This window comes from Carettochelys insculpta, chromosome 10 (assembly GCF_033958435.1).
Source record: "Carettochelys insculpta isolate YL-2023 chromosome 10, ASM3395843v1, whole genome shotgun sequence".
NCBI classification, from domain to species: Eukaryota; Metazoa; Chordata; order Testudines; family Carettochelyidae; genus Carettochelys; species Carettochelys insculpta.
In genome coordinates, this window is record NC_134146.1 from 444,862 (window position 1) to 556,842 (window position 111,981).

The following is a 111,981-nucleotide window of genomic DNA, read 5'->3' on the forward strand; positions in this document are numbered from 1 at the left end:
GGGTGTAGTGTCGTTAAAGACAATTTATATGCACAGATATTACTCTGTATATTATGTACAAGAATTTTACATCTATTTACAGATCATGTAGAGGAAGATGTGTAACTTGTTTATGGGAAAGAAGTTTATTCTCCTCTTTGAGACCAACAAGAAGTCTTGTGGCACCTTATAGACTAACAGATATTTTTGAGCATAAGCTTTCATGGGCAAAGACCCGCTTCATCAGATGCATGAGTGAGGGGGTGGTTTCAGAGGGGTATTTAAAGAGTGGGGTCCCAGTAAGAGGGAGGGCCAGAGCTGACAAGGTCCATTCAGCAAGGTGGAAATGGCCCAGTATCAACAGTACTTATCAAAAGAGGAAAAAACAAGTCAGATCAGACAGGGGGATGTGTGCCTTTGTCAGAGTCTAATGGGGAGATGTTAACACCCAGAGCAGAGAAGCTGCCTTTGTAAGCTGCAAGCCACTCCCAGTCTCTGTTTAATCCATGGTTAATGGAGTTAAATTTGCAAATAAATTGCAGCTCAGAGATTTCTCTCTGCATTTGATTTTCAAAATTTTTTTGTTTCAGAACTGTCACCCTTAAATTGGCCACTGAGTGTCCAGGGAGATTGAAGTGTTCCCCCACAGGCTTCTGTACGTTACCATTCCTGATGTCTGATTTATGCCCATTTATTCTTATATGGAGAGACTGTCCAGTCTGGCCAATGTAAATTGTAGTGGGGCAAGAGCTGCCAATTCTGCTCACATATCTACACCAGTGACATCATCACAGGACCTAACACCAACCATACCATCAGGGGCTCCTTTAACTGCACATCTACTAGTATAATATATGCCGTCATGTGCCAGCAATGCCCCACTGCAATTTACATTGGCCAAACTGGACAGGCTGGATGGTGGATGCTGCTAGGCCCACTCCATAGTTTTTTCTTGTCTAGGGACAAGGCCCTTTTCCCTTCCCCGCAAGCACTGCAGAGTCTGCCCTACCTGACCCAGGTAGGTTGTTGTTACAAACTGCCATTGGATGAATCCAAGGAGACAGTCTCAAATTCCTACGATGTGCATGTTCCTTTGTCTCAGTCAAGTACCCTGGACAGTCCCACCCTCCTATTGTATACCCTTGGCTCTGAACATTTTGAATCCAGTTACGGAGCTAAGATCTATAACTCTACCTACAAACATGATACAGATACATCAGTAGCATACACATATCCAGGGCACCCTCATCTTTGATAGACACCTCACACCCCACCCCCAGCACACTGTTTGGGGCCAATAGATACAATGGACACATAAAATGGCTTCCATACCCAAGGTCTTCCCCCGCCTCACGAGGGTAATTCGTTCCTGAAAAACCCCTCTCAGGGCGAATTCTCGTAAGTCGAAACTGTAATTAACATTAATTTCAATGGGAAAACATTTTATGCGTTCCTGAGCCCCAAAATTTACACCCATTTATGCTAAAACAACACCAAATCCCATTAAATCTGGTGCAAGGGGGCGGGCAGGGCAGAGCAGGACACAGGGAGGCAGCCTGGCCTGAGCGCAGCTTAGGTTAAGTGGTGAGGGGGTGCTGCCAGGGGCTGGCCGCATGGGGAGCTAGGCAGGCACAGGGGGCCCCCGGCTGGTGAGGGGCAATGCGTCTCTTGTGCGGGGCTGCACGGCAGAGAGACCCCGCCGGCAGCAGCCAAGGTGGCAGCGGTGGGTGACCCAGGCGCTAAATGGGAGGGAGCACCACAGATGGCGAGCAGCACCCGAGGCACTGCTGCGCAAGGCAGGCGGAGGCGGCACCCTAGCCGCCCAGGGGGTGAGTGGCAGCAGCGGGGCTGGGATGGGCTGCGCACCCAGCATCAACGTCTCGCAGAGCGGCGTGATGTACTGCCTGGACTCGGACAAGTCTACCTCCCCAAACCAGACTGCCGCCCTCTTGCAGGGCGCAGCCGCCCCCTTGCACGGCCTCTTCGTCAAGACCAACGCAGCCGACTCCAGCCCCTTGGTGCTCGCCTACCAGAGCCACCAGTCTCCAAATCGGTCCTCGTAAATGCAAATAAATGCCTCGTAAGCTGAAGTAGGGGTATTAAATGAAACTCCTTGTAAAGTCAAATTCTCGCAACTCGAACGGGCGTATCTCGGGGTATGACTGTATCAAATCCAGTCATGCCCCAGAGGCGCAGCCTGCAAGCGGCACTTTTGTACGGCTCCCAAGCAAGGCTACCGAGCAGGGCTTATGTCTGATCCCTGTCGGTTCCCCATTCACTCTTAGGGGAACAGAGTTTTGGGTCCCACCCGCCCCGGGGTCTGGGGATTCTCATGGGAGTACCTGTGACAAAGGACTGTCTGTGCTTTGCCCGCGGCTGGCCGGGGCAGCTCGCCCCTGCGGGCTGGGCTAGGGGCTGGGCTCTTTAGCTGCACTGCAGGGGTTTGGGTTTCTGCTGGAGCTGTCATCCGCACCCGGACCCTCCGGAGCTTAGCGCCCCAGCCAGGCGCCTGGGCTGCCCCGCGCAGTGCCGGTGGATGGGACGGGCCTGGCCGACTGGGATCACCCGCCGGTGAGGCCCTTGTGCGGGGAGCCGGGGGCTAAGGGCGCCCCCAGCGCCGAGTCCTGGGGGACGCTCCCGTGGGTGACTGCCCGGGAGGAGAGCCGGGCCTGGAACGTGTGGGGCGAGGCGGCCGGGCCGGGGGCGCAGCGGGGGCTCGGACAGAGCCGCAGCCGGGCCCCCGCGGGGCTGGGAGCTGGCAGCGCGGGACGGCAGGAGCCCGCCGGTCCCGCCGCCCGCAGCTCCCGCGCCGCGTCCTCCGGGCACTATGGCAACCCGCGCCCGCGGCGTTCCGGTTTCCACAGCAACCGGCTGGGCCCGGCGCGTGCAGCTGCCGCTCGGCGCCGCCACGAACGGCCGCCGACCTCGAGCAGCGGCGAGCGCGGAGGCCGGGCCTGAGCCTCAGCCTGAGCCTCGCTTCGGGAGCCCCGTCCGCGGGGCCCGACCCCCGCCCCCTTCGGGAGCCCCGTCCTCTCGGGCCTGAGTATCTCCCCCTTCCGGGAGCCCCGTCCGCGGGGCCCGACCCCCCCACCTCGGGAGCCCCGTCCTCTCGGGCCTGAGTATCTCCCCCTTCCGGGAGCCCCGTCCGCGGGGCCCGACCCCCCCACCTCGGGAGCCCCGTCCTCTCGGGCCTGAGTATCTCCCCCTTCCGGGAGCCCCGTTCGCGGGGCCCGACCCCCCCAGTTCGGGAGCCCCGTCCTCTAGGGCCTGAGTATCTCCCCCTTCCGGGAGCCCCGTCCGCGGGGACCGACCCCCGCCCCCTTCGGGAGCCCCGTCCTCTAGGGCCTGAGTATCTCCCCCTTCCGGGAGCCCCGTCCGCGGGGCCCGACCCCCCCCTCCACCTCGGGAGCCCCGTCCGCGGGGCCCGACCCCCCCCTCCACCTCGGGAGCCCCGTCCGCGGGGCCCGACCCCCCCACCTCGGGAGCCCCGTCCTCTCGGGCCTGAGTATCTCCCCCTTCCGGGAGCCCCGTTCGCGGAGCCCGACCCCCCCCCACCTCCGGAGCCCCGTCCGCGGGGCCCGACCCCCCCCCCACCTCGGGAGCCCCGTCCTCTCGGGCCTGAGTATCTCCCCCTTCCGGGAGCCCCGTTCGCGGAGCCCGACCCCCTCCACCTCGGGAGCCCCGTTCGCGGAGCCCGACCCCCCCCCCACCTCGGGAGCCCCGTCCGCGGGGCCCGACCCCCCCACCTCGGGAGCCCCGTCCGCGGGGCCCGACCCCCCCACCTCGGGAGCCCCGTCCTCTAGGGCCTGAGTATCTCCCCCTTCCGGGAGCCCCGTCCGCGGGGACCGACCCCCCCACCTCGGGAGCCCCGTCCTCTCGGGCCTGAGTATCTCCCCCTTAGGGGAGCTCCGTCCCTGAACCCAATCCCCCAGGAGCCCCATCCTCCTGGCCTGAAACGCCTGTACTACTCCCTCCCATCTGGGACCTCCCCATTTCCTGGCTTGAGGGCCCAGGCCACTCTGAGCCTTGCCCCCTGTGACATTGCCTGGTGTGCCTTTGGGATTGTCCTGCTTGGGCCTAGCCTCCGACTTCGAGTGATGAGTGAGTGGGATGACCAGAAACCAGGACTGAGGCTGGAGGCTGCAATCCAGGTCAGTGAGTGGCTCCCCAAGCCTTCTCTTATACCCAGGGCAGAGACTGGTGTGAGGGCCAGTTACATCTCACTATTCCCCCACCCACCAGCATTGCTGCCAAGTGCAAAGAGGGGGCTGGGGAGGAGAGTGAAATCGGCCTCCTATTCCAGAGTTCTGGAAAGATCCGTCTGGAAATGGGGGGTGCAGAGTTAATCAACCCCCTCCCATTGCTGACTGAGCCTAGCACCTCGGGGCAAAGGGCAGGCTGGGAGGGCACTGTCTGCATAGCACAGCAAACATTGACCAGTTTAGGGCAGCAGGAAATTGAACGAATGTGACATCAGCACCAAGAAGACTGTGCTGAGCTGCAGTGGGAGCATTGACATGAGAGAGCTGGGCAGGGAGGGCTGTGGCTGTGCTGCATGATCTGGGCATCCTTTAAGGTTTAAGATGCCACATGAGGTCTTGCTTGTGACCCTGAGCAGGAGCCAGACGGCGGTTTGCCTTTCCCCAGTCGAGGAGATGAAGACCAGCCAGCCCTCTTACCTAGGGGGAGACCCTCCTATTGTGTTCGTTCGGAAGCCGTTTTAGAAGTCTGTTTCTCTTATGAAGGAATTGCTGAGCATTTCAGTGAGTTTCATGCCATCTGCTCTGAAATATCCCTCCTCCCCCTTGCTGTAGATTGGCAGACACCCCATGGAAAGGGCACTGGCAAGAATGCAAGGTGGGCACTCCCAAAAACTCATTGGGCAAAAGTCACCTGCTTGGGCACAGGCAGAGGAAATGAGCCTGAGCCACAGCAGCTCCTCTGCTGTCTGAGACAGTTAAGCATTCAGGGGTGTCTTCCCAGGGGCCAGGACACCTATGTGTCTGCCCCATTGCTATGTTTAGTGCTGTCTGTTGCATAGATGTTGCTGTTACCAGTGCTAGTTGCATTGACCTGCAAATGCTCAAGGTCTGAATTGCTCGTGTGGGTTTTGGGTCTTGTTAAATGGTTTTGACTGCAAATTCAGGGCCTGGTGCTTCATCAAGTGTGTTTGGCTTGTGAGGGGAGGCTGAGGGTAGGGTGTGACTAGCAACCCAGGTGCCATGTAATGGTGGGTTGCTAGCGTACCAAAATGGACAGTGGCATTTCTCACCTACATGAGGCAGACTTTCCTTTCGGATGTGAAATTTTATGTTGAACTCATCTTCCTTTATGGGAGAAGCCAAATAAATGCAGATTCTTATTTGATAATCCCTGCAAGTCTCTGGTGTTGCACTGAGATGCTGCTTCCATGTCCTTACGAGACCTCCGCATGCTTTCCACTTACATGTTTAGATTCTAGTATCTGGAGTAAGAAATAAAATGTCTGCATAAGGCGCACAGCCATTTATGTTGAAATAACTGAAAGCTGCAGAACTGGGTCGGTGGGTGGTTTTTAGAGCTGTCATTGCATCCGAAGGCCGCTAGAGAGCAGCAAGATCTCAGGAGGAGGAAGGGAAAAGAGGCTTGGGGACAATGGGATTTAAGAGGCGCTGGGAGTGGCCAGTTGAAGTTTAGGATCTGAGGGTGAGCAGGGCAGAGATGTACTGCAGGGGCTGCCACAGAATTAAAGGGAGGGCTGGGGTGATTCTTTGCTTTTCTTGGGGCTCCCACTCTTGGCTGGAGGCTGCTATCTGTCCCTGCCAGGAGGAGCTGATCTCTGGCATGCATGACAAAATTTTGTAGCCCAGTCCAGAGCCAGATAGTTTTAAAAATGTTCCCAGTAGCTGATTTAAAACTGAACAAACATTATTGAAAATAAAAAAATGTGTGTGGGGCTCTTAGAACTATTGTCAGTGTCAGCCTGAGCCCTGCATTTTAAGGGAAAAACTGCCATTTCTTTGAAAGCCTAGGACCAAGCACAGAGGCTTTGAAAGACAAGCCACACCATCGGCACCAAAAGATGCAGAAGAACTTTGTTCTTGTGGTGCTGGCTGTGGCCCTGTCTACTAATACATGTGCTGATTTTCACCCTGTGCCTGCCTAGCACCCCTCTGCAGTCAGTGGGAGCCCATGTTTAGCAAGGTGTTCGAATTGGCCTATGGACTTGTGGGATTAAGGGTCTGCTGCCCCCTAGGGCTGTAACACTCCCTTAGCAAAAGATGTCACTGAGCCTGAGCATTTCCTTTCACTCCAGGGGGTTCCTCTGTACCCAACTCAGTGTCCCCCATAGTTTGTAACATGGTTACCAGTGGTATAACTCTGTTCCCTATTGTCCATAGCACAGCAGTGTTCACTCATGCTGCTACGGATCAGTCCTCATTAGAGCATTGGTAAATACACCAGGCTCACCAAAGCAACTTACAGAAGTCCCAGGCAACATGCGCCTAGAACCTGATTTTTAAATAAACACCCCTGTTTCCAAAACTCCTGGAGAGCCCTGTGTTCTGGGCAGCTGGGTCTTGTTAACAGGGTGATGAGTGTAGATCTGTTGGGACTCTGGGATTGTAAATTCTGGGACTTCAGCTCACCTGTGGAGCGAATCTGGCTCACAGAGAAGGGAGTGACATAGCTAGTCAGCTGAGGCTGGGAATTCAAAAGCTGGGTAAAGAGAGGAAACTGTCAAAAAGTGGCCAAGATTCAAGTTAAGACAAATCCATCCGGGAGTAAATTCCTGGGCTTACTCCTGAGAAGCTGCTGCCTCTGAACTGAAACCCATTACCTTGACTTTGACAGGCTTCGGTCCTGCATCCTGGATGGGCATTGGTCACATGGGATAAGAGTTGGCGAGTCTGTCACAGCCTTGCAATAGGGGGCCAGCCCTTAGACTGTCATGTGGGAGTCTTCCTGGCAGTTGGGCCAAAAGAGCTGAGCCTGTCAAGCCGCCTGCCTCATTCATAAAGAGAGAACTTGGGGTGCAATGCAGCTTGACTTCCTTGGGGGCTGTGGTGGGTAAAGCCAGGCAAAGCATATTGCCACAGCTAAGCCCAGAGGCAAAGACATGGTGGATAGTTGAGAGAAGGGGGCAACATCCTTACAGGCTGAGGCTGTTTTGTGTGATACCTATCCCTTTACAATCTAGTAAGAGAGGAAGCAGGTACCACAGGGCTTTGTGAGGGCCCAGTCCTGTAAGGTGTTAAGTGCTGAGCAACCTCACCTGACCGTGAGATCAGACTCCCGGAAGGTGCTTAGCCCTGGCAGGATGGGCCTAAGAACTTGGTCCCCTGCACTGCTGGCTTAGGGGTCTGATATTCCTACAACAGCAAACCCCCTTCACATTAGTGAGAGTCACTGTGCTCCAGCCCATGTAAACTCAATGATTGCGTGAAAAGGACCTCCCTGGCTCTTGGCCCTGCAGGCTGAAGTGTAGCATGATCAGATGGTGCTTGGTCCTCCCGTGAGGGTCCCTTCAAGTCCTAATATTTTATGATTCTATGCACTGTCAGAACCTCCTCGTTTCCTGTCTGGGCAGAGAAGAAGGGTGTCTCATTCTGCTAGTTCCTGTTCATCCCTTCTTCTCTGAGACGGCATTAGCCATAGTATCCACCAGCCTTTGGATTTTATACTCAGGGCTGCTCCTCCCCAGCTGTATTGAAATCCCTGACACCAAAGGGCGTCACTGTCCCTGTGGTCCCATTCACTGTACTGCAGCCTCTGCAGTACATCTGGAACCCATTAGCCAGCCAGTGCCAACGCATTTGCGTCAATTCTGGTGCTGAGAGGTGGCCTGAAAGTTATAAAAGACTCACGCTTTCGTGCGTCTTGCTGTTTCCCTGCTAATATGTGGCTTGCGTGTGCTAAAGGGGAAAGCCCAGGACAGCTAGATGTGGTGGGGGAGGGTCAAGACTGTTGTTAAAGGGACGCTATCAGCTTAAAACTCACACTGCTCTCTGCAGTTTTAACTTGGTGTTGTTAGAAATGGCACCTCAGAGGCCCAGAACTGCAGGGGACTGGGAGGAAATCCCGTGTTTCTCTCTCTTTCTTCCTGTTGGCTACTGCGTGCCTTTGGCAGAGCACTTGCAGAGTCAGGGTTACTGTGTCCCTCGAACAGCCAAGCATAGAAGCATGTACAGTGCTTGACTAATCTGATGGGCTATTTCCATGAGTAGAAAGTTAGGCATGTGCTTAAGTGTTTCCAGAACAGGGACCATAGTCAGTCTGGTTCCCCTCATGTTGCGTGGGTCCCAACAAACAACTGTGGGTGATGAGGGATGAGTGAAGTGCTTGAAGTACTCTGTGGGCCTTGGCCTGCTTCCATGTCAGCCTCTAGAGGGTGCAATGCCCTGTTTTAGCAGAGATTTGTATTGGCGGGGTGGAGAAGCAGCTGAGTGCCCCTGCAAAGCTGGGGCCAAATGGGCTAATGTGACCTGGGCTGCGTAAGCAGGGAGGTTGCAGGCCAGGCGGAGAGGTTACTTGACCTCTCTGTTTGCCACTGGGAAATCAGGTGTAGGCTGACAGACCTTAGATACAGTGTAACTCACCAAGCGTCAGGCGAGGCATAAAGCAACACTGGGTGTTTTGCTAGGAGATCTGCTCTAGGAATAATTCGGGGGCCAGGTCTGGTCTGTGCTATACCAGAGGTCACAATGGACCTTCCTGGCCTTGGACTCTGGGACCAGCTGGCCTTTCCCCATTGTAGGGCGCATGGGAGGTTTTGCTCTCATTTTGCAGCAGTTCTTGATCACTTCCCAGACACAAGTTGGGCCTCTTTGCACCTAGGGATTGCAGTGATCAGGTGGCTGCTTCTTGGAGCCATGCAGAGCCAGGGCAAGTAGGATGCCTGCCTTAGTCCTGGGTTCCTTCTGCACCACTGACTGGACTTTTAATCGTCTACTCGGCAGCGCTGACAGGAGCTCCCAGGGTCCCTTGTTAACCAGGTGTCCTGGTCAGCAACCGGATGCCCAGCAGCCCTGCTGCTCACATACTCCAGAATGTGTTAGCCTTTTTGTGACTCCAGATTCATTACACTGAGTTATATTCAGTTTGTGATCCACTTCATCCCCCCCAGGTTTTGCTCAGCACCTACTTATCCTGTTGATGCCCTTATGTAACTGTCCATTAGACTTTTTTCCCTTCTTAAGTACAGTGCTTGGCCACTTATCATTACTTAATTATATCTTGTTGAATTCAGGCCAGTTCTCCAATTTGTCAAGGCCATTTTGAATTCTAATCCTGTCCTCCAAAGTGCTGCAGCGCCTCCTATTTTAGTGTCACCTGTGGATTTTAAAAGCACATTGTCCCCATCTCCATGTTGTTAGTTAGAATGTGGAATTGTACCAGATTAAGAACTGTGCCCTAGAGGATCCCACTGAATACCTCCTCCCAGTCTGACGACAAGCCATTGGTAACTACTCTTTGGATATGGCCTGTAAATCAGATGTACACCCACTGTAATTTACTCTAGACCACCTTTTCCTCTTTTGTTTATGAGACTGTAATGTAGGACTGTATGAAAAGTCATCATGTTTACAGCTTCCATCTACCTGCCCATATCAAAGCAGAAGTTTGATTGGTTTAGCATGATTTCTTCTTGACAAATCTATTCTGGTAACTCCTATTAACTATTATCCTCCAGGTCCTTACAGCTGGACTGTTCAATAAATTGTTCTAGTATCTTTCCAAGGGTTGAAGTGATAGGTACTCTGTTGGCCTTTCTTCAGCCCTTGTGACCTTAACCATCCTCCATGAGTTCTTAAAGATAATTGCCAATGGTTCCAAAACTGTTTCACTTAGGTCCTTAATTACTCAACAATGCATTTCAACAGGCCCTGCTGGCTTGAATACATACAACTTACATCCATCTAAATTTTCTGCAACCTGCTCTCTCTTTCTTTTGGCTTGTCTTTCTTACCCCTTCTTAGGATTAATTGTGCTGAGAATCTGGTTACCATTAATCTGTTTAGGAAGACTGAAGCAAAATATGGATTAAACACCTCCACCATCTTGATACAATCAATTAGCTCTCCCTTTCCACTGAGCAGAGGACCTACATTTTATTTTGTCTCTCTTTTGCTCCTAATATACTTAATGAACTTCTCCTCTCTCATCACCCCTCATGTCTCTTGGTAGGCGTAACTCATTTTGTGCCTAAGTCTTTCTGATTTTCTCCTGCAGGCTTGTGCTATTCCTTTGCATTTCTCCTTAGCAAATGGTCCATGTTTCCACCTTTTGCAAGATTTCAAGGATCACCAAGTCTGGATTTAAATGATACATCATTGGATGTAGACTTCCCAGTTCTCCAGTGCTGTAGCATCTCTTGAATCAGAGACAGAATGCCGCACAAACCCTTCAGGGGCCTGAGACTCAGACAGCCTGTCTGGCTTTGCTGAGAGAGAGAATCTCCGTGGAGGCACAACATTAACTACCCTTTGATGTTTATAAATCTGTACAAATTTCCCATGTTTCATGTATAGGCCAAGACCCTGATCTTCCCATGACTGTCCAGCACAGCCACGAGTGGAGGCAGCCTGTGGTCTTGAGCGATCTGTAGTCCTCTGTGCTGAGTGGTGCTGAGCCCTTGTCTTCACTGCTCCAAAAGAGGTGTGTTACCGCAAGGCAGCTAAGATGCTAGTGCTGTCCTGAGGTAAAAAACACAAGGAAGGCCAAGCGTTGTCATTTGACTGTGGGGTAAACCAGGCAAGGTCAGCCCTAAGTGGGATTTTCCTGTCCTACAAAAATGTCAAGATATACAGTAAGCTCTTTCACATCCAGCAACCCCAGGACCAGGAAGTTGCTGGATGTTCAAATATGCCGCTTAATAGAGAGGAGGTTGCAGGATCCTCAACAGAGGGGCGGGCGATTCCACCAGCCCCGTGGCTAGGAGCTGGCTGAGGTGTGGAGCCCTGCTGGAAGCCCCAGCCCCCGCAACCCCAGCCATGTGGTGGGGGACCCCATCAGCCCCACAGCTGGGAGTTGACTGGGGTGTGGAGTCCCACCAACAACCCCAGCTGCTAGAAGCCTGGCCAGGTGGTGGGGGGACCCTGTCAGCCCTGTGACTGGGAGCTGGCTGGGATACAGATCCCCTCTGGCAGCTCCTACCCCAGGAAGTCAGCTGTGGCCAGGAGAACTCCATCAGCTCCAACCCTGGGGAAATGGCTGGGGCACCAGGTTCAGGGAAACTCTGGCAGCTCTGGGGCTAGGAGATCTCTCCTGGGGCATGGAACTCCACTGGCAGCTCCAGCCCTGGTGACCCTGCTGGGGCGGGGGAAACCCCGGCAGCCCCAGGGCTGGGTGCTCTTTTGGCAGCTTGGAGGGAGGCCAGGTGAGCGCTCAGCAGAGTAGCCCTGACGGGTGGGGTGTTGCTCGTGCACTCAGTTCAGGAAGCTCATGTTTGTGTCAGTTACTTGGGAGTTCAGGTTGAATGAATATGGGATAAAAGAGAGTTTACTGTATTTAAAAAAATCCCATCCCAAATCAGTACAAAAATTAGAAATCTTGAAAATTGTTGCAATTGTTTTTAAAAAGTTGGTTTGGATCAGTCAAAACATCTTGCTTTAATAATTTAGAAATGTTTCATTTTTATTTGGCCATTTTACTTAGTTCTACTATAATAACTCTGAATTTTGAAGCAGAATGCCTCTTTTGCACAGGAAAACCGGGATTTTCCATTCTGAGCATGTTATGAACTACTTTAACAATTCCAAAACCCCTTTCCCTCCAAAGTAAACCTTTGAATGGACAAAGTTATTTAAACTGACCTTTTCCCACCCAAAGCTTTAGTTGTGATGAATTGGCATTTTATTATCCCAAAAAAAAAGAAAAAAAAAGTTGTTGGAAGATTGCCAACCTACTCTAGTATTTTTTTTACCTCAACGTACCTAAGGAGGGAGCCAGCCTTCAGGGGGAAAACCACAGTGGAACCCAGGCACCTCAGTTTTACCATGAGATATCTTGTTAATGTCAGCCCTGTGCCTTCGTCTTGTTTATCTTGTGGTGTGAGTGAAGTGCTTGTCTTTACTGGGCTTTCCCCTCAGGATACTCACATGCATTACTTTCTCTGTGGTGAAAAACACACCTTTGCTAGTGGCGAAGAAAAGGGTTGAGGCCTGGTCTATGCTTAAAAATTACATTGACCCTGCTGCTTTGCTCAGGGAAGTGAAAACTTTTGTGTCCTGAGCACTGGAATTAGGTTGGCTTAACACCTGAGCTCAATGAAAGGTTTCTTCTGTTGACTCTAGCTACCACCTCCTGGCGAAGTGAGTTGACCCCTTCCATCAATGCAGGAAGCAGCTGTCCTATGACAGGATAGCTGCGGTGCCATAAAAGAACAAATCATGTCAAGCCAACCTACTGACTTCCTAACAAGTCTTCTGGATAAGACGGAAGTGGTAGATGTGATATACCTAGATTTAGCAAAGCATTTGATATAGTCTTGCATAATCTTCTTGTCCATAAACTAGAGAAATGCGACTTAGATGGGACTACTGTAGGATGGATGCATACTTGATTGGCTAATTGCTCTAAGAGAGTACTTCTCAACGGTTCATGGTTGTGATGGAAGGACATAACAAGTGAGGTTCTGGGGCTCAGTGTGGGGACCAGTTCTCTCACTATCTTCATCAGCAATTTAGACAATGATACAGAGAGTACACTTACAAAGTTCCCAGGTGATACCAAGCTGGTAGGGGTTGTAAGTGCCTTCATGGATAGGGTCAGAATTCAGAATGATCTGGACAAACTGGAGAAATGGTCTGAGGTAAATAGGATGAAATTCAATAATGACAAGTGCAAAGTACTCCATTTAGGAAGGACTAGTCAGCTTCACATATACAGAGTGGAAATGACTGTCTAGGAAGGAGTACTGCAGAAAGGGATCTAGGAGTCGCAAGCTAAACATGAGTCAACAGTGTTGCAAAAACAGACAAACATCATTCTGGGATGTATTAACAAGAGTATTGTAAGCAAGCCATGAGAAGTAATTCTGCTCTACTTTGCACTGATTAGGCCTCAGCTGGAGTACACCAGTCCCTCGAGTTATGCGAGAGTTGCAGTCCCATGCACCCTCACATAACTCAAATTTTGCGTAACACAGGGGGAGGATTTTCCCAGTAGAACACACGTTCTTCAGCCAGGGAAGCAGCAGCAGCACCTGAAGGTCCTTCTGAAAGATAAGTCCTGGGGATGGGGGGAGCAGTTGGGGAGGGTTAAACTGGTATTGGGTTGGGGCCATGGGAAGGGGCGGCGGGGGGGGTAAGCTTGCAGCGGGAGCAGAGGGTTGGTGAGCCGAGGCTGTGTGGCCCTGCGGGGCGTTGATCCAGAGCCATGTGGTGGGGGTGAGCCGGAGCCACGCACAGGGCAGGAGGTTAGCTAGAGCCAGTCGCAGAGGGGGTTGTTGAACCAGGGCCCTGGGGGGTGGGGTTTGAACCAGGGCCACGTGGGGCTGGGTGGGGGACTGAGCTAGGGCCAGCAGGGGAGCCGGATTTTGAGTTGCACTTAGTTCACATTACTGCTAATTAAGCATAAATCAAAATTGTACATTTTGAGGGATTACTGCATTGTCTTGTTCTGGGCGCAACATTTCAGGAGAGATGTGGAGAAATTGGAGAAAGTCCAGGGAAGAGCAATAAAAATTACTGAAGGTCTGGAGAATGTGTCCTGTGAGAGAAAATTGAAAGACTGGGTTTGTTTAGTTTGGAAAAGAGAAGACTGAGAGGGGACATGATAACACTTTTCAGGTACCTAAAAGGTGGAGGTGGAGGAAGAAAAATTATTCTCCTTACTCTCTGTTCATAGGGCAAGGAGCAAGGGGCTTAAATTGCAGTAAGGGAAATTTAAGTTGGACATTAGGAAATCTTTCTTCCTTTATTCTACTGAAGTAAATTGCCCAGGGGTGTGTGGAGTCTCCATCACTGGAGATTTTTAAGTTCAGGTTAGACAAACATCTAGATATGGTCTAGGAATGTGGCGTCCAACATGAGGCTGTGTGGCTGGTTGAGTGTGGCTAGTTGGCTTGAACAATGGAAGTATTTTCAGAATAATGCTGCTAGTTGACTATAGCGTCTACTGCTTCAGAACTTGCTGGACGCCACGTATCTAGATGGTGCTTGATGCTGCCATGAAGGTATGGGACTGGACTCAATGACCTCTTGAGGTTCCTTTCAGTTCTACTGCTCTATGATTCTATGAGCCTTTTTACCTTGCCCCTGTATATATGGCACTTGTCCTCTTTGCTGGGAACTCCAGTTGAGCTTTCAGCTCTGGTATTGTGCCAGGGGCTTAGGTTAGAAATACTTTGCTGGGCCAGCGATCACAGACCTCTCCGCTTCCCTGGTGGAATGAAGGGTGTCCGTCCATAGGAGAGAGGGATCCAAGCGAGTGATACACCCATTAGAGCCTTTGGACTCTGATGGCCATTGGTGCAGGGGAGAGTGGTCTCCTCCTCTCCAGAGTTGTGTTGGACCAGAGTGTGGCTGAGCCATGCCAGAAAAGTTTGCAGCTGCAGCTGCTGCTGCTCCACTTACAGGGGCAGGGCTGCAATGGAAGGGGAAGCTGGGATGCATGTTTCTCAGCTGGAGTTTGCTAGCATCCATCAGCAGTTCCCTTGCCTCTGGCTTGGCTAATATGTGCTCAGCATGATATCTCAGCCATAGGATAATATCCTGCTCTGTTTCAGAAACTAGAAGTCACTGTCCTGAGCCCAGAGGCCAGCAAAGAGGACAAGACACTGACTGTGCAGGGAGGCAGGGACCAAGACACGCCTACCCCAGTCTTGGTCAGGATTCGGCAGATTGTCACTGAGAGCCTCACCGAGGAGTCGTCCCAAGGTACAGGATGGGCAAGAGCTCCTGTGGGCCAGGAGACGGGTTGTGGGAGGCCCAAGGAGCTCCCATCTTAGTTGTCAGAAGGCCTACAGGGAAATCAGCACTGCAATGGGGAATGGGATGAGTGGGGCCAGTGGGATGGTGAAGACCCTTAGCTGGCTGGAAGAATCTGACTATTTTTAAATGAGCCAAATCTGATCCTTGCATCTATGGTAGAGCTGAACATTGCTCCAGATCTTCCAATTTCAGGTCAGTAGCTTAACCACAAGGTCCTCCTTTCAGTAGGCTCACCACATGGCCTGCTTGGCTGGGACCATCAACCCACTGCCAACCCACCTTTCTTGCTCCTCCAGCACTGTGGAAAACAACCTGTCCACTCAATATGCAAGAAGAAAACCGTATGCTGCAGAAGGAGCTCTTGCGCCTGGAGGAGCAGCTGGCACACACCTGGGCAGAGAAGGAGGAGCTGGAGAGCAAGCACCATGCCATCAGTGAGAGGGTGAGCGCTGGGTCTGCAGCCATCTGCGTTCCTTTGGGCATGGAACAGTCTGCCAGGCTGGCTGGCTGGTTTCTGGGTGCATGCTCCATCTTCACATTGAAGTTCATGAGTATAGCCACTAAGAAATGAAAAAGTGGGAGCTGTGGAATTCACAGGTTTGGGGCAGATCATGAGCTGGCATGAATCCAAAGTCAATGGAATTCTCATCAAACATCAACAACAAGCCTGGACTCAGCGCCTGTTAGTGTCCAATGCCTCCCTCACTATTTCCTTCCATCTTTCCCTGTCCAGCGTGCAGTGGCTTAGTTTCTGTAGACTAGCTCCACACCAATCTACTATATTGTGTATCCATTCTCTGTGGGGTCTGCCTCTCCTATTCAAACCACCTATTATGCCGAATACCAGGATCTTTATTTTTTGTTTGTCTTTCATTCTGCAGAGATACCCGAATAGCTGTAACTTCCATTATATAACCTTCTGCAGTAGGTTCTTTTTCAGCTGTATCTTCCTATATAATTCCTCATTGGTGACCATCTGCATCCATCCTATTCTCAGGATCTTTCTATAACAACTCCGCTCAAAAGCCAATATTCTTCTCTTTGAATCTTTCATTATTATCCATGTCTCACATCTGTACATCATGCTGCTGAATACACATTTTCAATACGCTCAGCTTCATTCCTAAGGTAATCGCTTTGCTTTTCCAGATCTTATCCATTGCCTTCAAACTTGCTGTTGCTTTCGCAATTATAGTCGCTGCTTCTTTTTTACAGTCTAGATCATTCGTTATGTTGCTCCCCAGTTCGGTGAACTTCTCTACATTCTCTCGTTCAATCCCATGTACACTGATCTTCCTTCCTATTTCCTTATCTCCAAATACCACTGTGTTTGTTTTATAGATGTTCATAATCAGGCTGTACTGCTTCCCTTCCTTGTTTAGCACCTGCACCACTCTTGCTAGCTTCTCGTCATCTTCTTCAATGATAACTATATCATCCATGAACCTCAAGATGTTAATTCTCATCCCGTGCACAGATATCCCTTCCACCTCTTCCTTGATCTTGTCCATCTCTTTCTCTAGGTGCATGATGAAAATAACTTGGCGATATTGGACCTTCTTGTCTCATACCTGTTCTAAGCCAAGTTCCCAACTTTCTGCACATTCTTGCCACTGCCTCCGGATTGTCATTGATATCCTTCAACAGCCATATCAGTCTGTTATCCATGCCATATGACTCCAGTACTGCCCAAGTCACTCACTTTCTGATATATACTGTGAAATGCCTTCTGAAAATCAATGAAGCAGTTGTAGATGTTCTTGTTCTTCCATCAAGCTTTCTCTGCTATCAATCTTAGTGCTAATATCTGCTATATGGTACTTCTATCTTTACTGAAATCCATTTTTTCATCCGCTAGAGGGTCTTCTATCTGCGATCTCAGTCTCCCTGTCAGTATCAGCAGCAGCAGCACCTAGCCCAGATGACTTGTTAGCACAATCATTCTGTAGTTCTTGCACTCCAATGCACTTCCTTTCTTGTATATCAAAACAAAAAAGCAGTCAAGTAGCACTTTAAAGACTAACAAAATAATTTATTGGGTGGTGAGCTTTCATGAGAGAGACCCACTTCTTCAGATCAAGTGGGTCTATCTCACGAAAGCTCATCACCTAATAAATTATTCTGGTAGTCTTTATAGTGCTACTTGACTGCTTTTTTTTTGTTTTGATAGAATACAGACTAACATGGCTATCTTTCTGTCACCTTTCTTGTGTATTGTCACAAGCGCGGATCTTGTCCATTCCTTAGGTGCCTTCCCTTCTTTCCATGCTATATTACATAGTTGGTGTGTTTCCTGAATCATACTTTCTCCACAGTATTTGATCATCTCTCCAATGATCTTATCATTTCCAGGGCTCTTGTTCTTTAGTCGTTTCGCTGCTCTTTCTACTTCCTCCTTTGAAATATCAGTCTCACTCTCAATGCTCAGCAAAGATCTCTCTTTCAGTTCTTTGATCAGTCCCTCTGAGACACTCAGGTCCAACTGTGCTTCCTACAGATTGGTGCAATATCTTATCTATCACTGCAGAACCTTCTCCTTGTTCATGAGCACCCCTTTGCTTTTGTCTTTGATCACCATCTTCTTCGGCTGCCGCTTCCTATGAATATTCCTGATCATCTTATACACCTCTGTAGTCTTACACTCACCTTAATACCTCTCTGTATTTTCAGGCTGCTCCACTAACTGTTTTGCCTTATCCTTTCTGGCCGCTTTCCTTACCTCATTACATTTCACCCAATGTTGCTTTTCTGCCCTCCGGAAACATCCCTTCTGATCTTCAACTCTCTCTTCTTTTGGACCAACTTCAGTGTCTCCTGCGTAATCCACTTCTTATTGATCTTCTCTTCTGGAACAGTCTGCTTAATTGTCTCTTCTATTGCTATGGCTATTCCTTCAACTCTTTATCTAGATCTATCTCTGTGCCCGCCTTCCTAATTTTCTCTTCGAGTGCTGCTCTCTTTGCGCCCATTCCCTATTTCTTCCTCACCTAGCCTTGCCTTGTCTCTTCTTTCCTTAAACTGTATCTTATACTTTCTCTTGAGTTTCATCTTGATGTTTGCAATCACTAGACTGTGGTCTGAGTCTAAATCCACTCCTTGGAAAGTTTGGCACTGCTGTACTGATGTTACCCATCTTCTTCTTGTCAAGATCATATCTATCATGTTCTTGGACTTCCCATCATTCGGTTGCCATGTCACTCCAACAGAAGGACTGTAGGAAATCCCGTGTTGCAGATCACCATCTCGTGCTCGGTAGCAAACGCTAGTAATTTCTCACCTTGTTTCTTTCTTTCTCCATAACCAAACCTTCCCATTACTCTCTCCCAACCTTCATTACCTGTTCCGACCTTCATGCTCCAATCTCCTCCAGAGATCAACACATCCCTGTCCTGAAGCGTCTTTCTCAAATTTTTATAGAATAGCTCAATCTCTTCCTCTGTACTGTCCGATGTGGGTTTATACACTCAAACAACCAAGATGTTGAACAGTTTTGCTTCGAATCTTGCTACCATCATTTTTGCACTCATCGATTTGTATCCTAATAATGCTTCTCTAGCTCTGTTGCTATGAAGGAATCTGACTCCTGCCTCATGCTTCGTTTCATTCCCTGACCAAATGACTTCACAACCATACGTCTCTCCTGATGCCGTCCAACGTATCTCTGCCAGTCCAAGTATATCGCATCGGTATCTTTCCATCTCCTTTCAAAGCAGTTCTAACTTTCCACAGCTTTTGGATGTTTCATGTTCCGATTGATGGTATATATGTTAGTTGTAATTTTCTTTTGCTAGCCAACTTATTGACTCACCCCCGATTGCTTAATTGGTGCACGGACCTTGTTTATCGGGGCAACATCTGAGCCTGCATCTTTTATCAGTTAGTTGTACTGACATCAGATTTCATTCATATTGTTGTTTCACGATCAGCACATTGTCACGCATCTGATCAATCCTCCTCTTTCAACGAGGCTTGAGACTAGCATGGAACCTGGAGGCTTCATGGTGGAGTTCAGTGTAACTCTGCTAATGCACAGCAGCCCAGGGTCACACCAACCTATACATTTAAACTACCTCTTGTCAACAGTTACATGCAGAAGACAGAGGCTCCAGTGAGAGTAGGCAGCCCCTTGCTCTCATTAGTAATGCACATATATCTCCATCAAGCAAGAATTTTAAAAAGGTTATTTATAACAAGCCCAATTTTCCTCTTCTCCATGAATCTCAGAGGCAGGAGTGTCAAGCTGTCCCACAGTGACTGAAGTCCATGAGGGCCTGTCTTAGGGCAGCCAGTTAGCAACCAGGGCACAACCCCAAACTGGTGGTGAGTTCTGTGCTTAGGTTTCTCTGGCCAGTCATCCAGTGTCTAGCCAGCCAAGTGAGCTAGTCGTTGCGATACTTGTCCCCTTATAGCCAGGATCACAGTGGTATTCAGGTTACTCTCAGTCCCAAAGCACCAGTCACCTACCCTAGTCAATGGCATGTTCGCTCTCACACCAAAGCCAGTGCTTGTAGCCAACCCCATAATCAGCTATCTACAGATTTATTAACTAGGGAAAGAGAAAAAGAGAGTTATTTACAAGGCTTAGGAAGGTAAACGTGCACACGCACACACTTGCAGAGGTTCCAATCTTAAGTTTCGAAAAGAAGCAGCAGATGCATCTGCCCTAAGCGAGCTCTCTCTGTCCTTTAGGGCTAACCCAGGCTATACACTGAGGATCTCTGCTCATGCCCAGTAATTCTTGCCCCCAGAGTCCCAGCAATGTAAAGACTCAGTTCCTTCTTGTTAGGGCGATTTATTCCTTAACCCAGATGTGATGCAAGGGGAACCACACAGGGTCATGTTTCTGCAAGTGCTGAGCTGGCTTTGCAGGGCCTGCTGTGCTGGGCCTGTTGGGGGAAGGGAAGCCCTGTCCATGTCACACTGCTGCCCCTTGCACCTTTCTGGCTGCTTGGCCCCTCTCCCTGGCACCTGGGCCCAGGCAGGGAGAGGGGAAGACAGGGCAGTTTCTCCCTCTGGATTTCTGCTTTGGTGCAGAGCATCTGCTGCCTGCAAGAGCCCGGCTGGGGAGGTGACAGCAGTCAGTGTGGCAGGCAACTCCTGTTGGGAATACGTTCTGTTCTGTGCACTGAGGCATTTGCAGATGTGCGCCACCAGTTAAAAGACATGCCACCCTCTGCGGACAGCTGTTGGAGCTCTGTCAATCAGCTGGGTGGCATTGGAATCTCTACTAGGTTGCTGCCCAAGCACTCAGCTTGAAGGGAGCGCTGACGGTAACGCTGGTGCGGGAGGAGCACTGCACCCCTGAGCTGCGTGCAGGGGTGCAGGTCACTGCGGAAGGCACCGGGAGCAGATTCCCTCAGCTCAGCCTCAGTGAGGCGCATTTCCAAAGCCCTTGTAACTTCTGAGTCGTCCCAAGGGTGCTGTGAGGTGTCCCAGGGAGCCACTCAGTCATTGACCATCCCCAGAAAGCAGTGGTAGCTGTGTCAGCAGGAGAGCATCTTCCACTGTCATAGCGCTGGCCAGACCAGTGCTTGTTGCTGGAACTTTGCTTAGTTGGAGAGCAATGTGAACGTTCTCGACAAAGGTGCTACTGTAGACATAGCTTTGGACACGCTGAACGTGGCAGATTTGGGGCAGGGGCTGTCTCTTTGTTACTTGCCTCAGAGCTCCTAGTGTTGGGGACTCTGTGCTGTGAGAGTGGCGCTCTGCTGGCCCTGGCTCTGGTGCAGGAGCTGCCAAGGCAAAGCAAACACCACTCTGAGGGGTCTCTGCTTTCCCAGCTGGAAAAGATGCTGCTGGTGGAAGCAAAGCAAGGGGCGGGGGATGGTGGCCTGGCACTCGTGGAGCTGAGGCAGCGGTTTGAGGCTGACGAGAAGGCATGCAAGGACAAGCTGCAGGCCTATCAGGAAGGGCAGCAGCGCAAGGTTCAGCTGGTCCAGCGGCTCCAGAACAAGGTAGGTACCTGAGCCCGTGCCAGCATCTCGATGGGTAAACGGCAGCGAACCTAGCATGGGGCACAGAACAGGCCCTGTCTGGTGTGAACGGGACAGCTGCACTGCAGCTGTGGGGCTGCCCCAGCTCATACCAGCTGGGCGCTAGGCTCAGGCTGGGATGTGGGCATGCATCAGTTCAGAGGCTGCTTCTGCCTCCCTGAAGCAGGAAGGGACATACAGTCTGTCTTCCTTTCTGTTGGTGTTCTGAGTGAGGAAGTGTTACCTTGGGGCAGCCTCTCCTCCCCACCTGTGGGCAGACCTCGCCCCTGCTGCATCTCCAGTCATGAAATCTGGCCCTTTGTCATCAGTGAGCACCAGGGGCTGGCAGAGAGGTAGCCCCCTGGGGGATTGTTCGACCCAGAGTACCTGTAACGCTCCAACCAGTTACCCTAACCCAGGATTCTCTCCCCTCTTTCTCTTCCCCCTCCTGGTCTTCCAATCCTTTCATCCCCTCCCGGCATTGTCTTTCTGTCCCTGGCCCAGGTACTGCAGTACAAGAAAAGATGTGGGGAGCTGGAGCAGCAGCTGCTGGAGAAAATGTCTGACTCTGAGCACGAGAAGCAGATGGTCAGCCCAGCTTCCATTGTCCCAGCAATGCAGAGAAATGATATGAATCATGCACTGGTTTTAAGCTGAGCTTTGCAGAGTTGAATCCCATCACACCTTGTGTATTCACTTTCCATATTCTTTTGGCAGCCAGCTCCCCTAACACTTGTGAAAAGGAGACGTCGTTGAAAACGGGCTTTCCCACCAGACAGGGGTGGTGGCAGGACAGTCAGGTCCCATCACCCACCATCACTATTTCCTATAAGTGAAGTGCTTAGCTGGCCACCCAGGAGCAATTCCATTGCTGCCCACCTAATTAGCAGAGCACCCACAACTGGCAGTATGTGATCTATCGGTGGTGTGCATCTGAATATGTCCTGGTGTACATAACAAACTTTATTCTGCACATGGGTGGAAAAAATGAGAGGCAACATTGCCTGCTGGCCATGCCAATTTGTAAAGAGCCCGAGCATTTCGGACAAGGTTGTGCAGAGCTGGGTGAGCAACAATGGGGTTTTGCTGTGCTGGGAAAACCACAAAGCCCTGTGGGAAAAGGGGATTGCAGCCCTCAGTGGAGACAACACACAGCAACTCATTCTGCTCTGGGACTTGCTGTTCCCTGCAGAGTGCAGCTGAACTGGGCTCTTCTCAGCATTTCTTCAGGAGCTCTACAGGAAGGAAAGAGCCCAACATGGCCCTGTGGCAGTCCCTGGGAACCCCAGGAAGCTGCAGGGCTGGATGTGCCCCTCTCTCCCTTTTGGAAATGGGAGGTAGGGCTGGTCCCTGGGGTACACAGACAGCATCAACCCCCAGTGACATGCAGGGAGGAAATGGGGCCCCAAAGTCCAGTTTTTGGAGCAGACCTTCAGCTGGTGTAAATCAGTTTTGCTTCAGTGTTTCCGGTTAAGGTATGTCTGTTCACAACCATTGAGAATCTGATCTTTTGCGTGTTTCTGGACTGGACTCTGGCTACAGCTTTGGGAAGAAAAGCTCTTGCTCCCTGTAAAGGCAGGTAACCGTCTATGCGAGGGGCCTGGCTGGCCAGGCACAGCCCCAAGTTAAGGACCAGATCTGATTCCTGTGGTTGCACACTCTGCTGGTTCTTCTCCATTTGCCTGTTGGTTTGTGTCTGTTCTGTGAGAAGTGCTTTGTCCTCTGGGGGTCACCATTCTGCAACCCCCTTACTTTCTGTTACCTCTGTCACTCCTCTCCTGGCTGCAGACTCGGCTGGAGTGCACAGAGCCCCACCTGCACTGTGCAGAGCATGACCACAGCACAGGCCTGAAGAACACCCTTCTCCTCCTGGAGCAGGAGCAGCAGAGGTGAGGCTGGTTACTGGGTCCTCCGGGCACCTGGACATCCCTGGACAAGGGAAGAGAGCAAGCAGCTGACCCTGCAGCATGGCACCATGCTGGGGCTTCCTTAGCTGTCAGCTGATGGAATAATGTGCCGGGTCTGGCCCTGGGGGGGGTAACAGGCTGTCTCCCATTAGCAGTCCTTGCAATCCTGCAGGTGTGCAACGTGTTCCCAGTTTGAGAGGCCAGGGGCCAACCATGTGGTGCAGCTTGGTGCTCTGCTTCTCTTGCTAAACTCTGGTGGTGGGTGGCGGGGGCGGTGCTGAGCGCTGTCCCGATGGCGATGGGGGGGAGTTGGGTGGGTGCTGAGCGCTGTTCCTATGGTGACGAAGGTTTGGGGCGACTGCTGAGTGCTGGCCCCGTTCCTTGCTGCCGCATGTGGGAAGAGCAATGAGGGGCCCATTAGAGCAGCACTGCTGCCAGTTGTTGTCCCTCTGCTCTAGAACCTGCTCCTTGCTTGGTTGCTCAGCGATGGGATCTGTGAGCCTCTCAGACCCGCTGCAGAGCCTGGCTCTGTCCTCAGGCCCCTGAGCATAAAGGAGCGTTTCTAAAACCATGCTCCTGCTCCCCCACTGGGGTGAGCTTACACCTGGAATCTGTGAGTCTCTGCCAGGCTCTGCAAGAGTTGGATGAGAGAACACTCCGCTCTCGTCAGGTGTCAGCCTCTGCTGGGCTATGCAGGATGTGGCCCCCAGGTTAGCAGAGGGATTCCATGTTGTCATTGTCTGAACTGCAGCCCCTCCATTTAGTTTCACAAACTGTGCTAAACTGTTGTAAAAGGCTGCTGAGCTTCTCAGTGGGGCCCAAGGAAATGAATTGCCTCTGTAGAAAGGGGCTGGTGATTCCCTCCCTGCCCGGACTGAAGTGGGGAACAGTTTGGTAATGTTCCGGCAGAGCCCTGAGAACTGCTGCATGCGGTGCCAGGCAAAGTGTCACTATTGTCTGATGTCTCTGGCTGCACTGGCCACCCAAAGGGTTTGGAACAGCAAGTGCAGTGAGATAGGTGTGGTGTCTCTGCTGTGTGGCTTCTGAAGGAAGGTTGCTTGCAGAAGCAGTGCACACCATGCAGCTCTGTTCTGGGGAGATCTTCATCTCCTCCCATGACTGGTGCAGGACACATGTGCCATGGCCTGCTCCTGGAGACACAGGGTTGCATGCAGGAGTGCTCGCTCCTGCTACAAGCTTGGGATGGCTGCCGCACAAGGAGTGCCTGAGATTCGAACCGCCTTCTAGTGCTAGGCAGCGGTGCAGGGGAACCAGTGTCTGCCTTGTTCCTGCCCTAGGAGCTCCAGCCTTTCCCAGATGAACATGCTGCTGCGGGAACAGCTGGACCAGATGAAATGCTCCAATCAGAGACTGGCAGGGAAGCTGGAGAGGACAACCTCAGACCTGAACAGGCTGAGAGGCAAGCTGGAGCAGAGAGTGTCCCAGCGGGGCAGCAGACAGGAGGTGGGTCCTGTTCAGCTGGGCGATGTGGTCTAGTGGGTTATTGCTGACTTCAGTGGAGTGATGCCAGTTAAGCCCATCTGGGGATCTGGCCCTCCGCCATCAGTGGAGCTGCACCAATTTATACCACCTCTTCTTCCAAATCTGCCAGTGCCCTCTTACTGGTGGGAGGGTGTAAGCAGCAGCCCAACAGGTCAAAGGGAGCATTTCCCTGGGGCTGGAGGCTGTGCTCTGGAGCCCTCGCTGTCTGAGAAACGTGTTAACAATGACCTGCTGGGGGGCAGCATAGTGAGGGGCACAGGCTGCAGGTGACACGCAGTTACTGAGGAGCTGAGAAACATAAATGAGCCTGGGGCTTGGGCAGTGGGCTGGGGAGTCAGTGCTGATCCATGCAAAGCAACAGCCGCTGTGGGGAAGGCAAAGGGGCGTGCACACCTTGCAGGGTTCTCCGTTCAGTGTACCCCTCCAGAGAGGGACTGTGTGCCACTACGCAGAGCAGCGGGCTGCAGAAGGGCTGGGTGGAGCCTGACCCTCAGCACTCACACTTCCCTTGAGGGAATCCTGAGCCGCTTACATCCCACTCCTGTTTCCTCAGAGTGGTGGGGCGTTCTTGCGCAATGAGCACCCTGGGGTCCTGCTGCTCTGGCACCAAGCTGCTGTGCTGCGCAGTAATCTGGCGGAGCTGCGTGCCATGGCGGAGCGGTGAGTATGCCTGGGCAGGGCTCTGCTGGATACCATGTGTGGCTCCAGAGAGCCAGCTCGAGTACAGGCGCTGAGCTGCAGTGCCCAAGCCTGAGTCCTGGGATGCAAATCCAACCTGGGTAAGATACCAGCTAGCCACAGCGAGAGGGTCCTGGGGTCTCTCCCCTCACCAGGGTGAACCAGAAAGTGCTTGCGCCTGCCAGATGTGACCTTTCCAGCAAGCTGCGCAGGGATGGGAGCTGCACTGCCAAACTGGGGGTGAGCTGCTGGGGAGGCACTGGATCTAGAGCCCCGGGAAGCGAGTTGTGCCACAGTCCCTCCTAGCCAGTTGGTCTGAGGAGGTTTCACCACATGGTCCTGGCAGTTGCTGGGCAGAGGCTTGGAAGGTGCTGGCAGCTGGATGCTCAGAGCCCTGACTGGGCTGTGAGGTGACACTCTGTGTGGTTCTTCACTTGTGGGGATTTCTGTCTTGTCCTTAGAGGCCTGGTGGAGGCCCAGACAGACCTGGCAAGGACCACGCGCAGCCTTCAGGTGGCCTGCCTGAACCTGGACTCGAACCTGCGCCTGTCAGAGAGTAGTGTGGTCTGCTCGCTGGAGAGGCAGGTTTTGCAGGGGGCACACTTGGAGCAGCAGCTTCAGGAGAAGGTTCGGGAGATGCTTCAGCTCCAGAGTCACTGGGACGCAGAGAAAGTACAGCTCAACTCCAGGTGCAGATGCAGTGAGGCCTAGAAAGCCAACAGGCCCATCCCTGGAGAGATCTCCAGCTGGGGTCATGTGCTGGTGCTCTGACTCTGGCTTTTCCTAAGAGCTTGCATGGAAGGGCCAGCTGCATGGCTAGTGTAAATTTGTTTCACTCTGCTAAGTCCAGGGACCAGCTCCCTAGCAGGTGTGAATCAGCATGGCTCTGTTGACACTATTGGGTCCAATCCCTGTTGGTGCCCATTGTGTTAGCACTATTGATGTGAGTGGGAGCCAGGTGCTCAATCTCCTCTCAGGCAAAGAAAGGGAGCTGTTTCCAGGGCATGGGTGGTGGGAGTGCAGGGGCAGCCAGGGACTGACTCAACCAAACCCTTTTTTGAACTCTGTTGTCTTCATCACTGGTTTTAAATAACAAACATGGAGAGCCGACTCTGGGGTGAGGAGTGACCTCAGGTGCTCAGGTGCATTCAGTGTGTAAATAGTGCCACTCATCAGCTGAGGGATCCTCTGAGCTGCTGGGTTCCGTTAGCTCCAGGGAACATGGCAGGCACAGGATGCAATCTCATCCCTTACCCCTCTTTCAGTGGGTGGTTTTAGGCACCCAAAGGAGTGGCCAGGAGGACCGTATACCCACTTTGCCTGGGCATTACTGACACACCTGACTTCCACCCAAAGTGATACTGCCCCAGAGGTCCAACCCCTAGCAGTGTTTCCTAAGAGGAAAAAAGGCCCCAAACTAGAGGAAATAAACACCCCAAATCCATTGGTTAGAACCTGAAAGCTGATGCTGACCTGGATGCAGAGCCCTGCCTGAATGGAGAGCCCAGGGTGACTGCTGTCCAGTCCGGAGGGGGCTTGGCAAGTTGGGATCCTTCATGCAGCTCTGAGAGGAAGCCTGCATGGGACACTTCTGAGGCCTGTGGACAGCTCTATGCCAGCAAGGGAATCTGTTCACATCCAACAAACTGGGGTGGGCCTTGGAGTCTGTGGTCCCCTCCGTTGGCAGACAGGTCAGGCTGCCACACTCAGGGAAAGAGGGTGAAGAAAGGTACTGGCTGCGGCAGCTTTTCGTTTCTCTGACATTTTGAGGCTGAGAAATGTGCTAGGAAAATAACTGCATAAACAGCATGGAGTGTTTCACACCCCTCTCCTTATGCTGTTCCTGGAAATGACACAGGCCTTGCCCTGGAAGTCACACGCTGTGGCCCAGTTGCTCAGCAGAATTACGGTAAATTAGTGACTCATCTCTCAGCTGGATGAAGTTTTAACTCTCTCCGTCCTGGCCTCCATTTCTGTGGCACAGCCATCCTGGCTTTGTGCCCGTTGGGTTAAGACTGTGACCTTGGATGAGTGTGCAGCATTCACTTCATGCAACCTGTCCGTCCCTGTGTGCGCGGCACAGCTGTTGTCTGCACTGAATGCTCTCAGAATGCCCTGGAGGGACTGAAAGGGCCTGGGGCAAGGTCATCTTTGCCCTGGAGCTTCTGTGGCTTCCTTCTCCCTGCTCAGCCTGCTCTCCACACCCATTGTGTCTTTCAGGATAACAGAACTGACTGTACTAGGAGAGGAGCTGAGAGAACAGAATGCAAAGAAAGAGAGGGCCATGTCTGCTCTAAAACTGGACCTCCAGAAGCTGGTACACATCTCCACTAGCTCCTCTTTCTCTTTTAGCCAATCACACCCACCCCACACACCCACATCCCCACGCACTCCTCCTCTGGTCTTCCATTGTGTTCTCACTGAGACACCTCTTATCTTTGACAATAGGAAGCCACTAAAACTGGAGAGCAACTGGAGGTCCAGGACTTGAAAAACAAAAGTGAATCATTACAGCGAATCTTGAACAGCATCACACAGGTGTGCTATTTCACTCACAGCAAAGGTGTGGTTAAGATGCTCACATTCACATCTCTGCTGTACCACAGACTTCCTGTGTGACCATGGGTGGGTCACTTAGCCTCTGTGCCTCAGTTTCCTGTCTACGCAATGGGGATGCCCTGCTTTGCAAGGTTGCTCAGCTAATACAGTAGATGCACCTTAGAGCAATAGCAAACCCGGTAAGGGCCCCTTATGTTTGTCTGGGGAGTGGTTTTAATTTGATGAGTCAGACCATATGGCTCAATAGTGGAAATTTGGTGACTAATTGTATGTTAAAATTAACAGTCCCCTTGGTGGTACACAATCTCTGTTGCCCGTGTGTTGGAGGTGTAAGTGAAAGCACCAAAGCAGAGATGTCAGCGAAGGTTCTGTGACATGCACTTTGTTCTTCCGAGAGCTGGCTCTGTGATTGTCTGAGGCCAAGCCTCCCACTCATGCCCAGCTTATGCGGTGGTGAGTCTGATGCAGGCGCTAAGTCATTCCTTGGCTCTTCTGGCTCTGGTCATCAGTCCCATTCCTAGAGCTGGCGCTCATTCTTATAATAATAGGCCCTGGTTCAGCAAAACCCTGCGGAGTGGGCTCAGGTCCCACTGGCTGCAGTGGGACTTAATGACTTTGCTGAATTGGGGCCATCACACTGATGCTCGTCTGCGGGAACCAGTCACAAATGAAACTGCTGTCCATGGAGCCCTTGCCTGGGAACTTAACAAGGTAGTGCTGGCTACTGCATAGAGCAGTGCGCTAGGGATCAGAAAACCTAGGTTCAGTTCCTAGCTTTGGCAATGACTAGGTGGGGAAGTTCCTTCACCATTTCCTGACTCAGTTTCCCCATCTTTACAATGAGGATAATTCCTTGGGAAAGTGCTTTGAAATCTCTGCCTGGAAAGAATTAGCTGGCATTGTTTTGAGCTGCCCATCTAACAAAGCGATAGATGACCGATGGGAGCTGCAGGTGTTCAGCCCTGTTGTGTGATTGGAAGCTGAGCGCGCCATTAGACGGCGGTTGGGCATGCAGAATCTCAGATCTCCACGTGCACTGAACACTAACTGTGCTCCTGGCAAGATGTGAAAATAATTTAAAATGTCTGATTTGTGCTGTCCTATCACAGGCTAGGGCCTGGCCAGCTCCGTTCTGGTTTGTGTGGCAGCTCAGCCAGCTCTTGCCAGAGCTGCGCACCAGGGCACCTGCTGGCTGTCACCTCTGCTCCTGGGTCAGGTGCACAGGTCTTTTCATGCCTTGTGCTTGTTTTGTAGCTGAAAAATGCATCCCCTGACAGAGCAGCCAGGTCGCTGTTTTCACACATGTGAGAGCTGGATGCTAACAAGGAGGGGTGTGTGAGGCAGGAGAGCACTTCAGCACGTGCTGCTGTATGAGCTGGGGTGACCTGGACTTCCGGTGTGTAACATGCACTCTTGGTGCTTGGCTGGTGCAGGGCCTTGAGCAGTGCGGATGTGGGAAGGAGAAGGGCTGGCAAGTGCTTGGTCAGCAGGTGGCGCCTATAACAGCAGTCTGGTTTTAAATGGGGGTAAGGGCCTCCCAATCAGAAGTGCTGACCCTGCCCATCTCCCACACGTCAGCGGGGCGACCTCAGCACTTGGGGTCCCCCCACTGGCAGTGGTGTCTGTGCTGCTGGAGTGTAACTGGGAGGTTGAGTGCTGAGGGTAACAGCAGTTTACAGCAGATAACAGCAGCACCAGTGGGAGTAACCAGGTTCCCACTCTCCTCAGCTGGCTCTGGCTGACACAGAGAGTGCAGGGACCCTCTCCCTGGAGAGCGCTAGAGGCACAGCTGCAGAAGACTCTGGCAAACACATCTCCCTTTTGCACTCCATCCCTGCCCCTGGCTGGCAGGTGTCGCCATCCCTCTCCCCGTTGTGCCAGAATGCTGCCCTGGAAGCAGTGCAGGGCGCCCTCCGGAGGCGACAGCAGCAGGCGCAGGTGAGGCACTGCTTTGAGCTCCAGGCAGGAGCAGCCCCCCAGGCAGTCTCTGCCCAAGGCTGGGTCTCCCCGAGGAGCAAGCGAGAGCACTGCTGCCAGTGGAACAGTGCATTGCAGAGCGTCTGTGGGGAGAAGGAGAGAGGAGGGGTAGCCTGGCTCTGCAGGGCCCGTCAGTCCCTGGGCAGCCACCCGGGGACAGTGAAGGAAGGGCAGGTGTGACGAGAGTGAACACAGGCAGGACTGCTCAGTAGTCAGGTGTGCTGAATGCACTGGCCAGCTGCAGCTCTTGGTGCTGGGCCTCCAGTTCCTTGCCATCTCCAGCCTGCCCACAGTCACCCAGGGAGAGACAGTCGCCTGCTCAGGAAGTGGGGAGCTCAGGAGCACCTCTCCAGCAAAGGAGAGACCCTGCCTGGGCCTGGGGGGCAAGTCACAGGGAGGTAGAAGGACATAGGCCAAAGGAGAGCAGGAGAGGGAAGGCCAGAGCCAGAAGGTGACGTTCCATGGGTCTGTGCAGAGCCAGGAGATGGGGTTTGGAGGGGCAGTTACAACACAGCAGGCCCCCACTCCTGAGTGTGCAGCTCCATCAGCTCCCCTCCCTTTTGCACAGGGGCAGGTGTCAGAGGTGCAAGGAGGGTCTAATGGACAGCACCTCACAGGCAAGCCTTTGACGAGCTCGGCTGGAAGGCTCCAGCCAGCGCGCTCTGCACCACCATGTGGGGACCTGGGGCTGAGCCCCACCTCTGATTTCTTGTGGCCTGAAGCAGCAGACGTGGGGAGCACCAGCCATGAGAAGAGTGTGTGCTGGGTGGAGCTGGGATAGCTCCCAGGTGGGGATGGAGCTCCTGGATTGCTCTGCTGGTGGGTCAGGAGGTGAGGGGCAGTAGTGCTGGGGCACAGGGCAGGAGCCTGGTAGGAAACTTTAAGCCAGTGCAGCTGATTGTTTGGGTCCTGCTGGAAAGCAACATCTGGCTGCTCCATGAGGCAGAGAAGGCTCAGCAAGGCAGAGTCGCTAGCGTGGGCAGGGCGGAGGGCTGAGTTAACCTGCGTGGCACAGCCATGGGGAGATTAGGTCCCTGCAGCTCAGACTCTGCCCTTCACTCCCTCCCCAGGACAGCAGGGCTCTGCCCTTGTGCGTGCTGTGAAATGGAGTGCAGCATGCACTTCACCCTTGTGCCTTACTTTCCACTCTGGGACCAGGATTTGCAGATGCAGCTGGACTCCACCCGGGACGTGCTGGGGGCTATAAGGAAGCAGCTGTCCGATAGCCAGCAGAAGGTGCAGGTGGCTGAGCAGCAGCTACAGGAGCAGAGGCAGCAGCACGAGGAGCTGACCAGAGCCCTGCAGGACTGCAGACGGGACTTGCAGTTCTGTAAATCCTCAGTGGAGAATCTCACCAGGTGTGCGTAAGAGCAGGATGGGGGGATCAGTTATTCTCATCAGGAGCCGCCAGACCTGGGGGTGGCCTGGCTGAGGATGCAGTCACTCTCCCGAGCCTGGGCAGCTGCACAGGACAGCTCCGGTGGGTGTGGCCCAAGTGGGAAAGGGCGTCACTCCAAAGTGCTGTTAAACAGCCCCTGAAGATCCCCAGCCTTGGAGTTTCTGTCTCAGTGACATGACTCAGGCTTTAAGGGCCATTCAGACTGCATGGACTGCTGGAGCTGGGCAGAACTTTTAGCTCCAAACTTTCGTCTGACAAGCCTCTGGCCGTCCTTGGAACTCAGCACTGCCCGTGGAAGCTTTGCTTGCTTCTCTGATTTTTCTGGATTTTTAAACAAAATACAATTTTTTCAGCTTTTAGGTTTTTGATTTTCTTCTTTCCCCTTATCTCTTGGTTGACCCTTGCTCCATACGGGGAAAGGGGGAAAATGGAGAAAAAGGGAAAAAACCTCCAACACCAAAACCTCCACTTCCTGTTTCAAACCCAAAGCATAGGCTTGTGTGTGATGAAAAAGGAGACTTTCAAATGGGTTTGTGAACCACGCCTCTTATCATCCATTTCGCAGCAGCTTTCCAGCTGAAGGAGGTACAGGCAGAGAGACCCAGTGATGTATACAGACAGGCAGAGAAGAGAATGAGTCTTGTCTTCCGTGCAGATAGGAGGTGATTCTGAGGAATTTCCAGTGTGAGGACTGGGGCTCCAGATGTGACTGCACCAAATGTTGCATCCTCGCAGGCCGTCTGGCCTGCTTCTGCTGGTCACCAGCCTGTGTGAGAAGGTTCAGAGCAGTCATGCCACTGAAGTTCCTGATGGGGAGGGCAAAGAGTGAATCCAGGATGGTTCAACCAAGATACTCTGTGTGCTTGTGTTGTGTTGGGCCCTCAGAGTGGTCAGCACAACCTGCCCAAGACATGAGATTGTGTCTGTTGGTCCTTCCTTTGCTCTGGGGAACCCAGAGACCTCACTTGTACGGGATCTCAGAGAAACAGCAGCCCTGTGCCATGCTGGGATGTATCCTTCTCTTATATCTGGCTTATGCCCTAAGCTTTTTCCCCAGGGGAAACTGGTGGATGCTGACAGCTGCAACATACACGTTTGTGTCATTGTTGCGGGCCCCTCGATGTGTCACCAGCTGGGGTTGAACTCAAAGCCAAGGGGACATCTGGACTGCAAAATGGGGTGTGAGGGGGTCGAGCAGACATCCCCGCACTAGCTCAGATACAGGAACTGCAAAGCTGCAGTAGTACACGCTGCACTGGCATGCCCAGAGCATGGGGCAGTTACTCTGGGGCAAAGTTCCTTCTCAGTTTTCCCATCGGTGTGTGGAATAAATTTTACATGTACCGAGGGATGTACACCTCCTGCGGAAACACAGGCTGCAAGCTCTGGGTGGCTCGGGGTGCTCTGCTAATTGGCTGGGAGCACCTGATTCTCTCCTGTGAGGTTGCCGAAGTGCTCAGCTTACAAGGAATGCTGCTCAGAGAACCAGCCTGTGCTGCTGTGCCCTAAAATTTAGCCTGTAACACCATTGGTCTGGAAGTAGTAGAGAACTCTTATTTGGTCCTGTCACTGGGAGGAGGAGAGGCAGAGAGGCCCCTCATTTATATGGATGACATTATCACAGAGCCAGACTGGTGACTCAGTTCCCCACTCCCCTCACCTCAGGGAGAAGGAGACCTCAGAGGCCATGGTGGGAAGTCTGAGGGAGCAGGTGGACTCTTCCCATCTGGAGATGGAAAGGCAGAGGACACTCACTCAGCAGCTGCAGAGGCAGCAGAGCCTTCTGGAGGAGCAGAAGGAGGAGCTGGTCAAGGAGTATGAGAGAGCCAGGCAGGAGCTGGAGCGAGGGTGAGCTGCTTCTGTTACTCTGATGTGCAGCACAGTCCTGCGGTGGGGGTGTGACGGGCTGGGGGGAATTACTCAGTCTGGGCTGCAGTCACTGATGGTACCAGGGCAGATGGCCCAGTGCCCTCCTGGTAGGGAATCCACTTGGAACCATGCCCACCTGCCACTGGAGGGAAGCAGGGCTGAGGTGTGGCCTTGTCTGAACATTGGCAGGGAGACGGGCATGGCTGGGGAGCTGCTCCTGACGTGTGACTGAAGGGGAGTAAGCCCGGCTTGTCTCTGACAACAGCATGAGGGGAGCCTAACCCCTTCAGAGCAGAGGGGCAGCATTCACAGACATGCAGTTCTTGGGTGGCAAGAGGCCCACAGCAGTGGAGAAACCAGGCCCTCAGCTTCACTGGAGGATTGGTTTTCCTCCCTTTTGCCTAACTCCTACAGGCAAAGGTCCCTGGAGCAGTCTGAGGAGAGGACCTCAGCCTTGAAGAAGGAGCTGGTGATGGTAAAGGAATCCTTGAACCAGGCGATTCTGGAGAAGGAGGTGCTGGAGAACGAGAAGGAAGGTGTAAGCCAGGCACTATCCAAAGTAAGAATGGAGCTTGGCTAGCAATCAGCAGGCCCCTGGTCTTTACAGGCCAGTCTCTTCCCTGATGAGACACAGGTTTCCTCATTCCCTCGTGGTGCCTCTCCTGTCAGTTCACCTCCCCTGTGGAATAGAGTTTGGATTTCTACACTGCCCGTCATGCTCAGCTCTTCCCAGAACCCCAGAGAAGTGATGAGCTAGATCCTCTTGCCAGGCACAGAACAGCCAGGCACCTCTGGTCCTGTCACCCTGGGATCCCATCTCCAGTGGAGAAATGCCATGGAGCCTTCCCTCCCACCTATACGCTCTCTAGCTGCTGGACAGAAGATTCCCCTGCTCACTTGATAGTGCTCCTCACCCAGGAAGTCCTGGAGAGCAGTGAGCTGAGGGCAGGAGGGGTGGGGCAGCTTTAGAGAAATGTCCCACATGTCATAGCTCACTGGCAGCACAACATAGAATCCTAGGGACCTCAAGAGGTCATCAAGTCCAGACCTCTGCCTAAAGCAGGATCAACCCCAACTAAATCATCCCAGCCAGGACTTTGTCAAGTCCGGACTTAAAAACTTATAGGGATGGAGATTCCACCACCTCTCTCAGTAAAGCATTCCAGTGCTTCACCGCCCTTCTGATTAGTTTTTCCCTAGTATCCAACTTACACCTCCCCCTCTCTAACTTCAGACCATTACTCCTTGTTCTGCCATCTGTCACCATTGAAAACACTCTCTCTCCATCCTCTTTAGAGCTTCCCTTCAGGAAGTTGAAGACTGCTATCAAATCACCCCTCAGTCTTCTCTTCTGTAAACTAAAGTAAGCCCAAATCTTTCAGCCTCTTCTCCAGCCCCCTACCCACCCCCCACACACTCTTCTTCGTTGCCCTCTGCTGAACCCGCTCCAATGTGTCCACACGCTTTCTGTACTGGTGGGCCCAAAACTGGATGCAATACTCCACATGTGGCCTCACCAGTGCCAAGTAGAGGGGAATAATAACTTCTCTAGATTTGTTGGAAATGCTTCTCCTAAAGCGCCCCAATATGCCATTAGCCTGCTTGGCTACGAGCACACACTGTTGACTCACATCCAGCCTCACAACCACTGTAATCCCCAGGTTCTTTTCTGCTGCACTGCTAGTTATCCAGTTGGTCCCCAGCCTGTAACAGTGCTTGGGATTCTTCTGTCCCAAGTGCAGGACTCTGCGCTTATCCTTGTTGAACCTTATCAGATTTCTTTTGGCCCAATCCTCAAATTGGCCTAGGTCACTTTGGACCCTATCCCTGCCCTCCAATGTATCTACCTGACCCCCTAATTTAGTGTCTTCTGCAAATTTGCTGAGAGTGCAATCCATCCCATCATCCAGGTCATTAATAAAGATGTTGAACAATACTGGCCCTAGAACTGATCTTTGGGGCACTGCACTTGAAAATGACCACCAACTGAGCCATTGACCACTACAGCTGGGCCTGTCCATCAAGCCAGTTTTCTATCCATCTTATAGTCCATGGATCCAATCCATACTTCCTTAACTTATGGGCAAGAATGTTGTGAGAGACTGTATCAGAAGCTTTGCTAAAGTCAAGGTATATCATATCCATTGACTTCCCCATGTCTACAGAGCCTATTACCTCGCCATGGAAGCTAATCAGATTGGTCAGCCACAACTGGCCCTTGGTGAGTCCATGTTGACTACTCTTGTTCACTTTCCCCTCTTCCAAGGGCTCCAAAATGGATTCCTTGAGGATCCCATCCATTATTTTCCCAGGAATTGAGGTAAGACTGACCGGTCTATAGTTCCCTGGATTGTCCTCCTTTTCTTTTTTAGACGTGGGCACTACATTTGTCTTTTTCAGTCATCCAGGACTTCTCCCGATCCACAAATGTTCAAAGAGAGTAGCCAAAGGCTCTGCAGTGACATCTGCCAACTCCATCAGTACCCTTGGATGCATTAAATCCAGACCCATGGATTTGTGTGTGTCTCGCTTTTCTAAATAGCTCTTAACCTGTTCGTTCCCCACTAAGGGCTGCCCACCTCCTTCCCATACTGCTAGCGCCATAGTCAGGGAGCTGACCTTGTTTGGGAAGACTGAGACAAAAAAAACATTGAGTACTTCAGCCTTTCCCACATCATCTGTCACCAGGTTACCTCCCTCATCCAGTAATGGCCCCACACCTGATAACCCTCTTATTGTTAACATGCCTGTAGAAGCCCTTCTTGTTGCCCTTCACATTCCTTGCTAGCTGCAGTTCCAGTTATGCTTTTGCTTTCCTGATTACCCACCACCCCACCCGCCCTGGCTTTCTCCAACAATATATTTATACTCCTCCTTAGTCATCTGTCCAAGTGTCCGCTCCTCATACGCATCCATTTTGAATTTAAGCTCACCAAAGATTTCCCTGTTAAGCCAAGCTGGTTGCCTACCATATTTGCTTTTCCTACTGCGCATCATGATGGTTTGTTCCTGTGCCTTTAATAAGGCCTTTGTAAAATACTGCCAGTTCTCCTGAATTACTTTCCCCTTCATATTAGCTACTCAGGGGAACCTGCCCATCAGTTCTCTGCAGGAGTCAAAGTCTGCTGTTCTGAAATCAATGGTCCATATTTTACTGCTCACCTTTCTTCCTTTCAACAGAATTCTGAAATCTACCATCTCATGATTGCTGCAGCCCAGGTTACCACTCACTTCTATTTCTCCTACTAGTGCTTCCTTGTTTGTGAGCAGCAGGTCAAGCTGCGCACGGCCCCTGGTCAGTTCCTTCAGCACTTGTACCAGGAAGCTATTCACTTCTTTCCCCGGGAGCAAAAAGGGCCATGCTTCAGCTGTGGCGATGCCAGTTCCTGGATTGCTAGCTGACCCAGCAGCACAGGCCAGTCCAGTCCGTAAATTCTGGCACTTAGTACCCAGCTATGCTAGCAAAGGAATCTGCATGCACATGCTGGTCCTGTCTGCATGGAAATGAGCTGTCAGACTGGAGTGTGGCACAGCTGGCAGGGGAGGCAAATCCTGGAAGGATGCTTGTTGCTGCATCAGTAGCCCTTGGCCTGGCTGCGGATTGCCAAGTGGCTGTAGGAGGCTGGGAACATTGTCCTTGAGAGAAATCTCCTTATTGCTGGGTACAGCCTTGCACAGACCAGGCAGCTGTTGAATGCTGGGCTGACCTGTGCTGTCCAGGCTTACTGGTGGGACATGAGCTGCAGAGGCACTGGGCACTCATGGGCTCAGCTCAGTGGAGTTTTGCATGGGGAAGGCCTGTGTGAATTGGCTTGGGGACTGCCTAAGTCTGTTCCGTATGAATTGCATAGTGGGATCAGCAGCTGTGCCAGCCTGACTGCTGGCTTTCCACCAGAGCATCCCAAACCCTTCCATATCAGTGTTCCTTCCCAGCAGAGCCCAGCCCAGAGAACTCCTCACACCGGGGGGTCCCAAACCTCAGGGGCAAGTCAGGCTCTTCCTCCCCGTGATTGGAAACCTGCCACCAGGGTCTGAGTGCTGAGGTATCCCCTCTGCTCAGGTCACAGCCAGCAATGTGGAGCTTGAACTAGCCCTAAGCAAGCTAAGATCGCAGGACTCCGAGCTGAGAGACTCACTGGCCAAGATGGCAGCTCTGAATGAAGGTCTTGCCCAGGACAAGGTCAACCTCAACTGTCTTCTCTTAAAGGTAACAAACCTAGCGCAGTCCCTCTGTGCTGCTCATGGCCCCTGTGACAACACTTGCCCTCCCTCACACATGCTCTGCAGCCAAGCCCGTCCTGAACCCACCAGCCCAGGCCCTGTGCTGTGCCCCTGACCCTGTCCTGAACCCGCCAGCCCAGGCCCTGCGCTGTGTGCCCCTGAGCCCGTCACAAACCCTCCAGCCCGGGCCCTGCGCTGTGTGCCCCTGAGCCTGTCCCAAACCCACCAGCCCAGGCCCTGCACTGTGCCCATGTGCCCGTCCCCCACCCCTACCCAGCACTCTGCCCCTGAGCCCGTCATAGCACTAGCGAGCATCCCTGTTGCCAGCTGATGCCCCAGCTGCTGGGCAGCTGTGCTGCTCTGCTCTCCCTGGGGGCAGGATAGACTTCTGTTTCTGTAGGTTCTTTGCTCCCTGGGGCCCTCACACTCAGCTCTCTGTCTGGCTTTTGGCGTGGCAAAGCTGGAAGAAGAGAAGGGCTCCCTGCTGGAGCAGAGGCAGGCACTGGAGCAGGAGCGAGCCAGCCTGCAAGAGCAGCTGGCTCACCTGGAGCAGGAGCTGGCATGGACAAGTGTGGCCAGGCGAGGGCTGGAGCAGAGCTGCCAAGCGTCAGAGGAGAGGCAGGAGGCACTGGAGGGAGAGATGAAGGTGCTGCGCAGGGAAAAAGCACAGCTGCAGGATCAGCTGAAGCAGGTAAGAGCAGCCTGGTGGGGACCTGCCCTAGAGAATCTTCCCTCCCTGTATGCTGCTGAGCAGGAGTCAGACTGCCCTTTGCTGCCCACCTCCCAAGCCCTGGTTCTCTGCTCCTCGCTCGTGGCAGCAGTGCCCAGGGGAAATGACCAGTGGAGAAAGGCTGAAGGGGCATAGACCCCCCGTTCCCATAGGGGTCCCCTCCCTCCCTGCTGCTTGTAGTCAGGCTAGCCAGGAGCAGGGAAGGCCCAGTGTGCCCTTTGCTCTCTGGTTTGCTTACCCTCTTTCTGGCACTGCCCCCAGGTGAGCAGCCAGCAGCACGCCCTGAATGAGCAGCTGGTACACAGCCACCAGGAGCTGGGAATCCAGGCTGAGGCCCTGCTCCATGCCACCCAAGAGAAGGAGCAGCTTGCTGCTGAGCAGTCCCGGCTGGCCTTGAAGGTCGGTGCACTGCAGAGGCAAAGGAAGGGCCTTCTGGCAGAGATGAACACGCTCAGGTACCACCTCTTTCCCCTCAGATGCTGGGGGATGGGCAGAGCCCAGACAGATATCACCTGGAGCAGGGGTGGGCCGGACTGGGCCTGTCCAGCCTTTCTCTCTAGCCCCCCATGACTCCCAGCAGTGGAGGAAACTACTAGAACAGGGGTGCTGCCCTGGAACAGCAGGCAGTTCTTCAGCTCCCCCTCCCAGTTCCCAGACCACTGCACATCACATGGCAGCAGCCAGCCGCTTCCACGAACAGCGTGGGGACGCAGCACACAGGGTGGCTGCATAAGCCCTGCTGTGCTGCTGGCCAGGGTCCCTCCTGCACCCCAACCCACTCCCCAAGTCAGGGTCTGCCCCTAACTCCCCCCAGGCCCTGCTCCCCAGCCCCTTCCCCAACTCAGGGTCTGCACCCCAACCCCCTCCATTAATCTAGTAGAAATGTGCAGCCTGTGATTTACCAAAATCCATCGAGTGGCTCCCTACGACGGGTCAGCAACCTGCATCTCCGGAGCTGCATGAGGCTCTTTAAGGAGCCACTTGCGGCTCCGAGTGCTGCCACTGCTGACTCATGTGGCACCAGAGGCTGCTGCTGCTTAGTTTCTTTGTTTAAGCGGCGGCAGCCTCCAGAGCTGCTAAGCAGTCAGGGGAGGGGAAGCTGGCAGAGCAGGGATCCTGGAAGAGGAAGCCAGGGCAGGGTCAGCCTGCAGGAGAGTAAAGGGGAGGGGTGGCCAAGCCTGCCCTGCCAGAGCTGCGCAGCCATGCGGAGAAGGGGGTGGCAATGAGGAGCTGCAGCAGTGTGCAGAGCTCCTCGGGTGAGCCAGGTAAATCCTGGGGCTAAGGGGTGGGTTTGGGCTCAGAGGATTAAACCTGGAGATGGGGTAAAGTTGGCAGATGGGGTAATTTAACTTTCTAACTGGTAAAAACCGTGTGTTTGCTGTTCTTAAAATAGGGGCTACAAGCAGTACAGTTGGACGTTACTATTTTAAAATATTTCTTAAGGCCTGTCTTGCACTGAAGTGCGTTGCAGCTCTTGACGGATTGATTCGCTAGCTGAATTTGAAAAACTGGCTCTTGTCGCTATTTCGGTCGCTGACCCCTTCCCTACAAAAATGATCGCCCTCCCCTGCCTGCAGGCTGGCTAGTCTCCTGCGCTGGGGCAGGGCAGGCGGTGGGCATGTTCTTCCTGTGCCAGGAGTTCCCTCCTCTGCTTCTCTCGGGGTTACCTGAGGCTGGGAAGAGCCCAGATCAGTAACGGAGAAGGACGAGGTTGGATTGTTTCCCACTAGGAGTGCTGGGCATCTGGCTCCAGCCCCCCATGTGCCCCGTCCCTCCTGCTGAGGGCACAGGGGCTGCAGGCGCACAGTTGCGAGGATAGATGTTCTCAGCCACTCCTGCCCTGGGCTCCAGCGGGGAGGCAGGAGGCTGGCACCCCACTGGGCTTGCAGGGACGTTGCATCAGCTCCCTGGGCAGCCCTGCACCAGGCCAAGGCCTTGTGCCAGCTCCCTCGGTGGTTCCAGCCGTACAGCTCTCGTTCTCTGCCACACGCTGGTGTACATGAAGCTTTGCCTGTGTGGAGTTCAGCCCTAACCACATTTTCTGGCTGAGTAGAGCCAGTCCCATGGCCCTCGTTCTGCCAGCACCTGTGCCATCCAGCCTCAGCTGCACTGCTGTGGCAGCTCCTTGGTCCTGGGCTCAAAACAGACCCAGTCAGATCTCCAGGCGATGGGAGATGTCGGAGAAGGAATAGCCTCCGCTGCTGGCCCTGATTCTCTGCTGCTGTGCCACAGAGCTGAGAAGGACTCGCTGGAGACTGGCCTGTTCCAGATGCAGGAGCTGGCAGAACAGCTGGAAGCCAGGGAGGAACAGCTGGAAAGGGAGAATCGGAGCCTGGACCAGGCGAGGCAAGGCCTCCAAGGTAAAGTCCGTGTGCTGCTCACTGGCCTTCCGTCTTTGGCTCCGTCTCCTGGGCTCAGTACCCTGGCCCAAGCAGAGCTGTGCCAGCGTCCTGCCCTGTTGTATCCTAGCCCAGAGCCAAGCCAGCACGACTCCGCTGAGAGCGCAACAAGGGCACCGCGCTCGATGCCTCACCAGGATTTGCTTGCTCCCCAGGGGAGGTGGGGAAGGCCCAGCAGGAGCTGGAGCTGCAGGAGGTCATGCTGAGGCGGGAAAGAGAGTCCCTGAAGCAGCAGCTGGTGCAGCTGGAACAAGAGGCTCAGCTGTCTCTGCAGAGCCAGAAGCAGGCCCATGAGGAGGCCTTGGGGCACCTGTCCCAGGAGAAGGTGAGTGCAACAGCCGCGACCAGCACAGAGCCCACTGGGCCGGAGGCTGAAAGTGGGCATGATCCCAGGCAAAATGAGGAGAACGGCTAACACCGGGGGCAATGGACAACAAGACCCTGAGAACCGTACTGAGGGGCATTCCCACAGAGCAGTGACCCCTGGGTAATGGACTGAGGGGCGCCTTCCCCACAGCACAGACACCCCTGCGTAATGGACTGAGGGGCGCCTTCCCCACAGCACAGACACCCCTGCGTAATGGACTGAGGGGCGCCTTCCCCACAGCACAGACACCCCTGGGTAATGGACTGAGGGGCGTTCCCACAGCGCAGAGACCCCTGGGTAATGGACAGAGGGGCGCCTTCCCCACAGTGCAGAGACCCCTGGGTAATGGACTGAGGGGCGTTCCCACAGCGCAGAGACCCCTGGGTAATGGACAGAGGAGCGCCTTCCCCACAGTGCAGAGACCCCTGGGTAATGGACAGAGGGGCGCCTTCCCCACAGTGCAGAGACCCCTGGGTAATGGACTGAGGGGCGCCTTCCCCTCAGCACAGACACCCCTGGGTAATGGACTGTGGGGTGTCCCCAAAGCGCAGTGACCCCTGGGTAATGGACTGAGGGGCGCCTTCCCCACAGCACAGACACCCCTGGGTAATGGACTGTGGGGTGTCCCCAAAGCGCAGAGACCCCTGGGTAATGGATTGAGGGGCACCTTCCCTTCAGCGCAGTGAACCCTGGGTAATGGATTGAGGGGCGCCTTCCCCTCAGCGCAGTGACCCCTGGGTAATGGATTGAGGGGCGCCTTCCCCACAGCACAGTGACCCCTGGGTAATGGACTGAGGGGCGCCTTCCCCACAGCACAGTGACCCCTGGGTAAGGGAATGACGGGCGCCTTCCCCTCAGCGCAGTGACCCCTGGGTAATGGACTGAGGGGCGCCGTCCCCACAGCACAGAGAACCCTGGATAATGGACTGAGGGGCGCTTTCCCCACAGTGCAGTGACCCCTGAGTAATGGGCTGCGGAGCGTCCCCACATCGCAGAGACCCCTGGGTAATGGACTGAGGGGTGTCCCCACATCACAGAGACCCCGGGTAATGGACTGTTGGACTCTTTCCCCTGCAGCATGGTGACCCCTGGGTAATGGACTGAGGGGGGTTTTCCCCTCAGCGCAGACACCCCTGGCTAATGGACTGATGGGCGCCTTCCCCTCAGCGCAGAGACCCCTGGGTAATGGACTGAGGGTCACCATATCCTCAGTGCGGAGACCCCTGGGTAATGGACTGAGGGGCCTTTTCTCGCACCGCGGTGACCCCAGGGTAAAGGACTGTGGGACGCCTTCCCCTCAGTGCAGGGACCCCTCGGCAATGGACTGTGGGGCATCTCCACAGCGCAGACACCCCTGGTTAATGGACTGTGGGGTGGCCCCACAGCGCAGTGACCCCTGGGTAATGGACTGAGGGGCACTTTCCCCACAGCACAGTGACCCCTGGGTAATGGACTGAGGGGCGCCTTCCCCACAGTGCAGAGACCCCTGGGTAATGGACTGAGGGGCACTTTCCCCAAAGCGCAGAGACCCCTGGGTAATGGACTGAGGGGCACTTTCCCCACAGCACAGTGACCCCTGGGTAATGGACTGAGGGGCGCCTTCCCCACAGCTCAGAGACCCCTGGGTAATGGACTGAGGGGCGTTTTCTCCTCAGCCCAGTGACCCCTGGGTAATGGACTGAGGGGCGTTTTCTCCTCAGCCCAGTGACCCCTGGGTAATGGACTGAGGGGCGTTTTCTCCTCAGCCCAGTGACTCCTGGGTAATGGACTGTCGAGCATCCCCACAGTGCAGTGACCCCTGCGTAATGGACTGAGGGGCGTCCCCACAGCACAGTGACCCCTGGGTAATTGACTGAGGGGCGTCCCCACAGCACAGTGACCCCTGGGTAATGGACTGAGGGGCACTTTCCCCACAGTGCAGAGACCCCTGGCCAATGGACTGAGGGGCGCCTTCCCCACAGTGCAGAGATCCCTGGGCAATGGACTGAGGGGCGCCTTCCCCACAGTGCAGTGTCCCCTGGGTAATGGACTGTGGGGCGCCTTCCCCTCAACACAGAGACCCCTGGTTAATGGACTGTGGGGCGCCTTCCCCACAGCGCAGAGACCCCTGGGTAATGGACTGTGGGGCACCTTCCCCTCAACGCAGTGACCCCTGGGTAATGGACTGAGGGGCGCTTTCCCCACAACGCAGTGACCCCTGGGTAATGGACTGAGGGGCACCTTCCCCACAGCGCAGTGACCCCTGGGTAATGGACTACGGGGCGCTTTCCCCACAGCGCAGTGATCCCTGGGTAATGGACTGAGGGGAGCCTTCCCCACAGCGCAGTGACCCCTCAGTAATGGATTGAGGGGCACCTTCCCCTCAGCGCAGTGACCCCTGTGTAATGGACTGAGGGGCGCCTTCCCCACAGCGCAGTGACCCCTCGGTAATGGATTGAGGGGCACCTTCCCCTCAGCGCAGTGACCCCTGTGTAATGGACTGAGGGGCGCCTTCCCCACAGCGCAGAGACCCCTGGGTAATGGACTGTGGGGAGATCCCAAAGCACAGAGACCCCTGCGTAATGGACTGAGGGCGTCTCCACAGCACAGTGACCCCTGGGTAATGGACTGAGGGGCGCTTTCCCCACAGTGCAGAGACCCCTGGGTAATGGACTGAGGGGCGCCTTCCCCAGAGCGCAGTGACCCCCGGGTAATGGATTGAGGGGCGGTTTACCTACAGCGCAGAGACCCCTGGGTAATGGATTGAGGGGTACCATCTCCACTGCACAGAGACCCCTGGGTAATGGACTGACGGGCGCTTTCGCTGCAGCGCGGTGACCCCTGGGTAGTGGACTGAGGGGCGCCTTCCCCGCAGCGCAGAGACCCCTGGGTAGTGGACTGTTGGGCGCTTTCCCCGCACCACAGTGGCCCCTGGGTAATGGACTGAGGGGCGGTTTCCCTGCAGCGCAGAGACCCCTGGGTAATGGACTGAGGGGCGGTTTCCCTGCAGCGCAGAGACCCCTGGGTAATGGACTGTGGGGAGGTTTCCCCGCAGCGCAGAGATCCCTGTGTACCAGACCACAGGGCGCTGCTGTAGCTGAAGTGGAGAACGTGGAGCACAGTAAACTAGTGCTGCCTCTCTTGCACTGTGCTCTCTGATCCAAGGCCCAGTGAGCTCGATGCGAAGACCACTTGCTCTGCAGTTGCATATCCATGTGAACTGTCCTGGCCCAGCAGTATCCTGTAATAAGCCCATAGCACAGAGCCACATGCTGGAGGCTGTGTTCCCCAGGCAAGGTACCTGGCTTCTGCCTGTGTTGTGTGTTCCCAGTGTTTTCCTGCCTGTCTGGAGTGTGGCTTAGCCATTGCGCCTTATTGGTCTCCCTGACCTCTGTGGTAACCAGGTCCTGTGTGGAGCCCTACCCAGCTCTGCACTGCTCAGGTAGATCTGTCCCTGGCCAGCCCTGACCTCATGGCCTGCCCTCCTCGTGCTCCATGTCAGGAGAGGCAGTGTCTGGCCCTGATGGGGGAGAAGGAAGAGGCTGTGCACCAGCTGCAGCAGGAGAAGGAGGAGCTGCTGTCCAAATGGGAAGCTGAAAAGGAGGAGCTAGCTGAGGAAATCCTGAGTCTGCAGCAGGAGCGAGAGAAAAGCCTTGTCCTGCTGGAGACAGATAAGCAGAAGGTAAGTGGGGAGAGTGGTGGAGGAGCACTGGCTGCAGGAACACATTGGTCCCGACCTCCCCCATGCTAAGTTTATGCTGCAGAGCTATTTCGGGATACCGTCCTAAAATAGCTACTCTGCATGTGTGACACATGCGCACTATTTCAGCATCCCTGTGTACCTTGTTGCAGGAGGGTAAGGGATCCCTCAAAATAGTGCAGTATTTCAAAATGCACTTATAGCTCAAATTGTGTATCGTATTTCGAGTTAAGGGCACAGTACAAACATAGCACTAGAGGGGGTGTGTTACAGTGCTGTGAGGAGCCCCGAGGAATGGAGAACCGACTTACAAGAGGAGACCCAACGAGCTTGGCCTGACCAAACACAGGCTGAGGGGAAAACATAAGAATGGGTCAGACCAAAGGTCCACCTAACCCAGTGTTCTGTCCCCCCAGTATTGACCTATTCCAGGTACCCCAAAGAGAGTGAACAGAACAGGTAATCACTGAGTGATCCAGCCCCATCACCCATTCCCAGCATGACAAGCAGAGGCCAGGGACACCACTCCTGCTCATCCTGGCTAATGCCCATCGATGGACCTAACCTCCATGAATTTATCTAGCTCTTTTTTGAACTCTGATAAAGACCTGGTCTTCACAACATCCTCTGGCCAGGAGTTCCACAGGTTGACTGTGCATTGCATGAACAAGTATTTCCTTTTGTTAGTTTTAAACCTGCTACCTGTGAATTCCTTGTGGTGAACCCTAGTTCTTATGTTATAGGAACAAGTAAATAACTTTCCTTATTTACTTTCACTGCACCAGACATCTATCATATCCTCCCTTAGTCTCTGAAGTATCCCAGCCTTTTTAATCTCTCTCTCTGTGTGGCACTCATTTCAAACCCCTCATAATTTCTGTTACCCTTTTCTGAACTTCTTCCAATGTCAAGACATTTTTTTGGAGATGAGGCAGAGATCTGTAGGTAGTATTCAAGATGCAGGTGAACCACGGACTTTATATAGAGACAATAAGATATTCTCTGTCTTATTCTCTATCCCTTTTTCTTAAATGAGTCCTGTTATTCAGTCTGCTTTTTTGACTGCTGTTGCACAGTGAGGGGATGTTTTCAGAGAACTATCTACAGTGACCCCGAGATTTCCCTCTTCAGTGGTAATAGCTAATTTAGTCATCATCATTTTATACATGTAGTTGGGATTATATTTTCCATATATTCCACTTTGCATTTATTAACATTAAAATTAATATGCTATCTGGTTGCCCAGTGACCTAGTTTTGAGACAGCTTTTTGAAGCGCTTCACAGTCTGCTTTGAACTTAATTACCTTGAGTAGTTTAGTATCATCTGAAGTTTTGCCACCTCGGTTTACTCCACTGTTCAGGTCATTTGTGAATATTTTGAAAAGGACTGATCCTAGTACAGACCCCTGTGGGACAACACGCCTTACTTCTCTCCATTCTGAAAAATGGTCCTTTAATCCTGCCCTTTGTTTCCTATTTCTAACCAGTTATCAATCCATGAGAGGACCTTTCCCCTTATCCCACAACAGCTTACTTTGCTTAGAAGTCTTTGGTGAGGGATGTGGTAAAAGGCTTTCTGGAAATCTATGTACATAATATCCACTGGATCTCTCTTGTCCACATGGTTGCTGACCACCTCAAAGAATTCCAGTAGATTAGTAAGGCATGATTTCCCTATACAGAAACCATGTTTACTTTTCCCCAACAAATAATGTTCATCTATGTGTCTGACAGTTCCGTTCTTTACTACAATTTAAACCAATCTGCCTGGTCCTCAAGTTAGACTTCATCATCATCATCATCATCAACAACCATGGACTCAGTGCCTGTTGGTGTCTGATGCCTCTCTCCCTATTTCCTTCTGTCTTTCTCTGTCCAGCGTGGAGTGGCTTAGTTTCTGTAGACTGGCTGTGCACCAATTTACTATATCATCTACTCATTCTCTGTGGGGTCTGCCTCTCCTATTCAAACCGTTCATTATGCCAAATACGAGAGTCTTGATTTTTCATTCGTTGTTCATTCTGCAAATACGCCCGAATAGCTGTAACTTGCATTGTATAACCTCCTGCAGCAGGTTCTCTTTCGGCTGTATCTTCCTATATAATTCCTCGCTGGTGACCATCTGCATCCATCCTATTCTAAAGATATTTCTATAACAACTTCTCTTAAAAGCCAATATTCTTCTCTTTGAATCTCATTATTACCCATGTCTCACATCCATACAACATGCTGCTGAATACACACATTTTCAAGATGCTCAGCTTCATTCCTAAACTAATCGCTTTGCTTTTCCAGATCTTATTCATTGCCTTCAACCTTGCTCTTGCTTTCACTATTCTAGTAGCTATTTCCTTCTTACAGTCTAGATCATTTGTTGTGTTGCTCCCCAGATACGTAAACTTCTCTACGTTCTCTAGTTCAATCCCGTCTACACTGATCTTCCTTCCTATTTCCTTATCTCCAAATACCATTGTGTTTGTTCATAATCAGTCCATACCACTTCCCTTCCTTGTTTAACACCAGCACCATTTTTGCTAGCTCCTCCTCATTTTCCTCAATGATAACTATATCACAGAATCACACAGAATCACAGAATTATAGGGCTGGAAGGGACCTCAGGAGGTCATCTAGTCCAGCCCCCTGCCTAAAGCAGGATCAAACCCCCACTAAGTCATCCCAGCCAGGACCTTGTCCAGCCGGGACTTAAAAACCTCAAGGGATGGAGAATCCACCATCTTTCTAGGCCACGCATTCCACTTTTTCACCACCCTCCTGGTGAAGCAGTTTTTCCTAATAACTAACCTACACCTCTCCCTCTTTAACTTCAGACCATTGCTCCTTGTTCTGCCATCTGACACCACTGAGAACAGCTTCTCGCCCTCCTCTTTAGAGCTCCCCTTCAGGAAGTTGAAGGCTGCTATTAAATCACCCCCTAAGTCTTCTCTTCTGTAAACTAAACAAGTCCAAATCCCTCAGCCTGTCCTCATAGGTCTTGTGCTCCAGCCCCTTAATCATTTTTGTTGCCCTCCGCTGAACCTGCTCCAGCAAATCCACATCCTTTTTATACTGGGGGGCCCAAAACTGGACACAATATTCAAGATGTGGCCTCACCAGTGCCGAATAGAGGGGAATAACCACTTCTCTAGATCTGCTTGAAATGCTCCTCCTAATGCACCCTAGTATGCTGTTAGACTTCTTGGCTACAAGGACACACTGTTTACTCATATCCAGCCTTTCATCCACAATAACCCCTAGGTCCCTTTCCATTGTACTGCTGCTGAGCCAGTCGGTCCCTAGCCTGTAGCAATGCTTGGGATTCTTCCGCCCCAGGTGCAGGACTCTACACTTCTCCTTGTTGGACCGCATCAGATTTCTTTTGGCCCAGTCCTCCAATTTATCCAGGTCATTCTGGATTCTCTCTCTACCCTCCAACGCATCTACCTCTCCCCCTAGTTTTGTGTCATCTGCAAACTGGCTTAGGGTTCAATCCAGTTCCTCATCCAGGTCATTAATAAAGATGTTGAACAACACCAGCCCCAGACCCGAGCCTTGCGGCACTCCGCTTGAAACCATCCACCATCCAGATATTGAGCCATTGACCACTACCCGTTGGGCCCAACCCTCAAGCCAGCTTTCTATCCATCTTATAGTCCAAGGATCCAATCCATATTTCCTTAACTTACAGACAAGAATGTTGTGGGAGACCATATCAAAAGCCTTGCTGAAGTCAAGGTATATCACATCCATTGACTTTCCCATGTCCACAGAGCCTGTTACCTCGTCATAGAAGCTAATCAGATTGGTCAGGCAGGACTTGCCCTTGGTGAATCCTTGTTGGCTACTTTTGATCATTTTCACCTCTTCCAGATGCTCCAAAATGGATTCCTCGAGGATTCCCTCCATTATTTTCCCAGGGATTAAGGTAAGGCTGACTGGTCTATAGTTCCCTGGATTGTCCTTCTTTCCTCTTTTAAAGATGGGCACTACATTTGCCTTTTTCCAGTCATCCAGGATCTCTCCCTATTGCCAAGAGTCTTCAAGGATAATGGCCAGTGGTTCAGCAATGACCTCTGCCAATTCCCTTAGTACCCTCGGGTGCATTAAATCCAGACGCATGGACTTGTGAACATCTACTTTTTCTAGATAGCTCAGAACTTGTTCCTTCCCTACAGATGGCTGCCCTCCGCCTTTCCATACTTCATCGTCTAGGACTGTCATGTGGAAGTTGATTTTGTCTGTGAAGACTGAGGCAAAAAAAGCATCGAGTACTTCAGCTTTTCCTGCATCATCTGTCACTAGGTTACCTCCCTCTTCCAGTAAGGGCCCCAAACCTTTTCTGATAACCTGTTTATTGTTAACATACTGTAGAAACCCTTCTTGTTACTCTGTACATCCCTTGCCAGCTGCAGTTCCAATTGTGCTTTTGCTTTCCTGATTACTGCCTGACATTCTCCAGCCATATGTTTATACTCCTCCTTAGTCCACTGTCCACGTTTCTCTTTCTTGTATGCATCCTTTTTGAGTTTAAGCTGACTAAGGATTTCCTTGTTAAGCCAAACTGGTTGCCTACCATGTTTGCATTTCTTACTGTGCCGTGGGATGGTTTGTTCCTGTGCCTTTAGTAAGACTTCTTTAAAATACTGCCAGTTTTCTTCAGCTCTTTTCCCCTTCATCTTCGTTTCCCAAAGGATCCTACTCATCTGTTCTCTCAGGGACTCAAAGTCTGCTCTCCTGAAATCAAGGATCTGTATGTTACTGCTCACCTTTCTTCCTTTTGTTTGGACCCTGAAATCTACCATCTCATGGTCGCTGCAGCCCAGGTTTCCTCCCACTTCTATTTCTTCTACTGGTTCTTTCCTGTTTGTGCGCACAGCCCCTAGTCAGTTCCTTTAGCACTTGTACCAAGAAGTTATCCCCAACATTCTCCAAAAACTTCCTGGGTTGTCTGTGTGCTGATGTATTGGTCTCCCAACAAATGTCCAGGTGATTAAAGTCTCCCATGAGAACCAGGGCTTGTGATTTGGAAGCTTCACTTAGCTGCCTGAAGAAAGCCTCCTCTATTTCATCTCCCTGATCTGGTGGTCTGTAGTAGACACCAACTACAATATCACCTCTGTGACTTCCGCCTCTAGGTTTTTAACCCAAAGACATTCAACTGGATTTTCTCCTTCCTCATACTGGAGCTCTGAGCAATCATACTGCTCCCTCACATAGAGCACAACTCCTCCTCCTTTTCTCCTGTCTGTCCTTCCTCAACAGTTTATACTCTTCCAAACTGTGCTCCAGTTGTGTGAATTGTCCCACCAAGTCTCCGTTATTCCAACCACCTCATACTTCTTTGACTGTGCTAGAGCCTCTAATTCTTCCTGTTTGTTCCCCAGGCTTCTGGCATTAGTGTACAGGCATCTTAGAGAAGCGGCCGACTGATCCACATTCTCCTCTTCTCCCAGGAAACCCACTTGATTGTTCCCTCCTCCTTCCCCACTTACCTCAGGGCTTGTGTCACCTTCCCACCATGAACCTCAAGTTGTTAATTTTTATCCCATGCACAGATATCCCTTGTACCTCTTCCTTGATCTTGTCCATCACTCTCTAGATGCACGATGAAGATACTCAGAGATATTGGAGCTCCTTGTCTTGTACCTCTACTTGTTCTAAACCAACTTCCCAACTCTTTGCACGTTCTCATTGCTGTCTCCATATTATCATTGATATCCTTCAACAACTGTATCAATCTGCTATCCGCTCCATGCGACTCCAAGACTGCCCAAGTCACTTTCTGATCTATATGTTCAAATGCCTTCTGCAAATCAATGAAGCAAGTGTAGATGTTCTTGTTCTTTCATCAAGCTTTCTCCACTATCAGTCTTAGGCTACGTCTACACATGCCCCAAACTTCGAAATGGCCATGCAAATGGCCATTTCGAAGTTTACTAATGAAGCACTGAAATGCATATTCAGCGCTTCATTAGCATGCGGGCAGCAGCGGCACTTCAAAATTGACGCGCCTTGCCGCCGCGCGGCGCGTCCAGACGGGGCTCCTTTTCGAAAGGGCCCCGCCTACTTCGAAGTCCCCTTATTCCCATGAGCTCATGGGAATAAGGGGACTTCAAAGTAGGTGGCGTTCTTTCGAAAAGGAGCCCCGTCTGGAAGCGCCGCGCGGCGGCAAGGCATGTCAATTTCGAAGCGCCGCTGCCGCCTGCATGCTAATGAAGCGCTGAATATGCATTTCAGTGCTTCATTAGTAAACTTCGAAATGGCCATTTGCATGGCCATTTCGAAGTTTGGGGCACGTGTAGACACGGCCATAGTGTCATATCTACTCTATGGTACTTGTATCTTTCCTGAACCCCACTTGCTTGTCCACTAGATGTTCTTCTGTCTGCAATCTTAGTCTCTCTGTCAGTATCACCATCAGCACCTTGCCTAGATGACTTGTTAGGGCAATCATTCTGTAGTTCTTGCACTTCAGTGCACTTCCTTTCTTGTGTATTGTCACTATCACGGACCTTGTCCATTCCTTAGGTGTCTTCCCTTCCTTCCATGCTGTATTACATCGTTGGTGTATTTCCTGAATCCTACTTTCTCCACCATATTTAATCTTCTCTCCCATGATCTTATCATTTCCAGGGTTTTTCTTGCTGTTTCTACTTCCTACTTTGAAATATCGGTCTCGCTCTTGATGCTTAACAGAGAGATGTCTTTCAGTTCTTCAATCAGTCTCCCTGAGACACTCGGGTCCAACTGTGCTTTGTATAGGTCAGTGCAATATCTCATCCATTGCTGCACAGTCTTCTCCCTGTTCAAGAGCACCTGTTCATTGTCATCGTTGATTGCCATCTGCTTCAGTTGCCACTTCCTATTAATATTCCCGATCATCTTATACACCTCCCTGGTCTTGCATTCGCTGTAATACCTCTTTATATCTTCACGCTGCTCCTCTAACCACTTTGCCTTATCCTTTCTGGCTGTTTTCCTTACCTCATTACATTTCATCCTATATTGCTGTTCTGCCCTTTTGGAAACATCCCTTCTGATCTTCAACACTCTCTTCTCTTGGACCAACTTCAGGGTCTCCTGTGTAATCCACTTCTTATTGATCTTTTCTTCTTCTGAAACAGTCTGCTCAATTGCCTCTTCTATCACTATGGCTATCCCTTCAACTCTCTTATATCGGTCTTTCTTAGTGACCGCCTTCCTAATCTTCTCTTCGAGCACTGCTCTGTATGCATTCCCTATTTCTTGCCCTCCTAATCTCGCCACGTCTCTTCTTTTCTTAAATTGTGTCTTACGCTTTCCTCTTAAGTTTCATCTTGATGTTTGCGATCACTAGACTGTGGTCCGAGTCTATGTCCGCTCCTTGGAAAGTTTGGGCCTGTTGTACTGATATTACCCATCTTCTTATCAAAATCATATCTATCATGTTCTTGGGCTTCCAATCTTTCTATCATCATGTCCACTTACTGCAGTTCTTTTGTTGGAATCTCGTACTCTGTAGCAAACTTTAGTAGTTTCTCACCTCGTTCGTTTCCTTCTCCGTATCCATACTTTCCCATGACACTCTCCCAACTTTCATTATCTGTTCAAATCTTTGCATTCCAATCTCCTCCAATACACTATCAAAACAAAAAAGCAGTCAAGTAGCACTTTTAAAGACTAACAAACTAATTTATTAGGTGAGCTTTCGTGGGACAGTTCCACTTCTTCAGACCATAGCCATTAGATCCATTGTTTACAGTCAAGCCCTTAGTACAATCGCATTTGCTCTGATCCAACTGACAGAGACCAAAAACTACAAGATCCCTAGCAAATATTCATAAAGCTGAATTACCCACCAGGAGAAATTAAAAAAAAAAACAATCAACAGGGCCAGATGAATACCCAGAGACCAGCTACTCCAAGATTGGCCCAGAAAAGCCAAGAACAGAACATCACTGGTCACGACCTACAGCCCCCAACTCAAACCACTGCAACGAATTATTAAAGACCTACAACCTATCCTTAATCAGGATGCCACACTCCAGAAGGCCCTAGGTGACATGCCTGTTCTCTCCTACAGACTACCTCCCAACCTTATGAGGATTCTAACCAAAAGCCGCAGTCTATACTGCAGGAATACCAGTCCTGGGACTTTTTCTTGCAACAAAGCCAGCTGCCAGCTTTGTCCACATATCTATTCTGGTGATACCATCACTGGACCTAACCAGGTTATTCACAGAATCATGGGCACATTCTCATGTTCCTCAACTAACATCACATATGCCATCATGTGCCAACAATGCCCAGATGCTTTGTATATTGGACAGACTTCAGAGTCTCTCAGACAAAGAGTTAATGGGCGCAAAACAGACATCAAAACATTCCTGATCCACAAACCAGTTAGTCTACATTTTAATGGAGTGGGCCATTCTGTTAATGACTTAAGAGTTTGCATCCTATTGAAGAAGAATTTTCAGTCTGCTTTAGAAAGAGAAGCTGCTGAACTCTCTTTCATATTCAAATTCAACACATTAACATGTGGTTTGAACCGGGATGCAAATTTTCTGGGACATTATAGGGGCTCTTTGGCATACTTGGCTTAATCTAATTCTTGACTCCACGCCCCCGCCAACCCCTCTGCTCTCTGATTTGCTCCCCTTGATAATTTTTTTCTGATTTGTCAACTTTGATTACTGTTTTCAGTTCTATGTGCCTTAAATATTGAGTCTGTTCTGGTACGGCTATGGTCTGAAGAAGTGGGTCTGTCCCACCAAAGCTCACCTAATAAATTATTTTGTTAGTCTTTAAAAGTGCCACTTGACTGCTTTTTTGTTTTGATAGTATATAGACTAGCACGGCTTCCTCTCTGTTACACTATTCACCAATTGATATCGTAACAATGCTCTTCTAGCTCTGTTGCTAAGGAGGAATCTGCCTCTGGCTTCATGCTTTGTTTAGTTCCCTGACAAAATGACTTCACAACTGCACATTTCTCCCAATGCCGTCCAACGCATCTCTGCCAGTCTAAGTATATCGCATCGGTATGTCTCCATCTCCTTCTGAAGCAGCTCTAATTTACCAGCCTCCCACACTGTTCGGACATTACATGTTCCAATTGATAGTGTATGTGTTAGTTGTAATTTTCTTTCAGTAGTCAACTTATCAACCCAACCCCGACTGCTTGATTGGTGTAATGGACCTTGTTTATCCAGCCGACGTCCAAGCCGGCATCCCTTATCATTTAGTCGTAATGACATCAGATTTCATTCGTATTGTTGTTTCACAGTCAGAGCATTGTCACTTATCTGACCAATCCTCCTCCTTTATCCAGGCTTGGGACTGGCATGGAATGCCCAGAGGCTTCATGGCGGAGTTAAAGTTAGACTTACGAGTCTGTAATTTTCAGGATCACCTTTAGAGCCCTTTTTGAAAAATGGTTTACATTATTTATCTTCCAGTCATTTGGTACAGAAGCTGATTTAAAGGATAGGTTACAAACCACAGTTAGTACTTTCGCAATTTCACATTTGAGTCCTTTCAGAACTCTTGGGTGAACGCCATCTGGTCCTGGTGGCTTGTTACTGTTTACCAGTTTGTTCCAAAATCGTCTCTAATAATAACTCAACGTGGGACAGTTCCTCAGATATGTCATCTAAAAAGAATGGCTCAGGCTGGGGAATCTCCCTAACGTCCTCAGCCCTGAAGGCTTATGCAAACAATTAGTTTAGTTACTCCGCAATGACGTTATCATCCTTGAGTGCTCCCTTAGAATCTGCGTTGGATTGCTCTCTGTAAATCCCTCAGAGGGGTAAATACCAAGAGGAACGGGAGTTATTTATCCTAGGCGCCAATGTGGATACAAGAACACATGGCTATAAACTGGCCATCTACAAGTTTAAACTTGACATATGTGAGTGAAGACTTCTAACCAGTTGTGATGGGGTGGACTATGGCCTGATGCCCTCTAGAGGAGGCCAGAGGCCTTGCCAGACCCCACCAAGGAGTAGGCAAGAGGTCCTCTAGGGAGGATAGAGCGGATGTCTCAGTGGCAGCCAATGAGGGCCCAGCAGGCCAATATAAAAGAAGGTGCTGGGCTAGGGCAGGCAGTTCCATTCAGGAGCTTGACTGAGGCAGATGCCTATACTGTCTGGGAGCTCAGGAGCATTTAGACAGCTACAAATGAGCACTGAGCTTTGACCTGGGCAAGACCCAGGCCCAGAGGCTGGAGACTGGCCACACACTGGAGGAAGGAGCTGGCAGCACCCTGAACAGGGTGTGTTGAATCTCCACTCGGAACTCAGAAGACGACATGGAGTGCCTTTGGCTGCAGAGGGACACTCGATGGCAGGCCGACCTTGTTACACCAGCAGAGGAGTGAAGTTCTGGAACAGCTTCCCAAGAGCAACAGTTGGGGCACGAAACCTAACTGGTGTCAAGACTGAGCCTGAGCTGTTCAAAGGGGATGTTCTTATGGGACAGACTGTGATGGCATATGGCCCATTGGTGATTGCTAGCAGCAAATCTCTGCATAGGCCAGAGATGTGAAACATGCTGGGAGGGCTATGAGTTACTGCCCAGCACTAACTAGTTCCCTCATGTCTGCCAGGTGAGGCTGAGGGTTTTTTTGCTGCCTTCTGCAACATTGGCACAGGTGACTCGCAGGTTTAATCTAGTGTCAGTGTGGATTCTGCGTCACTTGGAGTCTTTAAATTGTGATGTGAGGACATCCGTAATTCTGTCAGAGGCGGGGGTTTGTTTCAGGAGTAGGTGGGAAAGGTTCTGTGACCTGCAGTGTCCACTGGGTTGTCAATTCTCTGCTCCCCCAACACTGAACACCTGCCCCCCCGCCCCTGCTGCAAGGCCCCTGTTCACTCCATCCCCCCTTGCTCTGTCATTTGTGCTCCCCGTCCTCACGTTAGGGTGCAGGAGGGAACGGGGGCTCCATGGTGGGGCTAGAAATGGGGAGTTCTGGGGTGCAGGAGAACGCTTCAGACTGAGGTGAGGGGTGGGGTGAATGGCGGGGACTGGCAGGGGTTTGCAGATACTGCGGTGAGGCTAGGGGTGAGGGCTTCGGGGTACAGGAGGGTGCTGGGCTGGGGTTGAGGGATTTGGTGGGTAGGAGGGGGATCAGGGCTGGGCCTGGGGGTTGAGGCCCAGGAGTGGGTCAGGGAGGCAGGCTCTAGTAGCACTTACAGTAAGTAGCTCCCAGAAGCAGCAGCACATCCTGCCCCCCCGCCAGCTCCCATGTGGAGTCACAGCCAGGCAGCTCTGCTTGCTTGCCCATCCACAGGCATCACTGCCGAGGCACCATGGGCTGCAGGTCCCAGTGAGCAGAGACCCTGGCTGCCCCTCCACCTAGCAGCTGAGGCTATGGGATCTACATGGGCAGCAGTAGGGAGACAGCCTTAGCCCCAGTGCACCACTTACCAGCCGTGTAATGACCCAGTCGGTGTGGCTGACCAGAGCTGCCAGGATCCCTTTTCACCCAGGTGCTCGACGCTTGGCCACCCGAAATGGTGTCCCTGGGTTGGTGAGTCTACTGCAGGCCCAGGCTGTGCCAGCAGGGGGCGCTGTGAGCTGGTGCAGCACTGGTTGTGGGGAACCCCGGTGCTCATGGCAGGCCCAGGCTGTGCCAGCAGGGGGTGCTGTGGGGTGGTACAGCGCACTGGGTGTGGGGAACCCCACTGCTCATGGCAGGCCCAGGCTCTGCCAGCAGGGGGCAGTGTGGGGTGGTACAGCACACTGGGTGTGGGGACCCCGATTGCTCATGGCAGGCCCAGGCTGTGCCAGCAGGGGGCACTGTGGGGTGGTAGAGCGCATTGGGTGTGGGGAACTCTGGCGCTCATGGCAGGCCCAGGTTGTGCCAGCAGGAGATGCTGTGGGGTGGTACAGCGCATTGGGTGTGGGGAACCCCACTGCTCATGGCAGGCCCAGGCTGTGCCAGCAGGGGGCACTGTGGGGTGGTAGAGCGCATTGGGTGTGGGGAACTCTGGCGCTCATGGCAGGCCCAGGTTGTGCCAGCAGGAGATGCTGTGGGGTGGTACAGCGCATTGGGTGTGGGGAACCCCACTGCTCATGGCAGGCCCAGGCTGTGCCAGCAGGGGGCACTGTGGGGTGGTACAGCGCATTGGGTGTGGGGAACTCTGGCGCTCCTGGCAGGCCCAGGCTGTGCCAGCAGGAGACGCTCTACTAACAGCGTAACTATGCCAGCTTCAAGGGTGCGTGCAACCAGCATAGTCCTCGCAGCGGTACTCTCCCTCCTGCTTGCTCAGCTCCTGCACTTGTCCTGCCACATGTGCCACTCTTGCACAATGGCTCCTCTCTGTTGCCCCCACCAGGCGCTGTCCTTCAAGGAAGCGGAGAAGAGTTTGCTGGCAGAGAAGCTCAGCGAGGCCCAGCAGGAGCTCACGAACATCAGGGTGGAGGTCGACCAGGTGAAGCTGGAGGCGCTGAACCACCAGGAGCAGGATAAGGTGAGCTCAGACCCTTTTCTAAATGCTATGTAGCTCCACCAGGCATGTGGCCTGCAGGGCCCCACTGGCTGCCTCCCACTGGCTGTCTCCTGCTGGCCAGCCCTGCAGCAGGAAGGGGCTCAGCTCAGGCTGAGCTCCAGCCCTGTGAGCAATCCCTGAGGAGTATGGGTAAGGGACAGGAGCACCCGTTTATCCTCCCCGTTGCTAGCCAGTTGTTTGTGAATTGCCTGGGCCAGCAAGCTCCAGAGGAATTCGGGGATACAACAGGAGGGATGATGGGAGTTGACCCATAGCCAGACAGTTCCTCTGCACACTGACTGGCATGGCCTAATCTGCCCTGAAAAGGGCCCAGGATGCATAGCGCCCAGGATGTCTACTTACAGGGCAGCATACCCCTGACAGCACAGCACTGTGTGGTATGAATGTGACGTTTGGAGGGCAAATTCTTTAACGTGGACACACAATCAGTGTATCTCCATTGGTCCACTTACGTTGAGACACACACGACTGCCACAACTTGTGCATGTAAACAAAGCTTTGGAGACGCAGGTGGAGGAGAAGTGGACGAGCCATTCACCACCTCCCACATGAACTGAGAAAGTGGCTGATCTCAAAGGCCAAATGACTTGCTCAGTCTAAATCTACTTCCTGGCTGAAATTTGTTGTTACCAGAGACACACTGCTCTGTGTGACGTGAGTCACGCCCTCTCTACAGAGCTGTTACAGGCCAAAGGCAGGGCCCATAGGCACAGCTGTGTGCTTAATGGTAGCTTAGGGTGTAGGTCATTGCAGTTGGCTCGCAAGAATCTATTGTGAGGTTTCAGTGAACCGAAACAGTGTCCAGTAGCTTGCTTTGTTTTTACAATCAGAAATGGCTGTGTGACATCAGCCACTAGATAGGTCATTCTAAAGGCAAACATGCACATTAAAGTCCCTTAACGCCAAACAAACCGTACAAGATGGTTCTACAACTCCAACCTGAGCTCATTTGCAGAGCACTGACATAGGAACCAAATGGAAATCCAATGCAAAGAATAATTCCCCTCAGTGAGTGTAAACAGCCCCTGCCCCCAGACATGGCTGAGTGGGAGAGAGGGAGGTAACCCACTGTGGTGCACTGACGTAATCAAAAGGGGAGAGAATTTGTTCCATGAGACTCCCTGGGCCTAATTATATTCTCACTGAAGCCCATAGAAAAGGGTCCCTTGCTGTCTATGAGGAAAGGATCTTTCATCTTAACCCTTGCATGGGATGTGCTCCTGCATGACTGACTAGACTGTCTGTGAACGCTTTATTGGTGGACCTGTGTTTTTGAACTACCTCCCTGTGGACGCACATTCTGTGGCATTGTATGGGCAATAATAATGGTCGCTGATGCACAGTCTAGCAGCAGATTTCTCCAGGGTAGGCACTCGCATGCCCAGGAGTGCACAAAACACCTCCTTTCATCACCTTCTTCTCTACCACACATGAGAGCGGCAGCAACACAGGATCTCATCTGTTTTGCCTTCCTGTGCCCTGCTCCTCTCAGAAACAAGATGAAACATTCAGTCAGACCTGGTCAGTTTGGCTTTACTGTGTTGCAGGTCCTAAAGGGAAGACCTGCGAAGGCTGAGGGTAAGCCAGGCAGAGCAGTGACAGGGAAGAGCAGAGAGCAGCCCAAGGTGGCAGGCAGGGAATGGGGTGAAACCATGAAATGTGGGGGAGCAGGGAGGAAGAGTAGAAAAGAAGCAAAGGACAAGCGGAGAGAGCACAGAGGAGGGAGGATGAAGGGCCTGTGAGGTGCTCGTGTACGTGCAATGGCAGTAGCAGAGCTGTGAGCAGCACCCAGCAACTGTGGGCTGGCCTCAGAATGTCACAGAAAGGACCACAGCAGGTTTTGGCAGCCTGGGTTGGCATCCCAAGCGCAGGCTCAAAACAGGAGTTAATTAGGTCATTAATTACTTGATGGGCTTTGATTATGGTTATAAGACAGCGCTTGCCACATATTTGCTGAGGACAGTGAACTCTCCCTCTGTGACCGTCAGTCAGGGAGGGGAGTTGGCAGCCCTGGGCTGCACAGCCGGGAGTCTCAGAGACAGATCTGCTGAGTGCCAGTCCACCATAGTATCCTTTCGCCCAGTGGCTCTCAACCTTCCCAGATGATTGTCTCCCTCTTGGGGAGGTGCTTGTCTTGCATACCCCAAGTTTCACCTGACTTAAAATCTCCTAGCTTACACAACCAGAGCGAAAAATACAGCAGTGTCTCCACGCAGTAGTACTGAAACATTGCTGTCTGCCTCATTTTACCGTAATTACACCAGGAATGTGACCATTGTACTTCCGGTAGCGAGCAGTATAAAGAAGTCACTGTGTGAAATCTGTTTGAACTGGTTACTCAAGTGCTTTTCCATAGCCTGTGGTAAAACCAAGCAAACATCCAGCTGAGTCAGCGTGCCAGTGGAAGAGCCCCATGTATCTCAGGCTGAGAACCACTGCTCTAGCCCATATCGCAGCCCAAATCGCCTCCCTGGAACTCACCTTAACCCATCCCTCTTCCTCCAACCAATCTGCTATTTCCCTGGCCTCCCTCCCTCTCTGATTGGCTCTCCTCTCTCTTATGTCTCAAACACCTACTGGACTCCTGCTGCCTCAGCTTCCCCATTTACACCTCCTGCCATTTGGCTCCTTGCCCCCGACTTCTCAAGCTGCCCATAGCCAGGTTACAAAGAGCCTCTCCCTGGCCAAACGGCATGGTCATCTCACCGTTGCAGTCTCCCCTTGCTGGGTGCTCCTGAGACACTGCTGATCTTCTGGCTAGGAAGGCCCTGCTCAGCTCACTGACCAAACCATCCACCAGGGTTGACTTGGATAGTTCCTCTTCTGAGGCCCACAATGTTCTCCCCTACGCTCCTCCAGAATCACTTCCCTGACACTGCCCTGGCTTTGCACTGGAGGATATGCTGCTGAAGCTGTCCTGCAAACAGTTCATTTGCTGGTGTGGACTCAGCAGCACAGGGGTTAAGGCAAAGGCACTTGGATTATGTAAGCTCTTCCCTGTGTGTGCGCCGTGGGCAGTGCCTCCCAGTGCATTTCCATGGGGGGCTCCACCAAAGACAGAATGGGCAGGGCAGAGATACTCCACTCCTCAGAGATATCTCCAGGGAGCTGGTGTGTTGCAATGAAGTGCTGGAAGCTGCCATGAATTTCTTCATCTTGCTGTATGCAATGGCTCTGCCAGTCCCTGGAGAAAGCATACGCAGGCTGCAACCCAGTGAAAGAACTTCTGGCACTAGAAAAAAGACCTTGCCTAAGAGGCTCTCATTTCCTGGAGCTTCCCGCCTTCCAGTCCAGAAGAGTTCCCAGCTCAGATGGCTGCTCCTGGGCCAGTTCAGGCTCAAGGACTCACCTCCCCAGCCCCATTGTGAACTAGAGGGGTGTGAAGTGCAGGGTGCTCTAGGGTGTCCTGCTCCAACTGCCCTAGAGACCTGCTGGCAAACTTTAAAAGGCACCTAGTGCTGCTCTGTTTCAGACAGCGCTGTTAATGAGCACCAGGTGCCTTGTAGAGCGCACTAGCAGGATCCCCCGGGGCAGTTAGCATGTGCAACAGTTCACAACCTTCTGCTTTGCACTGTGATGCTGTGTGGAGGGAAAGTGAAGCTGATCAGTCCCAGGTGCCCCCTCTGGGCCCTGGACAGCAGCTCGAGGCTTTGGTTCTTTCAGCATTAGGAAAAATGCTGCTGGCCAGGCTGCATTTGCCAGAACAGCAGGACAGGGAGGGAAACGGCAAGCCCATTGGGAGTGCGAAAGTGGCTATCAGTGAAACATGAGGCCAGAACCCTAGCATGTGTAAACTGCATAGCCCCATGAAAGTCAACGGGACAGAGCCACAGATGATGTAAATTGGCATAGCTCTGTGGATGTCAGTGGGCTGGTGTCACGTGATGGGATTTTTATATTGGGTCTGCAAGCCATTTTAATACCCAGTGTAGCTATTGGCCGCAAATATTGTGCTGGGGGGCACATGTGAGGTGTCTAATGAAAGCTAATGATGCCCAGAATCTGTGTGTGCCACTTATGTGTCTGTATCCTGTACGCAGGTGAAGATATAGACTTTAGCTATGTAGCTGTAGTAGACAACGTTGAGTGCTAGGCTTCACAATAGTATATAGACTAGCACTGCTATCTCTCTATCAAAACAAAAAGCAGTCAAGTAGCACTTTAAAGATGAGCAAAATGGTTTATTAGGTGAGCTTTCGTGGGACAGACCCACTTCTTCAGACCATAGCCAGACCAGAACAGACTCAATATTTAAGGCACAGAGAAGCAAAAACAGTAAGCAAGGAGGACAAATCAGAAAAAGATGATCAAGGTGAGCAAATCAGAGAGTGGAGGGGTGGGGGGGAAGGTCAAGAATTAGATTGAACCGAGTATGCAGACAAGCCCTTATAGTGTATATATAGTGACTGAGTCACTATAGGGGCTTGTCTGCATACTCGGTTCAATCTAATTCTTGACCTTCCCCCGCACCCCTCCACTCTCTGATTTGTTCACCTTGATTATCTTTTTCTGATTTGTCCTCCTTGCTTACTGTTTTTGCTTCTCTGTGCCTTAAATATTGAGTCTGTTCTGGTCTGGCTATGGTCTGAAGAAGTGGGTCTGTCCCACGAAAGCTCACCTAATAAACCATTTTGCTAGTCTTTAAAGTGCTACCTGACTGCTTTTTGTTTTGATAGTGTATAGACTAGCACGGCTTCCTCTCTGTTGCTATCTCTCTGTTACTGTTCACAATGGAAGGTGTGATTGCCACTCCAGCCAGGACAATGGACTGTTAACAAAGGCTCCGACATCAAATCGTTCTTGCTGTACTCACGCAAGAACGTTGTGGTTGACGCAGCCCTCGATGCCATCGAGCTCCTACCAGTAATGGACGAACTGGATCAAGAACCGACTGTGGATGAACTGAAGAGAGCCATCGACAGCATTGCAGCAGGAGAGGCCCCTGGTCAGGATGGTATACCACCAGAGGTAATCAAATATGCTGTGGACACACTCCTGGAACCCCTACATGAGCTACTGTGCCTGTGCTGGAAAGAGGGTGAGGTTCCACAGGATATGCGCCACGCTAACATTGTAACGTTGTATAAGAACAAAGGAGACAGAAGTGACTGCAACAACTACCGTGGAATCTCCCTCCTAAGCGTCACTGGTAAACTGTTCGCTCACGTCACCCTTGGCAGACTCCAGAAGATTGCTGAGAGGGTGTACCCCGAATCGCAGTGCGGATTCCGCGCAGAGAGGTCTACCGTTGACATGGTCTTCTTTCTAAGGCAGCTGCAGGAGAAGTGCAGGGAGCAGAGAAAGCCACTCTACATAGCCTTCATCGACTTGACCAAGGCTTTTGACTTGGTCAGCAGGGATGGTCTGTTCAAACTGCTCCACAAGATAGGCTGTCCTCCACGGTTACTCAAGATGATCCAGTCGTTCCACGAAGACATGAGAGGAACCATCCAATATGACGGCGCATTATCGGATGCTTTCAGAATCAGGAGCGGCGTCAAACAAGGATGCGTGCTTGCTCCGACATTGTTCAGGATCTTCTTCGCACTCCTCCCGAAGCATGCCTTTGGATCTTCAACAGAGGGCATCTTGCTGCACAGAAGATCTGATGGGAAACTGTTTAACCTTGCAAGGCTGAAAACTAAGTCTAAGGTGCGAGAAGTCCTCATCAGAGACATGCTGTTCGCAGACGATGCTGCTGTAGTGTCTCACGCAGAAGACCAGCTTCAAAAACTGCTGGATCAAGTTCTCCAAAGCGTGCAAGGACTTTGGGCTTACCATCAGCCTAAAGAAGACAAACATACTCGGTCAGGATGTTGCTGAATCCCCATCAATCAGCATTGACAACTATACGTTAGAGGTCATCCACGAGTTCGTTTACCTCGGGTCCACCGTCACTGACACCCTGTCATTGGACACTGAGCTAAATAGGAGGATCGGAAAAGCAGCCACAACTCTGTCCAGACTCAGCAAGAGAGTGTGGAATAACAACAAGCTGTACACTCACACCAAAATGCAAGTCTACAGAGCCTGCATCCTCAGCACCCTCCTTTACGGCAGCGAGACTTGGACCCAGTACGCCCTACAGGAAAAGAGGCTGAATGTCTTCCACTTGTGCTGCCTCAGGTGCATCCTTGGAATATCATGGAAGGACAGAGTGACCAACACTGCCATCCTCAAGCAAGCTGGAATCCCAACCATGCACACCCTCCTCAGGCAGCATTGACTCCACTGGCTTGGCCACGTCCACAGGGTGAATGATGGAAGGATTCCAAAAGACATCCTGTATGGTGAGCTAGCCTCTGGCAAAAGACCTCCCGGACGCCCCCAGCTGCACTACAAAGATGTCTGCAAGAGAGACCTCAGAGAGGTAGACATCGAGCTGGACAACTGGGAAGAACTAGCAGACGACCACATCAGATGGAGGCAGGGGTTACACAAGGGCCTTCAGAAGGGCGAGATGAAGATCAGACAGCGAGCAGAGGAGAAGCGAGCTCACAGAAAGCACAATAAGGACTTGCCAGACACCCACTACATCTGCAAGAGGTGCAGCAAGGACTGTCACTCTCGTGTGGGTCTTCATAGTCACAATAGACGCTGTAAATGAAGTCCTCAATTGAAACTTTAAAGGGCGCGATCCATAGTCTATGCAGACTGAAGGATGCCTACTACTACTACTACTAGACATCAAATCCACATTTCACACACACAGGTCTTGTCAATGAGATGCAGCCCACTGGTCAGGTAACCTGGACTGAGATAAGACTGTCAGCCTTACCTCAATCTCTGGGAAAGTCATGGAGGGGATCCTCAAGGAATCCATTTTGGAGCACTTGGAAGAGGGGGAAGTGATCAAAAGTAGCCAACATGGATTCACCAAGAGCAAGTCCTGTCTGACCAATCTGATTAGCTTCTATGATGAGGTGTCAGGCTCTGTGGACATGGGAAAGTCAGTGGATGTGATATACCTTGACTTCAGCAAAGCTTTTGATATGGTCTCCCACAACATTCTTGCCCATAAGTTAAGGAAATATGGATTGGATCCATGGACTATAAGATGGGTAGAAAACTGGCTTGAGAGTCGGGCCCAACCGTGAGTGGTCAATGACTCAATATCTGAATGGTGGTCAGTTTCAAGCGGAGTGCCCCAAGTCTCGGTTCTGGGGCTGGTGTTGTTCAACGTCTTTATTAATGACCTGGATGAGGGACTGGATTGCACCCTCAGCAAGTTTGCAAATGACACAAAACTAGGGGGAGAGGTAGATACGTTGGAGGGTAGAGAGAGAATCCAGAGTGACATGGATAAATTGGAGGACTGGGCCAAAAGAAATCTGATGCGGTTCAACAAGGAGAAATGCTGAATCCTGCACTTGGGGTGGAAGAATCCCAAGCATTGTTACAGGCCGGGGACCGACTGGCTCAGCAGCAGCAGAGCGGAAAGGGACCTAGGGGTTATTGTGGTTGAAAGGCTGGATATGAGTAAACAGTGTGCCCTTGTAGCCAAGAAGGCTAACGTCATATTAGGGTGTATTAGGAGGAGCATTTTGAGCAGATCTAGAGTAGTAGTTTTTCCCCTCTATTCAGCACTGTTGAGGCCACATCTTGAATATTGTGTCCAGAATTGGGCCTTCCAGGATAAAAAGGATGTGGATGTGCTGGAGCAGGTTCAGCGAAGGGCAACAAAAATTATTAGAGAGCTGGAGCACATGTCCTATGAGGACAGGCTGAGGGATTTGGGCTTTTTTAGTTTACAGAAGAGAAGACTTAGGGATGATTTAATAGCAGCCCTCAACTTCTTGAAGGGGAGCTCCAAAGAGGAGGGTGAAAAGCTGTTCTCAGTGATGTCAGATGGCAGAAGAAGGAGCAAAGGTCTGAAGTTGCAGAAGGAGAGGAATAGGTTGGATATTAGGAAAAACTACTTCACCAGGAGGGTGGTGAAGCACTGGAATGCGTTGCCTAGAGACGTGATGGATTATCCATCCCTTGAGGTTTTTAAGTCCCTGCTTGACAAGGTCCTGGCTGGGATGACTTAGTGGTGGTTGATTCTGTTTGAAGCAGGGGCTGGACTAGATGACCTCCTGAGGTTTTATGATTCTAAAAGAACAGGCCCATTTCAGAAATTGGAGATTGTCTCCTGGGATTCATCCAATGGCAGTTTGCCAAACGGCCCACCTGAGTCAGGTGGGGGCAGACCCTCAAGGGACTATGGGAAGAAGGAAGGGATTTTGTCTTCAAACGCAAGAGACAACAAGGATGTGGACTTAGCAGGGCCCATCATGAGAACATAGAACATAAGAACGGCCATACTGGGTCAGACCAAAGGTCCATCTAGCCCAGTATCCCGTCTGCCGACAGTAGCCAGTGCCAGGTGCCCCAGAGAAGGAGAACAGAAGACAATGATCAAGCGATTTATCTCCTGCCATCCATCTGCTGCTCTTGTACTGAAGGCTAGGGCACCATACCTTACCCCTTGCTCATAGCCGTCTATGGACCTAACCTCCAAATATTCATCGAGCTCTTTTTTAAACTCTGTTAGAGTCCTGGCCTTCACAGCCTCCTCCGGCAAGGAGTTCCACAGGTTGACTGTGCGCTGTGTGAAGAAAAACTTTCTTTTATTAGTTTGGAACCTGCTACCCATTAATTTCATTTGGTGTCCTCTAGTTCTTATATTATGGGAACAAGTAAATAACTTTTCTGTATTCACTTTCTCCACACATTTCATGATTTTATATACCTCTATCATATCGCCCCTCAGTCTCCTCTTTTCTAGACTGAAAAGTCTCAGTCTCTCTCTAGCCTCTCCTCATATGGGACCCGTTCCAAACCCCTAATCATCTTAGTTGCCCTTTTCTGAACTTTTTCTAACGCCAGTGTATCTTTTTTGAGGTGAGGAGACCACGTCTGCATGCAGTACTTTAGATGTGGGCGTACCATAGTTTTATGCAGGGGAAGTAAGATATCCTTCTTCTTATTCTCTATCCCTTTTTTAATAATTCCTAACATCCTATTTGCTTTACTGACTGCCTCTGCACACTGCATGGATGTTTTCAGAGAACTATCCACTATAATTCCAAGATCCCTTTCCTGATCTGTTGTATCTAAATTTGCTCCCATCACATTGTATGTATAATTGGGGTTATTTTTCCCAATGTGCATTACCTTACAGTTGCCCACATTCAATTTCATTTGCCATTTTGCTGCCCAATCACTCGGTTTGCTGAGATCTTTTTGAAGTTCTTCACAGTCTGCTTTGGTTTTGACTATCTTGAACAGTTTGGTATAATCTGCAAACTTTGCCACCTCACTGCTTACCCCTTTCTCTAGATCACTGATGAATAAGTTGAACAAGATTGGTCCCAGGACTGACCCTTGGGGAACGCCACTACTTACCCCCTTCCATTGTGAACATTTACCATTTATTCCAACCCTTTGTTTCCTGTCTTTTAACCAGTTCCCAATCCATGAAAGGATCTTTCCTCCTATCCCATGACCACCTAATCTACATAAAAGCCTTTGGTGAGGGACCGTGTCAAAGGCTTCCTGGAAATCTAAGTATACAATGTCTACTGGATTCCACCGTCCGCATGCTTGTTAACCACTTCAAAGAACTCTAATAGATTAGTAAGACACGACTTCCCTTTACAGAAACCATGTTGACTTTTGCTCAACAAATCATGTTGCTCTACGTGTCTGACAGTTTTATTCTTTACTGTTGTTTCTACTAATTTGCCCGGTACTGACGTAAGACTTACCGGTCTATAATTGCTAGGGTCTCCTTTAGAGCCCTTTTTAAATATTGGTGTTGTATTAGCTGTCTTCCAATCATTGGGTACCGAAGCTGATTTAAAGGATAGGTTACAAACCACCGTTAATAGTTCCGCAATTTCACATTTGAGTTCTTTCAGAACCCTTGGGTGAATACCATCTGGTCCCAGAGACTTGTGACTGTTTAGCTTATCAATTAGTTCCAAAACCTCCTCTAATGACACTTCAGTCTGGGAGAGTTCCTCAGATTTGTCACCTATAAAGGACGGCTCAGATTTGGGAATCTCTCTAACATCCTCAGCCATGAAGACTGAAGCAAAGAAATCATTTAGTTTTTCCACAATGGCATTATCTTCCTTGATTGCTCCTTTTATGTCTCTATCGTCCAGTGGCCTCTCTGCTTTTTTAGCAGGCTTCCTGCTTCTAATGTACTTAAAAAACATTTTACTATTGTTTTTTGAATTTATGGCTACTTGTTCCTCAAAATCTTTTTGGCTTTTCTTATTGTATTTTTACATTTAATTCGGCAGTGTTTATGTTCCTTTCTATTTTGATCACTAGGATTTGACTTGCACTTTTTAAAAGATGCCTTTTTATCTCTCACTGCCTCTTTTACATGGTTGTTAAGCCACGGTGGCTCTTTTTTAGGTCTCTTACTGTGTTTTTTAATTTGGGGTACACATTTAAGTTGGGCCTCTAATATGGTATCTTTGAAAAGTTTCCACGCAGCTTGCAGGGATTTTACTCTAGTTACTCTACCTGTTAATTTCTGCTTAACTAACCTCCTCATTTTTGTGTAATTCCCCTTTTTGAAATTAAATACCAGAGTGTTGGACTGTTGCGGTGTTCTTCCCAACACAGGAATATTAAATGTTATTATGTTATGGTCACTGTTTCCAAGCAGTCCTGTAATAATTACCTCATGGACCAGACCCTGTGTTCCACTCAGTACTAAATCAAGAATTGCCTCTCCCCTTGTGGGTTCCTGTACCAGCTGCTCCAAGAAGCAGTCATTTAAGGCATCAAGAAATTTTCTCTCTGAATCCCTTCCTGAGGTGACATGTGCCCAGTCAATACGGGGATAATTGAAATCCCCCATTATTAGTGAGTTTTTTATTTTGATAGCCTCTCTAATCTCCCTTAGCATTTCAGCATCACTATCACTGTCCTGGTCAGGTGGTCGCTAATATATCCCTAGTGCTATATGCCAATCAGAGGAAGGAATTGCTATCCAAAGTGATTCTGTGGAACATTTTGATTCATTTAGGATTTTTATTTCATTTGATTCTATATTATCTTTCACATACAGTACCACTCCGCCACCCGCTCAACCCATTCTGTCCTTCGGATATATTTTATATCCTGGTATGATAGGGTCCCACTGATTGTCCTTATTCCACCAGGTTTCCGTGATGCCTATTATGTCAATCTCCTCCTTTGATATGAGGTACTCTAATTCACCCATCTTATTAGACAGACTTCTAGCATTTGTGTAAAATCACCTTAAAAAACTACCACTATTCATATGCCTGCCCTTCCCTGACGTATTGGATTCTTTTATATGTGATTTTTTTCCTCATCTGATCTGGCCCATGCTCTGTCATCTCCCTTCTTCTCTTTCTGACTGAATTCTAGAGAATCTCTATCAATGGAGTCTCGCCTAAGAGAAGTCTCCGTCCGACCCACGTGCTTCTCTGCACCAATCGGCTTTCCCCCATCTCTTAGTTTAAACACTGCTCTACGACCTTTTTAATGTTTAATGCCAGCAGCCTGGATCCACCTTGGTTTAGGTGGAGCCCATCCTTCCTGTATAGGCTCCCCCCTACCCCAAAAGTGTCCCCAGTTCCTAATAAATCTAAACCCTTCTTCCCTACACCATCGTCTCATCCACGCATTGAGACTCTGAAGTTCTTCCTGCCTCCCTGGCCCTGCGCGTGGAACTGGAAGCATTTCTGAGAATGCCACCACAGAGGTCCTGGATTTCAGTCTCCTTCCTAGCAACCTAAATTTGGCCTCCAGGACATCTCTCCTGCCCTTCCCTATGTCATCGGTACCTACGTGTACCACGACAACCGGCTCCTCCCCACTACTGCATATAAGTCTGTCTAGATGCCTCAAAAGATCCGCAACCTTCGCACCAGGCAGGCAAGTCACCATACGGTTCTCCCGGTCATCACAAACCCAACTATCTATATTTCTAATGATCGAATCACCCGCTACTAACCCCTGCCTCTTCCTAACAAGTGGTGTTCCCTCCCCTGGAGAGAGATCCTCGGTGCAAGAGGATACCATAGCACCCTCTGGAAGGAGGGTCCTAACTATGGGATGGTTTTCCTCTGCCCCCATTGACTGCTCTCCTTCCCTGAGCCTTTCATCCTCCTTAACAGCATCGGGGCTGTCAGATTGGAGGTGGGACAGCCCTACTACGTCCTGGAAAGCCTCATCAACATAGCTCTCTGCCTCCCTTAGCTCCTCCAGTTCAGCCACCCTGGTCTCCAAAGCCTGCACTCGGTCTCTGAGGGCCTGGAGCTCTTTGCATCAAGTACACACATAAGCCACCCGCCCACAGGGTAGGCAATCATACACAATACACTCGACACAATAAACAGGATAGCCCCCGCTCTGCTGCTGGTCTTCTGCTTCCATTTCCTCCTCTGATTTAATTTTAATTCTATATGGGGTTCTCAAGTAAAAGTTTCAGATGGGGATGTTATAAAAGATTTAAGGACCTTAGAAGTAATTAGCTCCATCTAAGCTCCCCCTCTAAACTCCCCTCTCAAAACTCCCGCCTGTTAGCAGTTGGCCTGTTTGCAAGAGCCCCGGTCTTGGATCTTTTGTCTTTTGGTCTCTGAGGATCCAAGCCCAGGATGTGGACCCCAGCCAGCTGGATCTACAATGCTCCAATAAATGAATCTATGTAACCTGAAATGAACTTTCAGAGATGTTCAAAAATCAGCAAATAACACTGCTAGCTGCATCAATAACTGAAATTTAAACTGAAAATCAATCAGTGTAAATAATTGCTTTAACAATTCTTCTCTCTAACTCTGCTCTTTCCTTTTTTACTAATAAATCTGGAGATATTTAGATCTAAAGAATTGGCAAGCATGGTATTTTGGGTAAGATCCATGTATATATTGACCAGGAGGTGGGGCTGGGTCCTTCAGAGCCCAGAAGAATCTGTGTGGCGTTTGATGAAACAGGTCCCTCACCTGAATTTGGGGGTTGTTGGGCTGGGCTGCTGCAGCAGCTGGGAAATCTGTGGGTTTGCTTGTGGCTGGCCAAGGGGCTGGCAGAAGTGCTGTTGTGGGTGGTTGGATTTGCCTTAGTGAGAAGGAAATCCCAGCTGGGGGCTGTGAGTAGCCCAGATTTTAAGCAAAGTTACCCTGGACTGATTTCCCTAGCTGTGCTAAGAAACCCTGGCCTGTTACAGTGGTGTAGTCATGTCAGGATCCACAGAACCTGCTCAATTGAGCTTGGGACCAGGACCCCACACTATTCTAAATCTGAGTTTTGGCTTGTGAGAGAGTTTTGGTTAAAGTGCAGTTGCAATGAGTCTGCAACAGTGTGAGAAGCTGGAAAGAACAGCCCTGGAAAAATGTGCTGGGAAAGAAAAATCTCCTTTAGTGAAGTAGCTAAAAATGAAGAACTTCATTCTTTGTTGTGGGGGGTAGTGCCATACAGAAGCAAAGGCTGATGAAAGAATGGTTGAGTTGGGAGAAATAAATTTGGAGTCGGACTATCGACTAAAATGAAGGAGCCTGCCTTTAAGGGGAAAGGGAGAAAAAGCCGAACTGCAAAAGGCAGAGCACGCCCAAGTTATGAAGAAGATGGAGGCTGAACTTCGAGCTCTGGAATTGCAGGAGAAGCAAGAGCACCAGTCCCCTGGAACTCCAATGTGTATCCTGTCTGGTTTGGGCTCTGATTGTAACGCACTGGATATGTCTGGGAATGAGTATCTATGCAACTCTTCTGTGTCTGTATTGCCTGTATGTAATAGGGAGAGTGGCAAAGGGGATGTGTGTAGCTCTGAGAAATGCTCTGTAACTAACCTGTGTTGCTATGGCCAAGGGGAAAGTTTCTCTGGTGGTGGGTCTGAAAACATTAGCTGTCATCCTAGGCAGAAAAGCAGGGTATCTGTGTGCAGTCCTGCATGTAAGCCCAAGCCCTGAGAAAGGAGCTTGGTATTAGACCAGAGACAGGAAGGTTGCAGGGAGCAGGAGAAGGTTTCTGTGAAGCAGATTGACGTTAAGAATCATATAAAATCCTACATTGGTCTTAGGCAGCAGTACACAGGGCAGGGATGGGCGGGGAGTCAGCTGTTGCTGTAGGTGCATGGGGAGGTGTACGGAAGCACGTCAGGAAGGCTGGGGAGGGAGCGTGTTGTGAGAGCGCAGGTGTTGGACAGGGGAAGACACGGGTGTGTGCCTGGCTGAATGTGCAATGTGCTGCCACTAGCCACAACCGCCCAGCATGAGTGCAAGTGACAGCACCAGCCCTAAAGCCATGTCCGCGCAGCGTGCCACTCGCAGTGCTAGCGGACATGGCCAGTCCTGAGAGGTCAGCCAGAGGAGTTGGGGGTTGCCTGGGTGACTGTGCTGACACAGGGGCATGTGTCCTGCCAGGGTGGCAGTCACTCTTGTACATAGGCCTGCTGGAGTGTAAGTGAAGCTTCAGGGGAACGTCAGCCTCGAGCTGTGAACCCTGCTGGCCTGCATGTGGGCTGTGTCCCGCTCTCTTGGTGCTCTGGAGAGCTCTGGCTCAGGCCCTCTTGGTGCACCTGGCTGTTGGGCCAAGCAGTGAGCCCTCGCAAAGGTTGGGCATGGTTTGCCCCCAGACCTGACCTGGTTTAGGGAGGGGCAGCACTCACATGCTCCCTGAGCCTGCTCCTGCAACCAGCGTCCTCCCGCCCACAGGGCTTGTGCTCTGTGGAGACAGCAAATGGTGAGGGCCTCAGTTAGCTGTTTGGAGCCTGACTGTGCTTCCCTCTGGCCACCCCCAGAACACCATCGCGAGGCTCGGCAGCGAGCTGCACACTGCCCAGGTTCGCTTTGAAGAGGCGGTGGCTGCCCACCAGAGAGAGGCCCAGAGCTTGAAGGAGCTCATAAAGGAGCTGGCGAGAGAGAGGGAGACTCGGGGGAAGGAGGTATGTATGGCTGTTCGTGGACACGTGAATGCAGCGTAAGGCTCTGCTCTCCCAGTGTGTGGAGGGGGCAGTCTGGGAGACCTGGCCAGTCCCACCTCCCCTGCCCCAGGGCTTTGCCCTGTGTCCAGCCAGTGCCCAGTGGGGAGTGGGCCAGCCCAGCCATGGTGAGAGTCGTCCATCCAGCCGCTGTCCAGGCAGTGCTGGAGTCCCTGATGGCAGCTGTCACACCATGGCAGTGCAGTATGCACAACATGGGAGCTGTGCGCCCTCACCCAGCACCACGGAGCTGTCCTGCTGGGCCGCTGCCAGGCAGGGAGCAGCTGGGAGTGTCCCATGGCAGCTAGCACAAGCTGCTGCAGGCTGGAGGAATGAGGGGCAGATGAGAGCCCAAGCGCAGTGCTGGGCTGCGAGCGGGACTCGGCTCCCCAGCTACTCTCTCTGATGAGTCAGCATCTGAGGCAGCACATGGCCCCCCTGCAAGGCAAAGGGGGCGGGGGGGCAGAAAATTAAAGCACATGAAAGAGGAGAGGGAGGAATTTGACGTGACAGGCTGTTTATTTTGGCAAAACCGGGCTCCTTTCAACATCTTTCCAAGGCCGAAGCTGGGAAGGACCACACAGGGCAGTGGGGAGGCAGAGGCAGGCGGGAGCCACACTGGCCTATGCTAAGCACACAGAGGGGACCCAGGAGCCCGTCTCCATGAAGGAAAGGGTGTGAAACCCAGCTGCGGGAGGGGAAGTGTACAGGGAGTTGAGGAAGGACAATTAGGGGGCTTAGAACAAGCTGGGGGCAGAGAAACAGCAAAATCCTAGCAGGCGCCAGTGGGGGGGGGGCGCTGATCGTCATGGGAACCATAACTAACTCACAGCCTGTGAATCTGAGAATGTGTCTCAGGCCCATTCGGCAGCCAGCCCTTCCCTGTGCAAGTGTGTGCACATACGTGTGTGACACGCGCACACACTGGCATGTACCCCCTCTCACTCCTACCCACATGCACACCCTGGCGTGTGCCTCCTCTTGCTCCTACCCACACACACGCACACTGACACACGCGACCCCCCTCCTAGCCACACACACGCCCCCTCTCGCTCCCACCCACACGCACACACCTGCACACATGCCCCCTCTCGCTCCCACCCACATGCACACACCCGCATACACGCCCCCTCTCGCTCCCACCCACACGCACACACTGGCACACGCGCCCCCTCACTCCCACCCACACATGCACTCCGGCACATGCGCCCCCTCGCTCCCACCCACACCTCTTGCTCCTACCCACACACACACACACTGGCACACGCGACCCCCCTCCTACCCACACGTGCACTCCAGCACACACGCCCCCTCTTGCTCCCACCCATGCGCACTCCAGCACATGCGCCCCCTCACTCCCACTTACACGCGCACTCCGGCATGCGCCCCTTTGCTCCCACTCACATGCACACTCCAGCACACGCACCCCCTCACTCCTACCCACACGCGCACACAGGCACACGCTCCCCTTCGCTCCCGCCCACATGTGCACTCCGGCACACGCCCCCTCACTCCTACGCACATGCACACAGCCTCACACACGCCCCCTCTTGCTCCCATCCACGCGCACACTGGCACATGTGCCCCCTCACTCCTACACACATGCACACAGCTGCACATGTGCCCCGTCTCACTCCCACGCATGCGCTCACTCCAGCACACACGCCCCCTCACTCGTACCCACACGCGCACTCTGGCACATGCACTCCCTCACTCCTGCACTCCCTCACTCCTACACACACGCGCACAGCCGCACATGCGCCCCCTCTCGCTCCCACCCACACGCGCACTCCGGCACATGCCCCCTCTCACTCCCACCTCACGTGCACTCCGGCACACACACCCCCCCACTCCTACCCACACGCGCACGCAGGCAGACGTGCCCCCTCACTCGTACCCACACACGCCCCGTCGGTCGTACCCACACGTGCCCTTGCGCACATGCACCCCCTCGCTCGTACCCACATGTGCACATGCACACACGCCCCCTCACTCCTACCCACACGTGCACCCGCACTCCTACCCACATGCGCGCACACCGGCACATACGCCCCCTCTCTCCTACCCACACGCGCACCTGCACTCCTACCCACACGCGCACACACCGGCACATACGCCCCCTCTCTCCTACCCGCATGCGCACCCTCACTCCTACCCACACGCGCACACACCAGCACATACGCCCCCTCTCTCCTACCCACACTCACACTCGGGCACACACACACCCTCTCTCCTACCCACACTCACACTCAGGCACACGTGCCCCCCTCACTCCTATCCACGTGCACACTCGGGCACACGTGCCCCCCTCACTCCTATCCACGTGCACACTCGGGCACACGTGCCCCCCTCACTCCTATCCACGTGCACACTCGGGCACACGTGCCCCCTCTCACTCCTATCCACATTCACACTCGGGCACACGTGCCCCCTCTCACTCCTACCCACACGCACACTCCACCACATGTGTCCCCTCTCTCTCTCTCTCTCTCCTACCCACACTCACACTCCAGCACATGCGCCCCCTATCCTACCCACACGTGCACACTGGCACATGCGCCCCCTCTCCTACCCACATGCACACTCCGGCACACGTGCCCCCTCTCACTCCTACCCACATGCACACTCCAGCACACGCGCTCCCATCTCCTACCCACATTCACATGCCGGCACTCGCACCCTGTATCCTACGCACATGCACACTCTGGAGCACGCGCCCCCTCTCCCCTACTCACGCTCACACTCTGGTGCACGCGCCCCCTCTCCCCTACCCACGCTCACACTCTGGCGCACGCGCCCCCTCTCTCCTACCCACGCTCACACTCTGGCGCACGTGCCCCCATCCTACTCACATGTGGACACACCGACCCCCAGGCCCTCTCGCCCTCCCACACACGGACACTGACACACTCCCTCTTTCTCATCCTCATGTGTACATGCGCGTGCACACACACACGCATGGGCTCTCTCTCTCTCTCTCTCGCCCTCGCCCCCCTCTGCTCTATCCTTCCCTTCAGGGCTCAGCTGGAGAGTTGGCTCCCGCATGTGCACTTCAAAGGAAGCTGTTTATAGCAGTTTCTAGTGGGATCCCAGGAAGAGCACTGGCTGGCACGTCCCTGCCTGTGGGGAAGGCTGATTTTGCAGAGGAGGAGCTGGGCTTGTTTTCTTTGCGGGGGTTTTGTTCTGTTTCTCCATCCAGCCCCTCCCTTTTAGCCTGGGAAATGAAAACAGTTTGTTTTGTGATGGATTGTCCCTTTCTTTGGTCACTGACCTTCAGGGGGTGGGGATTTCTGCTGAGCTCGGTGGAAAATGCGAGGCGCTCTGGTGGCTCCCACGCGTGGGGGAGGGAAGGGGGCTCACCCTAACCCTCAAACACAGAGCAGTTCTATGGAGCTGGAAGGAGCTGGGCCAGCTGGGTGTCTGGGCAGTGTTAGGGTCTTACGGAGCCAAGGTGGAGGAAAAATTGGGGACTTCAATAGTAACAGAGAGGGAGCTGTGCCAGTCTATACACTATCAAAACAATAAGCAGTCAAGTAGCACTTTAAAGACTAGCAAAATAGTTTATTAGGTGAGCTTTCATGGGACAGACCCACTTCTTCAGACCATAGCCAGACCAGAACAGACTCAATATTTCTGTGGAAGTTTCTCTCCCACTCCTCACCTCAGCCCCCACCTCAGAGATCACCAGGAATAGCTGGAGCAGCAGCATAAACTCAAGGCAGCTCTTTACTATAGGTCCAGAATCAGATGAGCACAACACTGGGAGACTTGCCAGCTGGTCCTCACACCAGCACTCAGGAGGGCAGCGGCTGACAGCCCTACGGAGGCTGACAGCGGAGGGGGTTGATTTGGCCCCAGACAGGCTCATGAATAAGGCACTGGCCTGGATACTAGGGTCCTTGGGCCCTAACCTGGGCAATCCCATAATATCCCTGGGACCCCCACTCCCTCTCCTATCCTGTGCCCCCTTAGTGGCAAAGCTCTCTGGGCAAGGCAGGCACTCCATGTGTCAAGGTGCAGTGCCCAGATCTCGTATCCACTGGTGCCGCTGCACTGTAAACAGCCCTAACATTCATTCACAGGCCTTAGTGGCTTTGGCCAGTCTGTGAGCCCCTGAGTCAGCTTCTGCTTGGAGTGCCTGCCACATCTCTGGGAGCTGCACTGCTGGGTGGGAGGGAGGGCACGGGATCAGTCCCCCATTGCTGGCCCCAGTATGAGCAGAGCCAGCCCTTGTGCAGTGTGGGAGCACATCTCTCTCTGGGACCTCTTTCTCAGAGATTCCCAGCTCTGAGCCCCCTGGTACCTTGCTATGCAGACAGCAGTGCTCCAGCCTTGGATGGCAGCATGCTGCATGCAGGGCTGTGAAATAAGGTAGCTCCTCGAGGTGCTGAGTGCATCCTGCTCGGACAGCCTGCTACATTACCCCTTGACTGCCGTGGGAGCAGGACCCCTTTGAAAAGGGCAGCGTGCTTTTGCAGGAATGACTGGCATTCCCCCATCCCGGCGGCGGACAAGCAGCAGAGCCCAGCGGTGCTCTGGGAGGGCAGAGCGTTCATGCCCATCTCTCTCCCCCAAAGGCAGAAGAGCTAAGAACGCAGCTGCAGCTAAAAGAGGGTGCTCGTGAAAAGGTGCAGAGGGAGCTGGCTGAGCTGCAGCGCAGGTTGCGGGAGGGCGAGGAGGCCCAGGAGCTCCAGCACAAGGAGACGCTGGAAACCCGCAGGGCCTTGGGGGATGAGATCAGGGAGAAGGAAATAATGCAACAATCCAACTCCGAGCTGCGCGCCACCATCAAGAAGACAGAGAGTGAAAGGCTCAGGTAGGCTTGTTGCAGTGCCCAGTGGGCCACATGCTACAGCAGACGTTGCTTGGCTCTGGGCCAGCCTGTCGAAGTGCAGGCCTGGCCAGGGACAGTTCGCTGCACCCAGGTCCAAGCCACAGAGGGCAGCACAGTAGCAAAGCTTGCTGGCACGTCTCTCCAAAGCCATGCCAGCTAAGCACTGGGCACTGCCATCAGGCCTGGGACGTGCCAGTCGTGCTGGCTGCTGCAGCTGTTCCAGGCAGGCCCAAGGCACCTCTCCCTCCCATAGCTCAGCCCAGAGCCAGTCCGTCCAGTCCCTGTGGCCTTCCCCCACAGCTGGGTCCAAGGGCTGCACGGGGCTTGTTGAATGGGCACAGGAGCATGGTCCCACCATTACACTGCCCGAGGGCCACTTCAAGCTGGCACCAGTGTCCCTGGGCTCTTTTCCTTCCCAGCCTCTCCCCAGACAGCCCAGCGCTCCCACTCAAACCATGAGGCCAGCTGGGGGCTGGGCAGGTGGGGCCCCCTGCATGGAGGTCTGCTCACAGCCATTCAGTGTGCCCTGACTGGCAGTGACCATACATCTGTGCTTCAGCTTGAAGAGAAGCCTTGAGGAGAAGGAGCAGAGAGTGGTGGTGCTGGAGGATGCCCAGGCTGCAGCTCAGAAGGAAGTGGAATTGCTGAGGGCAAGCCTGTGGGAGGTGGAGAAGTCTCGGACGGAGGCCCACCACAAGCTGCGTGAGCTGTGCGGACAGGTGAGTGCAGATAGCTTCTGGACAAGGGCTCTCCAGGTTTTGCTGTCCCAGCACCCCCACAGTCTGACCCCAGCTCCTCCCCTGCTGGGAACTTCCTAATGGTGATGCCTCTTTGTAGGCTACCCATTTGCACCATGAATGTGTCCCATTCCCCTGGCAACCCGGAGCTGCACCAGGGCCAAATGGAGAGCTGGTGACAGCCCCAAATGTCGCTCCCAGTGAGGTGAGGGGCTTCTTCCTCCGAAATGGAGACATGCCACATTACCCCTTGCATACTAACTGGAGGCTGCAAAGCTCCCCCCTGCCAGGAGCAGGTCTGCAGGCCCCCCAGAAGATGTAGTCTTATCCCACTGGGGCAGCTGACTGGAGAGGGAAGCAGGCTGTCCAGGCCCACACTCCTGGCAGGCTGAGGAAGGGCAGCTGGAATTGATCTGACCACCTGGAGACACTTGCCAGCAACTCAGAACAAATCTGTGGGTCCCACACTGTCGCTTCTCTCGCTGGGGCACTCAGCCAGCAGCTCCAAGGAGGCAGAGTCACTGAGCCAGGAAGGGGCTGTTTTGTCCCTCCCTGAGCAGTCCTTGCTGGGGGTGAGGGGCAGCTGCTGTGGCCAAGATGGGCCCACCAGCATGGCCACGTCCAGGGCCAGCATGAAGAGCTGCCCTTTGCAGGTGAAGACTCTGGAGGGTGAGACCAGCAAGAAGGGCAAAGAGGTGAGCAAGTTGCAGGCCTGTCTGCTGCAGGAGGCACAGCGGGAGCACCGGTGCCATTGGCAGGCCCTGCAGCTGAAGAAGAAGCTTGTGGAGATGGAGGGTGCCCGGGAAGGTGTTCAGAAAGAGGTGAGCCTGGCAGGTGCTGGAGCAGTCTGGCAGAGGGGCACTGAGGGAAAGACTGGCGTGGAGGGATGTCACCAGGCCATCACCAGGCTAGCCCAGGTAGCCTGCCAGACCCCTGTTGCCCACTGCTCCTGTTCTTTCTCATTACTCCCAGGGCCCAGTCTGCAGCAGGGGGGCTCTGCTCCCTGGCACCTCTCTGTGAACCCTGCCCCAGGCTTTCCAGAGGGTGAGCATTGGGATGGAGCATGGCAGTTCAGCCTGGGACTCAGGGCTCTCCCACACTGCATGGGGCTCTCTTTGGGTCTGCGCCTGTGTCAAGGCAGTGTGCTCCTCCTAGCCTCCCGGCATGCTCTCTGGTGGAAGCGTAGGCAGCCTGGGCTTGGTGGTTACTCTCCAGCACCCTCCCTTGCAGGTGCTCAGCCTGCAGAGGCAGCTGGCGGAGGTGGCGTCGGAATCCAGAGCTAGAGAGAAGGAGCTGCTCGACAGCCTGGCTGAGAGTCACACCAAGCAGAAGCAGCTCCGGGACGAGCTCCACAACATGGAGCTGAAGCTGCAGCAGGCTGGCGGAGCCAGCGAAGGCCTCCAGCTGCACCTCAGCACTGCCGAGGGGCACCTCCGTGGCTTGGAGACAGAGCTGGCCCAGACAGAAGCTGCCAAGCGGGAGGTAGAGGTGAAGCTGGGGATGCTGCACTCTGCCCTGCGCCAGACGCTAGGCCTGGGCGTGCGGAGCCCCTCGCTGCAGAGACACCACTCCCCTAGCAAAGGTCAGCGGCCATGGAGGGCTCAGCTGGGTTTGGAGACAGATGGTTGGGGCCAGTCCCCAGCATGAGCTGCATGTGACTGCTCCGCAGGGAGGGCTGCTCAGCTGTAGCACTATTTGAGTACACCTGCCCGCAGCTAAGGGCCCTCCCACAGCCGGGACCCATCTGACAGATGACAAAATGGGCAGGGCCGCAGGTCACAGGGGTAAAGGGGGGAACCGGAGGGGAACTCTGAGCAGAGAACCCCAGACAGCTCCCGCTCTCCCTGCAGCTGCCTAGGGAGCCAGTGACACCACCCAGAGGAACTCTGCCCAGGGCGCGAGACCAGGCAGGAGCGGAAGTAGGCCCCACAGTCACAGCATCCCGTCTCTCATCCAGCATGCTCCTCCTGGTGTCGTCAATGGCCACTTTGGCCAGGGCCAGGAGGCTGGGGGACAAGGAGCTCCTGCAACTTTGTGGGGCCACGGATGGGGGGCAGAAGTGCAGCCAGACCCTCAGGAGGGTGTTCTGGAGGAGCCAGAAGAGCAGCTGCAGCCTAGTGCGCTGGAGGCCGGCATGTGCCAGGTTCGCTCTTGCACTGCAGAAGGGGTTGGGGGTGAGCCACGCAGATACACACCCATGCTCACGGCTCCACAAAGGAGCTGCCAACCAATATCCCTGGTGGGCTCCGGAACCAGGCTGGAGTGGAGCTGGCCCACCAGGGGAGTCCCACCGCTTTGTATCAGGGTGGGACTCGAGGACCAGGAGGTGGAGCATGTGAACCATGAGCACATACGGGTGCACTCAGGTGGAGCAGGGAGGGAAAGGAGCTTCCCTGTGGCTTCGAAGGGGGAGTGGGTGGTGCTTAAAGGAGCTGAGAGTTCGCCAGTCCCCTGGGAGGGGAAGGCCATGAAGTGGAGATCCTACCGGGAAGTCCAACCCAGAGGCAACCTAGGAAGAGGGCAGCTCTGAATCCCTGCCTGGATTATTGCCAGGCTGAGCGGAGGAGAGAGCCCAAGTTCTCTGGCCATAGTGACATGCCTGCCTTGTACCCGCTGACCCCTGGGGCCAGCCCGGGCCTGCCTTGTACCCGCTGACCCCTGGGGCCAGCCCGGGCCTGCCTTGTACCCGCTGACCCCTGGGGCCAGCCCGGGCCTGCCTTGTACCCGCTGACCCCTGGGGCCTGCCCGGGCCTGCCTGGGGCCAGCCCAGGCCTGCCTCACCCCGGCTGATCCCTGGGGCCTGCCTGGGCCTGTCTTGTACCCGCTGATCCCTGGGGCCTGCCGTTACTGCCTGGGGCCAGCCCGGGCCTGCCTTGTACCTGCTGATCCCTGGGGCCTGCTGTTACTGCCTGGGGCCAGCCTGTGCCTGCCTTGTACCCACTGATCCCTGGGTCCAACCCGGGCCTGCCTTGCACCTGCTGATCCCTGGGGCCTGCCATTACTGCCTGGGGCCAGCCCAGGCCTGATTTGTATCCGCTGATCCCTGGGACGAGCCCGGGCCTGCCTTGCACCTGCTGATCCCTGGGGCCTGCCGTTACTGCCTGGGGCCAGCCTGTGCCTGCCTGTGGGTGCCTCTCCTAGCACACCCACCTGGTGGCATTCAGGCTCGGAGAGCTCCTCTGCTTCCACAGCAAATGATGGACCACAGACTCCGGCCTCCCGTGCTGGCTCTCCAGAAAGGAGCTGTTCCCACTCCCCCTTTGGCTATGCTTCCTCTTGCCAAGGGGTGCCTGGCGCCAGCGAGCCTGACCCAGACGGCATCCAAGATTCCTTGCGAGACTTCCTGCAGGAGCTGCGAGACACTCAGCGGGAGCGGGTAGGAACCTCTCCTTCTGCTCCTTGGTGTCCCACTGCCCCGCCACAGCCAGCATCCCCACTTTTCTCACACCTGGCCCAGAGCCTGCTGCAGCCACAGGGGCCTGCCCCCACCAGTGCCGACAGGGATTTGCCCTCACATCGGGGTCCTGGATTTGCTGAAACAAACACACCAGGAAACGGAGCTCGGGTTCAGACCCAGGCCCCTACACAAGCATTGCCCTCCCTCATCTAATCTCTCCAGTCCAGGGACTACAGCAAGGCTACAGCTACCAGTCTATGCTGTGACCCCGTCTGTGGGCAGTGCTGCAGCATGGGATGCAGCCCTCAGATCCTGAGGTGCTGCATAGAGGGATGTGGGCCTGACACACTGGGCCAGAGCAGGGCTCCTGCCAGCCTGTGGTCACGGCTCTGATAGTGGTCAACCCCAGTTCCATGGAAGGTGCCAGAACCCTCCTGCTGTGGGATAACTCGCCCCAGGAAGAGTCTCCTCCTCTCCCAGGCAGGTCCTGGCCAGTTCAAGCCCTGAATCTGGACAGTTTAGACCCTTTTCAGTTGTTGTTTTATTCTATGTGCTGATGCTGGAGAGTCTTGTTCTCTTCACGACTGTCCAACCCTCTTTGAATCCCACTGAGGTCCGGCCTATTGGGGGAGGCGGCGGGGTGGGCTCTGCTCTCTGGTGATGTCTGTGAACACTGCTCCCGGCCTCGGCAGTAGCCTGTGGCACTAGGTTCTGCAGCTCGTTGCAGGGAGATGTATTTACCTGGCCACCACTGCTCGCTGCGTGTTGTTGAATGCCCTCTTGCATTGTGCTCTGGGTGCAGGGCACTGGGAATGCCAGAGAGGAAAGGAATGTTGGTTCTCATTCCTCTCTGCTCTCTCTTACACCAGTGAGGATCTGGCCTCACTGACTTCAGGGAAGCTGGAGCTGAATTACACCAGCTGGGCTCTGGCCAGCTGACTCAGGTGGAGAGATGCTGACTGACAGCCACTGGGGAGCAAACCACGCCCCGACGGGGATCACCCTGTGGCTTAGCAGGGGTGCCCGCTGCTCCATCAACAGAGCCAGCCTGGCCCCTCCAAGACCGCACACAGCTCCTCAGCAGCTCCCTGAACCAAACACTCCCCTTCCATCCCTCTGCAGAGCAGGGACCCAGTCACCCCAGTGTGGCAGATCACCAGGCCAGCCCTGCACGTGCTCAGCCTTGCATGGCCCTGACTTGACCTTCAGTGTTCTCTGGCCATTCAGCTCCTGCCCCTGTGACCTTCCTCTGTTCAGTCCTGTGGCTCAAACCACAGTCCTTGTAAAATGCACAAACATTTATACAAGAATAATGTAAAAACATGGACTGTTGTAATAATCACAGCCCGGCACATCTGCAGGGCTTTCTGCCAGAGTGGCAATCAATGAATGCTCTATGACTCTTAGCTAGTGAGCGTCAGGCACGCCTGCCTTCCCAGCCCATCAGGCTGCTGGGGTTTGCTGGAGTCAGGCTGAGCCACTGCACCCACTCACATCTCTGGGAGAGCACTAGGGAGGGTGCAATCCTTTGCCACTGCAGGAGAGCTGATGGGTACAGTAACACTCTGTCATGTTCACAAGATCACTGTGCATGGCCCTTCCTTTAGACTCCCACCAACTGGGCGAACTACCCACCTACATCAACGGCAAGGTTCCCGTGCAATCAAAGAATCAGAGAATACTAGGGCTGGAAGGGACCGCGGGGGGTCATCTTGTCCATCCCCCCACCCAAAGCAGGATCAACCCCAACTAAATCATCCCAGCGACGACTGTGTCAAACCCAGATTCCCTACCTTCCAACATATCTATGTAGCCCAGCTTAGTGTCATCTGCAAGTTTGCTGAGGGTGCAATTTATCCCCTCATCCAGGTCATTAATAAAGATGATGAACAATACTGGCCCTAGAGCTGATCCCTAGAGCACTCCACTTGAAACCAACTGCCAATCAGGCATTGAGCCCTTGACCACTATCTGTTGGGCCCGTACATCAAGCCAGTTTACTATCCGTCTTACAGTCCATGTATCCAATCCATACTTCCTTAAGTTATGGGCAATAATATTGTGGGAGACTGTCAAAAGTCTCGCTAAAGTCAAGGTATATCACATCCATGGACTTCCCCATGTCCACAGAGCCAGCTACCTCACCGTAGAAGCTAATCAGATTGGTCAGGCACAACTTGCCGTTGGTGAATCCATGTTGACTACTCTTGTTCACTTCCCCTCTTCCAAGTGCTCCAAAATGGATTCCTTGAGGATCCCCCTCCATGATTTTTCCAGGGACTGAGGTGAGGCTGACCGGTCTATAGTTCCCTGGATTGTCCTTCTTTCCTTTTTTAAAGATGGGCACTACGTTTGCCTTCTTCCAGTCAGCCAGGACCTCTCTTGGACTCCACAAGTTTTCAAAGAGAATAGCCAAAGGCTCTGCAATGACATCTGCCAATTCCCTCAGTACCCTCGGATGCATTAAATCCAGACCCATGGATTTGTGTGTGTCTCGCTTTTCTAAATAGCTCTTAATCTGTTCTTTTCCCACCTCCTTCCCATAATGCATTGCTAGTGCCATATTCAGGAACTGACCTTGTTTGTGAAGACAGAGGCCAAAAAATCAGTGAGTACTTCAGCTTTCCCACATCATCTGTCACCAGGTTATCTCCCTCAACCAGTAACAGCCTCACACCCTCCCTGATAACCCTCTTATTCTTAACATGCCTGTAGAAGCCCTTCTTGTTGCCCTTCACACTCTTTGCTAGCTGCAGTTCCAATTATGCTTTCACTTTCCTGATTACCCCCACCCCACCCACCCTGGCTTTCTCCAACAATATATTTATACTCCTCCTTAGTCATCTGTCCAAATTTCCACTTCTTGTATGCATCCTCTGTGTTTAAGCTCGCCAAGGATTTCCCTGGTTACCCAAGCTGGTTGCCTTTTGTACTGTGCATCAGGATGGTTTCTTTCTGTGCCTTCAGTAAGACTTCTTTAAAATACTGCCAGTTCTCCTGAACTCTTTTCCCCTTCATCTTCATTTCCCAAGGGATCCTGCTCATCAGTTCTCTCATGCTGATCTGGAGCTGGTTTTGTTAGGGTTTTAATGTTGGTTTGTTGGGCACTTGGACAGCAGCTTCCCTCTGGTGTTCCAGAGCCTTTCCAAGTAGCACTGCCTGTATTTTACCCTCAGGCCCTGGCACTGGGGACATCCCCATCGTGCAGGATGCTAAGGCACTGAGTGGGTGGGTGGGTTTCTTAGGGTAGCAGAGCTGAGAGGGGGGATTCAGGGGAGTCAGAATCTGCTCTGCCATACTGGGAAAGTCGATCCCACGCATCCCAGGAAGGACGGGGCAGTTCCTAGTCCCTGTATGTTAAGCACAGAATCTCACAGAATCACAGGGCTGCAAGGACCTCAGGAGGTCATCTAGTCCAGCCCCCTGCTTCAAGCAGGATCAGCCCCCATTAAGTCATCCCAGCCAGGACCTTGTCCAGCCGGGACTTAAAAACCTCAAAGGATGGAGAATCCACCACCTCTCTAGGCAGCACATTCCAATGCTTCACCACCCTCCTGGTGAAGTAGTTTTTCCTAATATCTAACCTACACCTCTCCCTCTTCAACTTCTGACCATTACTCCTTGTTCTGCCATCTGACACCAATGAGAACAGTTTCTCACCCTCCTTTTTAGAGCTCCCATTCAGGAAGTTGAAGGCTGTTATTAAATTGCGTCTAAGTCTTCTCTTCTGTAAACTAAACAAGCCCAAATCCCTCAGCCTGTCCTCATAGGTCTTGTGCTCCAGCCCCTTAATCATTTTTGTTGCCCTTCACTGAACCTGCTCCAGCAAATCCACATCCTTTTTATACTGGGGGGGCCCAAAACTGGACACAATATTCCAGATGTGGCCTCATCAGTGCCAATAAAGAGGAATAAGTACTTCTCTAGATCTGCTCAAAATGCTCCTCTTAATGCACCCTAGTATGCCATTAGCCTTCTTGGCTACAAAGGCACACTGTTTACTCATATCCAGTCTTTCATCCGCCATAACCCCTAGGTCCCTTTCCATCGTACTGCTGCTGAGCCAGTCGGACCCCAGCCTGTAACAATGTTTGGGATTCTTCCACCCCAGGTGCAGGACTCTACACTTCTCCTTATTGAACCGCATCAGATTTCTTTTGGCCCAGTCCTCCAATTTATCCAGGTCCCTCTGGATTCTCTCTCTACCCTCCAGTGTATCTACCTCTCCCCCTAGTTTTGTGTCATCCACAAACTTGCTGAGAGTGCAATCCAGTCCCTCATCCAGGTCATTAATAAAGATGTTGAATAACACTGGCCCCAGAACTGAGCCTTGCGGCACTCCGCTTGAAACCGACCACTATCCAGATGTTGAGCCATTGACCACTATGCTCTGGGCCCAACCATCAAGCCAGCTTTCTATCCATCTTATAGTCCAAACATCCAATCCATATTTCCTTAACTTACAGACAAGAATGTTGTGGGAGACCTTATCAAAAGCCTTGCTGAAGTCAAGGTATATCACATCCACTGACTTCCCCATGTCCACAGAGCTTGTTACCTCGTCATAGAAGTTAATCAGATTGGTCAGACAGGACTTGCCTTTGGTGAATCCATGTTGGCTACTTTTGATCACTTTCCCCTCTTCCAAGTGCACCAAAATGGATTCCTTGAGGATTCCTCCATTATTTTCCCAGGGACTGAGGTAAGGCTGACCGGTCTGTAGTTCCCTGGATTGTCCTTCTTTCCTTTTTTAAAGATGGGCACTACATTTGCCTTCTTCCAGTCATCCAGTATCTCCCCCGATCTCCAAGAGTCTTCAAGGATAATGGCCAAAGATTCGGCAGTGACCTCTGCCAATTCCCTCAGTACCCTGGGATGCATTAAATCCAGACGCATGGACTTGTGCACATCTAGTTTTTCTAGAGAGCTCAGAACTTGTTCCTTCCCCACAGATGGCTGCCCTCCACCTTCCCACACTGCATCATCTACGACCGTCATGGGGAAGTTGACTTTGTCCATGAAGACTGAGGCAAAAAAGGCGTTGAGTACTTCAGCTTTCCCTCATCCAGTAATGGCCTCAAACCTTTTCTGATAACCCGTTTATTGTTCACATGCCTGTAGAAACCCTTCTTGTTACTCTTCACGTCCCTTGCCAGCTGCAGTTCCAGTTGTGCTCCGCCTGCTCCCTGGCATGCAGCATGAGGTGGGGATTGGTTTGGTTCTCCATCCCCCATTCCCACGCTGGACTCAGGGTGTGAGTTGAGACAGGCTCAGGGCAGGATCTGTGGTGCACCTCAGGATCTGCCTGCCTGTACTTCCTTTCACTTGTCAAGTGTGGCAGGGTAGGGACGATTGAAGGCGCTCAGAAGACTTCGGGGAAGGAGACACCAAGGGATGAAAATGGCTGTCGTGTGGACACATTTGTGCTTGTGCACATGACACGCGCTCACAAGCTGACACAACACCAGCAATTGCAGGACCCCGCTGGAGCTCTGCACCCAGGGATGTGCTGGTCCACAGCAGGAAGTCCCGATCCTTACACCTACTGTTCCATGCCCTTCCTTTCCCCTTCCTTCTGCTGGTGGCACAGTGTCTTCTTCTCGCTCTCCTGCTGGCACTTCAAACCTGATGTTGTTTTTCCATCTCGCAGGATGATCTAAGGATCCAGGTGATGAACCTGAGCCGTCAGCTGAGCGAAATGGAGAGGAGCCAGGCGCGGAGTGGCAGTCGCATTCTGCAGCTGCAGAGGTTGCTGGCAGATGCTGAGGAAGGCCAGTCATTCTCCTCATCTCCCCTGGCTCCCAGAAGGCTCAGCTGATGCTGCTGTTATGTGCAGCTGGAGCAGACTGTCACCAGCATATGCAGGAGCCGCTGCCCACTCCTCTCAAGGACTGGCTCTGCTGCTTGGGCCGAGCCAGAGAGGTTCTGGTTTGGGACTGAGCAGTGGTGCCAGGCAAGCCCTCCCCTTGTGGCCAGGAGGCAGCCTGTGGGGAGGAGCAGGGGTGTGACTAGACAGATAGCTGTTGTGCGGAGGACTTAGGACCAGAGCCAAAGAGACATGTGACTGTGAGCAAGCTGCTTCTGGTGGGTGCCTCTCTTTGTGCTCCCAGCTTGTGCCCGTAGAGATGGCAAGCTCCATGGGGCAGGGCCAGCCTCTCTTTGGCTCTTGCTGTTGTCAGCTCCATCCTGCCATGTGTGGTCCTGGCCTGGCTCCTTTGGGGTGATGTCTCTGTGCACTGATCCCACAGCCCATAGCCAGCTGACACCCTTTTCACATGTAGCTCGGGGACTCCAGGAGGCGGGTGATGGCAGGGCTGGATTTCCCTGGGAGCCTTGCAGAGACCCCCCAGAGGAAGCAGAGCTCTCTGGTCAGACCCTGTTGCTCAATCCCCTGCCCCTCTCTTCCCTGCCAGGCCAGCAAGACACAGAAGGGCACCTGAGCCAGACACGGACAGCCCTGACACTGCAGGAAGAGACCCTCCGGAGAGGGGAAAGGGAGAGCCAGGCCTTGGCTGAGCACGCTTCCACCCTGGAGCACAGCCTGCATGCACAGCAGGGGAAGACCAGGGAGCTGCAGGTAGGTCTGAGCCAGCCTGAGTGAGAGTAGGATGTGCAGCCCCTCTTAGGGAATGGAGAGGTCTGTGATAGTCACCAGTGGGAAGGAGGTGCAGGTTGGGCACTGGCCTGGGGCCCAGCCAGCCTGAGGTGCTATCAGCGGTGCAGGGTGACCTGAGCCTTTTGCTTATTTGGTCTCTTGGCACTATGGGACTGTCTCTAGTGTGTGCACACAGGCCAACTGACCTAGCCTACTTGTCCAGCAGTGCCCACGTCGCCCAGGGGGTCCTGTTCCTGCGGAGAAGCTCCAGGTGGTGCTGGGACGTAGATTAGGACAACACCAGCCCCTTGCCCTGGGGGAGCTTCACCCAGTGTACCTGCACCAAGAGGCTGCTGGCGTGGGCCCCTCTCTTGTGCTCCACTGGATATACTATCTGCTTGGTACACAGCACCCATCCCTCCTCCCACCACTCCAAGCTAGGGTCACATGGAGCCCAGGTGGCCTGTCCCTTAAACCTCCTTGTGTATTGCTGATGCACAATGTAGAGGACCTCCAAGCCACCTTACCTGCCCATTGTGAGAGTGATGCCAGCCAAACCACCTCCTCACCGAGGCTCCGGTTAGTGCCACTGCCTGAGTTCTGTGACTTCTGTAGAGAGGACCTTCCCAGGCGCTCATCCCTCCACGGTAGCAGACGCTGCCCTGGTACTTGTAATAATTGTCCTTTCTCTCCCTGATGCTGCCCACCTGAGGACGTTGTAGAGCCCAGGTAAAAGGACGGGACTGCATGGGGGTGCAGTGGTGAAGGGAGGGGTGTGTTGTAGGCATGTCAGCAGGGCAGGACCCCTGTCATAGCCCAGCTCCAGTCTGCATGGGCAAGCTAGCGCCACCTGCTAGGCCCCCTGGCACGTGCAGGGGGCAGGGCTGAATGGGCAAGGCAGATTGCTCTGTCACTCCTCCGTTGCTCAACACACACCAGGCCTGGCAGAATTCCCCTGCTGATTCCCAGCCAGCGCTGCACTGGATTTCTCTCTTCCCATCAGGAATGACATGGGGATGGGGACAGGAGGGGCAAGGGGCCAGAGTCTCTGGGCAGCTCGGGGAACTAGCAGGAGGGCTGTGGGGGAAGCAGGACACACTGATAGGGAAAGGGGCAGCATGCACAAGAGGAGAGAAGATGTGCAAGGAGAAGCGTGGGCTGGGCTTGTGCATGGGAGGGAGCAGACGTGTGAGTGGAAAGTATGGAGGTATGGGCCAGTGCACAAAAATGTGTGAGCAAGGAGCATGGTGCGGCAAGCTGGCCGAAGTGGGGGAGCAGGCGCACGAGCGGGGAGTGTGTCAGAATAGGCTGGTGCACAAGGAGGGACCAGACATGCACACAGGGAAGGTGGAAGAGCAGGCAAGCATGCAAGCAGGAAGCAGATGTGTGAGTAGGGAATGTAGAGGAGTGGGCTGGTGCGTGAAGGGGGAACAGATGTGTGAGCAGGGAGCGTGGTGATGCAAGGCCGGTGCCTGAGGCAGGAGCAGACGTCCAAGCAGGGAGCATGGTGGTGCGGGCCTGGGCACAAGGTGGGAGCAGACGTGCAAGCAGAGAGTGTGGTGGTGTGAGCCAGTGCATGAGTTGGGAGCAGATGTGTGAGCTGGGAGCATGGTCATGTGGGCTGGCACCTGAGGCAGGAGCATGCTGAATGCAGTGGTTGAGCGGATGCTACACGTGGCTTTGCCTTTCAGGAGAATGTTGCTAGGCAGAAAGCCAAGGAGACCAAGCTGGAGATGGAGAAGCAGAGGCTGAAGGAAGTCCTGGAGGCAGCCGAGAACAGGGCCATCAAGCTGGAGTTGAGCCATCACTCAATGGAAGGGGAACTCCAGCGCATCCGGCTCAGCCTGGTGGACCGAGACACCGAGATCCAGGCCCTGCAAGAACAAGCCCAGGCCCTGCGCTACCAGCTGGCGCATAGTAAGAGCAAATCAGCTGAACTGCAGCAGGAGCTGGGCTGCCTGGGTCACTCACTGGCCCAGACGGAGAATGAGGAGAACCACGTGAAGGACAAGGTACACAGCTTTTCCCACGCACTGACTGATGCCTCCGCAGGGTCCTCCACCCTCCAGGAGAATGTCTCCCAGCTGCAGAAAGCTCTAACAGCAGCAGAGCAAGACCGCCGGGTGCTGCAGGTGATGGTCCTACACCTTCTTTTCAGCCCTGGGTGAGCAGGCAGTGTGGGGTGGGACTGAGCAGGGCATGTGGCTTTGGGCACCTTTCATGCCTACGATTCTCTGGACCACTTCCCCACAGTGATCCCCAGCACCCTCCTTATCTCAGGGCTTTCCCTTTGGTGCCTGCCTGTGCTTGTGCTTGCTCCTCTCAGACTCTCCATAGCTCCTTGTCTCCTCCATTCCTCACTCAGCTCTGAGCCAGCAGAGAACAGCCACCTCCTAGCCTGTCTCCGCTGGTTCTGCATTGGCTCCAGCTGTCCTGATTAACCTGGCTCTCTTGGGTCTGTAATCCTCCTAATGGGCCTGGCTGATTCTGGGAGGCTTCTGCTGATTCTGGTTCAGCCCTTGCCAGTTTACTTCTGGAATGGGACCTGCTCAGTCTAGGGTTGATTTATCTCCCTTCCATTGCTCATCTGTAGCCCTCTGGCCTGACGCTGTCACACACTTCTATAACACTGGTAGGGGAAAAACCTGTGTGGATGAAAACCAGCAGAATCCAGCAACCCTGCACATGGACAAAGGTAAACAAAATGTCTCGTGGGCCACCCCGGACCCTGGCTGGGTGACATGTAGCCTGTAGACCGCAGGTTGCCCACCACTGTGCTGCACCCTGAAATCAGCTGTACTCTGGCGCACCTCCACGTCTGCAAACTTCAGCAAGCTTTGGCGAGCCTGGCCTGAGTTTTAAGCTGGCGTGTAGCGGGGCAGCTGCCCCACACTAGGAAGAGGAGGGGTTAAAGCAAGCCAAGGGACTCTTGCACAGACCCCCCCCCCAATCAGGGAAGGGCTTACTGAGACAGTCCAGGGACAGTTTGTTGTAGCAGCCAATCAGAGCTAGCAGGGTCCATGTATAAAGGGCTGTTCAGCCCGGAGAGGGAGTCTCTTTGTGGCCTGCTAGGGAGAAGAGCTGGCTGCACCTTAGCTAGAGCACTGCTGGGCAGAGCAGCTGGAGCCCCTGGCTGCCTGCTGCAGACTGAGCTCTGGGGAAAGGGCACATGAGGTGACAGGGCTACAGGGGAGCGGCAGAGGGAAAAGAAGCAGCAGAAGAGGAGCAGGGACAGGGAGTGGCTGAGTCAGGAGCCAGAGTAGTAGGCAAGTCTGGGTCTTCCTCCTCCCTTTGCCCCACTTATTGTTGGGAAGCCGCCAACGCAGACTGCGGTGTGCCCTGGGGCACAGTACTGCACAGGTGCCTGCAGCAGGCCACTGAAGCAAGTGGCTGGACTACAGACAGCTGATTCCCTGAAAGGTGAGAGCCAGCGAGTGGGGCACAGCCAGAGAGTTGTGCCCACAAGAGGATGCCGTGGTCAGGGAGCACTGTGGGTCTCAGAATGGTGGAGGCAGCCACGTGGGAATAATGTGGAGCGAGACTCCCTGGTAGGAGGGTGCCCTGCAGAAATACTTGAGCTAATCCCCACAATGACCAGCAGAAGGTACTGCATTTACATGGTGGCATGGATAAAACAGGCCCCACTGAGGTGGTGATGGTGTCCGTGCTGTTTCTCTGCCGTGGGGCTGGGTGTCAGCTGCAGTCCATGGCAGAAACAGGGAGCTGTACCTCCAGATCCACTCCTGCTGGCACCCTCTCCTGCAGAGCCAGCGTGTGCCATCCACTGCTCTGGAATCCTGCCAGAGCAGCCAACCCCACAGCTGGCTTTGAGCGAGTCATGCAGGCGTTGTGCTGTTGCATGCTGCTAATCATTCTCGTTGCTCTTTTCTATACCTTTTCCAATGCCAAGACAGCTTTTCTCAGATGGGGCACCTACATTTGCATGCGCTATTCAAGATGTGGGTGTACCATAGATTGGTACAGAGTCAATGTGATATTTTGTCTTATTATCTATCCCTTTCCACATGATTCCTAGCATGGCTCTAATGGAACTATGCCAGTCCATCCCAGCTGGGGGCCTGGCCTATAGGCCCCGGTGGAAAGACACTGAGTCACCCTGTCTGGGGATCTGGCCTGTAGACTCCGGTGGAGCAACGCTGAGTTATCCCAGCTGGGGCCTGGCATGTAGGCTCCAGTAGAGTGACAGTAGCCTAGAGCTGGGGACCAGGGGTCCCTCTAATTTTTTCCATCCATCCATGGAATAGATTTTGCTATGTGCACGGAGGCATGTGCGGATGTGCACATAGCTGGCTGTGGGTGCTCTGCTCATCAGCTGGGCGTCACCTGAATCTCTCCTGGGCAGCCGCCCACGCACTCAGCTTACCATGAGCACTGCTGAGGCCCTGACCTGTAGCTGATGGACTGGTCTGTAGTATACTTGCAATGATCAAGCTCAACTGGGACATGCACGACCTGTCTCTCTCTGCGCACAACAGAGGGCCAGGTGCATGCTGGCTAACGTGTGAAGGGCATTAAAAAGAGGCAGAGCTGTGAGAAGCAATCAGTGTCTCTGGGTACTGAATGCTTCTGCTGAGGGACCCCTTCCTTTCCCAGGAGCACTTGGATGCCGTGCGGCAGGCGCTGTCGGACAGCAAGAGGCAGAACCATAGCCTGATGGACACCATGCACATGCTGCAGGACCAGCTGGGCCAGCTGGAGCTGCAGTGCAGGGAACTGGAGGCCCAGGTTGAGCACCTGCAGGAGGTGAGTGGAGCCCAGAAGCAGGGTGGCTTTGCGTGAATGGCCCTAGATGGGGCCTCAGGAGGTCAGATGTCCAGTCCCTGCTTTGCCATGGGACAACCCCAGGACTCAGCCAAAAGCCAGCAGAAAGAGCTTCAGCTGCTGAAGTGAAGTGACTGAGGTCCCCCAGGGAACAAGCCCCAGTGTGAGAGGTGGAACACCTACACACCCCCTCGTACCCACCTCTGTTCACTGCCTGCTGGTAGGTTTGGGCTGCCCAGCAGTGACACCTCTTGTCGGAACAAGCCTGGCCATGTGCTAGGCTATGGCTCTCTCTCCCCTGCATCATCTCAGCCTGGGCTGCTCCTTGGAGCCAGCAGAACAGAGGCGGCCGTGCTGTCTGGAGCCTGGCAACAACCACTGTGCCATGCTATGAGGCAGTGACGCACCGCTGCGTATGCTCCACAAGCCAGTGGAGCCACAGTACTTTGCACCAGCCGGGAGCTGGCCCTGGGTTTTCACCCTCGTGCCTTCCTGAATGGCCCCACAATCTTCCATTCACTAGGCCTGCGTGTGATGCAGCACTTGCTGCTGGGAGCAGAGCTGCCAGTGTTAGCAGCAGCCTGGCCTGCCCTGGCTCATCTTGGGTCCCAGTATTGCCAGCAGCCCGGAGCAACTTTACAGATAGGAGATACCTCCGTGGAACAGGCGTAGTCAGGCTGAGGGCCGTGGCTCGTTTCCCGGGGACCTAGCTCCCCTAACAGTCAGACCACATGTTTAAGTGTCTGCGTATGGCTTTTGGTGCCCACTTTTGGGCACGTGCCCCTGAAAGCTGTGGCTGGAAGTCACAGGTCTACATCTCGCTGTTCTAAGGCGCCTGCCTGGGGTAGCGGTCTCTCTTAAGAGTGGAGCACAAAGTATAGGCAACACGAGAAACTATTAGCTCTGAAATGCAACCGCTCTGTTCAGCTCGTGCCTTGATTTGAACTCTTACTAGGCATCAGAATTCCTTACAGTATCCCCCTACCCAACTGAGAGCCATGGGCCAGACCCTCTGATGTTGTAACCTGGTGCAGCAGTGGAGCTACACTGATTTACACCAGCTGGGGATCTGGCCCAAAGCCTGACAATCCTCTCTTGGGTCTGTGGCAGGTAGTCCAGCAGCAGCAGCAGAGCGAGCGGCAGGCTGTAGTATCGCTGCAGAACGTGCAGGAGGAGAACAGCATTCTTCAGGAGAGACTGGCGACACTGCAAGGAGCTGTAGCCCACCTGGAACGGGAGAACAAGGAGCTGAGGCAGGATAATTCTTCCCTGAAGAAGACCCTCAGCAAGGTACTGCAGGGGGTGCTGTGAAGACACAAACACATATTAAATTGGACACATGCAAAGGCACCCAAGTGTGCAGAGGCCCCACCTGTCTCAGGCCTAGCACTGCATGTGCTATCTGCAGGTAGGCACTAGCCAGTCCGCCACCTCCAGCCCATGCTCAGCACTTGTGCTTCTCCTGCTCTGCCCTCAGCATCGCTCAGTCTCTGACCTCAGACCTTCCCTGGTCCCTCTATTCAACCAGTGCCTTGTAGCCCTGGTTCCCCCACACCCTTCCCTTCACTGGCCCTCCTATGAGCTTCTGCTGCTGTCAGGGGCCTGCTGCAGGCCACTTCCCTTTTTCTTACTCGCCTGTTAATTCCCTTTGTGGATTCCTGGGCCCCTTTCTGCCTTGCAAATTTCCTTCAGCGCCCAGCCTAGCTCTCCCTGCCACCTGCACCGTTCACTCCTTCCCCTGGGGTGTGCCTCATTGTGTGTCTGCCCAGCACACTGGAGCCCTGGCCAGGACCTCTGGCACTCCTGGGGTGTAAATATTCAGTACAAGTGAGGAGAGCCTGGCGGTGGTTCATTTACCAGTGTACACATCTCGGGAGCAGGCTTGGTTCTGTATTCACCTGCCTTTGGCATCATGCGAATGCAAAATGCAGCCCTGATATCTGTAGCGGGATTGACTGCAAGGGGAATGGACTGCCTTCTCCACCCTGATTGTTGTGCAGATGGTGTGTTTACCAACCTCCAGAGCGAGCAGAGCCCCAGCCTGGCTGCATTAGCCCGTCGAGCTGTGCCAGGCTGCCCACCGACATGTAGCGTGGATCTTGGCGTGTCTGTGTGTATGCAGGCAGGTATCTGGCTAGACAGTCAGATAAACATATTACAGCTGTACACGCACATTTGCCTCTGACAATGTGACAATGGAGGTTAATGTGTCTCAGCTCGGCAAAGAATTGCTTAACATTAAGCATGTGCTCAAATTCCACTGAAGTCACAAGCGTCCCTAAGCGCACTCCTTCCCCAGCATCTGCCAGTGCTATGGATGGTGGCGACGGACTGCTTAGAGAGCAGCAGCAGATGCTGAGCAGTCCCACAGCTGCCTGACACTGAATAGACGCAGCCATGTGAAGGCAAAAACCCAGGCTGAGTCGTGTGAGTGGGAGGGAGCATACTGGATGTGTGCTCCAGTAACCTTTGTTTGCTTGGCCCCCAGCCAGTCCCTCCCCACCACATGTGGTTATGTACATGATTAGTGCTCTTGCATTCTTTGAATGGAGGCCAGATAATGAATGCAGAACTCTTCATTCAAATAGGCTCTCCTCTGAAACTCCCACAAACATGCACGCAAGCGCACACAGGGGACAGGGGCGCTGGGGAGGGGGGACTCTTGGCTACCTGATTTCCTCTCCTGCTTTGGGAACGGGCTAATGCTCAGCTGATTCCAGTTTGAAGGAATCATTTGTGCCACACATGTGTTAGGAATCAGCAGGCGCGCAATGGGATTGGCCTAATTAGCTCTAGTGACTGAGGGAAGCAAAATCCAAACCATGTGCCTGAGCTGTTCTCTGCATTCAATACAGGCAGTTTCAGGTTGGCTTTTGACCCCTCTTCCAAAAAAGATTGTTGTCTAAAAGTTTCTGTGTCTTTAATCAGCTGCTGTTCCTCTCCCAGCTGCCCCAGTTTCATTCAGGACCCTCTTTTTGGAGGGTTTAATGGTTTTATCATTTCATTTCCGCTCAGTTTGATGCCTGGAACTTACACAGCATGGAGAGCTGTGCACATAAGCAATCTCCTGGGAACTGACCCAGAGTAAAAAACCTCCTTGGAGACAGAGCTACCCATTGCAGAGAAGGGGCAGGATGATGGGGTGCATTTGCTCCCATAGCATTGGCTGCAGAGTGCAGGATTGGGAGGCAAGATCTCTTCCATCCTGCCTCTGCCACAGACTTGTTGGGTGACCATGGGGATGTGACAATGTCATCCAGTCCAGCCACCTGCTCAAAGCAGGACCAATCCCAGCTGAATCATCTCAGCTAGGGCTTTATCAAACCCGGTGTTAAAAGCCTCCAAGAGATGGAGATTTCACCACCTCCCTAAGCCACCCACTTCAGTACTTCACCATCCACCCAATATGCCATTAGTATTCTTAGCAACAAGAGCGCACTGACTCATATTCAGCTTCTTGTCCATGGCAGTCCCCAGCTCATTTTCTGCTGAACGGCTGCATAGTCAGTCTCTCCCCAGCCTGTAACAGTGCTTGGGATTCTTCCACCCTAAGGGCAGGACTCTGCACTTGTCCTGTTGAACTCATCAGATTTCTTTTGGCTCAATTCTCAAATTTGTCTAGATCACTCTGGATCCTCTCCCTCCCCTCTGGGTCTCAATGCTGCAGTCTGAGCACCTCTGCCGTCTCTGAGTTCCACGGTCTGTGTTGTCCCAGCGACTTCACACTCTGCAGGGCCCCAATGGGTAGCCTGGCCTCTGCCTGAGTTGCAGCATTCTGACTCCCACCGCCTTGGGCTTTGACTAATCCTTAGCTGGAGCCAGCAGCATGCATTCTTCCTCTCTGGTGGTCAACCCCAGCTGAGCCAAGCTGTTCTCTTTTACACTGGAGCGTTTGGAGCGTACTCGATAGAGATGGAGGGCGTGGCTCTCTCAGCCGAAATGCAGGGTTGAGTCTTTCCTGTCCGGTGTGGGGAGCCTGTGACAATCATCATGACAGACCAGGTGATTCGCTGCAAACGTCACACAGTAGAGCAGGGATTCAAACGCAGTGCTCCTGAGGCTAACGTCAGTGTTTTAACAATAACAACAAGAAGTCCTGTGGCACCTTACAACTAACAGATATTTTGGAGCGTAAGCTTTCGTGGGCAAAGACCCATTTCATCAGATGCATGAATGGAGGGGTTTCAGAGGAAGATTTAAAGAGGGAGCTCAGTAAAGGGGAAGGCCAGAGCTGACGAGGTCTATTCAGTCAGAGTGGAAATGGCCCATCAGCAGCATTTAATGTGGAGATGTGAACATCAAGAGGGGAGAAATCAAGTCAGTTCATCAGGGGAGATGTGGCCTGTTGTCATAGAATCATAGAACAAGACAGCTGGAAGAGACATAAAAAGGCCATTGAGTCCAGCCCCCTGCTCTAAGCCGGACCAAACCCATCAGATCAGCCCCACAAGGGCTTTGTCGAGGTGAGACTTAAACACCTCTAGGGATGGAGACTCCAATGGCTCCCAATGCGAGAGACTGGGGTCTCAGAGACTGGGAGTGGTTGGCCCATTACAAAAGCAGTTTCTCTGCTCTTGATGTTCACCCCTCCATATTAGCTACTGACAATGGGCCACATCCCCCGATGAATTGACTTGTTTTCTCCTCTCTTGATGTTCACAACTGCACATTAACTGCTGATAATGGGCCATTTCCACACTGACTGAATAGACCTTGTCAGCTCTGGCCCTCCCCTTTATTGAGATCCCTCTTTACATCCTTATCTGAAACTCCCCACTCATGCATCTGGCGAAGTCGGTCTTTGCCCACGAAAGCTTATGCTCCAAAATATCTGTTAGTCTACAAGGTGCCGCAGGACTTCTTGTTTTGAAGATACAGACTAACACGGCGACCTCCCTGATACTTGGTTTAACAATGAGGCCTGTCTCTTTCCCAGGATGTGCCCTTCCATAACTGGGCACAACCAGTACACTCCGGCGCATGCCAGAGGGAGTGTAAATGAGGGTGTCCAAGAAGCAAAGCAAGATGGTGAGAGCCTCTGCCTGTTACTTACCTCGTTTAGTGCCAGCGCAGCAGGCTCCATTGTGCTTTCCTAGAATGGCTCATGGATCTTCAGAGAAGGCAACGCTCAGCTGCAGGGTGGTACCCAAGTAACAGAGCTATGGAGACTGAAACCCTCTTCTGCCATCATTTCCCACCTTTTGTTAGGGACAATCAATGTGAGCAGGCAGGAAGAATCTTCAGCACCACCCAGTAACCCCGCAAGAGAATGCTGATGTTGCCATCCAGCAATGGGTTCCTCTTGCAAATTGCATCGCGTTCCTGAGAGCTTCCTGTGACAGGGTGACAAGCCTGGTAGCTGAGAGGGAAGGGTAGAGGTGCTGTGTCTCAACCGCACAAAAGCATTTGATACCGTCTCACGCGACCTTCTCGTTAACAGATTAAGACTCCAACCAAGCAATAATGTATCTTGCTGTGGAAACCATTCTGAGAACAGCCACTGCCAGTGCAGCAGCCTACACCCTGGAAGAGGGAAGGACCATTGTCACTAGACAGCAGTTGAAGTAGGGAACACCTGGGTTTGGGGCTGCCTTGACCTCCAATCAGAGCTCTGCGTTCCAGAGTGAAAATTGTACAGATGGGTTATCTTCTGCAGGCTGGACTCTCACATCTGCCCAGAGCACAACTGACCCTGGTCACCCTAGAAGCACAAGCACTAGAGGCCATTACTCCCCCGTGGAGATATCCCGTTCCCCTGCAGATGGCTGTGGGGAGTGGGCTCTCTGTAAAGAATCCAGTATAAAAGCATGTATTGTTGCCTGTCTTGGTGTTAACTAGCTAGCTAGTTAGTTAACTAGGGAATGGCTGAACTGGGAATCCTCAAAGAAACATGCTCCCAGCCAGAGAGGCTGGGAAACGTTCTGCTCGGGACCTGCCAGAGAGGCAGGAAAGCCAGGTATGCCTTTGCTGGCTGGGCTTGGCACTGAGTAGGGATTGTCCAGCAGGCATTAATGAATTTTCTTGCTGCAGAAACCAGGGGGAAGGGAAATGTGATATTCTTCTGTTGTGGAAAAGCAACATTACAGGCTGTGTGAGTCTCAGCAAGCATGAAACAGCTTTGACATGGTACCCCTTTATCCCCCACGCGCAAGCCCTTCCCCGGGCTGGGGGTGGGAGAGGCCAGCTAATGAGTTCCAGAAGATCAGCTGTACGTGGCCAGGGAGGGTAATTCATATCAAATCCATCAAACCCTCTCGCCGTGTCTCGGGAGGGGAAATCCGGATGTGGCCGTTTATTTATCTTGGGTTTTGCTTTCTTCTCTTCCCTTTTTAACGTTTCCTTCCAGGAGACGTGCGCTGCTTTTTAAAGGGACAGGCCTCTCTTTGGATTGTTGGGGCCTGCTGGGGATGAAGGCCCCAGCCTAGCCTGCTGGCTCCAGGCCAACCATTGCCCAGGCCCTGGGCCTTTGGGGGGCCTCCTTGTGGCAGGTTCTAGACACAACACACTACCTGCATCACCCAGTCTCCAGATCATAGAATCATAGAACAATAGAGCTGGAAGAGACCTAAAAAAGCCATTGAGTCCAGCCCCCTGCCCTAGGCAGGACCAAACCCTTCAGATCAGCCCAGCCAGGGCTTTGTCGAGGTGAGACTTAAACACCTCCAGGGATGGAGACTCCACTACTTCCCTGGGTAGACTATTCCAATGCTTCACCACCCTCCTAGTGAAAAAGTTTTTCCTAATGTTCAACCTGGACCTTCCCGACTGCAACTTGAGACCATTGTTCCGTGTTCTGCCATCCGTGACCACTGTGAACAGCCTCTCTCCAGCCTCTTTGCAACCTCCCTTCAGTAAGTTGAAGGCTGTTATCAAGTCCCCCCTCAGTCTTCTCTTTTGCAGACTAAACAGTCCCAATTTCCTCAACCTTTCTTCATAGGTCATATGCTCCAGCCCCCTAAGTATTTTGGTCACCCTCCGCTGGACCCCCTCCAGTGTATCCACGTCCTTTCTATAATTGGGTGCCCAGAACTGGACACAGTACTCCAGATGCGGCCTCACCAAAGCCAAATAAAGAGGAATAATCACTTCTCTGGATCTACTGGCAATGCTCCTCTTGATGCCACCTAATATGCCATTAGCTTTCTTGGCTACAACGGCACACTGTTGACTCATGTCCAGCTTCTCGTCCACTACAACTCCCAGGTCCTTTTCTGCAGAACTGCTACTGAGCCAGTCGGACCCCAGCCTGTAACAATGCTTGGGATTCTTCCAGCCCAAGTGCAGGACTCTGCACTTGTCCTTATAGAACCTCATCATATTCCTTGCAGCCCAGTCTTCCAATTTTTCCAAGTCACTCTGGACTGGATGCTGCCCTGGAGACAGTTGTGTCCCTGCGGGGGTTCCATGCTGCATTGCAGTCCTGACAGAGCTGCATGTGTAGCCTGGCCAGCCTTCATACACCATGTGCAGAGCATGGAGCTGTCCTGGCCAATGCAGCTTTGCTCCACAGCTGCTCTGACCTGCCCAAGGGCCCCTTACACCTCAGCATGCTGCCAGGAAGTTGATGTGTCCAAGGTGCGAGGCCAGGCCCTGACAGCTCCTTCTCCCACTGAACGAGGACTGGCTCGGTGTCGCCACCTGAGCTGCAAACTCCCTGTCCCTCAGTGCAACTCCTCCCACTGCTTTTCCTCAGCCTGAGCCCCCCACTACCTCCTGGGGTCTTCCCCCCACTCTGCCTCTCTCTGACCCAACTGCATTAACAGGTGTGTTGTGAACAAGACACGTGAAGTCATTCTTCCGCTCTACTCTGTGCTGGTTAGGCCTCAGCTGAAGTATTGTGTCCAGTTCTGGGCCCCGCGGTTCAAGAAAGATGTGGAGAAATTAGAGAGGGTCCAGAAAAGAGCGACAAGAATGATTAAAGGTCTAGAGAATGTGACCTATGAAGAAAGGCTGAAAGAACTGGGCTTGTTTAGTTTGGAAAAGAGAAGATTGAGGGGCAGCATGAGAGCAGTTTTCAGGTATCTAAAAGGGTGTCATAAGGAGGAGGGAGAAAATGTTCTTCTTGGTCTCTGAGGATAGAACAAGAAGCAACGGGCTTAAACTGAAGCAAGGGAGGTTTAGGTTGGACATTAGGAAAAAGTGCCTGACTGTCAGGGCGGTCAAACACTGGAATAAGTTGCCAAGGGAGGTTGTGGAATCTCCATCGCTGGAGATATTTAAGAACAGGTTAGATAGATGTCTATCAGGGATGGTTTAGACAGCATTTGGTCCTGCCACTGGGGCAGGGGGTGGACTTGATAGCCTCTTGAGGTCCCTTCCAGTCCTAGTGTTCTGTGATTCTCTCTAGACACCTCAGCTGTGCTGTCCCTTCCTGTGGCCTGTGCTCTGCCCCTCTGCTCCACAGGCTTTTCCTCCCCAGGGTCTGCCAGGCTGCTTTTTGGCCAGGACTCAAGGTCTCCTCTCCACCTCTGTTCTTGATCCACACAGGACCTGTGGCAAGGCTGCTCCCTCCTGCTGGGATCGCCCGCCTGCTCCCCCTTAGCACAGCCTCTGGTGACCCCCTCCCATGTTTCCCTCATGAGGTTCCTCTGCAGTCACTCTCCCCTCTGTTGATGGAGTCCCTGACCCACAGCACAGAATCCTGGGAGGCAGAAAAGTCCCCTGCCTCAGTTCCACCCTTGGCTGTAGTTGCTCTGATCGGTATCCCGGTGCTCCAGTGGGAAGGGCACTACACTGGGAGGTGGGAGACCTAGACAAGTCATGTCCTTTCTCTGTGCCCTGGTTTTCCCTCCCACCTTTGCCCTGTGTTTTCTGTTTAGACTGGCAGTGCCAAGAGGCAGGGACTGTCTTTTCAGCGCCTTGGCTGGAGCTTCTAGGTGCTACTGTAATGATGCATTCAGCAAGCAGATGCTGCAGAAGGTACTTGGCTCCCAGGAGAGAGCCAGCTGCAGGCAGCCAAAGCCAGCTGTGTGTCCCAGCTGGGAGGGCAGGGCTGCAGTGGGGCTCTTTTGAAAAAACCTTTCCCTGCCCCTTCCTTCCCCCTCCCCACCCCGCCACTGGAAACTGCTGAGCAATGGGCGTGCCGCACGGCAGTGGAAGGCTCCTGCCATTCATCTTGTCCTCGCAGGTAGAGCGGGAGAGGCTCAGGAATGGAGGCCCTGCCATGCAGCAGAGTGCGGAGAAGGAACAGCTGGACCACTCACTGAACAGCCTTCACCAGGAGGTGGAGGACACCCTGAGACAGAACCAGCAGCTGCAGGTCAGGACCCCGGCAGGGTGGCTTGGCATGGGAAGGGGACGTGGATGAGATGAAGTCTTCTGGTAGTAGGAGGAGGAGAGAAGAGGAGCGTGGGCGAGGCAGCCAGCAGGTGGAAGCAGACGAGCTCAGTCGTGTCCAGAGGGTGAATCGAGGCCCAGGAAAGGGGTCTCCCTGTTTGCCAGGCTGGTGAGGTGAGGTGACCTGGTTCCTGATAGGCCAGGAAGAATCTCTGCTTCTGCAAAGGGCTCTGCTCCCTGGCCCGGCTCCCCAGCCAGGAGATGGGCTGTAGTGGGTCCTGTGGCCTGGGGAGTGGCCAGCTCTCCTCACCCCAGCCTGCTGCCCCGGATGGAGTTCCCCAGAGAACGGCTCTGGTGGGAGACGGGCTGTTTGCACACAGTCTGTCTGAGGCACAAGGGGACCAGGGATGGGGAGGTCAGGGCATGAACACTGCAGCCCAGATGCTTACCTCTTTGCGACCGTCAGGCCCAAGGCAGCAGCTGTGAATGAGCCTGGGGAGCAGGTGGCCACCTGCAGATCCACGCCCTGCAAGGGGACCTTCAGGATGGGCAGGGACTGTGGGCAAGGAGGTGCGGCCAGCCTGGGCAAGCTAAGGGTCACACACCCCATGAACACTGCAGAGTCACAAAAGTAGACAGTCTCTCTTTGTGAGTGTGCCCAGGCTGCTGGAAATGGACAGCTGTAGCTCAGCACTGCCCCTGGAAAGGGTCGGAGGGAAAGCAACAGACTTGGGGCCTTGTCCAGCCCTGCCTGCTGGCCCGACACAAGGGGCTGGTACAGTCTGGCTAACGCCCTGCCCTACTTTCCTCTGCTAGGCCCACATCACGAGGCTGGAGCAGGCACACGCCCAGCACCTGAGAGAGCTGTTATCTCGGCACCAGCTGGAGCTGGAGACAGAGAGACTGCACAGCATGCAGCTCCAAGCTGAGTGGTCGCTGGAGAGAGCCCACAAGCAGCGTGTAAAGGACTTGGAGAATCAGGTAGCATGTTAAGAACATGACTGTAATGTCCTCAGAAGGAGCCATGGGGGAGGCCAGTCGCTGGTTGCTGATACTGGCCACACACATCCCCCAGGTTTGGATGAGCTCATGTAGGCTACGTCTACACATGAAGCCTACATCGAAGTAGCCTATTTCAATGTGGCGACATCGAAATAGGCTATTTCGATGAATAACGTCTACACGTCCTCCAGGGCTGGCAACGTCGATGTTCAACATCGACGTTGCGCAGCACCACATCGAAATAGGCGCTGCGAGGGAACGTCTACACGCCACAGTCGCACACATCGAAATAAGGGTGCCAGGCACAGCTGCACACAGGGTCACAGGGCGGACTCAACAGCCAGCCGCTCCCTTAAAGGGCCCCTCCCAGACACACTTGCACTAAACAGCACAAGATCCACAGAGCCGACAACGAGTTGCAGACCCTGTGCATGCAGCATGAATCCCCCGCTGCAGCAGCAGCAGCCAGAAGCCCTGGGCTAAAGGCTGCTGCACACGGTGACCATAGAGCCCCACACGGGCTGGAGAGACAGCGTCTCTCAACCCCCCAGCTGATGGCTGCCATGGAGGACCCCACAATTTCGACGTTGCGGGACGCGGATCGTCTACACGGTCCCTACTTCGACGTTGAACGTCGAAGTAGGGCGCTATTCCGATCCCCTCATGAGGTTAGCGACTTCGACGTCTCGCCGCCTAACGTCGAAGTTAACTTCGAAATAGCTCCCGATGCGTGTAGCCGCGACGGGTGCTATTTCAAAGTTAGTGCCACTACTTCGAAGTAGCGTGCACGTGTAGACACAGCCATAGAGACCATGTTGGGCACAACTAGGCTGGTGGGGGCAGAATGGAGTGCTATGGATGGTGAAGTGTCTGGGGAGCTGCACCCCTGGGTGGCACCTTTCTGATCTCTGAGCCTCTCACTCCTGCCAGGCACTGCTGGAGGGGCCAGGCTGCAGGAATCAGGCCCTCAGGCAGGGCCAAGGAGGTGGTTCTCTTCTGCCTCAGCATCCTCATAGGGAGATGTCCATGCCCCATAAGGCAGGTCCCTGTGTAGCCCCATGGGGAGGTATTACTGGACTCTCCTCAGTGTAACAGTCCTCTGCTCCCCCAGGTGAACTCGCTGAGGGAGCAGTTGGAGCAGGAAACAGAAGAGACAGTCCTACCTCACACAGGTGCTGTGGGCAGGTAACTGATCCCAAATAGTCACAGTACCCCTGCTCTCCAGCCCGGTGAGACCTCGTCCAAGCCACCGCATAGGAACAGCATTCACAGTGACTGCAGCCTGCAAGCGGGACTCTGACCTCTCCGCATGCGCTGGGATGCCTGCCTGGCTCCTGGCCAGCTCTGGTGTGGGGAGAGGTTTCAAGGGAGTCTGCCTGGCACCAGTGGCTGAAGCAATGGGGACTGTCAGCATTATGCAACCGAAAGGAAACCCTGTGGTGAAGACAGCTGTTGCCTTGGCAGTGGTCGCATCCCAGGCCACCGGTGCAGAACCAATTAATTTAGGCATTTGGCAGTGAGGGACATCTCTGTGATTCGGGCTGCCAGGCACTGAGGGATCTGGCTGGGGGGCTGTGTGTTTGTTGTAACCATACGATGGGGTCCTGGCTTCCCAGGTTCTCTCACACTTTCAGCAGCTGTGCTCTCCCAGCAGTCAGGGCCACTCTTCTCTCCCTTGAGAGCGGTGCCTCATCGGCCTTGTCCAGTTCTATTGGGCCTCCGATCGAGCTGGGTGAGTGCCCAGCCCTCCCAATCTCTGCTGCAGCCTGTCACTGTGCTAGCAAGTCTGTCACCATTGGACAGAGCAGCACGGCTCGAGGGCCCAGCCCCTCTGTGTGCAGAGCCTGTATCCAGGACGTGAATCCACACCCCAGCATACCCTAGTGCAGCGCAGTGAGAGCGTGCCTCAGCACCACACCGGGAGACTGGTCAGGCCTTCCTCCCCTCAGGAAATGCAGGCCTTTTTAATGGTGCCAGGTGGCTGGGATTAGCTCACAGCCAAGTTGTCTTGTGACTGCTGGCCCTGAGAGGCATCAAAGTGTAAAACTGAATGTTCCACCCACTCTCCTAGCTGCAGGCGCCAAGCAAATCCCTGAAGGACTCAAACTGTGGTTTCCAGAGCAACAGAGGTGTTCCTTTCAGGACCACTTGGGCCTCCCCCTGTTAGCATGACAAGTGTTTTCTCACGAGTGGCTGCTGGGGCGTGGGGGTTGTCCCCACACCGTGGTTTGTTTGAGTGCTGACTTGAATGGCTGGGAAGAGGAAAGCACCAGCAGCATTTCCAGGCTTTGGGTGGAGCTTCTTGCATTTTGTCTTTTAACAATATTTGATTGGCCACAGCTGATTCTGTCCTTTCCCATGAGGCAGGCAACCTTCCCCACAACCCCCACAGCATAACCTGGACCTTCTCTGGTGTCGCTCCGTGAAAGTGGGACCACAGCCACACAGAGCCCAGCCTCAGGAGCATGGCCCACAGCAGGCGGGAGATGCTCAGGCCCTCAGACACCCTGGGCTAGATCCTCAGTCGGGGTAAACTAATGGAGCGCAATGCTAGCCAAGGAGCTGGCCCATTAACTTCAGTGGAGCTATGCTTGCTGACACCATCTGGGCATCTGGCCTGCTGACTTCGGTGGAGCTACACCAGCCAAGGCTCTGGCCCACTGGGGCTGGTTCTTTTCTCGCCCTGTGGTAACTCAGTCCCTGCAGGCAGGAAGTGGGTGCCTGGGGGTGAAGAGCCCAGATGTCTCACTCACTGGCCAGCACTGCTGTCCCCTCTCTCCTGGGTTGTTTACACAGCCCTAGCTGTGCCAGCAGGACAAGCTGTGTCCAGGAGCAAACCACCAGCCCCATCCAGAGGGTGGGAATTACCATGCCCACATTCCAGTGCCAGTGCATTTCAGGGTGGGACCCTGTGGAGTGGGAAGGGTGTGTGGGTGTGGAGCTGGGCAGCCCAGCCAATGCCCTCACATTGATGGCACAGCTGGGTCCCACAGAGGGAAACATGCCATGTTCTATTCCCATAATCCCTTTGCTGTTGATTCTAACTGAGTCCTGCTGTTGTTTTTTGTGCCGTTTCAGTCATTGCATAACATGTTCCTTGGCCTGGGTTCAGTATTAAAATGTACCTTGCAATCACTGCAGTGGGGAATATTTACACTGCATTCGAATGGAATAAAAACATACATCAGTTTGGACTGTGGTTCTGAGTTCTGTGTTTTCCAAGCCCAGAGTGCTGGATGCTTTTTGGCACCTCCTGCACCTTGCTGTGGTTTGAGGTTGTCTCATGAGTACTGAATGCATCAGAGCAGGGGCTGATGGATGTTTTTCTAGGTTTGTTATGTGGGTGGGTCAGAGAACGTTACTGCCTGCATCTACCATGGTGCCACCTCCTCCTCCTGGGCTTTGTGAGGGAGACTTAGTCTGGAGCAGAGCTTTCCAGTGGGTGTAAATTAAAGAGTGTCACTGGTCTTAATGGTGCTGCCCTGATTGGCACCAGCTGGGGATCTAGCCCATTGACTTCAATGAAATTACACTGATTTCCACCAGCTGTGGATCTGATCCATTGACTTCAGCAGAGCTACAGTGATTTACATCAGCTGGGGAACTGACCCATTGATTGATCTCGCTATGGAGATGGACAAATGGCTGCCCCAGTCAGCAGTCTGCATGCCTGTCCATCACTGGGCGTCAAAGCCATGATGCTCAGTACCTGGTGATTGTGAATGCTCCATGGAGGCCAGGCACTTACAAAACAGGTCAGCAGGGAATGGCTTTTCAGAGGCTTTTCCCACTGCATCAGGCATGAGCATTTGTCCACAAAGAGCAAACGTGCCTCTGCCTGAGGACAGTGGTATTAGCCCTTTTCCAGCCATGCTCCATTGCTCTTGCTCTCAGTGTGCCCATGAGAAGCTAGATTCTAACTGAGGTCTTCCAGCCCTATCATCTGCACTGCAAGACATTGGCAGAGGGTGATAGTGAGGCCCAAACTCAGCAAAGCATTTCAGCATGTGCCTAACTTTACACTAATCCTGTGCTTAAAGTTAAACATGGGCTGAAGTGCTCTGCTGCATCTGGGCCTGCATGCAGAATACAGTCTTGCACAGAGTTTACATCTTAGTGACCCTGACTTCGGTGCCTGACCTTGAATTGTTCGTTTAAATCTTAATTCCTCCATCCCCCATGCCCTACCTCTTTCTTCAGCTTCTGTCATTGCAGGGATGCTGGTGCATTTGGGTTGGGATCTGAAAAGGAAGTTCTCTGCGGTTCCATCTTCTTTCTGCCAGAGCTGAAGACTTGGAGCTGAGAAACCGGTCAGGATGTATTCTGAGTGAGGGGAGAGGAGTGCTCACGCAGTGCCTTGAGATGTCAATGTGGCCAGTTCCCCTGGCTGTACCCCAAGGTTTGTGGTATTAGCTGGTTTTCTGCACACCCCACCTGCTGGGGTCAGGTGAGTCCATGCGCACCTTAGCTTCAGTTTGAAAAGATGATTTCTTTCTAGCTCTCATGGTTGTAGAGAAATTTTTAAAAACAGGAACCCAAACAGCTCAAAACCCAGAGGCAAATAAAATGGAAGGTCTGATCAGTTCTGGGTCCAACCTTGTGTGCATTAACCCAGTTTCAGGATTTCTCTGGGCTCGGTGTCTGAGTTCGGAACTCATGTCATTGGTGCTGCTCAGTTGGCTGGCGGCTTGAGAGAGTGTCCTCTGAGTTACCAGCACATGGCAATGTTTGATAGCTGTGAGCAAGGACATGCAGATCAGAGAGGAAAATGGAGACACACCTTTGAGCTCTGTTGAAACGTATTGCTCTAAGATAGGGCCTCATCCTGCCAAGACTGACACACATACTTATTGCTGTGTGTTCTAGGCGTCTTGCAGCCATGCACATAAACATTTGCCAGATGAAGATCCTGATGCTTTAGCAGGACAGGAGGATGGATGGTCACTATTTTGCAGTAGTACAAGGTAGACATCACTGTTATTTTTTAAGAAAGAGAAACTGTCCCTCCTCACTATGGATACTTGAGCCTGTGTGGACATGACTGCAGGTTTGGGGCGTTTACCTGTGCATGCTCTTGTAATAAATTTGGAAGTCTGTAGCAAAGTTATGATTATTATCTGTCTTGTCTTTCATAGTTCATATTTAACTATCAGTTAGCATTGTGTTCAATATGAAATAGCCACGTATGCTGAATGTATGTTTAGGCATCTTAATAGCCAGCGTCACAGGGATTTTTTAGCTCTATTAGGGAGCTTCGTGCTGCTTTGCTGGGATACCTTGAGCTTTCTTGATAAAACGATTTGCTGATGATAAATGTGGATTTCCTCCATGGAGACAAAGAGGCCCTTGAGTCTAAAGCGTAACCTAAAACATAACATTGCTGAAAAGAATTTCCTGATAATATTTTTAGCACCTGAAAAAAACACGTATGCGCGCGTGCGCGCGCACACACACACACACACACACACACACACACACACACACACCACTTTTTCTTTCTTTGCCTGAGGGGGATCACACATATACGCGCACGCACACACACCCCACTTTTTCTTTCTTTGCCTGTGGGGGATCACACACGCGCACACACCCCACTTTTTCTTTCTTTGCCTGTGGGGGATCTCAGACACACACACCACTTCTTCTTTCTTTGCCTGTGGGGGATCTCAGACACACACACCACTTTTTCTTTCTTTGCGTGTGAGGGATTTTAAAAGAGAAGAAGAAATGTAATGCCCAGGGTGAGGGCTATGTATTAACCTCTTGGGTGCCAGGCCTTAGCAGCAGCAATAACAGCACATAGGCATGAAGGAATCCAGGAAACAAGCAAGTCTGAAATCCACTCCTCCAGAAGTGAGAGCCAGATGCTTCCCCCCACACTTGCCCCTGGTATGGGACAGGCCTTCTGCTTGGTTCCTGGCCCGGGAAAAGCTGGGCGGACTCAGCAGGTTTGAAAGGAACTTTTTGGGTGGTTGTGTTCTCCCACAGCAGACCTCTGAAACTCTGGCTGCTCTTTTCTAATTGTGGTGTCAGAGACAGAGAGGAGGTGAAGGACCTGGCAAGTGGCATCTGCTGTTCAGCCCCTGGGCCTGCCTATAAGGAGAACGGTTTCCAAGGGTTTCCCCTGAAGCTTCTCACCTTCTGTGGGACGCGTGCAGGTATGAAGTCCACGTGCATGCAGAAATGCGCATGGATCCACGTGCAGCCGGCCACTCCCCCACAAAAAGAGGCTGAAGCACCACAACCTGTGTCTTGGTTCCCCCGATGACAATTGCTGTTGCCACAGGCAGGCTGGTTGTAGCCTCTCGGACAGAGCCCTGGTCTGGGACTTTGCTTCTGATGTTGAATGATCTTAGGCACCTCTGGGCCCTTTCTTTGCCTGTCTTGCTTGTCTCTCTAGTATGGAAGCTCTTTAAGGCTGGAGCTGCCTCTCGCTAGGTGTGAGCGGCTGCTAGCATGGAGGCTGGAAAGGTCCTCTCGGCCCTGCTGTAATACTCTGTATGAGCTGGCCCCTGGGGGGCTCAGGAAGTGTCATTCTTGGGGGCACACAGCACAAGACAAGCTGATGGCTCTGCTGTAACTTTTCAGGGTGGGGCTGGTGCTATAGGCCTCAGTGGAATGGTGGCTAACACCCCGCCCCCGGGTGCTGGTTCTGTGGGTCCCACCTGGGACAGATGCAGACCCACTAATGTTGGCAAGTTACTGTGTTGCAGGGGAAGAGGAGCCAGCTGCTGAAGCTGGGGTAGAGGGACAAGGCCCCACCTCCTGAAAGATATGGCTGGGTCTTGTCCTGAGAGATGTTATCTGAGTGGACATTTGCTCCTGCCACTGCAGTCTCAGTGGCTCATGCTACAGCCAGCCCCTGTCCAAGGGCTGGTCACAGGGGAAGGGGGCTTTGCCCAATATCAGGTCCACCCTGTTCAGCCCAGCTCCTGGCTGTCCCTGCTCATGCTCACGGAGCAGGGACTCTGCCCCCAGGGCCTACTACTGCTGCTGCTGCAGCCTGTCAGAGGGCCAGTCTCAGCCTCTCCTCAGCTGGCCAGCCTATGCTCTCCAGATGAGATGACCCCCACTGTCCATGGCACTGCAAACATGGCATCCACAGGGAGACTGTCCTGCAGGTGAGTCTTGAGGGGCTTAACGCTCCCCTGGTCACCAAGTGGCAGATCCAGCAATGACGGCTACAAGCCTCTCCCGGTGCACAGCCCTGATTAGTTGTTATTCCCACTCACCTGCTGCCCAGGTGGCACTCTGGCCCCTGCCTCAGGACCCCAGGCTGTTCTTATGGGCAGGATGTGGGAACCCTGCCCCTGCAGGCCCATTGCCCTGAACGGGGGGCAGGGGGGGTGCCTTGTTCCAGATGCTTTTCCCCCCAGGCCTTGGAGAGGGGTTGAAGAGCCTCAGGAGCAGCCAAAAGGTTGCTGGGGGGCTGACCTGAGGGCATTAGATGGAGGGCAGACCTCCTTGTGGGCAGCTGTGTGGTGAGAGCAGCGGCAGGCAGTGCATGTGGGAGTGGCCAGCGGTGACTGGGCTGGGGCAGTCCCGTTATCAGAAGAGAGGCCTCAGCCACGCTATCACCAGGGCAGACAGAGCTTCCTGGCCCAGGTGACGCGTATCTAAACGAGAGCACAGCACCTTTCGGGGCCGGCCCTTCACCTCGCTTGGCCTCCTGTGTCCGCTGGAACAAACAGCCCTTCCCTTCTTGGGGCCTGGCTGCTCTCTACACCCTCCACTGTGCCTGTGCTCCTCGGGGGCCAGACCTAACTGGGCCCCGTTCATGCCCAGCAACCCTGGCATCTGGGCATAGCTCCAACAGCTGCTGCACACTGGTGGGGGATGGGAAGGAGAGGAAATTTTGCTGCCTCATTAACCTCTGTTCCCTTCTGACCTTCTTGACAGCCCACGTCACAGTGGTGAGGCCAGAAGTGCAGTTCTCTTGCTTGGCTGGAGCACCAATCGCGGGGAGAAGCCCAGTCCTGGCTGGGCGCCACGATGCCACCGTAACAGTCAATAGGAGGTGATGAAAACTCGGTGAGACCATTCCTGCCGCTGTGCCCTGTGTCACTGGCTGCCTCTTTCCTACTGCCTGTGTGCTGGGGAGACCCCTCCATGTCACAGCTTGCAGGACGTGCCCTGTGGGACCTGACCCCTTTGCGGTGAATTCAGTTTTGTGTTACCACATGCACAGGCTCCATATAAGCGTACACACACCGCACTGCCGCACAGCCTGATACTGAGCACCACGTTCACCAGCGTTGCCCAGGAGAGACTCCCGTCTGACCAGTTGATTAACAGAGAGCCCACCCCCCCACAGCTGGCAGCGTGTGCTTCTATCACTGGGCCCAGCCACACGTGCCTCGGCGCACAGAACAAAATTTATTCTGCCCATGGGTGAAAAGAGTTAGCGGGAACATTTGTGTTCACGCACATGTCTACCAGGCAGCAGTTTTGTATGGGATATTTTTATGCACACCAATCATGAGACTAGGAGAAATTAACTTAAAGACCAGCAAATAGGGCCAGGAGGCTTCAAAGTCCACTTCAAACATTTACTGGCTTTGCACAGCTATTGGTTGCTGCCTTTCAGTGTTCCGTGCTGGGGCTTCCTCACGTTTGGCCCTCAAAGAGTTAATATAAAAGCCTTTGGAGGGTTCAGTGTGTTTATATTAAAACAAAAAAAAAAAAAAAGAAGCTTGCTTCCTGCAGGGAGTTCGTGTTAAGTTGTGAGAATCTGTCCCCAGCTCAGGCTCTAAAATTAGATTTTGCCTCTTTAACCTCTTCTCTCCCAAACCATAATAAAGACAAGCTGGTTTCTCATCTGGGTTTCTGTGCTATGCAGGGTGATGCTGCCTGGGGAAGCTAGCATCTGCTCTGACCACCGGTGCTGGAACTGTGGGGTGCTGGCTCACTGGCACACCCCCTCACTTGTCACAGTCAGGGCTTGCCATTCGGTGGCTCTCAGCACCTCTGACTGTGGCCTCCACCCGTGGTCTGTGCCATCATCTCACTGTCCCCATGGAGCTGGGCTGAAAAAGACCCTTCCTCCCTGTCTTGCCATCTTCCTGGCTGGCTGCTGGACCTACCAGCCAACAATGACAATTCTGGCCTTGTAAGCTCTGAAGTTATAACCCTGACAGCGACTCGGCCATGAGCTATCTGGCCTTGGGCTGTGAACCACACACCTCATGTGCCTCCTACCACAGGGGCTCTTCCCAGCAACCTTCCCCCAGCTCCCTTCCCGGACCCTAACAGAGCTCAAGTCTGGCCCTGAACCTTGCCTGCACACTTCCTGGTCTGGGCTGCTGCAGGAGATGCTTGTTCTCATTCCCCCGGGGCCTCTGGCTGCACCGGCAGGGCCAGTCTGAAGGAAGAGCATTCATCAGTAATGCAGTGCATGGCTGGCTAAGTCTTCAGCCCTGGTGTGCATGTGGCATTGCCAGCCTTCTCTGGGAGGGCTGGGTGGGGGTGGTTTGGGCAAGCTCCAGAGCCCCAGGCCCAGTGGGGTAGTGGGGCTGCACATGTCAATATGCAATGCAGACCCACACCTCTGCCTGTGCCCTGTGACTCTGCCTGGTTGGGCACCCTGAAAATCCTGAGGCCCTGCCCGAGCATACCCCCCCCAGAGAGGCCTCCAGCATATTTCATCCCTCCCTCTATGCCCTGTTCCCGAGCACACGCACCCCAGCCCCAGGCACGTGCAACAAACCCTTGGAAGAGGAGGTGGGGGGTGCCCTGCCCACACCCAACTGCAGGAGCAAGCAGTTG

The 111,981-nt window shown here is 53.0% G+C and overlaps 1 protein-coding gene across 1 annotated transcript; it reads left to right on the forward strand.

Moving 5' to 3' along the window:
• The first annotated feature begins 4,076 nt into the window (after positions 1-4,076).
• Positions 4,077-105,410, forward strand: CROCC2 (ciliary rootlet coiled-coil, rootletin family member 2). The gene is given in 38 exon segments (XM_075004583.1): positions 4,077-4,130; positions 13,707-13,751; positions 14,690-14,840; positions 15,191-15,336; positions 20,675-20,848; positions 21,371-21,454; positions 22,655-22,755; positions 24,072-24,237; positions 24,830-24,936; positions 25,416-25,643; positions 27,175-27,271; positions 27,403-27,492; positions 29,242-29,451; positions 30,649-30,848; positions 32,555-32,737; positions 33,173-33,317; positions 36,819-36,965; positions 37,440-37,670; positions 37,971-38,164; positions 39,942-40,069; positions 40,264-40,433; positions 43,957-44,136; positions 56,473-56,607; positions 71,414-71,557; positions 76,171-76,409; positions 76,987-77,146; positions 77,818-77,985; positions 78,395-78,746; positions 80,356-80,540; positions 86,212-86,332; positions 86,975-87,138; positions 88,848-89,288; positions 91,771-91,920; positions 93,049-93,228; positions 101,066-101,197; positions 102,031-102,195; positions 103,328-103,359; positions 103,361-105,410. Coding segments are annotated over 38 exon segments (6,048 nt in total). The 3' UTR covers positions 103,410-105,410.
• Positions 105,411-111,981: the final 6,571 nt, after the last annotated feature.